This window comes from Tyto alba, unplaced genomic scaffold (genome assembly GCF_018691265.1).
Source record: "Tyto alba isolate M040663 unplaced genomic scaffold, T.alba_DEE_v4.0 Super-Scaffold_39, whole genome shotgun sequence".
Classification (NCBI taxonomy): Eukaryota; Metazoa; Chordata; class Aves; order Strigiformes; family Tytonidae; genus Tyto; species Tyto alba.
In genome coordinates, this window is record NW_024881314.1 from 9046253 (window position 1) to 9190431 (window position 144179).

Sequence of the window (144179 nt, forward strand, 5' to 3'; positions counted from 1 at the left end):
TTCTGTAGGACTCAGCTGTGAGTGTCCCCATCTCCAAGTGCCCATAAAGGTCCCGTGACTCTTTCCCTGGGGGAAACACAGGCTGAAATAATTATTATTTCTTTTTATAATACCTGATCCAAGCTGGCTGGCCAAGCCCTCCTTGAAAAATACAGTTTTTAGGTATATCATTCTGGGAACAAAAGGCTGCAGTGGAAAACAAGTCACTGCATTCATTCTTCTCTGTTTTCTTCCCTTCCTTGCACGCAGTCCCCCCGCGCTTTGCTTTCCCTGCTGTCAGTGGACATAAGCTAATATGGAACGAGATATTCATGCAAAAGGCCTTTGGAAATATTCATTGCTCATCTCTTAACAAGATTACCCCTGAAATCCTCCATTGCTCTGAGGGAGATTTAAAACCTTTCAGGCTCTCGGTAACCATAGCAGCACAGATGTGAAAACTAAGGGGAGACAACTGATGTGAAAAATCATTGGGGATGTACAGACAGGCTGTGTGCAACTGCAGTGCCAAGGCAGGGGAGTTTCTTATCTGCAACGCATTTCTTTGTCTAACACAGCCCGGGCTGGCTCTTCGTCCTGGCCAGACCACACAGGACACATCTACTCTTTGCAGAAATGACTCAAACTGCAGACAGTGGTAGCGATGCGACACGGTGCTGGCTCCCACGGCACCAGGGTCACCTTCCCAGCCACAATTTGGGAAACCCTCCACGGCTGGCGTTGCTGCTCGGCATTTCCCACCACATCCATCAGCTCACGGGTCCTTCCCTGCAGGGTGCTGGCAAGAGCTGGGGGGGTTAGAGCCAGGATGGGGGCTTGGAGCCCAGGGTCCCCATTCCCTCCTGCCATGGGTTCCTCCTTCACCTTAGGCACCATTTCTGCACCTGTAAGAAAGGTACTGTGTGTTGTGAGGTTGAACAGATCCATGTTTTGAGGCCATTTGGATGAAATAAATACTGGGAAAGCGAGCACCTCTCAAGAGCTGGCTGAGCCCTGCAGAGCTTCACCACAGCCGGCTGGGAGGAATTACAGAAAACCCTTTTCATGTTCTCTCCTGAAATCCTGTCACTGTGTCTATCTAAGCACAAAGAAGCATTAACAAAATTCTTTTATAATACAAAAAAAAAAAAAAAAAAAAAAAAGGTTTTGGGCTTTAAACAGCTTCCAAAACTGGGGTGAAATTACTCGTCACACCCTGCTTCTTCCTCACCACCTTTGGTTCTTCACTCCCACTGATCTCGACAGCACACCAGGCACCAAATGGCAATCGCTGCTCCATTCACGTGCCTACACCCGGCAACCTCTGCTCATCTACCCCTTCTCCTGGTTTTTGGCCTGCTGAAGTCCCGTGGCCATGCCATCACATCTTCTGCGTTCTCAGCTCCTTCTAACTCCTGCGGCTGAGTCCTTGGCACGGCCTTTGGGCTCTCCTCATCGCACAGCCTGTCTCTCCAGAACGAGCTTCACGTCTGCGAGTGAAGGTGCATCACTGGATGGTGCCAAACCCCACAGGGTGCCATGAGGTACTGGGTAGTTTTAGACACCAGTCCCGTTGCCAGTCCTGTTAGGAACCCAACCTTCCCCTCCTCCCAGGGCAGGCTGAGCTGAGGACAGGGATCCGTTCACCCCGATGCAATCGCTTGGCTCTCCTGATAATAAGATCAGAAAGGGAAAGCTCTTAACGTGGCTAAAATGTAATGGTAATCGGGGAATTAAGAGGCAGCAACAATTCTTGTGAAAAGGGCTTCTAAAATCCACAGAATAAATTCAGCAAAAACTAAACACCAAAAGTGGTACTTTGCTATGGAAAGAAAGCCAACCACATTAAAATTGCAAAAACTAGTCCAAAGCTAGAAAAAAAACCACAAGCACAAATTTAGGATAAGAACTTATTTTAACTTTTGAGCAAGTTCCCTTTGTATTTGCACTTTTCATAAATCAGCTTCTGAAACAACTCTGGCATGAAATAGGGAAGGTGAGGGAGCGCACCCAGACAGGGCAACCTGCCCCTCTGCGAGCAAACCCGCTTCCAGAGGGGATGCCCATCCATGCAGAGACCGGCACCGCCACACACGCCTCTTCGCCGCCCGGTAAATCACCCAACCAGGTCACAGCCAGCGTTCCTCCCCACAGCTGCCCAGCATCTACTCCTGGAGATCGTGCTGCATCATTTTCAGGGAGATTTTATTTTCCCCTCAGGTTAAATATTTCATAAAATCACAGAATAACTGACAGCTGAATGTGGAGGTGATGACGCACGAGTTTCAGGGAGAACTTATTTTTCCCCTCAGGTCAAATATTTCATAGGCTCACGGAAGAGTTGGGCACGTTTGCATCAACCCCATCTGCAAACAACTCCCCGGCCCCCGATTAGCACAAGCAATGCTGCGGACGACAGCGGCCGGCCCCTGCCATGTCCGGCCATGAGCCACCCCATGGGTGGGGGACCCCCACCGGCCTCCCCCGCCGCCAGCACGCCCGCGCCCAGAAGCACACATTAACCTCCGGGGAGGACAAAAGGGCAGGACGGCTCTCGCAGCGTGCCGGCGGCGATGCTGCCGGCTCCCCGGTGCTACCGGCAGCGGCGGGCGATGCAACTGCAATGTGCAACGTAGCGTGCTGCTCTCCAGGGCTGGAGTGGCTTTCCAGGACTGAGCTCCGCGGATTGGCCCGGAGCACCCCGCTCTCCTCCCTCCCTGCCCTCCCTCCTTCAGCACCCTCAACCCACGGAGATTGGACAGCCTGGTGCCACATGGCAGAGAGCAACCGGGATAAAAGATGAGCTGGACTGGGGGACTGTAGCATCTGCAGCAAAACAGTGGGGAGAAGTTTGCAGGGAGGTGGCACCAAGCTTCCCCGGCTGCACCGAGCCACTGCAGGGGAGGGCAGACAGACGGACGGGCGCCGGGGCTGTGGCCACTCAGGGACACCCGTGGGGTGAGCGGCAGCTGCAGAGCATCCCGTCCCCTCTGCGCCCAGCCATGTCCCTGGTGGTGAAGGAAAAGAACCACGTGCGGTTGGTCTTCTTGGGTGCTGCTGGCGTGGGCAAGACAGCCCTCATCCGCCGCTTCCTGATGGACACCTTTGAGCCCAAGCACCGGCGCACGGTGGAGGAGCTGCACAGCAAGGAGTACGAGGTGAGCGGGGCCACGGTCAAGGTGGAAATCCTGGACACCAGTGGCAGTTACTCCTTCCCGGCCATGAGGAAACTCTCGATCCAGAACAGCGACGCCTTCGCCCTGGTCTACGCCGTAGATGACGCCGAATCCTTTGAGAGCATCAAGAGCTTGCGGGAGGAGATCCTGGAGGTGAAGGAAGACAAGTTCCCTCCCATCGTGGTGGTGGGCAACAAGGCGGAGAACGGCGGCGGGCGGCAGGTGCCGGCGGAGGATGCTCTGTCACTGGTGGAGCTGGACTGGAACAGCCGCTTCGTGGAGACGTCGGCCAAGGACAACGAGAATGTCCTGGAGGTCTTCAGGGAGCTGCTGCAGCAAGCCAACCTGCCCAGCCGGCTCAGCCCGGCGCTCTGCAAGAGGAGGGAGACGTTGCCCAAGGAGCAGGCGCTGAGGCCTCCCATGAACAAGACCAACAGCTGCTCGGTGTGCTGAGCCGGCCCCCGGGGCCGGGGGAAGGCGCCGGCGGCAGCGGCACCGGCTGGAAACCCAGGTGGGGAGAGGCATCGCCTCGGCCAAAACCAACCCCCCTGCCTCCCACCCCTTTCCCTCCTCTTCCCCACCCAGCCCGCCGGGGCCGGTGAGGGTTGGCGATGACAGGGAGGAGGGACTTGGAAGGGATGCTGGCTGCTGGAAGGGCGCGGGGAAGAGGGCGAGTTCCCAAAAAGGCGGGGGGAGGAGGGCCAGGGAAACCGCCGTCCGGCACCGGCACGTCGCATCCGCGGGCGGGCAGCTCCTCGCGTGCCGGGAGAGGAGGACAAGGGACGGGCCTTCGGCTGCGCTCCCCCGGCTCGCGTTCGGGGCCTGTGTCACCTCGCCCCCAGCACTTGCACGTACAACCTCCTGGCACAGCTACGGTCACGACGGCAGATCCAGTGTCCAAAGTAGTTCTGATTTTGTACCCTGCCGTAGAGCATGAGATAGGGCAGTCGATGCATCTCTTTGGTTATCTCTTTTCTCTTTTTGTTTTGTTTTGGTTTTTGTTTTTTTTTTTTTCTAAAGCACACTCAATAAACATATTATTGCAAAACAGAGCTGGAAAACACCTGAGTTTCTTTCTCCTGTACTTCAAATGCTTCAGTGCCTGATATCAGTGCCTGGACCCCTTATCACTGCGTTTGCTTTCCCTCCTCCTTGCTGCAACCTTATCTGAAGCACCCTGGCACTGGAGGAGCCTCCCCAGCCTCCCCTGGCAGTGTCAGGACATTGGGTGTTATGATCTTCCTGACAATTTAACCACTAAAGTTTTTAGCAAGCATGAGTAACAAAAAATAAAACAGCTCTTCTCACATCCAAGTACCAAAAAGAACAACAGCATTTAAAAGAGAGCTGATCCACTGAAATAAAAGCTGTAAGCACATTAAAAGGAGGTAATAAAAGGAGCGAGAGAAGAGCACAGAAGGGCAGTATTTACTGTGCTTTAGCATGCACTGCACTGATTTACTCTCACCTTACACACCCCATCCTTGCTGTAACAAGCATTTAACCTGCTCAGCAGCCGCACAAACACAATAAATAAAGATATTAAAGCTTGGTGGGTTAAAGAGCCATTCACCCTGGTCCAGACCCAAGGGAGCCGGGCAGTTTGGGGTCTCCAGCTTTCAGAAGCCCAGCCCTACAGCACGGTGTGCCCCTGCCCGGCCCAGGCGGATGCAGGATCGCACCCGGTGGTCCCAGACCTGCCCGAGGTGGGCAGAGGAGGAGGAGAAGGTGTGGGCAGGGAGAGCCCAGCCTCCCTGTGAGCATCCCTGGCTGGGTCACCCTGCTGCCACATCCCCCGTGGGCACCCAGCACAAGGACAGCAGCCTCCGGGCAGGCAAAGCGTCCTCCTGGAGCCCGGAGGGGGGAAGCAGTTGGGGGGGGGGGGCGGGGGGCATTGGGGAGGGGGCTGGCAGGCTCTGCAGGACCCGCTGCTGGCAGGCTGGGTGGGTCGGGATGCCCACACCGCTCTCCGGCTCACAGCCACGTCCCGCGTGGAGCAGCAGAGCCCTTTCCTGAGGAAGATGGGGCTCCTGCCTGGAGGGAACATGACACGGAGGAAGGTCACTCTCGGCAGCTGACCCAAGGCAGCGGGGGGGGGGGCACGGTGGATGCAGCCACGGGTGATGCTGAACCTTGGCCCTACCCATCACCCGGGTCACCCGCCGTGGCCCGAGGGGGACGGGGCTGTCCCGGGCAGCGCTGCCCACACTCAGCCCCTCACTGGGGTGTCGGGCCGTGGTGAGGCACCTCGGCTGGGGCGGAGGGTCCTGCCTTGATGAGCCGACCTTGCGCTAATTAACCAGCCCTGCAGGAATTTCATAACTTGCAGAGAGGGGTTTTTAAAATGTTGTTTTAGAGCAGCAGAACCAGGCTTTTTGGTTTACAGCGTTACAGTGTTATGCTAAAAGCAGAAGAAGACCTCTTTGCAGGGTAAAATTAGGAAGCTGGGACAAGCAAGGCTGCCTGCCAGCCCCCTCCTGTGCAGCCTGCCCTGAGTGTTTCGATGCATGATATGGACTGGAAACAGCTTCTTATGTCTGGGGTGGCCCAGTGGCTTCCCCAGGCTCAGGCTGGCAGAGCCCCCCAAGCCACCGTGGGGAGAGGCTCCCCCCCACCCCACGGCTGGCCTCCCCGGGCAGAGCAATAACCCCCGGGTGCTTCAGGACCCCCACTCCCAGCCAGCCCCGGCCCAAGACCCGCAGGGTACAGCAGCCGCTGGTGCAGAGATGCTGAGGAAGATGCTGGAGCTGCAGAAGATGCAGAAACTGAGACGCTGGAGCTGCAGGGACCCTCTAGACGGGCCCATCTCCCAGTGCCCCTGCAGAACTGGGCTCCAGCAATGAGTGGAGCCACTGGAGGAGCTCACCCAGCACTCTTCAGCCCTTCTGCCTCTCACTTGCAAAATCCCTCTCTGGGGCATTGTGGGTTTAGGTTGGTTTTTTTTTTTTTTGCAACATTTCCATTAAATGCTGTTGCATGGGCCTGCTGAGCCAGGGTTACAAACAGCTGCCTCGCTTGGATGTTGGAGTTAGCAAGCTTTGGCCATGCAGGGATGTGGTGTAGAACCTGGGGTTAGCAAGCATTTGCCATGCAGAGACTCTGGCAGGACAGAAGCCTTTTAGATGTGTTCTCCCCATGGCTCTGTGCAGGATGCAGGGCAAGGGAGAGCAGCCCAGAGCCTCAGCCCCTGCCAACCTGCAAGGCCCCTTTCGCTGCGGTAAGGTTGTAGAATAGCTGTAATAACAAAATGCAAATAAAGGAGTGTGGCAAGAGCCCCCGGTGCCTGTCCTGGAGGAGAGATCTGTGCCAGACACTGAGTTGTCCTGCGAACTGGTGTGAGCCCTGCCCCGGCTCCCGCCTGTGCTGGGCAGAGCAGGGCAAGATGTGAGGTTAAAAATAGGCAGCTCCTATGTCTCATGGCCTGAGATGTGTGTGTGCAGCCTGTGTTCAGCCTCTGTTTATCAGAAAAAAAGCAGCTAAGGGCGCTCCCTGGGATCTGGGTCACACAGGGGTTGTAAAGCCCTACTGTGGGCGAGAGCTGGCTCGGTGCCTACGTGTGTCTCGGTACAATGGGCTGTGGTGAAGAACTAAACACCTGCAGCTCATTTTCTTTCAACAAGTGGCAACAGGTGAAATGGCTTTTCTTTCCCAGAGGGCAGTCACAGCCACCGAACACCGCAGAGCTGCAGCACGGGAAGATGGGTCGGGAGGGTGGCAGGGGAGTGGGTGATAAATGAAGCTGTGCACACAGAGGTTGGCTAGAGCTGTCCCTGCAAACATCCCACAGGCACATGCCTAATGAGAGGAGCAAAATTTACCCTTCCTTCTGCTTCCCCTCCCAGGACGAGAGGGCAGCTGGGGCAGATACTTCATGCCAGGGCTTCAGGGGAAAACCTGGGGAGAGCAGGGTCCACCCAAACATCCACCCGGGTCTCCCCCAGCTCAGCTCTGCCCTGAAGCGCTTGGTTGTCCCCAGCAGAGCTGTGGGGACAGAGGAGTGAGCTGTAACCCCGGGCACTTGCAGCCTGGGCACTCCTCGGGGGGTCAGGGGAACAGCAGCTGAAGGGGGTCTCACCTCCGGAGCACGAAGCCGTCCAGCGTGCAGGAGATCCAGCATGCAGAGGGGAGGGTGCCTGTGACGGCGGCCCGGGGGCAACCAGGGCCTGCCGGGGGCTGAAGGGCTGTCGTCTCTGTCAGATGTGTGTTGGAGGCTGCTGCAACACCTCCGGGCGCAGGATCCGGGGAAAAGCCTCTGTCCCCAGTGGGCCACGCACAGGCAGGACAGCACGACACCGCTGTCCCCGGGATGGCACCCCAGGCAGCAGTGCCCGCTCGCCCGGTCCCGTCGCTGGCACTGGAGAGGTCTCATTGCATTGGTCCTCTCAGTCCATTAGCTGTGGTTTAAGTGTGAGTTGGTTTTTCATAGGTGGGCTGTTATGTTCATGTGCAGAGGGGCCCTGGCACTGGGGAAGGGAGATGTTCTGCTGGGCATGGCAGTGGGAGCAGGACATAGGGGTGACCGTGGGCGAGCCAGTCTCCCTTCCCAGGGCTGCTCTGTAAATCACAACCCTTCAGAAGCAGTGAGCGCTGTGCCAGGACACACACCGCTTCTCAGTGCTGCCCTGGCTGGTGCTGAGATCTCTGGTGATGCTTTTCTACAGAAAATATTGCAGTGAACTTGACATATCCACGTGCAAAACCCGTGGCTGCTCTTTCCATCCCCAAAACACCAGAAAGATCCTGAATGTCTTTCTATCACAACTCCTTTCTTCCCCTTCCCTCTACCTCCTTCCTTCTCCCAGTTGCACCATTTTACTCCAGACTTGCCTCCAGAGCAGATGCCAGCCCTGTCCCCACGCTCGCCCCCGTCACTCCCCAGAGAAGAGCTCCCTGTGATCCCTCCTGTTCTGTTCCACATCATGTAGCACATCCCATCAAACCGCGGCGAGATGCTCCCGCTTAATTTGTGTACACAAACAATCAGGGAGAATGAAGACGCTGCCTGCGAGAGCTGCCCACCAGTGACAGCCGCGCGGGCCCGCGGGGGGGGCTCAGCTGCGAGCCCGCCGTGTGCCTAATTGGTGCTGGCTGCTGCAGTTTGCTCAGGTCTTGATTGATGTAAAGCTGTGGCACAAACACTTAAACCAAGGACACCGAACAAGAAAGCAAAACATTTTAAAATGAAAAGCGGCACTTACTCGTTGAGGATATAATTAGCCGTATTTGTCTTTAGGGCCTTTTGCTAAGCGAGGCTCAGCACCGGGGAAAACAAGCTGATGGGCTAAGTGCTCTGGAAAGAGCAAACCTGCTGCCCTCACATCACATGAGTCCCATTAGGGCTCTCCCAGCCCGTCCTGGCAGTGTCCCTGGGATTCAGCGGGTCCTGGCAGCCTGGCTGGGTTCAGCTGGCCCCGCGCTGGCCACCAGCTGCGAAGGGCTGCGGGAACGTCCGCAGCGTGGCTCTCTGTAAGGGCAGCACCCTCCCGTGGTTTTCAGCCTAATAAATGTATACCCAGGACGTGGGGGGCTGCTTTCCTCCCTCACAACTTGCTCTGTGCACGCGATGAAGCCAGTTCCACGCAGCGCAGACCCTGGCAAACACTCCTTGCTCCATCGCCTTGTGCTCTCCATGTTGTAACAGCCTGCCAGCAACGCTGAAAGCCTCTTTCACCAGCATGTAACGCAAACTTAATCTGAAAAGTTTACTGATCTGCAGTGCTGGGGCCAGCTCAGGGGCCCCCAACAGCAGAAGGACCCGGAGCTGCTCGAGCGGGGCCAGAGGAGGCCACGGAGATGCTGGGGGGGCTGGAGCAGCTCCCCTGGGGGGCCGGGCTGAGAGAGTTGGGGGGTTCAGCCTGGAGAAGAGAAGGCTCCGGGGGGACCTTCGAGCGGCCTCCCAGGGCTTAAAGGGGGGACAGGAGAGGTGGGGAGGGACTCTGGATCAGGGGGTGGGGGGATAGGATGAGGGGTGATGGTTTTGAACTGAAAGAGGGGAGATTTAGATTAGACATAAGGCAGAAATCCTTCCCTGTGTGGGGGGTGAGGTGCTGGCCCAGGGCGCCCAGAGCAGCTGTGGCTGCCCCCTCCCTGGAAGGGTTCCAGGCCAGGTTGGACGGGGCTGGGAGCCCCCTGGGCTGGGGGGAGGGGGCCCTGCCTGGGGCAGGGGGGGGCACTGGGGGGGCTTTAATGCCCCTTCCAACCCAAACCATCCTGTGATTCTATGATTGTGTGAAATCGCTTCCAAGCAAGGAACGTTTTAAACTATACGACTCGGGAGAGCCTCCCCTCCCACGCGAGTGTGACCCACGGCGCGGTGCCCGGGGCACACAGCGAGCTCCTGCTGCAAAGCAGGAGCGTGTCAAAGCCCGGGGGGGCACAGCGGGACCCGGGGGGCACAGCGGGACCCGGGGGGCACAGCGGGACCCGGGGGGCACTGGCTGCTCCCCCGCGGTGCCCGCTCAGAGCAATTCCCTGCCACCATCTCGTGGGCAAAACTGGGAATTACAGCCGAGGACATTTTGTAAAAGGGAAGGGCTTTCTCCCATTTCCTACCGCAGGGAAAGCTGCAACGTTTGATGAGCGATTTATAGGCAGCCCCCCCGCAGTTTTGCCGAGCAAGGGAGGGGGGAAGCAGACAGGACGAGCGTTGTCTCTGACCTCCGGGCTGCCCAAGTAATAAACTTTATTTTGACCTAATGCACAACAAAGGCACAGGAATATGGGCAAGACCAGCTAATAGTTGCTTTGATTGCTACCAAGTGACTGGGAATTGCTCATACAAATGGTTCGGATAAGAGGATGGGCCTGGGTTTTAGGCAGTGTCCAGCTTTTTCTGAGAAGAAATTTCAGTATATGCAACTGTGTATATGACAGAAAAACGTTAGCCTGCAACACTTGGAAAGCACACAGCTGTCAGCATTGGTTTTACTCTGCCTATGAACTCTTTGGGGTGCCTGGTGCTCACCTGCACCCCGATATCTGCCAAGCCACCCTGCAGGACGTGCAGCTCTGATGCAGATTTCTGTCCTGGATAGAACAGATTGCAAGAGCTCAGGGATCTGCCCACTCCAGGGCTTGAAGCATTTGCAAAGAGGATTTACAGTACTTTGTCTTTAATTGACAGCTCAACTGATGGCACAAGCATGTGGAACTTTGCATGATATAAAGGCTTTTCAAAATCAAAAGTCTCCTTTTGGGAGCCTAAAGCAGTCTGTAAAGATCTGAGTTTGTGCCCTGCGTCTTGCCAGTGCTGAGTAATCCAGGCAGCCTTCAGGAAAAACAACATAAGCTCCTGAACGCTCATACCTTAATAAAACGGGGCTGCTTGTCCAAACAGACAAAGGGAGGAAACGTGGGGTTTGTTCTCCTGTCACGGAGTGGAGCCAGGAGCAGGGGAAGGGCAGCTCCTCTGGCGGGCTGGCTCCTGGCGCCGGAGGAGCCGGGCAGAGGCTGCCGGCTCGGGCTGAGGGAGGGCCAGCAGCCTCGCCAAAATAGCGGGGATCTCCACTCTACACAGTGTCTTCCCAGCTTTTCATTACAGCTCTGCTCATCCCCGTTAAGGCTCTGGCCCTTAATCACAGGGCAGCAAAATTCCGTGTTGCCTGTGCTGCTAGAAGTCCCGATGTCCCTTGTGTTACGACCTTGTAACCGGTGGGCAGAAGCTGAGATGCTGGTAAGTGATTTCCTTGTTTTGCAGACCATGGACTGCTGGCCTCTGCCGTGATCCACAGTAAAAGACGATAAATCCTCTAACTTTGTATTTCCTCTCTCAGGTGCCGTACAGGACAGAAGTCGGACACACAACTGATGCCTCTCTGGTCCTACCACTGACTATGAAAACAGCAAAGCGTTTTTACAAACACACCAATCACTTGCTATGCCAGGTGGAACGCTGCAATTTAAATGCCCTGTATTGACAAGAACACTAAGAATAACCCCTTTGGAAAATGTGATATTTGGCCTCCTAGCCTTGTGGAAGGTTCAAGCAGAAAAGGAGACTTCTTCAACCATTTCCCTCTAGGCTCACTTCAGAAAAGTTTCCCTTTCTTCTCTGCTAGAGATGGTGCCCATAGTGGTAGGTCTCCAGCGTTAGAATACCTGGATTCTATAAAACAGATAAAATCAGTGTTTAAACTATAAGGCAATAAAGATCACTATCTTACTTTGAGGTGTCTGTACTAGAAGAAGCCACAACCTCCCACCTACATACCGGATCCCATTATTTTTGGATACTTCCCTTCGCTCTTCCTCCTGCCCCCCATCTAAGGGGAAAAGCAAAACTTATTTACTTACACTGTATCTTAAATTTTGTATTATGAGGGTTTAGGGCTTCGTGCTTAATCGCCACTAAATGATGAACAAATCTTGGTTTGCTGCAGACAAATTATTAAGCTTTATGGTGCATCAATCCCAGTTTTAGTCCCTAATGGTCTGTGCTTGAAGGCAACACCAAGGGGTGTCCGAGGCCCCGTGCTGGGCTGGAGTCACTGGTTTGGTTGGTTTGTCCCGAGTGCTCAACTTCCCGTCTTGCAGCTGTGTTTCAGAAAAGCTCTGGGAAAAGGTACCTTCTGAAGATGCTGAAGCACCCTGGGGAAATGATTTTGAAACTGCTTCCAACTACAGTCCCATCCAAGTTAACGTGTGACCCATAGTTCACAAACTAACAGGCAGCAAAATCTTAAAAAGCAGTTCAGGGAAACAGCACCAAAACATGTAGTAACCATGCTGACGAGCAAGAAATAAAGGATATGAGACTAATAGAGTAAGTTGGACGTAGCTTTAGAACCACCTTACTACATGTTTACATATTGATGCTATAAAGGAAACAATCACTGAGCCAGAGCTATCAGGGAAAACCTATTTGTTGGGGTTTTTATTGTTTGTTTTAGTTTTGGTTTAATTTGAGGAATTTCTAGCTATTTCAGAAACGAAACTCACCTACAAAGCAACTAGACCCTTGTACCTCCCTTCCAGCCCTGCCCCTGGGCGCTCTGCCCTCGCCAGCTTGCCTTTTCACCAGCTCCATCCTACCTTTGATGCTGCCCACTTTGACCTGTTGGGAAAGTGCAACTCTCCCCCTCCTGGTAGGTTTTTGGAAATTATTCAGCAATAAAAGCATCGCAAGGTAATCTGAGCTATTTGCCAGTTATCACTCTCTCCCTACAAGCTGTTCCTTCCGAATGCACGATCATCCCAGGAAAGAGAAGTGAGGGCTGCTTAGCCAGGGGGACTAAAGTCTGTCCTCTCTGATGTATTTCAGATATTTTATGCTTGTTCTGAATCTCCCACTGAGCACGGGGATTATATTTCTAGGTAGGCAATTTATCTACTTCACACTGGTAGAAGTTGCAATTTTTTACCTGCAGAACAATCATCTCCTCTGCCTTTATCAAGTATTCTGCCATCTGTAGGGAGAGAAGAGAGGGGAAGGAGACAGACAAGTGCCAAAGAAAAGGCAAAAAAAGTGGGTCCCACTTGAAATCAGATAAAATAATGAAAAATCTGTTTTTTTTTTTTTCCTTGCTTCTGTAGGGTACAGACAGTAAAACATAATTGTAAACTGTGAATACTGTAGCAGAAACAAGGAGACCTACTGCTAAAATGGAAAGAGGATCTGCTCCTTTCCAATACCATCAGTATCACAGGTCTTTAGTCTGCTTGAATACATTTTTAAGTATAAATTAAGAGTAAATTAAGATAAATTAAGAAGTGGGCAAAGGATCCAGGAGATAAAACTACAGAGAAATGATAGAGGAATCTGCCACAGTTCTGAATATTATCAAGTCTACTCCTCTGAACAAACATTTAAAACAATAAATTGTTTCATTGACTCGGGACAGATATAAGCAGCTAGCAGATGGGGGGGGAATTTCTCATCAAGAGCCAGCAGCCTCACAACTAGCTCAAGGCAAGCCACCTTTACTACTAATAGTATTTATTGAAAGCAAAGCAGTCTTCCAGCTTATTGTGTTTTATAACATTTTAATAACCCTGAAATCATGACTGCACTGGGACCACGTTTTCATCAGAGAAAATTTACAAGCAACTCGTTTCCAATGCATCTGACAGTAAAAAACAAACACCGGGGGCACACACAGGACAAAGTGTCATATTCATTTCTAATGAAACATTTTCATTAGAGAGAAGAAAACGGTGGGAGCGCGAGGGATTTAAAATGGTCAACTTGACTGTCTTTGCACAGGCTGGATTGGCCGTTAGAGGATGGAGTCTGGCAACTTGCAGCAAGCAATAGTTAACCTGAGAGATTGGGTGTATCCGCTGGAGGAAGACACCTAGACCCCACTAGAACATGGGCACGTTAGTAGTCCGTCCTCCCTCAGGAAAGCTACAATGTGGATGGGTGTTGGAGGTGTCTCTCCCAAATTCCAAGAGCACACGTGTATTACTGGAAGAGACCCCTTGGGGACGAGGGGGAATGTGAGAGGACAGAAGTTGGGCTGCTCCCATAGACGTTAAGGTTTCACGGGTACGTTACCGCCTTCGAAGCAACGCAAGGACCTGGGTGAAACAGTCCAAGAGACCTGCAGGGAGCTAAAATCGTCCTGTGCGGTCCGTGGACGGGCCCATGGTCTCCTTCGAATTCCCGCTAAAGATAACATCGCGAATCACAGACATTTCCAGACATTTACGGAGCTGTCGATTACCTTGGGGGTTTCGCGGGGAACGCCAGGCATCCGTAGTTTACATACAGAGTTCGTTTGAGCTCAATAATCCGCTTTTTCAGAACTCCCCTTCCCTGAAACTGGCTGTGCAGGACTTGAGCAGAGATTGTACATTCAGCATCAATACAGTGTCATTTGTACAATGCGTGAACTCGAACAGACATTAGCAGCAGTTCATATACAACGTTAGGAGATGATCCTACAGGTCACCATGGCAATCTTTGATCTGGTATCACAGGTTGCTCCACACTATAGCTGCCCATAACCCGAATCCTAAAGGGTTTTCCATTCCATTTCCAGACTCTTCCAACTCCAATAACTCTTAACATATACAGATATCCATATACATTTTTTAATTAAAATGCTCCTTCACATACACAATCATATATTGAATTATCAAGAACAATAATATATTTCTGGAGCAGAATAGCAAAACGATCTGCTCTGCCAGTGCCACCCACAAACTAGACAAGTAACTAAGAAGAAGTTTGACAGTTTCAGACCACTTAGGAAAGAGAAATTCTCTTGGCCTAAAGACAGGGGAGCCATGCAGTGAAAGTGCTATGGAGGATACAGTAAATGCAATATACAGAAAAACACAAATTGTTAAAAATGTTTTCTTGTAAAGATTCTGGAGCCATAAGGAAAATCCTTATCATCAGGAGCTGTCTTTACAATTTTAGAAATATTGGATAGCATTAAAGCAGAAGAGTATGACACTGAAAATAAAAAGAGCTATGCAAACACTAAAATATTGATATTGGCCAAAAGCTGCATTTCCTTTAATGTACCAGGGTGGATACTAAATTTTAAGAGTGCATCCGATTTACAAAAAGCCATCTCTGCCAACGTTATGGAAGACAAAAGCTCTTGTAAGCTAAGACATCTGACTCCATAATGGACTTTGATGTCTAGGCAAACAAAACCCAGGGACACTGAAATGGAAAGCCCTCTTTGCTAAGGAAAAAGCCCAAATAAAATACAACCCCCTCAAAAAAACAAGGAAGGAAAAGAAAGGAGAAGGCAACTCTCTTCTAAGAGTTTCATTACAAACATATGGGAGAGGAGAAGAAAAAAAAAAAAAAAAAAAAGAGATGGGAGGGGAAGCAGTTCACAGTAAAAAAACAGCTGTGGCAACAGCTGGGCAACTCTGGGGCAGGATCAGTAAAAAAAGTCAGCAGAACAGGCCTCAGACTGGATATTTTAGCTATTTAAATAACAGAAGTTATCCTCAAATCTGGCTTTGCAATTTTAACTCTACTGCAAACTCTCAAGAGATGTTTGGGTCCCGTCCCCCCCCCCGCCCCATGGGTCTTTCTTATTAAAACACAGACTTGATGGCAGAGTAGCCGATAATCCGAGGGACAGCAAAGCGCTACACGTGCAGCGCAGCTGGAGACGGTCAGGGCTGTGAACTGCTTTCTTACGAATCCAGTTCTTCACGTTAAGTTTTAGTCCTTCTCAAAACGAATTAGTGGAACGAGTTCTGCTGCACAAACTCGTAAGCACTGGAGAGCTGGGGCCAGACCTGCTGTGAATCTTGCTCTGGGCACGGGGCCCCCCGGGCCACCGAGAGGTGAAGCCCTGGCTCGGCGGAGCCGGGGGGGAGCGGCAGCTTTGGACAAGGGAGATGGAGCAAGGTTGGGTCCCTCCATGAACCTTCTGTGATTCGCCTCCTCTGCCTAATGTTAGCCACTGGAAACACCTTCCTTCATTTCAAAACCTGAAAGGCCAAACATGAAAATACTTCGGTGTTTCTACCCCTATTTTATTTACAGGCTGTTTGCCCATCTCATAAAATTTAGTGGAACTGGCAATTTCGAGCTAGAGCCATCCAGGTCCAGAAAATGGGATGCCAGAGAGAAGCCTTCAGCCTCGCGCTATTCCAAGTGTTAACAATTCATCTACTGTATTGCTAAAGGCATGAATAAATGAGAAAAACAGAATTCTAACAAAAAATGATTACTGCTTTTTATGCATCACTCTCTTGGATGCAGTATGCAAAGCGTTCATGGTACAAGCTCATGAGAATGCCAGCGCCAACAAGCACAGTAAAGGGTGTGACTACACCTACAGGAGCGATTTGCCTGGCTGTACACTTAATTCTCATTAATATTGAAAGAGTTAAACTTCTTCCATGAAATACCTTAACAGATTTAACAATATATATATATATATTTTTTTTTAGTATCCCCTGCATAAAAGAAAAATACACATTATTTGAACAGCCAAGAAAAAACTGCAATTTATTAAGTTTCAAAGAATCTTCGTACTCTTGAAAGCAACTTTCGGTGCATGTTCTTTAACAATCACATTCTATGAGGAGAATAAACATTAAAAGCCACAATTGTTTGTTTGTTTGTTTTTTGTTGTTTTTTTTTTTTTTTTAATCTCAGAGTTACAGACATCTTTAATCCAAAAGGAAAGGCCAAAAAAAAAAAAAAAAAACAAAAAACCCCCAAAACAAAAACCCACCCATCCCAACCCCTAAACAGAAATTTTCATTCCCAATTTTAAAATACCAGTTTTTCTACAACTCAATGCTAAACTTCAGCATGGAAAATTGTATGTAAACACGCACATACACACATACATATTTTATATAAGTGTCTGTGTGTATATATATATAAAATATATATGTAGGAGGCGTGTAATGGCAATGAGATGCAATTACTCTGAGGAAAGGTTATTCAGCTAAATACACTACTAAAACTTGAGAAAAAAAAAAAACAAGTCTTGAACCCAGTTTGTGCATAGTTCATGATCCGCTATAAAACCAGCTTTTGTTAATTTGCAATCTTGCAGGACCCTTTAAATCTGATAAAACCATTAAAAAGCTAATCTTCAAAAAAAAAAAAAAAGTAATGCACAAGTTTCCTGATCCAAGCAGGCAGGGAGCACAATGTTCATATAATTTTTAAAACATACTTGAAGTGTATGTTATTCCATTGTCTTTCTTCCTTTCAAAACAATCAAAAACATTGATCTTTTTTTAAACATAAAGCGATTTTTTAATATATAAAGCACTCTTCAAACATCTATTTCTTTTGAGTCCATTATTTGGTAAATATGTAACTGCTACACATTAGATTAGGTATTTTCTTCTTTCTTACTGTCTTTTTTTTATTTTATTTTGTTTTTTAATAATATCTTCAGTGCTAGGAGTTGGGTTTTAAAAATACATGAAATGGTGTGGAGTTGCTCCTCGGGAAACCCGGCTTTCCTGAGACATCTTCCACCATGTGCAAGATAGTGATCACAAAGTTTTCGCCACTTTGACGAAGAGGAGGAAAACAACAACAAAAATAGTACACAGCAATGGCCAAAGAAAAGAATAATACAACACTGTTCAATCCCAGAGCTCTGAAGTAGCATATCTTCATTCTGAAAATAGTTTTCTTTATGATGGAAGTCTTTTTTTTTTTCTTTTTTTTTTTTTTTTTAATTCCTTTTTTATTTTAAAGTCTGAATGAGAAAAAAAGGTCTGTAAACAGGTGGGAGCCAAAACTCCTGGCTCCTCCAAAAGCAGTCAAAACCTATGTCCAAGTGCTTGTTTCTGTTCCTGCTTGCAAGGGAACTATCAACTCTTTACAATTATCTATGGCCACAGTTCAACAAGAGTATTTTTTTTAAACTTTATATTCCGAATGGAAAAATGGTGCAATACTCCGGTAATAATTTTCTTGCATTAGTCCACAATAAAAAGCTGCTAAAGGTAGATATACATATTATTCTCCAGAGATACACACTGTAATTTTTAAAATGCGATAAGAGTCCTTGAGTAAACATTTACACGTGAATTGTCGCCGGCCCCTTCTATCAGTTTCTTTTTTTTTTTTTTTCTTTTTTTTTTTTTCTTTTTTTTGTCTTTTTACCATTATAGGATTAGCTACAAGAAGGGCTGCGGACACTCAGTGCAAAGTTAGAAGCTAATAACAATTAAACATTTGACCAATGAGCAAATAAAAAGCATATACTGAATAAAAGGAAAAAATTCACACTTCTAGTTAAACCACATGTGGGCGCGCACACATACACACACACACACACACACAAGCACACTCACATACATACATCTGTTCCAACAAAAACATATAGTCTGAACTTTAAAAAAAAATTCTTAGAGCCTGTTTTTTGTGTACGGATGCTGACCTGGAAGTGTAATAATTAGACTTAGAAAGTGTTCACATTTTGTTATTGGCCTGCTGGATTCAAGTATTTGCATGTTGATATGTTTTTTTTTTTTGTTGTGGTTTTTTTTTTGTGTGTTTTTTTTTTTGTGTTTTTTTTTTGTTTACTTTTTATATTTTTGGGATTAAAAAAATGACATGAAAAAGTAATGAAACAAGGGTAATGTGCATAGGCAGATCCATGGGAGTAGTGGACACAGAGATACCCCAACCCTGCCCTCCCTCCCCCCCGCTCAACCTGTACAGTCAATAGTTACCATTCAGATTCATTACTTTTCTGTACCAATGGTAAATATCACACTTCACCCTTTCTGATTATTGGGTCCGCCTCTGGTAATGTGCATAATAGTCACAGGCTCATTTTAAATAGGCTTTCATTTCCCCTTCCCCCCCCAGTTGATAAAATAACCCTTTCCAGCCCAAATTCTGAAAAGTGCCCTTCATGATAGACCTATTCTAAGCAGCTTTTATACTTTGTTTTGAAAATCACCATACAAACATAAAAAGACAACATAAAACAAAAAGCCGTGAAAAAAATAAAACCTGTCATTAGCATGTGACACTGACCAAAAGTAGCCCATACTGTTTCATGAACAGTTCACAAGGACTTCTGCAGTTTCATATTCGATATTGGACAGAGGTACTAAAAAGGGCTGCCAGTCTGATCTGTTAAAGCTGGATTCTTCATCAAGCCCGGGACTGGAAAGGGTTACAATTTTTATTTTTCCTTTAGTGCTGATGATTGTTATTTCCATTTTGTTTCTCTTGTTTCCTAGATGGACTCCCCACTGAGAAGATCACCCGGAAGAAGAGTATTCAAAGGTGTCGGGCTTCCGATAACTCTGCCGTCGTCGGTGCTCGGGGGTCCCCAAAGGCTGCTGGAGTACTGCGGCACCCCCCCCCACAGCAGGTCGCTGCTCCCCTTGCCCCCCAGGCAGGGAGTGTTCCAGTGCCCGGCGTCGCTGCGCACCAAGCCGTGAGAGCTGCTCGAGGAGCCCAGGCGGGTCTGGTTGGTTCCAGTGTTGGACTGCCAGCTGGAGGTGGGCGGCAGGGGCTGGCCTTGTGCTAAGAAACGGTTGACTTCTTCTTCACCAGCAAACTCGGCCAGGATGGTAGTGTTTCCGAGGACACACCTGAGGGCAGAAACAAAAGGTGCAGCGACATGAAACAAGGGGTGTGAAGAGCACGTTTGGAAATATCCCAGGTGGATATAAATCCACGTTCCCCCAAGCTGAATTTGAGGTGAAGAGTTATGCCGCATCTGCTCATCCTTAGCAATCCCAGTCTCTTAAGCAAAGACTTCACATGAAGTTCAACAAGGCCAAGGGCAAGGTCCTGCCCGTGGGTCGGGGAAATCCCCAGCACAAATCCAGGCTGGGCCCTCGAGGAGTGGCTGGAGAGCAGCCCCGAGGAGAGGGCCTGGGGGGTATTAAGGGATGGAAAACTGCCCGTGAGGCAGCCCCGTGCGCTCGCAGCCCAGAACCCCCCCGTGCCCTGGGCTGCAGCCAGAGCAGGGGGGGCAGCAGGGCCAGGGAGGGGATTCTCCCCCTCTGCTCCGCTCTGGGGAGACCCCCCTGCAGTGCTGGGGCCAGCTCGGGGGCCCCCAACAGCAGAAGGACCCGGAGCTGCTCGAGCGGGGCCAGAGGAGGCCACGAAGATGCTGGGGGGGCTGGAGCAGCTCCCCTGGGGGGCTGGGCTGAGAGAGTTGGGGGGGTTCAGCCTGGAGAAGAGAAGGCTCCGGGGAGCCCTTCGAGCGGCCTCCCAGGGCTTAAAGGGGGGACAGGAAAGGTGGGGAGGGACTCTGGGTCAGGGGGTGTGGGGGTAGGACGAGGGGGAACGGTTTTAAACTGCCAGAGGGTCAGTTTAGATGAGATCTAAGGAAGAAATTTATGGTGTGGGGGGCGAGGCGCTGGCCCAGGGTGCCCAGAGCAGCTGTGGCTGCCCCCTCCCTGGAAGGGTTCAAGGCCAGGTTGGACGGGACTGGGAGCACCCTGGGCTGGGGGGAGGGGGCCCTGCCCGGGGCAGGGGGGGGCACTGGGGGGGCTTTAAGGTCCCTTCCAACCCGAACCATCCTGAGAGTCTGTGATTCTCTGTCCTATTTTCTATCTTCCTTTCTACATCCGTAAGTAAACCCACAAAGCCGTATGTGTGGAGACCACCTCATTTAACTAACATGCATCATGGGAGGCTGTACTCTATTCAGGCATAAAGACAGAAGCATACCAGCATTATCAATAACAAATAACATTAATGACAAATTTATTATAATGCATTTTCAGAAACTAATGTCTTCACATTAATTTTTCATCAACGATTATATTCTAGTATTTAAATCCTGCAACAGATTCAATCATTCACTGTGTATTTTAAACTTAATTAACCAGGAAAAGAAGTCTCTCTGGGTTGGTTGTTTCGTTTTGTTTTTGTCTTTTGTTTGTTTTGGTTTGGTTGGGGTTTTTTGTTGTTGTTTTTGTATATCTTCTAAATATATGAACAGAATAAAATTCAGACACCTTGCACCTCAGGATGTCTACAGCCATTACACTCAATGGTAGCATTTAGTTGCAGCAAAGGCTGAAATGCTGTTTCTAAGTCTGTGCTCAAGCACCTGATAACACTGCCTCCTTTCACCACTTTTGTATAAATACTGTCTCTCTTACTATTTCTGAGCACTGGGCAGTGGCACCTGTAGTAATTACGACACTTTGCTTTACTAAAAAAGTAAGATACAAAATATAGATTCAACAATGCATCATATAATGTAGCAAAGCAAGCTCTGGACCATGAGGTGTGTAATTCCTCTTCCTTTTTAAAATATTCTCAGAAGACTTAGGAGACTCAGAAAGATTAGAGAATCCTTTTTTTCTCATGTAACTAATAAGTATGCTTTCATACCTTTTAAAGGTCTTATCCCATCACAATGTTTAACATTAACCCTTCAATGTACAGTTCAACTCTTTTGTGTCTAATGCTTATTCCTGCTTTTATTTAAAAATACACTTGAAATCCACTGGCTGTGTTGGGAACACATTTCCAACATCTGTACTGTGAAAATTGATTTGTACTTCAATGCAATTCAGCACTCATCCTGCAAAGTTGAAGGTTTTGTCTTTCTTCCTCCCCCACCCTGTTTCCTGAAACCTCACTTTTTAAATAGTATGTTTAAAGTTAACTTCCTTCATATGTGTTTGACAAGAATAACTCCATGACTAATGCAATGGATGCAGACTTCTTCCATGAACCTAGCTTTTTTTTTTTTTCTTCTAGAATTTATTTTGCAACCTAAGATCTTCTAAAGAAGAATGGAAGATAAATCTACCTGGCACTGTGTGCCTAAACCTCCAGGTTCTCTGCACTAGTTCAGTCTCACCACTGCAGGGCACGTAACTCTGAACATCCACATTAACAACTACGCTTTCGTTGGAGCACAGACGTGTTTGTAATGGCGATGCCCCCTCGCCTGACCGCAGCCTCTGGTTTGGAAGCCATCAATCAACAAGCTGGGTTTGTGAAATGCTCCTTGCTGAAAAGCACAACTTAAGAATTTCTACCATTACTAAATATTTAAGTGGAGAGATCCAAACGCAGTCTTTGAAAACTATGCATTCTCCATAAAATTTTTAATTAATTTTCAAAAAGTATTAATCATTGCTGCTCCTGATTTATGTATCAAAAAACCCACACACAACCAGAGATGGACACTGTGTGCAAGCCCTTCTCCTATCACATCAGATGGGATCTGAGACTGTTGGCTCTGCCATGTATTTTGCAGCGATCAACTCCATGTAAACATTTATCTGTGAAACAGATAGCGGCTGTCTCTTGGAACTCTAACACTGTCCTGTTGGCTTCCACAAATCCCATTGTGTTTTACCACTGTCACCCTGCCAGCAAACCAAACACATATATAGCTCAACCCTTTTCATTCAGAAAGGTCTGTCCTGTCCTTGCCAGCAGCTTAACTATAGTTATGCCACAACCTATTAAAAAACAATTTAAACAGAGGCCTTTAAGATCACTGATAATGTAAAGATATTGCCATGTATGTATTTAAAATAAGCACTTATCTTTAAACTCACATATTAATTATGCCTTTGGCATTATTTCTTTTACCCGATGCCCACACCTAAACTGATGTAACTAAGGTAGGTCAATTTTTCATCTCCAATTGTTCTGAATGCTGCTTCAGAATATTTAATTAAGGAATGGTCAACAGTTAAAAAAGCAACATGGTCATTAATATAATTATTATTACTACACTTTCTGTTAATCAGGTTCATAATGGGAAAGTAGTTGCAACTTTACATACAGAGTAACCACTGCTCCTAAATTTCTAACTGTAGGGAGGGTAATCAGGCCAGTAGTACAGCTAGTTCCAAACACTGTTTCTGCTGTGATCAGTATTTTTCATTATACTCATGCTATAACCTGTTGATAAAGAAAATTGGTTTCCAGCTCTAAGCACCTGAGTATTCTTTTGGAACATCGGTCTCTATATTCTTAATTCTCCCTGTTGTCACTCATTTTATCACTCAAATTCTCCAGCTCTTGCATAGTACGTCATTAGTCCCATGGATTTTAAGACAACTAATAAGCACATTTTGTTGTTATACATTTCTTCAATTTCTTTCATAACTCCTTTAAAAAAGGTGACCACCACAAACATGGTAATTATTCATCATCGGTTTGTCCTTTCTGTTGCTCTCTAAAGCTAAAACCTTGTCTCATGCTCTGAGTTTCCTTTGGCATTCTCATCACATCTCAAATTCCTCACAGACTCAGAGGTGACAAATCCTTTCTGAGCACATTGGCAATGGCGAATATTTATTATCAAGTTTTGTAATGACCCCTTACACAGTAATATATGAGTACCTAGCCTGCAATTATATTTTCTCTCTCATTAGGTAATTTCAAAAATCAGATTAAACCAACTAGTGATCAGTTCCGAGTCCTAGCAAATAAATGCCTAAGAAAATAGCTTCTGAGATAAAACTGGCTTCATAATAAAGGAAAGAGACAGAAGACACGTACATATGCAGAGATTTTTGGGCCTTGGCTGCTTCTTCCTTTGAACTGTATCGGACCACAGCATTCCCTTGTGTCAGGTTCAAGTGGAATGTTATTAGAGGGCCGTGTTGCAAACACAGTGTCCGCAGTGTGGAACCATCGATCTGGTAAGAGGGAAGGCGGGGAAAAGGTTATTTTTGTGATTTTATTTTAAACATTTGTTAACTAAACAAGTTTTAAAAGCTAAAGAATAAGTACAGGTGAAAGAAAAAAAAAGTTTTTCTTCCATAAGAAGAATTTTATTACAAACTTATCCCTGTGTTCATTGAGTGAGACATCCTGTCTTTTTAAGACTTCCCCTACAGTCCAGTGCACAAAATTTTGCAATTTAGGTGATAGAAATTATGTTCATCATTAGTCCACAGAAGTCTGAAAGTCAAAGGAAAAATACATTGTTCATAAATATAACTAAATTTTCCCCAAGATTAATTTGGATGTCTACATTCAAGGCTTTGTGGCTTATGTTCTTCCTTGTGAATGACACTAGTGGAGGACTAGAGGATTTGACAGACTTAGAAGAACAACAACAAAAAAAAAACAACATAGGAAAAGCAGATTTTACATCTCTGTATCTGCTTTAAATCATCATTCACCTCCATACTTACACAAACATAAATGGTGCACACTGAATGACTCATTACAGTCTTAAAAGTTCATACTTGATTTGACAGCACTTTGAAAACTTAAAAAATGCCCTGTAGAAGACAGACACTTGTAATAAATGCAGAATAATTATTCTCCCTTCAAACGAACCAATTGACCAAGGCTGATAAATGTTCTTATCTCTTAAATGTGACGTCTCTTTTCATAACTAGTTATGTACAATTCTATTTACCTGGGGTGTGAGGTTTCGAAGAACCAGCCAGCTGCTTGTTCTCCCTGAGCTGTCAGTACTCCATGCAGAACCTACAATACAAATTCCACAACAAAATATTTTATCGTGGTGTGGAGAGCATATTACAAGAAGAAAACTTATCTGGATTCACAATATACTAGCAAGCATTACTGCTACTGAAAACAAATCCTACAGCAGTTTCTTCACATCTTGATTTATTGTCTTCTTTGGAATGAAAGGCTGCTGAATGAAAACCTGCTTTTGTTACATTTAAAAGATCTGTGGCATTTTTCACGTTCCCACAATAACCATTAGAAAACTAGCGGATGCAGGTATGACACTGCAACAAACTGTATCTTCAGGTTACATTAGAATTAATCTAGAAGACACATTTTAAAAGCAATTCAGATGTCCAAGCTCAGATTGCTGCTTGCTATTAAAGATTTTTATAGCACTGCAGCATTCTGCTATCTTGCCAATGATAGATTAATGTATATGACTTATTCAAAACATATTTCTGCACTGACAATGTTCTGATTAAAGATACAAGGACATAACCAACAAAACCTGCTTTTCCAACTTCAGCTTGGTGTTTTACAATGAGAAACTGCACGGGCTTGGTATTTATGAGTGGCATTTGAGAAACCGCAGTACTTCTGTAGTCACATGCATGACCACACTCAGGCTCCAGAGGGAATCCTGGCATCAGCATTATCTGCCCACCAGGTGGGGTTTTGGTGAAGAAAACAGATACAAAATAAATGCCAAGATGAGGAAAAAACACTTAAATCACTTCATTACCAACTCAGTGGAAGAAGATTAATAAAATAGTCAGCTTTATAAAATAGGTGTAATACTTTTGCAGCTGACAGTACCTCACAAACAAACATGATGTATACATTTATATAGCCAGATCCATGGTTTCTCATATTTGTATTTAAGCAAAACAACGACACTTCAAAAAAGAGCCTGCATGAAAAAACTGAAGACATTCCTAGAGGGCCCTGCAATGCCATCAGGTCCTAAATGCTTCATATCCATGCTGCAAAAATGTGTTCCATATTAAATTCAATGGGCTGATTCACTTACATTGAAGCCTTGTAGGCAGTCATAGATCATACCACAAAACAAGAAACATGTTTAAAATATATTTTTAGAAATTAAGGAAATAGAAAAAAAAAATCCAACTTGAAGTTAAATAACTTGGCAATTCCTATGTAAAATTACTAATATGACCATCTGAAAGATGAAAGCTTCATTTACAGATTATCCTAACTAAAATGAACAGACACACTCTACTTGTATTAAACCTCAAGTTTCTGGAGCCTAATGCACAGGTATGGGGTGCCTCGCTACTGGAACACAGAATAAAAGCAAACAATTATAAAAAGGCGGCACTGTGGTGTTGGAGGAGACAGAAGTCAAGAGTACCAGAGGAGTAAGAGCTGGTCCAACCCAGGGGACTGGCACCCCATGTAGACGATGGCTTGGTGTTTGTTAAGCCTGGAGGTGGTCTCGTAGGAGCAGTAGTGTTTCTGGGTACCTTCCATAGTTCATGGGATAGAGAGGCTTGTGTGTGAGAGATTGGGCCAGAGGACCACGTAGACTTGATGTCTGACAGTTTACCTGCAATAGAAAAAAAATACATTTGTGTATTTTTAATTAGCAACAACTGTTAAACCAAATAGGAAGGGTAATCATCAAGCTTCTGCATTGACTATACTCTTCCAACTTTTCAGGAGAGAAAAGAGGAACATTCTGTACCATCCAGTGATATAAATCCTATATCCTTTGTACCTACTTACCCTAGTATTTACATTTTCAAAGAATTTAGTATTTAATGAATCTCACAACACCTGCTACATATACAGCTCCTTCTCAAAAATCTCCTACTATTTCACTTCCTTGCAAAAGACCAGAAAACTGACTTAAGTATTTGAAATCGAATTTCCTCAAAATTATAATGAAGCACTTCAAGATTGTCTCTCTCAAAGGTTTAATAGAACTTCATCACTTTTTCTCACACAACTCATTTTATCTAATATAAAGTAACTAGTATATCAATAATCAATATGCTCTGATATATTATTAAAACTCCAAAGATAAAAGACCAACAAAAAATGTATTTCTGAACATTCAAAGTAACAGACATTCTTTCTTCCAAGTGTCTTTGAGAAAAATAAAGTCTTCAGAAGATTAGACCATACCACAGCCTGTCACTCTTCATAACCTTTTACTGTTCAGTTTGTTATTTCCCTAATCAGTTTTTAAACTATCTTACTACAGTTGCTGCCAAAACAGTTTTATAAAATAATATAAAACCTAAAAATAACAGTTTAGCATACAGAGTGGCAGACAAAATTGATTCAAATTACAGATACCATAACAAAATCCTTTATTCACCTTTAGACTTACACATGCCTGCCTTTCTTCCTTGTACCAACGTATGTGGTGAAGTTAAGAGTCCAGTTTCCTTGTCACAGCACAGTTCCACTGTTACTAACATTAGCAGTGTCCGACTGGAATGGACTGAAATGGTCAGATCACTGCATCTTCTGCCAGAGCAAATGATACTGTGATTATGCTGCCTTAATGCTTTAATGTTAATTGCAGACAGCAAGAAAATACTTGGTCTGACGAAGTCCAAGATGCAAAAATCTTGTGAATCTTTTTAATACCATATTTAAACTGGCAGAGTAATCTTATACTACCTCTATTTATCTGTATCATTTAACTCAATTATTTTATACTGAATCATAACAGTTTAAGTGAAAGGGCAACCACTCTCCCCTCTTCTTGCAAATTGTAGCAACAAAAATAATTTGACAGTGATGATGAAAACATTAACAAGGGTAAAATGGTGGGGAGGAAAGAGAGAAAGTCTGAGTTTTAGAACTCAGAGCAGCTCAGCCTGCGATGTAGCACATGATACGTGCACATTACCCCAGATTAGATGTTGCTATGTCACTACTTCTCATGGGGTTAACACAAAGATTAGATGACACTGCAAAAAAATAAAAAGCAAATAAAGCAGAAATGCGTGACAGATAAAAGAAAAGCAAGCCATTTCTTTCCTTTCCTTTCACTAGAGTAAAACATTTCAAACCAACCCTTTTTGTTTTGCATTCTGCAGTATGACCTGGAGGTTGCAGCTTCATTTATTCAAAGAGGTGGAGGGTTTTCATTGATTAGATATGCAAATGCTAATACGATCCATACAACAGCCCCAACACACTTTTATAATGGGACAAACTGGATACTTAGGCAGCCAGTTTGCAAGCAAAATTTCCATGATTTATAGAGAGAGGTGCCACAGAATTTATAGCTCATTAAAAAGAATGGGGTTATTATTTAGACCATCTACAAGCTCAGCCATATAGGGGAGCGTCAGGCTTTAGATTGACTATTAAAAGACATTTAAGAGCCCCAAACCCGACCCCTCCACAGGCATGCAGAGTACCTCCTTGAGGTACTACTATTCTTTTTCCTAGGTGGAAGATGGTTCACTTTTAACAGTGAGTTTATTAACAAAAATGTTGCATCAGCTCTTACTGGAAGGGTCCAGTAGGGGTGTTTCTACTGACATCCCAGACAACAGAATATTCCTCCTCAAAGTGGCAATGGAAATAGTCGTTAAGAGATCTCGATGCCAATACAGGGTGGCAGCACGTGGCACCATGTGGAATAGAAACATTTTTCCTTAGCACAATTCCAGGCATACCGTTCAACGCTCACCACTGAAGAGCTGCCTTCCTAACACAGGACTGAAATATATGCTTCTGTCTATAGTGGCACTACTGTAATAACTGGGAAAGCACTTTCTAGGGCCTTTTCTCAGAATGCAGAAGGATGTGAAAGTAGAAAGGCCATTTTTCGTACCTGCAGTGCTAGGTGCGGATGCAATGCTGCTGAAAGAGCTACTGTAGCCGGAGGCACTAAGCGGCCAGGCACTCGATGAAGGCAGCGTGGCATTCTGAGATGATGTTGGGGATGACCCTGCAGAACCAGCAGAGAAGCAACTAAGAAAGATGGGCATAATGATGTCTGGTGTGACATAAGCAAATCTATTATGTGCAAATACAAACCATGCAAGGCATTTTCCTTAATCAGCCTGGTCTCTGAAGTCTAGGAATGAAATGTTATAGAAAGCATGATAAAGTGAAGCAGAAGTCTTTAGTAGAAAAGAAAAGAAAGCTGGCACAGTAGTAAATGTACTAGCACCTGTGCAGAAGATAAATTCTGCATTTCCTCTATGATACACGACTCAAAAAATCAGTGTTAAACTTTTTAGTCTCAAGGAACAGGCTTCATTTATAAAGGTGCTTTGCAGGCTGACTTAAGCAATGGCAACTGTAGATGAGCATAGATGCATATGATAAACTAACCTCTTACCATGGGTGATTTGTCCTAAACTACTTGAGCTAAGTGCTACTCCTACAACCTAATGCCCACAAACATCTTTAGAATTTTGCAGACTTTCAGTAAAGCAAGGATGTATTTTAGCAATCTTCTCAAACTGATAACATTAAATGAAATAGCCTGAAACCATCTTGGTAAATCATTTACAATCCGAGGAGCTATCTAAGCATATGTACAATTTCCTTACTGGCAGCAAATAAAAGAAACTGAACATAAAATAAAGTATCTTCATTATAAAGACCAGAAGAGCTGGAAGTATTCGCTCCAGATACCAACAAAATTAAGTGTGTACCCTAGGTGACTTATCATTCCTGACATACAGAGATGGACTGTGATACTGAAACATCTTTAACTGACTAATAAAAATAGGCGAGTTCTCTGGAAAAGAGCACTGTACTGAGGTAGAAGGGAGGAATTAAAAGGACAATCTCATTCCTCACAGCTCAATATAAAACACAGGCTGTATTTTCAACTGGAACAGCAACCAACCAAAGTTTACCTTATCCAGACTCACTGTGCTCCAAAGGACACCAATATAGACATCAGTATCAAGCAAATTAACTCTGTATCAAGGCCTTCTCTGAAAATAATCTATTCCCCAGGCAGGAGTGAGGGAATTCTATCAGATTCAAAGGCCTGTATGTCCACAGAGCTGAAACAGTTCCTGGTTCCACGTGGCTAAGACTTACAGCTCATAGAAGCTGACCCTGCAGAACTTCATTAGCAAACAGGGCAAAACAGAAGCCAACCCAGAAGCTTAGGTTTTGTCTAAGTGTGCAGTGCAAGGCGGTATACACCACAGTCTAGCCCTCTAAATGGAGATCAGCTCTGTTAATACAACCTGTGTACTTCAAGCTCTAGTATCCAAAGACAGCCTCTTCCTGGGAGTGGGTCATGAAAGCCCCACTCTCATACGGAGCGGTACTGACAATAACAGATAATTTTACCTAGAAGCAAACTCCTAGGTTATATGAGCATAAAGAAACAGGTTCAAGCAACTACATTTTTTATTAAAATTATATGATCAACAAGCTAAAAAGCTAAGGAGGAAAGGAAGCATATATGGACCCCAACAGACACTACTTTTCAGAAGTTTCTGGTTCTTCAGGGCCTATTTACTTCTGCAAAGATCATCTACACTGACTCTCTCTAAGTAGCATAATTCTTTCTTCAGTCCACAGAGAGGATTATACATCAACAGAGCTCATGTATGCTTTCTTTCTATAAAGAAGACCTGTGTAGGTATCATCTAATTTACAGGTATAGCTCTGCAAGGCTAGGCTTTTGGCCTAAAGGGAGTATTTCTTGGATGCACCATACCTGAACTGTGACTGAATTATGTCTTTATACCTTTTTTTTTTTTTTTTTAAAAAATAACTTCATCCAGGTTGCCTGCCCCTTGAAGTACATTTGGGTCATTAAAAGTTAATTCAGCATTACTCATGCACACAAACACTTCATGTTTCAGCTTAAATAAAGATTGCTTTCTGGTAAGAGACAACTAAAATCATTCAAGGCAATGAAAACCCCTGCTTCCTTTCCCTCACGTTTCATATCCCTTCGCCTGAGTTAACAAGCCCAGAAGTGGAAACAATTTATATTTACAATCTACACAGATATCACAGATGTAATTACCAGAACAAAATCCATATTTTTAATCCTGACAAGTCCTTCTTGACAACCCGATTATACTATCCCTGTGCATATCCGAGAGCTCTAATACAGTGCAGATAATTTGCCTATTTTGACATGCTGACCACAATTAAAGCAAGCGACCTTTTCCTTGGTCCACTTTCAGTACATCTAGTTAGCAAGTAGTATAGTCCCAGTGGTTTATTGTTTTAGAGAATAGCTTTCTAGTTCTGGAGTAAGCACTGCCAAGACAAAAGGCATGGAAATGGCACTGGGAAATACTAGTTTACTAGTCAAGTCCCTATTTTTTCTTTTCTTTGATGGATTTGAGGATAAAAAAGGTCTGATGCATTTTCCTGGTGGATCTTCTAACAGAGCTAGAATTAATTAGTGTGACAGAAGCCTGCTGCCTCAGCAACAACTGCGGAACTTTTGTATCGTGTCTTCTGAGTATTTCACAAAGTGTACATAAGAGGTTAGGCAGTATGGAGAGTGAAATCTTGTTCAAAACAAAGTGCTACAGGTTACAAAAACTTCCAGTGACCACAGAAGTTTATATTACATCTCACAGCCTTTCCCATGGAAAACCAGAAACTTCTTAGTCCCATATTTAAATCAAGTATTTCTGGATTTTCAGTGAAAGTTCAGAGCAGAAGCATTATTACATTGGGATTACATGCAAAAATATACTATATCTATAATACATGAAGTGAACTTTTTTTGAAAGAAAAAGAAAGTATACACAGATGTGGAAGTCATTTGTGTGTTTACCTCCACTCTTGAGAAGATAGCGATTAACATCCTGTATCGTGGTGTTTATGGTAGGCCCAGTTGGAACACTTCCAGGAGTAACATCAGGGTCATTTTCAGGATCAATATTCTGCAGTCCTTTCCATGGCACGCCTGGATGAAACTCTGTTTCAAATATAAGAAAAAGAAGAGTATATAAAGTCAGAATCCTCCAAAGTTCCTGTGTATCAGAAGGCATGAGGGTTCAATAAATAAAACCAACAATACATTTTAAGGACATCAGTAAAACGAATGCTTTGTATTTTGTTACCTGGTGGCCAGTTTATGCTGGAGCCATTGGAAATTTTATCACTATCGGTTTTGGCACGTGACCAGCTGTGAGGAACAGCTACGGGTGGACTGGCGGGCGATTCACTGTTTTGAATCAGATCATACCGGCCATAAGAATCATCAATGGAGGACTTTCCCGGAGGACCAATACTTAAACCTCCAGGTATAGCACCTGTAATGAATGAAATGGAAAGGCTTTGTTTAGGAGCGGGACTAATTTGGGGTGTGGAATTTCATCAGTCCCTGTTTTGTTGTTATTTTCTTTTTTTTTTTTTTTTCTCCTGTGTTACTAAGATAAAAAAGAAAACTAAAATATAAACACAGTAAACAAGGCTTAACAGCCGCTGGAGCCTGACTAGAAATGACAGCTGTGAGATACACTGCTGGTACAATCTAGACACTCAAGTTCAAGAAATCCACATTACATTACTGCTAAAAAGAGACTAAGAAATTCAAATCATTACACTGATGGTAAACAGGAATTTGCTGAGACAGCATACTAAGGCATATCACCGTGGGCAAGCCCTCTTCTCACCCTTCTCTAGGTATTCATTGCTGACGAGATGGATGATTTGAAATGGCCATTCTTCTGTTCCTACAAATTATCAAACAACACTCTGGCATAAGCGGTACAGCTCCTTGCAGAATAAAAATCTATGGTAAAAGAAGTAATTCATGCTGCTCATAATAAAATCCAAGATACAATAAAGTTAACAGAGCACCATATTATAACAGAATAAACTTGGTACAGGAAATACGGGAATAAACGACTCAGGATTCTGGAGGTGTTAGGGATAAAGGTGTTCAAACAGATTAGCAATCACTTCTGGAAAAATACTATGTCTGTGCTTCTAACTCCCAGGGTGGGTAATTATGAAAGGTTGGTGATATTGGAAAAACTGTGGGAGAAAGCCAATGTCAAGTTTTTTTGGATTAAAGGTATGCAGATCTGGAGTAAGGGAAAGCCTGTAAGACTTGTTTTGCCAACACTAATGGCTTGTTTTACTTGAACGTCATGTTCTGAGCAACAAAACCCAGCAAATGAAAAAACACATGCCTACATTGCATGTAGGAAGTGATAGCTGCAAGAACTTCAGTGCATTGCTGAATGTGACTGCTGCAGAAATCACCTTAAAAATATCACAGTCTCAAAGGACGCTCTGTACCAAACATTTATGAGCACTTACTGAAAATAGTAACACGAGGCAAAAAATCACAATTGCAATATGACTCAAGTCAGATTGCAAAAAAAAAAGCCAGACTGACACAGAGATTAAACGCGACGTACCGTGCTTGCTGGAGTTCTGGTCAAGCGAAGAAGCAGCACTAGACAGATTATCCATTGAGTTGGGGTGTGTCCACTGAGGAAGGCGAGACTGGGACTGAGAAGTATCCTTCACTGACAAACCACCAGTAATGTCCATGTTATTTACATTCATGTTCGGGTTCAGTCCAGCTAAAGGGAAATAGGTGATTAGATATCCATCGTATACTGGAGGATTAAAAGATATATTTAAAAATCCAGCTAAAGAAATTATTAGACATCGATTTTCAGACATCTGAATGCATGTGTTAATTTACCATGCATGTTTTCAACCTGCTATCAAGAACTTTTGCCTTTATGGGAACACCAATATAACTCCCATGAATTCAGAAAATGTTAAAATTGTGCTAAAAGGAAAAAAGATGTAGGGATAGTATTTCAGTGCTGTCAGTACTTTTACTTGCAGTCTCCTCACTTGTTGCAGAAAAGGCATTGGAATGCTACGTTAGAACCAGTGAAGAACTTGTAGCATTCCATTGCTAAGCCAAAATATTCCTAATGTCTCACCAGCACCCCCCCATGATGTCTGCCATTTTATTTTGCTAACAACATTTTAAAAATCCCAAACAAAGCAACTGATTAAAAGGTCATACAAACAGCTGCTATTCATCAGAGCTGGTATTGTACTATTTGGGCATATATTTTTGTACACAGAACAAAATCACTCAGGCTGTATTTAAGCAATAATTTTTATATGCTTCTGTGACACAAATCTGAGTCCTTTTCGATATATAAACCTGAATGTTAGCAGATCACAGGAAGCTGAGTTATGATAAGAACCTCTCAGACTTAGGCCTTTAATTCATAAATTCTTTTGCCTTCTGATGCTCCCTGCTATAAAAGCTCACCATAGCAGTCAAAATCACCTTCCTAACTGCTGCATGGTAGATAAAGCTTGGCAATTCTATTGTACACAGCACAGAGTCACAAAGAGATTAAATTAATTCTTTTATGTCATAAACGAAGTCGGTAGCATACATCAAACAATCACAGAAAACAGGTCTGAAAGATTGTTCTGTTCACCCTGTCTTAAAGCCGAATAAATTATATTGATATCAGTCATATATGACAGGTCTATGTCTAACCTACCACAAAATGACTGGTGAAGATTTCAGAAACTTCCCATATAATTTATTCCAGTACTCTGCTTTGCTTAAAGCAAATAAGCGATCCTTATCTCCTTTTATGCAAGAAAACTTATTATCTCTTGTATTAGCCACATGCAAGAAAACTTCTCCACAGCTGCCTTTTACATTTTTGAAGATTCCTGCATGTTTAAAGTCTTCTCTTTAAAGTGAGCAGAGGATTTCTTTTGTCCTTAGCAGCCATGTTTCTGAAACATCTAACCATCTGCACAACACTCTTTCTGCATCCCTTAAACTGGTCCATATCTTTCTTGAAATAGATTGACCAAAATTGATGCCTTACCAGTGCTGATTAGAGCGGAAAGATGACTTTGCATGACTTCCAGACGATATGCCTATTTATCAGTATGACATTTGTGTATTTTACAACATGATGCTATTCATTTATATTTAGTTCATAAATAGCACCATACATAGATAGTTAATTAAGCAAATCTTCTTTTCTGATATTTGTAGGCAGAGCACAGGCGAGCAAATACAGCCCACTTGAACCACACAGGCACGTAGTACCATGATTTTGTTTTGGCATTGCAGCATTTTTTAATAAACTTATCTTATGTATTTCTGTATTTGTTATACTGTGGAGTAAAATATTTACATGCTGAACTAACATAATACACCCCCTCTGTCTTTTTCATAGGGAACTGCTTTAAGGAAGGACACTTACCAAGAGGGTAAGGAGCAAAGGTGTTCGGTGAAGACTGTTGCTCTTTGGTCTGCAGGTCAGGTAGGCCGGAAGCCTGGGGATGGGGTGAAAAGCTATCCATGGCTGATTTGCCTGCAGAGGGGTGCAAAGATAGATGTGGAGGGGGAGGCTGCTGCTTCATAAGCAGGGCCTGGGCCAGCTGGCGCTGGTGCTGCTGGATCTGCTGCTGCATGTTATTGATTGTACGTGCAACCTGGCAAGAAAAAGAATCAATAAATGCTCAATTGAACAAAAAGACACTAGATTTCTTCTGCTTTTCTCTACACTGAAATAACACAATAGATTTCTTTACAAATAAAAATTGACTGTATTAAGGGTTGAAGAGCTTTCCTCCAATAACTGAATGCTGTGAAACAGCTTTATTACTCTAGCACTCTTTCCTTTTCAATACTCAAGCCATGCACTATATTATTGTTTCCAAGAGTGCTTTAGCTGCTTTGGTATAATGTAGTACAATCTCTTTAAGCTATTGAAACCAAACTCTAATGGGGAGATTGAACTGGCAGGCAAACCTACTTGCTGCTCCTGTTGTCTCATGGGTCCGGAAACGTTACGCTGAGCCTGTAACATCTGCTGCTGGATTTGTAAACGTTGGTACGCCTACAAGATAGAAATGAGAGGTCAGAGGTCCAAACATACACAATAAGCTGAACAAGCTTGCCTGAACTGCTCTGGTACATTATAAAACAGGAAAGGGAGAAACATTGGAGTTTTCTGAAAACAATCAATGAAGCAAAAGTAACAATCTTAAACAAATATACTATAAAATACATTTGTAACAAGTCCAGTGTTCATTTGGTTTTGTTTTTTTTTTTTTTTTTTTAAACCAAACACACCAATAAAAAACTGCTGAGTAAGTTTGTGAGCAATAAGTGGTCATCAGACAGGAACCTATTTTTTTTCTGAAAAAAAATGTAATGCAAAGCAAAAATTAAAATCTAAAAGTTTATAATATTATACAAATAGGAGAAATACTAATATTTACTTCTGTTTTGGCCATTTTGAGTTCTGTCAACACTTTGTATTTAATCAGTTGTGCTGCTTTATTCTGGAAGAATTCCACAATTTTAATGTGCTTAACTAGGCAGAATTTTTTCTTTCAAGGTGTTTCTCTGAAACATGTGAACGTAAAATCCAAAAGGAGTCCTGTACAGGTATTTTTCAAGTAGCTGGGTACTGTTCAGTTATTACCATGGCATGAGATCAATGCTGAACTCCTCAAAAGTAGGAAACATAACCAGAAATGAATAATAGTATCAAACACTTACTAATAAGACTTTGAGTAGCACATTGAGATCAGCAACTAAGATAGTTTGCCAGACTCAATTTTATGTCTAACCCTAGCAAATACTGACTTACTGTTAGCAGTATCTCTTTTAAAATTATTCTTAAAATCCATTAAATATTTTCATACTTACACACATATATGTAAAATTTGCAAATATAGCAAAAGTGCACAACTTTTCAAGAACAAGTAGGTCTTATCACATGATGTGTTTAACATACGTTCCATTTATTAGGGGAATTTTACCCTAGACTTTATTATTTAGTGAGGCAACTGAAGGAAGTTCTCCCAGTAACTCAGGTGACCAGCACTGCCAAGATTTCTCCCATTCTGTTGTGACAAAGGTCTTCCAGCTGGTCAATCAGTTGCATATGTTGGCAGGTAATACACAATTAGTGCTGTTTGAGAATACACTTCGTTACTCATACCAGAACAAAGACAACTGACTTTCTAGTTTCACTGATCAGCTGTAAAGGCTAATTATTCCTCAAATGACTATTTATAAAGCTTGAGGCAAAAGCCATTATTTTGTTTCTTTTAAAAGAAACTCTACCAAAGAAATCAGCATTGGATTGTTCTAAAGATCTGTCATGTCTACTTAAAATTTTAGCTAGCCACTCTCTTATTTTATCTTCAAGCCTTCAATTCTGATTTAGAGCTTATTTGCCATGTCTTTTAACTTACCAGCTGCAGCTGATAGAGCTGGTTCAACATCGTCATATGCTGAGGATTATTAATTGGCGAGGTTAACTGTGCAGGGCTGAGACCAATGTTTTTTGCTGCAAACTGCAAAAGCTGTGCTTGAACCTAAGAAAAAGTAGTATATTAAACATTGTACATTCACGTTTAACACTGGCAACCGTGTAAGCCATTAATAAGAGTCACAAGACATCAGCTGGAAATATTACTATTAGTAGAAGTAGTACCATGAACTATCCAAAAATTAACAAGAGGTTGTAATACAAATCTTAATAGCCATACTAAAAATGTCCACTTATAGAAAAAGAGCTGAGAGCAAACTTCTCAGCTCTCTACAAACACTACTTTTTGCAAAAAGGAACACAACAATGTGCCCACATAGATAACGTACAGAATATACACACAAGAACATCTTACCCGTGTAACATGCTTACTGGCTAGTAAATAAATCAACACAGACACAGCCAGGCAACAGTAGCTGCAAAGCCTCAGAAGCATGACAGAATGCATATGGAGAGGAGAGGGCGGATGGAAGAGTTCCAGGGAAAGGGAAGACTCAGGAGTGGAAGTGTCATCTAACCTGAGGGGATAGAAACTGAGGCACTTGAGCACGAAGACTAGGCTGGGATGAATTAAGAGGTTGCACTGGCGGTTGCTGCGGCTGTTGCATGGTCCTGGCTTGTGCTGCTCCGCTATTGCCAAACATACCCAGATTGCCACTCGGTATCTACCGCGGGACAAGAAAGACATTGGCATTTAAAGACATCGCTCAACATACAGCCTGCAAGTTACTGTGCAGTCTTTATCTTCAGTGATTATGACAGACACAGATGAAGAAACCAGTACATACCGACTGTATCGTCAATCAGGTTTAGAATCAGGCATGGCAAAGATCACCATGTACCCAACATCCCAAACCTCCAAAACTTGTACAGGTGCCTGAACAAAGGGTAGCTGAAGTTAAAGACTGCTTTTATAAGGATGCATAACCCTAGAGGGTCACAAGATGAGCAACGAAAAGTACTCGCCAAAATGTTTGTATTTGTGTAGCAAGGGACAAGAGAATGGCGTCATTAAACTCACAGCATCCCAATCCTTAAATTAGCTAGGCAGTTTTATATACTTAGTCATTTTACAAAGCTACTGATAATGGACATGCTATACGGGCAGTCTCCGCTTCTGAAAGATGTGCTTAATGGGCTGTAAGTGATGGACAACTATTGCCTTTAGAAAACTAACTTTAGAAGAATATACTTCATAAAAGCCACCATAGAATGATACGAAGAGTTTTTTCTGTGTTGTTATTTCTTATCTTTGCTGGAACTTCAATTTATATGGCAAAAATAACCTTTTCATAATCAACAGTAGTTTATGGCCTCTTAGTCTCGTGGTGCTTATCAATCTTCCCCTCCATCTCCTTTCCTTTTCTTTCCCTTTTAGCATGCCCTACCCAAGGGCCTAAACATCCCTCTTGCCGCAATGCTCTCTTTAACCAGAGGTGCTAGAAGCACCTCTTTCTTACCACCTGTCAAAGCCATGAGTTGTCTTGACACTTACAGCACGAATAAAAAAGTCCACATCACTTCTCACCCATCTCATCACTGAATAATTATGCCAGCCAGGAAAGACGAATTAGAGCAATGTCTCTGCCTTAGAGTCTGTGACAATTAGCAATGCCTCAAAAAAAGAAACCTCACATCAATCAAGGCAGAGCTATACCAGGGTTCAGTGGTATAAATCCGTAACAGTACAGTCTTCTCTCAATGGATGCCTGTAATTAACAGGCTAATTACAACTAAGCAGTTGTTTTATGTCTTATAATGTGAAACGTTTACGCAGCAGGTAGTTTCCCCACTGATACTCATGTGAACAAAGATGTTGCACTGTCCTGGGTTGAGTGAATGGTGGAGTTTTTTGGTGGCAGGGGAGGGGGCTATCGGGGAGGCCCCCTGTGAGAAGCTTCTCGAAGCTCCCCCAGCTCCAAGTCAGCTCCACTTCTGTTTGGGAAATTGAGCCTCTGCGATAACGTATTTAAGAAGGGACGTGGTGACGGGCAGTGGGACTTGTGAGGAGGAGTTGCTGCAGCTGCATGAACACCAAGGTCAGTGGAGGAACGGAGGAAGAAAGGAGGGGGGGATGTGTGCCAGAGCAGAGACCCCCCTGTATCCTGTGGTGAGACGGCAGGGAGGCCCCCCCCGCCACCCATGAAGATCTACGGTGGAGCAGACATTGATTTATGGCCTGTGGCTCCTGCTCAGATGATCAAGGTTCTGTGCCCGAAGAAGGCCGGGGTCTCATGGGAAAAGGCAGCCCCGCTGCTGTAATTCAGTGCTGGGAGGATTGCAGCATGCGGGGGAGTCCCACGCCGGAGCAGCTCGGGAAGGGCTGCAGCCGTGGGAGGGAATCCAGTCGGAGGAAGTTAGTGACCCATGATGGAGCAGCGTGGGGAACGCTGCGGCCCATGGGAGGAATTCATGTCGGAGAAAGTTTGTGGAGGACTGTCTCCTGTGAGAGGGGGACTACGATGGAGCAGGAGGAACAAGTTCCAGACACTCCCCTCACCGAAGATAAGGCAAGTGGCAGCGCTGACTGCACCCCCCATTCCCTGCCCCTGCGCCCCTGGGGGAGGAGGTAGAGATATCGGGAGCAGAGCTGAGCCTGGGATGAAGGAAGGGGTGGGGGGAAGGTGTTCTCAAGATGTGGCAATGCTTCTCACTGTCCTACTCTGTTATGTGTTGTTAGTGTCTGTAATAAATGTATGTTCTTTTTTCCTTCCCCTAACGAGTCTGCCTTTTGCTCGTGACAATAAAGGGGAATTTTCTCCCCATCCCAGTCCTATCTTGGACCCCAAGCCTGGCTCTCTGTCCCTTCTCATTGCCAGAGGGGAAGGGAGAGAGAGCTGCTGCATTGTGGTTGGCTGCCAACCAGACCCAAACCACGACATGCACGCACTTGCAGTTTAAACCACTGTTTTCCCCAAGGGAGTGACGGGCACTAGCAGCAGTCCAAGAGTGCTGAAATTCAACTTGGGATCTTCTCCAGTGGCCTTACCTGTCTAGAAGAATTCAAGTTTTGCATGCCCAGCCCTGAGGCAATCCCGCCCAGGGTCTGATTAGGGAGTGCACTGTTTGAAAGGGGGAGCTTCAGGCTTGGTGAAGGCAAAAATGGTGAAGTAGTGGGCTCTTCCACTAGGCCGCCATCCTGATTGGAGAAAGAAAGGGTGAGCTGTGTGCGGTGCCCAGGAGCAGACAGCACACAAAACAGTGTCCCATGGAAATATAAAAGGGCATGGATGAATAAAAATATTTTAAAAAATAAATAATAATAAAAAAAAAAGGTATGAAAAATATGGAGTGAAGGGAGAAGAAAGAGAGAAATAGGATTAAGGTACTGTTTTTCTTCACTTTGTTACACTTAATCCGCAAACGCACAACCACCCTCACCCACCTCTCCAGAAGGAAAGGAGGGATTCTGGCAACCCATCGCAGAGCTATCATGTGGCCATCACCTCTTCCCCCCTTATATTTTCTCCTCTTTCTCCACTACATTGGAAGGTGGAAAGGGAAGAGACCCAGCTTGTTTCAGGAAAACCTTCTGTTAGCTTGCTGAACTCTCAGCAGCAGAGCACCGACACACGACATACCGCCTCGCCTTTGCTAACCCAGAACTTGGGAGGGCCAGATCAGCTTATTTGACACCAGTCTGTATTTGGTTCCACATCATAGCTCTGCTCTTAAAAAAGCTTTTTTGCATTAATCCCCTTTCCTAACTGAGACACATGAGCCTCTTTTAATATTCACATAGCACTGAGTTATTATTATCCACTATGAAACATTACACTCAATAAACAACCCATTCAATGAACACAAAAATACTTAAAACCATTAATGATAATGTCTGTGTAGCCTCTTCCTAGGAAAGCAATTAAGACACTGCCTGAACGTCCCCTGGGAGGAGGCAGATTTTAGGAAGACATAAGGAGCCCTCTCTCATAACTGGGTGTAAGGAATCATGGTCAAACCTGGATACAATGCACAGAAGGCAGCACCCATAGGGGGCAAACAGCAAGTCAGAAAATGAAACTAATCATATAATCCACAATTGAGCAGGTAGATATTTAGCTAGTATTACAGTGGGGTACCAAGTTCTATCTCAAACTGTGCTTTCATGTCTGGGAAGCCTTCGGCAAGTGTGATCAAATAATACTGTGTACACAGTAGAGCTCCAAAAACAGGCAGAGTGAAAAATCTCTAATTTATAATGTGCTGGACTGGTGTTTTTCAGGAAATATATTCATTGCAAAGAAAGGCTTTTAAATAGGTGAGGAGCTAGGTTATTTCAACCGATAAATTCAATGCCCTAGGAGATTGTGAGATACTGATAAACCTTCTTTGTTAAAAAAGCAGCCCAGTCTACCAACCAGATACCCAAACGAATAACGTAATGCAGCAAGCACACTCTGTAAATTTTATGTTCTAAGTTAATCCTGAAAAATGCATTTTCAACAGCTCTCCTTTGATGCAAAGAAAAAGTTTCTTTACTATCAGGCAGAGTGACACTTGACATGCTATCTGACTATCCTGAGGGGGACACTGACATTTTCTAATGATATCCCCAAGGCCTTTCAGCTCAAGATATTTTACATTCTACTGGACATCAGTCACACTCCACAAACAACTGCAGCTTGCATGACAGTAACAGGTTCAAGGATTTCTCCTTAGATCACAGACATATGTTTACAGTTCTACCCTTCTCCCTTTAAAGTGAAAATAATTTCAAGCTTCGTGCGTGCTCTCTCCTTCAGATGCCATTGTTTCCTATGTGAACAGACCTATTGACCACAAAAGACCAATGTAATTCCTCCCTGCCCCCAAAATTTATTCAAGTCTTGTCTCATTGACATTGTCTTTTCTCATCTTTGAAATAGGCAGTGCCAGGGACATTGGAGGACAAGCCACACTGGAGACTCAGACATGTGATTTCCAGAACAGGCGGACTCTTGCTGCAAGGCCACCTTCACAAATGTGTTCCTTGGCTGAACTGCAGCAAATGCCCTTTGTAGCAAGTTTATACACACTGTTCACATTCACTTTGTTCTTTTTTGTTTTGTTGGTTTTTTCTGTTTTGTTTTGTTTTGTTTTTATTTAATTTGAACTTGTCGTAAGGTGCCAACTGTGCTGCACAGATCTCTGCTCTAAGTAGAACTGAAACCAATTCATTTAACAAAGTATTTGATTTGGTCAACATAAAGTACTCATCAGTCATTCTCAACCCAGACTAGGTGATACCTTTACTGCTGACAATGGTTTGTGACCCATTATTTTTCAGGCTCCTTTATGTAATAATTGTTTCCTGAAGAGTAATCTTTTCTAGCTAACCTTTTCCCTTCAGTAACTTCCTTACAAATTTATGTTACATTTCTCCCTCAGGCTAATCAATTAGACAAATCCCCTACATCTAAATTGTCAAAATCATGCTCAATCACAACTGCTTTTAACTTTCTGAAGGGACTCGACAACTGAGAAATCCTACCGGTAGCAGTATTCCCTCCTACAGTTATCCAACACAAAGCACCACACTGGTGCTCAACAATACATTACTTTCAGGACTTCAGAAAGTCTCTCACAATAGTCTCACGTACCAAATATGAATGAGAATGCAAGTGGCATTACTCAAAGATTTTTTAGGCCTGTAAGATATGGACAATTTAGCAGAGGATTCCTGTACACTCTGGCAGTCACCTGCCAACAACTGCCACTTCGTGAATCAAAATGTCCCAAGAGACAGATGGGAGACTGATGAATTTGGCAGAGGTCTTTGTATAAAGTCAGTTACAGAAGTATTAGAAAATACACATTAGTAACCTCTTAAAACAGGAAGAAAAAAAAAAAAAAAAACAAAACCCCAAAAAACCACCATCAACTTTTCCAAAAAAACAAGTAATAAAATCTCCACCTCAAGATAAATTCTCTTCAAACCTGAAAGGAATTACATTTAGGCAAAATACACTTGCAGGAAATGCAATACTCAAATAAGTACTCATCATTGGTATTTTTACTTTTGAAAATACGGGAATATGAAAGAGGCTTCAAGATTCAGAAGTTCAAAAAAAAAAAGAAACAATCACTGGATCATGGGAAAGAGAGAGGGAGGAAAGAAGAAGAATTTCAAAGTCGACCTTAAAATTCTAGTGATCCTCATAATCCAATTGCAAGGCCTACAGAAGTATTTCTGCCTAATGATAAAATATCCCATTTGTTATCCCAAAGGCAAAAACCAACCACACTCACCAGAGACAAATGGGATCAGAATGTCAAGGGCGAGGTTGAAAAAACCCCAACAAATACTATGTTCGAATTATAAACAAAGAAAAAGTCTAGTCAGAATATTTTTGGAAGAACATGACTGCAGCCAACAAACAGGCATCAAGGCTTGTAGACCTGGATTTCTCAACAGCAGAGAGGAAGAGCTGATCAGTGAATAAGACAGTAGTGAAAATGAGACTCATTTGTAAGGTGAGAATTCCAGTCTCCTATATGCTCAAGAATTTAGGAGAAAGTTTGGAAGCCGCATCAGGGCAAAGGAAGACAAAACTCTCTGCTGGCAGTATGGGAGAAAGCATAAAAAACCCAAAGACAGAGGAGAGCAGGAGGGAAAATGAATCTGCCATAGAACTAACAGAAGCCTCACAGAAGGCAAGCTTGAGCTAATGCCAAATCAAGCTGATGTCACTTCTTTTCAGAGAGCTGACCTGACTTTTGATCACATACATCTAATACAATGGTCCAGAGTTCAACACCTGCATCTAATTATGCTAAAAAATGAAGTTATATCTCTGTATGGTTCAAGATTTTCAATTATGGGATGGTCAGTGCATGTCAGCAAACCACCAGATTTTTCTTCTGAGTTTAGAACACTCGATAGGTGCAGTGAGAATACACACTAAACTTGAGTCCCAGTACTTCGGAGTGGTACCCAAGCCAAATCCCCACACTTTAAGGAAGGAGTCTTTGAAGTCCCTCAGGCTTACTTCTGATATTTTTAAGGATGATTCCAGGAAAATCTTAGATGCTTTTCTTACAAATTTGATGGCTCCAGAAGACATCAGGCAACATCTTCAAGCCAACCTGATACCTAAGTACAGTGTGCTCACCACCAAGTATAAGATAACGTGGTTGAGATCACGTATCAGGGTACTGATAGGCTAGATCTTTATTTCCTCGAAGCCACTGGATTTTCTCCCTTGTCCTTTTATGGTGCTACAGGGTAAGATTAACATCCTGAAAAATAATACAATCAGCAAAGCACTGAGTGCCAAAGATTGACTCAGTGTGACACAGAGTAAAGAGTATCTGCAGCAAGCATGGAGGAACAAGTGAAAGCAAACATTCAAAGGTGATATTTAGCTGCACAGACCACTACTAATCCAGAGAACACAGGGAGTTCAATGGATCCAGAAGCAAATGTCAGGGCTGGATACTCTCTCCTGAAATGCCTAAGGTTAAAGAAATAAAGTAGGTGCTGGCTTTACTTGTCAGAGAAAATGCAAGAGAAAAATCACGGAGTCTCAACTCAGGTGAGCAGAGAGAATCAGCTGAGAAAGAGTGGTAGCAGTGAGCACACTAACCCAACTTACAACTTGCTGGACACTCAGCAAAGCCAATCATAAAGGATAATGGCTCAATAAGACATTAAGTAAAATGCAGAACACTGGCTGGAGTGCTTTGTGCAGCTGTGCAGACAGTCTGTTCACTGACCAAGGATAACCTGAGCAGGAAGCAAGACAGCTCCAGGCTCATGCTCTGAAATAGTACCTCAAAGGGCACAAAGGTTTTGGAGGAGTTACTCCAGCAGCATGAGCTGTAAATCTGGAAAGCATTTATTTGGAAAAAATATCTATTCTTAGAGTAGGAACTACATTTTTTTCATTCACTTAGCAAGTTGCTCAACACCGCTGGCTAACAAATATAGTTTGGGATTACTTCCTTTGTTATAGTAAAGTCACTGCGACAGGTTATGCCAAGACTGACAGATTTTACTTGCTGTATGAATATTAATGATTTTAGTACTCCCTTTGCAATAGTTGTGTTTAACGTATGTTTCTATAATTATGCATCATGCTGCACATAATGCATCTCCCTCTCTGGTAATAATTTTACCACTCAAGATATTGTCACTCTGGGAAAGAAAAGGTTAACTGGCATGCATGTATGAATTTTGTGACCTTTGTCAGGAGAGAGATCTTTCCATTAACATATTCAATAAAGTTTGCCATAGTTAAGAGTGAACCTAATGCAGCAGGAAGAGAAAAAGAAGGAAGAGCATCCAGGTTGAGCCTTACATTGTAGGAAATACACAATTAGTTTAGTCTGGCTTAGGGAACAACAACATAACGGACACCACCTCATTCTGATGTAAGTAGGGAGCCCAGAAAGAACAAATATTATTATTCCCCAAAAGCATAAAAGCAGTTTTCTAATATATAATGTTTGCGGGAAACTGCCATGACACTAGACTGTGCAGCACTATGGCAGTATTTGAACTATCACAAAAACTTTTGATATGTAAGGACCTGCTAAAGCAAATTTTATAGAGATGCTAATTTTTCCTTATTAATACAAATAACACATAATTATGTAAGACACATTTATGTTTAATCAAATTAACTTGTTTACAGTTTGCATCGTACCAGCACTAAAACTGAGCAAACTGTTTAGACTGTGATGACAGCAGAAATAGTAATAGTTGTCATTATAAGGTCAGTATTTATCAGATGTCCTAGCATAGCACCACGCTAATTTTCTTAGCGCAACACCTGGGAACCTGTCACAACACATACCATAACTTTAAGGATAACACTATAGTTAAGACTGTTAAGGAAACACAGGGTGGAGGACTGGAAAGATAACCGTTATTCAGGGTCAGTAAAATTTTTAATACAGTCTGTGTTAACAAGACTAGATATCATTACTGTCTCACATCCTGTAAACAGCTTATGTAAAATGAATTGGTTTCAGCAGTTTGCGAGAAGCACTGATTTCTGCATTCAGAAACCAGCACCCTTCATCTTTATGAACGTTTCAAATAACCTGTGAAATAAAGAATGGCACCAGAGATTGTTCTTTCCTTATTCGTATTTTTTCAGGGGAATTCTGAGGTGATTTGGTGGGTCTCCTTGTAGGACTTTCTGTCAGGTTGTAAAACTCATTTCCTACTGAAGATCTGGCTGCACTTTTCTCTACATCCTTTTCTTTAGTCACTTGGATTTTGGGATCCCACAAACTTCTGAGGCCTTCTCCTCAGTCATCCAGTGGTGCTGGAAAATTTGTCATACATGATCACAGAAAAGGAAGCTCATCAGAGATGCTATTTATGACTGTGCGTGTCTGCTCTTCGACTTAACAAAAGTACCTCAACTCCTCATTTAAGTACTGAACTTTCACTGAAATCTATAAGGAGCTCTAACCTACAACAGGAATTAGGAGCCTAATTCTTGAAGCTTTTGGCCTTGGTCCTCCCTGATCATTAGTTTGGGCAGAGGTCACGGACTCTCTGGACTCTCGCAGAGTGAAAGGCTTTCTGTATTCCATTTCTTTTTTATCTTGTTTCTAGTTCCACTGATTTACTGACTCCTTAATAAGTTTTAAGTGTAACACTGGGGCTGACCATTGTTTATTTCTATGTTGGAATCAAATCACTCGTCCTTTCCACAAGGACTAAATTCCCCAGAAGATTAAAAAAGGAGAGGAAAAAGAACAAAGCAATATGTAATTATCTATCGCATTTCTCTCTCCAGCTTTCTAAACAGACAGTGGAAATTATCAATATTCCTACACCATGTACACTTTTGACTTGTGTATCACATTCATGTTTCTGAACTTACCTTGTCAAGGAAGGTGGGGCGGTCCATGGAAGACTCTTTGGAGATTGGTGGTGGGCGGCAGCCAAGGGGTTTGGTGACCATTCCATTATAGTCGGTCACTCCCATTCCACGCTTGTCCATTTCCACCTTCTTTTCCAGCAGAGCACCTTCACAGAAAGGTGAAATATATTGAAAAAGGTGATGCAAAGACAGTGAATATGCCAACAGTAGTTCAGAGAAGTAGGTCTTGTTTACAAAAGCAACAGTGAGAAAATAAATATTATCCAATTGATCTGGGTAAGATCAAACTCTCAGAATCGTGAATGGTTCCTGTGTTGCTTTAAAGAAAAAAAAAAATACATCTAGTTACACACATACTTACTCATGGCCTGATCGAGATTCATATTGTTGCTCTTCAAGGCCTCTTCCGCTGGCTCTCTCTGTCAAAAATATTGATTATATTAAGAGAAAATGTAATCATGCTTACATGATTTCAAAGAAAACCAAGAAAACAGATATGTCTCTTAAATTCTGGATTTAATATTTATTTATCAACACAAATAATGTCTGTGCACACTTTTTTCTGCTTTTGGCAATTCCTGCAACAATTCAGGTTCGGTTTGTTAAGGAAGTACCAGTTCTACAAGGTCAAATCATACTGTTCTGTTTAAATTTCTTCTTGTTTTCTATGGACAACTTAACACTATGATATGGCTTCCTCTTTAAAAAAAAAAAAAAAGTAAAAAAACCCCATCGAACCCTCAAAAATGGCTATGCTCTAATTTCACCTGTTCAATAAGAAAAGGGAAGAGGAGTGGAATTATTACTGAAGTTCAAACACCTGTTGTTATAAAACTCTGAATTTCAAAATATCTATAAACATCATTACACAAAATATATCACCAAGTAATCTCAGAAAACACTTTACTAGCTTATGATAGATTTCTGAAATTAGAGTAAATGTCTAAATGAAGGTAACAGAACTACCTCCCGGTCTGAAGAAGAGACTGAAGATCTTTTTGTAGCTACAGTCTGAAACATCGGAAGTCAGAACCACAAGCTACAAAAGCTAAGCCCCAGGTGTGCTAGCTACAAGCACTACTCACAGGGAAGCCCATGTCTGTGAGCTGTTTTATCAGACGGTTCATGATCCAGGCCTCATCCTGCTTGCTAGATGTCTTCATGCCCTTAGTAAATAAATGGGAGATTCCATTAATGGTCTGGTTCCCATAGTCATACTAGTGAGATGCACATAAAATACATGGTAAGTTTTTTGTATTAATAATACATGCTACTGAAAGATGTATTAGTACATTAATTTAGAAAGTATTGAAGAACCCTCTGAACAATGTAACTACGATTCTCTTCCCCCACAAAGTGTACAAATTTTATCTCAGCTGAATAGGTGTTCAGTGTACTATTTAGTATTTGATTTGATGAATTAAAGCCACCTTTGAATTTACATATTTCATTTTAATCCTTGGCAGAAAAACATAATGAAATAAAAGTTTCTGAAATAGTACAACACTTCCTGAAAAACATTCCCAAAAACAAGTTTGCAACCTTGAAGTTAAGAATGTTACTCAGTGTATTTTCTTAAAAACAAACAAGAGCGTCTAGATAAACACCTTTAAAAGATCTCTGTGCAGCTTTTCTATCACAAAATCCTTAAGAAGTCTCTTCCTTTCAGTTCTCCAGAAAGTACCAAGGGACAAGCGTGGATTTGTTTTGGGCTGCGGACAGTACAAGAAACAACCATACTTGATCAAATCACTGGCCTAACTGTTGGCTAATGGAATAACAAACAAACTGGCTAAATGCATTCCCAATTCCTTTAAGTTACAGCCTGGCCTTGTCCTGAAATAAAGGCTGTGCAATGGAAAACTTAACATAATTGTCTATGTTTTAGATTGAGTGCGGCATTAACGCAAGTTTGCTTTGTTCTCATACCAATACACACCTTATAATTATCTGGTTTTTCTCACAAACATGAAATAGTTATTTTCTGTTGAACCACTTCAACGCAAACTATTGTTTGATTTTCCACCACCATGGAAAGTCTTGGAAAGCCCCCTTAACATCTTTTCTTTTTCTGTTAATACATTATCATTTCTTTAGAATACATGGAAGCTTATAAAACTTAGCAAAAACAAAAGCAACAACAACAAAAACACTCCCAAAGCATCTGACACGCTTAAAGTCAAAGATCTCCCATTTTCCCCTGGAAACAAGGTAGGCTGTACTTGAACCACTGTAGTGGCAAGCTGTGTTTGTGTTCACATGTCAGAGGTCTAATTTAAGAGTTCAGGTGTAATGCAACAGAAAATTTGTGACAACTTATTCTATAAATGTTATACTAATTCCACTCTTTTCTAGAGAGTATCTTTATTTTTGTCTTACCTTTTGAAGTCCTTTCTTCGGGGCGTTCCCCCAGGAATTACAGGAGGAGCTGCTCTCTTGTGAAGCAGTATTATTCCACATATCTCCTTCCTCATCTTCCCACTGACTAGTACTGAGATTCACTTCATCCCCACCACTGCCCCAGCCTTCTTGCATAGATTTTGAAGCTGTAAGGGAAGGCAAGAAGGAGCAGAAAAAATCTTGTTCAATTTCCTGCAAATTTTACACAAGTATCTTTTCATGCCATAGCCAGTATGCTAACATTTGAGTATTTTCCAGAGACACAGAGGTTCATCAGGTAGCTTAATTGCCATTAAATGTTAAGTTCACCGTCTTTGCAGCTAGCAAAAAAGAAAAGTTCTCTAAATACTTTACAGATGAAAGTCCAGAATCAGCAAGTTTTGCTTTCTCCTGAACAAGTAAGATCTGTGGTCACAGTCATTCAAATCTCCTAGGAACAAGGAACCAAAAGTATGACCACACACTTGTTAGAGTGCTATTTTACTTTCAATGAATCTCACCATTTTACCGGCCACATTCTTCTGATGAACAAAACCAAATTTTAAGGTCATTAACAGTCAGAAACTCATTCCCATCTCAGACAAACAGAATGTGAAAGGATCATGTGGGCTGCAGGGAACACTTTACATTCAGTGACAAGATTGTGTCACCTTATTCCGCTTTATTCTGTTTACTCTGTTAAAGCTGGGATTACTCATCTTCAGACCTCTCACTCCTCTTTTTAGATTTTCTGGGCCTTCTAAACATCTGTCAGTGTTGTATTTTGCAAGAGTGAAATTTAAAAATTTCCACAGCCAAAACAGAAGTCTAAAACAAGCACTACAGCCTTCAAGGCATTTAGAGATGGAGGATTTGTATCAAGTAACATTGGTTAGGAATTGTTAAGCAGCAAGAAGTTCAGGATGTTCCTGAACCTGTGAACAGGTTTAGCAGCTGATGAAGATATCCACTCCCTCAGTTTAACCGAGCAGTGAGGTTATGACTTTATGATTAGTTGTTCTCGCGTGTCGCTTTTCCAACCAGAATCAATCCGGTCTTGACTGAGATCAGTTGCTTTTCATCCCAACACAGGTTTCTTTTAGGCACCCAGGGATAAGTACTATTCACATTCTTCCACAGTTTCCGTTTCCTGCATCTCTACTATACTGCTTTCAAAGTACACAAAAACACTCCAAGGAATACCTTTCAATTTACTGGATCGATGCACTATATGCACATTTTTATATGAATTTGGTATCTGGAATATCAACATTTTGGGAGAGCTAATGTAGTTTTGAGAATTAAATTATTAAGACAGTCTCTGATTTGAAAGCACAGAAACCCACAAGTGCTGTTTGAAAACGCTGGCAGAAGCAAACACACTTTGCTCTTTCCCCCAACCTCTCAGGTCAGTCCACACGTCCACACACATACCTGGTTTGCACAGTGCTGGGGCAGCAGCTGGAGCATTTGTTCTTCCGTATGTCCCTGCCGATTCGGCAGGATTATCTCCCCACCCTGTACCACTGCTGGGGGGTTTCCCCCATGCTGAAGTGCCATTATCAACTGCAGCAGAAGGGGATGACGGCTCTCCCCAAGAAGCTTCGGTCTTTGTGTGGACAGTAGGCATTTCTCCCCAGCCTGCTGAAGCAAGGAGAAGGAGAGAAGAACAGTGACAAGAGGAGAGGGGTTTTTTGTCAGTAATTTTACAGATGAACATTTTATGAAAGCGTTTGTCTGGAAAAATTATGAACCAGCAAGTAGACACATTGATTCTAAGTAAGGATATTAAAAAAAAAAAAAAAAAAAAAATCCCCTTGATTTGGCCTTGAAAGTCTTTTTCTTAACTGAATACTAATGCTAAGTCATCAAGGGAGAAAGAGTATTTTTAACATAGCCAGGAGCAGTCAGGCTGCCACATGAGCACCAGACCTGGTCCCACGGGATCAGTTGCTTACACGGTGACTTCTCCGAGCAGCCCAAACAGGGCGCGGGGAGCGCACACAGCAGTGCCAGCGCTCAGGAGACAGGACCCCAACCTGCGCTGGGCCTCGCTCCACGGAAAGATTTAAAGCTGTTTGAATTCATTTTAACTACTTGCAAACTATCAAGTCTCTTTTCTCATGCCCTACGAGTAAGATATTTGTTTGTTACCATTTTCAATGTAGATTATATATGTTGTATGCATTTCTTAAAGCTTTTATTACAGCTCGTGGTTGACTGTGTTCCCTATGTTCCCCTTCATCACTGAGCCTCTACATTATAATAAATAAGATTTTTTAAGGAGAACTAGACAAGCCTGCAATTAGAATCTATAGTCAGATCGTGAGGAACAGCAGGTAGAAATCATTGTTTTCCTACAGAATATTATTTTGACTTATTGAAAGACATAAGCTACTGTAAAGAAACGGTCTTAGTCTGGCTTGGCTTGAATATAAGGCGCTTAAGTCCATATGACACCGATTTTAGCACTAAGTTGAATGTGCCAGGAACAGCCATATACCTTCTGTGTCCTAAAGAGCAACACTGACCAACACAGCAGAATTGTAAATTGAATTTAAAATTACCATTACCTCTTAAAAGAAGTCTTTTCTGAAGAGACAAATTTGGATCATAGATTGAGTTCAAGGTACTTTTTAAAAATATACAAGAGACACAGATACATACCAGGCAAGAAAACAAAGTTTTTACATACACCTGATATTAACCTATTTTCCTACAACTATCACAAAAAGCATTCCATTACACGACAACCGAGATCTCAGCAAGTATTGCAGAATTCAGTCTGCTTAAAACTTTTACTGCTAATTAGGCTGCTAATTCAGGAACGTGTTCGCTTTTAACTGGAGATGAAAATTATTAAATCCGGGTATTTTATTTCCATCAACTATTGTTCTGACAAATCTGTAACTTCTGGCAGCTCACAACATGGAACCAGACCTTGTAAGAAAGAAACCTGTTTTTTCTACTACCCAAGAAAAGAGTGTAATTTCTGGTTTCAGCCAATTTTTATCATTTCAGTACTAGATGCCTACTTTGCTGCAGCACCGTTCCTATTTTGCTCCCCAATGGTATCTGTAGAAATACTCAGGAAAGGTTTCAAAAAGCAGAAACATAACATTTTCTACACAAACTGACACCTAAAGTAGGTAGACAATGGTAATGCAGTTGCCACAAAAGAACTTTATTTACAAGTACCTGGAAATACATTAAGCTAACTAAGCAGTACTAAGTGTTTCACTGAGCAACAAGTCTTTGCAGAACTTTGTGTTTTCAACAGAATTTCTGTTACTAGAACCTGCAGGAAAGGTACATCACCAATAATAACTCAAACACTTGCTAGCAGAGGAAAAAAAATCCTTTCAAATAGATGCACTCATACCTGTTCACCATCCAGAGTTACCGTATTAGATATTTATTTTAGGCTCTATTTCTTAAAGCAACTGCAGTTCTCTCAGATACTGATAAAAGTACATATGACACAAAACATATCCAAACTAAGCTTACATGTTCAGGAACATGTAGCTTAATAAAGGTCCTTCACTATCTGCAAGATTCACTGTGTTTTAAAATATTCTCTTGAAACAACCCAACATTTCACTGTTTCATTAAATTTATTTCCATTTGAAATAAAAATACTGTGTTCTAAACTCTATCAACATATCTTAAATTTCTGGTCATTTTAAAATGTGTACAGAAGACAAACCTGCAGACACACACTTGTATGTATATAAGGGAACTTCTTAACATGACAACTTCCATGGTGTTGCATCTAAAATCAAGCTTTCTGCTTATATCTTTAAGCCAACTTTATTTAAGGAACTCTTCATTTGAATTTTTGCCTCACTACTCAGCAGGCAAACTTGTCAGACAACTATGTGTATTTAATCATACTGGCATCTGAAAAAGATTAACTGCAGGCAAATGAAACAGAAAACAAAACATCTCTAAAGCTCCAACTAGAATACAAATACAAACAGAGAGAGTGTAGAATACTAATATTTCCCTGAGTTCACACAACCTATACTGGAAACTTTAAGTAATTCAATTTATGAAATCAACCTTAAAGCACAATTCATATATTGAAAAGGTAAAGTGTGCTAAGCTGTAGAATAAAAACTCAAAAGAACTGGTTCTTCTGTTGTTCTTTACTATAAATTCAACAACATTGATTAAAGACCACAGATGTGTAATGTCAAAGTTATTTTGAGTTAAGTGCTTTAAATGCGCTGAGCAGTAAATAATACGGGATTACAAATAATGAGGGAGCCAGACTTTACTAAAAGAGAATGTTTGGCAAGTACGTAAAAGCAAACAAAATGCATCCACTAAAAGTTTTCAAAACTATCTTAAGAGGCCAAATTAAGTGCAGGAAATTAGTAAATCAAACCTGAAGGCTGTTGGAGAAATAACTTGTGCACTGCAAAAATTAACCGGTATGTAAATTCCAGGGTACTTCTCAATTACAAACCTGTTTTCCTCTCTGTGTTGAGTACCTGCTGTCCTAACGTTACTATCTGTGCTACCTTTTTATGACTCCACAGAATTCTGCCTTAGAAATGTAAAAAGGTGAATAAAGTTACATTTTCGAATGAATGATGCAAAATTCTACAGGTGAAAGAAGAAATTTACTTTGTATTCTCCAAAGGACTCTCTTTTTAAAACAAGGTTTTTTCTCAATTTTTAAAATAACCCAGTATGCTGGTGGACAGAGGTGGAATATTAGTTCAAAGAGTCTGTAGTCCCAATCGCTTGCTTCTGTCAGCGTGATGCTTTCCAGTACTATCATGTACCTCGTAATAAAGGCAGCTCACAAACGGCGTTACAGTGGGCTCAAGGAATGCAGAAGCTACTTTTAAGTTTCTTTACACAGCTGTTTGGGGGAAAAACACCTTCACGGTGGTCTCAAAATCTGACTCTCCCTAACATTTTCAAAAATTCTGCTCCGAGAGAACTTACTATTTTCTTTATGAAAATAATATACATTTATGTTTTCCTGAGAAAAAGCTCCATGACTTAAAAAACACCCAGATTCGCATGAATGTTGTTTTGCAACAGAATGAGCTCCATTAAAGGGTTCTTTGGCAAGAAAGTAAGGTTTTAATAGTGAAGTTTTTAAACACTGTTAGAATTGCAAGAAACAAAAAGATCATAGCGAGTAATAAACATGGACACATTGGCAGAGCTTTGTTTTATAGAAATAAAAACATAATTAACATTGGGCCACAGCCAACAGGAAATCCTCAAGGGAAAGTGAAATGTTAACTAAGCTGTGGCAGGATGCAGTTGTTTTCCCTCAAAATAACCCTATAGCCATTTGGATGGCAGAAACTGTTTTCCTTGAAGTTGTTTGGTCCATGATAAACAGCAGAGCATATGACTACAATGCAGGCAAATGAAAATATTAGAACCTTATGTAGATGAAAAGGGAAGAAATTAGGTAGAAAATATATTGTTTACTAAAATAGTCACTAGTTAGTCTGCTAATAATAGAAAATAAATAAGCTATAGGGTGTGTGTGTGTGTGAGGGTTATTTTAAGAGTCACCTGGAACCCTTAACCTTTCAAAACTTCATTTTCTGAGAGGTATTCCAGTTCATGCAGTGGAGCTCCATGCCTTCTTATTTCGCTCAGCATTAGGGAATCTCTTAGTTGGCTTTCAGCAATGAGATCAACCTTGTGTGAAAATAGAGGACAGGTTTCTCCGTATCACCTGGCTGTCCCCCAGAACTTTGTTGTTAGAAGGCTGACCATCCACAACAGGATTTTAAGTTTTCAGATGAGCAACCTAAGGGAGCTCAAAGCTGATCTGGCTTCAAATCCATTCTGATGGGAGTCCAAAGTAAGGAAAACGCATCACTTGCATTCTCTGTTTCACATAAATTACGCACTATGAATGACACAGAAGCTGCCACCGAGACAATGACACAGGATTATAAAAGGAACAGAGAGATGTTCAGAGCTTTCAGAACACAGACCTGGTTCAGCTTTTAAAACTTTAGCCCCTTGCTCATTAGGAACCAAAAAGACCTTAATTTTTGACCTAAAATCTCCAGAGGGAAGCCTACATTATCTGTTGTTGCTTCTTTTCTCAGCGGGAAGATGGGCAGTTGGAACCCTGCCAGGGTCTGCCTACCTAATGCGAACAGGACAGCATCAAGCCCACTCCACATTTGGAAGAAGGATCTGGTGCCTTTTGGGATCCAAATATTTCTCTTTTAATCATCCCTGTTTTGCAAAACATTTTCCCACTTCTTAATCCCCTTGCATCGAAGTTGCAGGAGTTAAAAGTACTGGTAAGAATTAGGCACAAGTAATTTTAATAAAAATTGAATCTAAAGCAAAACCACAAGCGTTCTGCTCATCTTTCTAAATAACTCACCCGTGGTTTGTGAGCAAGCTTCTATAATCAGAAAGGACTATGTTTATCACATTATCTATCCTCTCCTTTTTTCCAGTAGAAAAAAAAAAACTCCTTAGAACATTATGCATTTTCATCAAACGTGTACCAGTATCTGCTTCCCATCAACAGTTTTTAAGTTCTGTATTCAAAGAATTTTGAGAACTTCTGGGGGATGAGTGACAACTTGAATAACAAACCTGTAGCTTGGCCTGCATTTATAAACTAACATAGTATAAACTTAAAACCCCAAAGGGACTGCTGCTCCTTTGGGAACAGCCAACTAGTGTTGTACAGCAAAATTAAAATCCTCTTTGCTTTCAGGAAGCGCGACTGTGTCATCTTATAGGTAAACTACACTTCCCTACTTATACAGGAACAGAAACCATGATTCCTTATTTGTGATATTCTCTGAATTACTGGGAATCATAAAAATGATTGGCAAAGCACACCATGACCCATGCGGAAGACAAAATGCCAGTGATAACTACTTGGTTCAAGTGTAATATTGTAGATGAGCACTTAACCTGTGCCCTATGGCACAGCCTTTAATTACACAACCACGTTTTGCATGGAAATACTGCACATGGAAAAGAACTGCTGTTGGATGAAATTTGGTTGTGGATCACAGAGGTCTCCTGGCTACAGGATTCTGATCTCCCTTACTGTAGAGGTTGGAAATGCATAGCCAACAGCACAGGGAATCGGAGTAAGAAAAAATAAGGTTAAACAGCATGACAACAAACTGCAAGCCAATGTCTGTGTCATAGGAAAGCCGCTCATTACTTGCTTCTCATCCTTTAGCTGTCCCAGACGGGACATGATTTGTAGATGTTTCAAGTCTGTGTAAATTTCCACAAAGACCAACAGGATATCGCTCGGCAGCTGCTACGTACTATATGCAGTGTTAAAAATAGGTCTCTTGCACTTTGAATGGGGATGCTAATACATGTCATTTTAAATTACATTTTCTGTTCTTTCTGTGTAAGATAAGCACAAGACTATCCCCTCTTGGGCACAGTCAAAAGTAAAGATGGGCATAACACATAAAGGCACAGGGGACTGTTCCTAGCTTCCATTTGTAGATTAGACAATAATCTTTCAAAGTATTTCCATGTATTGCCTTTATATTTGTACCTATGTACACAACTCTAAGCGTATGCAAGCAAAAATACACAACAGAAGGCCTACATTATGCCCTCTATAACTTGATCTACATTTTAACATCAGAACTGTATTTTAAATTGTCTTCACTGTTACTCAGTTTATCCTCTTTCTTGAACGCTGTCTTAAGTATATTCTGAGAGCTGTTTTTGCTTTAGTATCTTAGAATCTTTCTCATTAACATTTTTGCAAGATGCACAATACTGTCATTTTAACCTAGTCATGTGGTAGCTTGAGTGGTTACAGATTAATAAGCAGTTCTCTGACTGCATAAACATGTTACTTCAAAGAAACCCTTTCCTTGCTACCATCTATTCTCCAGAGGAATCACTGTAGATTAACACCAGTTTTAAAATGCCATTTTCAAAATCTGAGGGACTCAAAACAGTAAGTTTTCCTCTGCTAGGTGTTAGATAATCTGAACAGCATTAGCAATACACTGCTGTAGATAAACAGTTTTACAAGCACCAATGTAACCATCCAAAAATCAGCCTAATGAAAAAAGAAAACACCCAAAACCCCAACCAAAAACCAACCAAAACACCACTTTCATGATATCTCCACTACAACTCCGGAATTTGAATTTTCAGTTTCACAAGTAAAGTTTTAAATATGGATGAAATACATTTAAAGTAAACGAATTATAGATCATGTATGTTGGATTGACCAAGTACAAACCTATTTAAAGACTTCTCCTTCTGGAGCACATGTTATTTTATTAAAATAAGATACTGTCAACTGTTAAAATATTTGACCAGAGTAGGGAACATGAGACTATTTATACACAGACATTACAGTAAGTTTGAATTATTTCAAAACATCAAAGAGAAAAATGATGGAAATACGAGAAGTAGAACAAATCCCACTTGGAGAAAAACATGGTTAAAAAGTCAATATTTAGCCATGACCAAGACGAAACAAAAACTTGGAGACAAAAATCAGATGAAGAATTTCAAAGAGCACTGCAAGATTAGATTTATTTTGAGACGTCTGTGGTCATGATACAGAGCAGGGCTGCTAGTGACTTTTATTTAAATACCTCCCTCCTAAGCGTTTTTCTAATTTTTTTCCCCATTTTTATTCCTTACTGCTTTCCTACAACAGTACCTTGTCTTTGATTAGAAAAATTCCTAGATGCCTAAAAACTTGTCTTTGGAATGCAGCTGAAGTTAGAATAACTTTTCCCAGCCACCCTAAATATTAACATCTTTAATCAATCCAGCTTTATGAGAATCACATAAAAGTCCAGGATACTACCAGTGCTTGAGACCTGAAGTATGGAAAAGAGCCTTTTCTTCATAAAAGACAACAAACAGAAGACAGAGAAACAGCAACAGCCTAGATTCATGCAACCGTTAAAAAACATGTTGCCAAGAGATAGGGTTGCAGAAAAGAAACAGATGCGTGCTGTCTAAACAAGAACAAAGACTGAGGAATGGTAACAGAAGACAAATAAGAGAAAAAAGGTTAGCAAAAAGACCCCAAACTCTCAAATGCCTGAATTAAAAGAAGGTGCTAAGTAACTGTGGAGGAGCTGACAAAATAAATAGGGATCAAAAATCTAAGGACTTAGCACATTATTGGCCAGATACTGTTTCAAGCCTTTCCTACATTCACTTGAACTATGGAAGCTTGTGTGCCAGGTTCCCCAGGTTCTGCTCTCAAGACAAGACGTTAACACTGCTTCAGAGTAAATGAATAAACTTATTCTGTGGCATAAATACCTGTTTTCTATCTTTAACGTGTAACTACACACTGATCAGGCCAGACAGCATTCAGTAATAGGTACTGGTATAAAGTATCTTATAAAACTATTTTCATACCTGGACCAAGCAGCGGGGACCGGTTCGGCTGGGCACTTGACTGGTGCGATGGCTGAGGTTCAACCATATTTGTGTTGATAATGGTGCTAGTGGTGGTGGTATTGGTTGTGGTACTGCTCTGAATTATAGGATTATTTCTATCCCACATGTTTACAGTCTTGTTGTTGTTGTAATTTGGGTCGCCCCAAGCTGAGGTACCATCATCGATTTCCATCTTGCGGCGAATGGACGGTGGAGATGGCTCTTCCCAGCCAGTTGCCTCACAGTTCTCTTTTTGTTTGGCTGGCACTGGCCCACCAACCCACCCTGACCCCGTCTGTTTTACAGAAGCAGCTCCTCCCCAGTTACTCACATTGTTGTCCTGGGGTTTATTAGCCCAATTTTGCTGGGGGCCCGGCTTTAAAGATTCCCCCCAACTTGTACCTGTATTAGCCTTGCTGTTTGTGCCATTTCCCCACCCACTGGTCCCAGACCTTGTGGAATCATTCCAACCAGACCCTGATCTATTGTCAGAATCCCATCCAGATCCATTCTTCTTCCCATCACCCAAGTGTCCAGCAACAGATGATGAATCTGTCCAATCTCCACCTCCTGAAGTCCAGCTTGGATTTGATTTCTGTCCATCTCCCCAGTTTTGAGATTTGGGTTTCTGAGGCTCACCCCAGGTAGGTGATTTGTCCTCCTGATTTGCGGTCCCACTCCAAGCGTGGCCGCTTTTGGCAGCAGCAGCATTATTAACAGTAGTAGAGCTTGCTGACTCTCCCCATCCCCCTGGGCCATTTGGTGCTTTGTTGTTATTGTCTCCCCAACCTGTATTTGTTGGAACAGCTGCCGGTGGAGAGTTGACCCACCCAGATACTGAAGAGGTATTTGTACTGTTCATGATGGACCCATCGTTCTTCCCCCCTGAGTTTGAAGATTGAGTAGCTGCACAACCCCAGGCCTCTGTTCCATTGTCATTCTTTCGTTCAGACCTTGGGGACTCTTCAAATTCCCAGGCAGTGTTTTGCTTTACAGGGGTCTGTCCCCACCCCGTATTGGACAGGACCCTGGGGTCAAGGTCATTTCTTGGCAACTGAACTTGCCCTTGGTCTATCATCCCTTTGTCTCTCCTCCTGCCCTCTCCAGCCCCCTCCCTCCCAGTACTGCCTTCATTTTGACTCCCACCACTGTCATTACTTCCTTCACTAGCTGTGGTGCCAGATGCTGCAGCTTTGGCCCAAGAGTTTATTTGTTCATTGCCCTGCTGCATGGCAGGATTCGGACTGGTAACACTAGAGCTATCCCACCCTGTTGATCCTTTCCCATTGATGTCGCTATTGGAATGCTGGTTTGGGGGTTTGCCCCATTCGCCATTCACACCGTTACTGGTGTTGCGGTTGGGGTGGCCCCAAGCTCCAGAATGCATACTACCAACACCGCTGTTGCCACCACCCCTGCCCCACGCTAGTACCCCAGGACCAGAGGGAGGCCCCGAATCCCACGCGCTCGTTCCGTTTCCTTCCTTTTGCACAGCACTGCTGGATCCATTTTGTTTAGCACTTAATGCTGAGTTCACAGTGTCTCCATTCCCCTGACTGAACCCAGAATTGCTGTTTCCTGTGGCAGGATTACCTGGGGACATCCCCCACACTGAACTGCCCATTCCTTCACCACTGCCCCCGCTGACTTGAGAAACTGATGTTCCGTTAGCACCAGGAAGGCCTTGCAGGTGGGGCGGGATGATGGCCCCCATACCAACAGCCATCCCCCAGTTCGGCAGTCCATTTGTCTGCATTGCATTGATAGGGTTTGGTGAAGAGTTCATGGGGTTAGTGTTATTTGGTCCATCAGTGTTAAGGTTCTGAGGTTGTACGCTGAAAGACACATTCTGAGAAGTGGACGTTTGTGGTTCTGTGCTCTCTTGCGGCAGCAAGTTTCCCCAAGCACCTAAGGTGCCTGTTGGGTTCCCGTTCTGGTTGCCCATGTTCTGACCTATGGCACTGACTGGACTGCAAATACTGGAAGGGTTGCCTGCTCCCACAGTTCCTTCATGTCCAAGTACAGGCCAGGCAGCTGGATTGGCATTAGGGTTAAGGTTAAGATTAATGCCAGCATTCGAGTTGGAAGCACCCCAGCAGTTCTGACTTCTACCATCTCCCATCATGTTGTCCATCTTTCCATCCCCACCACTGGCAGAGCAGTGAGCTAGGCCAGAGCTGGAGCCCGCAGCCACACCCCACACTCTGGCCGAGTTGCCGTTACCGTTTGCTCCACCAGCTCCAAGGGCACTCTGGTTAGAAGTGCTTTGGACGAGTGCTCCATTGGCGCCATTATTGCCATTAGTTTTCTTTGTATGTCCAGTGAAGTTGCCTTGGGCACTCCCTGTAGCCATGCTACTGTTCTCTGAGCCACAGTTGGAGGCAGAGTCAGTGTCTGTAGTACATTCTGAGGCAGACTCAGTCTCAGCTCCGGTAATGGAAGGCCACGCTTCCTTGTCAGTCCTGTCTATTATCACTTTATCCCAGCTGCAGTTGCCTTCACTCCTGAAAGCGGGCTGCTGTCCCCAGTGGGAATTCTCATAATGGTCTCCCAATCCACTGTGGCTGAGATCTGAAAGGATCCAACAAGGTTAAAAATGAGTCCACTGCTCAAGCACTGCAAAAGCCCTCTATTAAGCACTATTTTACATTGCTAGTTACAACACTGCATTCTGCTAAAATTTACAGTACATTCTCTAACATAATACAGCAATTTTCCTCACTACGATAAAGCATGATGCTCATATTTAGTTTTTTTTTTAATCTGGCAAAACTCTCAATTAAAATAATGGAACAATTCACTTTTAGAACAGAGCAACAAAGATGTTTTGTATCCCTTAGTATACTAGTAAAAATAATAAGCAGGCAATAAATAAGGATAGCAAATACAATAATCTATGTGAAAAACCTAAAAGGCCAATACAGAAAAAATGCAGAAGGTATGCAGCAGACTCTTACCATTTATTTTGACTCAATTCTCATTCTTCAGAGGAACATAAAGCAAGAGCATCCCACAAAAAATGTAAAATGTCTGCCTGCCATTACATATTACATACACACTCACATCACGCTCAACACACTAAATTCATAGTGCATTTAGGTTTTCAACCCTTTCTGTAAATAAAGGACAAATACGGACAGCCACCCTTACTGTTTGGTGTCAGTTATAGATTTAAACACCACTACTGTAACTTACATTTTAGCAGAGAACTTAGGCATTGCTAAATAACAGTTTTGTCAAGATACTTATCTCTATAAGGACTTCACCGTGTAAACATTCTTTTGCACTTGCACATACAGTTCAAATTCCCCCCCAATCCAATGAAAATCAATGTGATGTTGTACAGATACTCAGAAGACAGTCAATTCAGAGCACCGGCCACATCCTCAAATGTAGACACTAATCCAAAAAATTAAACAAAAGCTCTAGAGCATCTAATTGCTTGCTAGGATAAAAAGTTAAACTGCAAGACACACTCCTCATGCTAAGAACTCAAGCTTAGTTCAAGTTTTAGCATTTACTTTACATCCTGATTGCTCTCTGCAAGATTTCTAGTACAGATTGCTCCTTTTAGTTTCTTCTGATGGGAATTTTATGGCAAATAATTCAGTCTGATCCTAGGGATACATACTGAAGATGATCTGCAGAACAGCTCCTCTTAACTGGTTGTCAAAGGAGAAAACTGCATATGCCTAGGTTACAAATTTTGGATATCAATTCGTTTTATTTGCTGTAAATCTGCAGAATTAGGACTTTTATTTTTTATGATTTGAATATTTTGTGGGGAAGATGGACGCAACAAATCTCCCAAGTAAGCTGTTAACAGTGGATGCTTAATATGCATTAATTTAAATCACAAATATTTTGGTGTGATTAGCTCCTCTAACTACTGCCAATTAGAGGTCTTCTAATACTGCAAAAACATTGTTCCAAGAATAAAAAAAACTCACTCTGTCAAAGTAGCCTTATTCACACATTCCACCTGTAGTTTTTCAAGAAAGGGGGATGATTATTGGTTACCTCATGAAGATTTATCAAGATGAAGAAAGAACACCCTAAACCAGGACAGATTGCATCTTGTTGGTTGTTTTTTTTTTTTGTTTGTTTGTTTTGTTTTGTTTGGTTTTTTATCTTAAATTAATTGAAGCAGAAGTATGGATGTTAGAGAAAAGAAGGGAAAACAGTCTTAGTTCATCACCTATCTTCTCATGATGCCAGGAAAAGCCTGGAATTTCACAGAAGCAGCTAAGTTATTGATGTGTGTATGACAAATACAAAAGAGAATGTGGAAGGAGCCACTTGGATTTACCTGGATTGTCTCCCCTACATGCAATGGTTAGAAAGGAAGAAAGCATTATGTTATTCCTAGATAAAGGCAACTGGTTACATTACAGAGCTATGGAAGAAGGTTGAAAATTTATCTGATAATCTAGGTTTGCCACACAGGTGTTAAATAGAGACCAGGATCCCAGATAAGGCATTGAAGGGAAAGGAAATGAGTGAAGTGACTTAAAAAGGGTCAACAGGGTCAGAAAAATGAGCCAAGCAGCTTTCTTAGCAGAGCAGCAATGAACAAAGAAAAAAGGCAGCGGCAGTCCAAACTAGAAGATAAGAAGTTGAGGCAAGCAAGGAATCCGATGACAGATTTTTTTCAACACTGTGGGTGGTGAGATTCGGCACTGCATTTCAGACATGACAAAAAGATTTAAGAGTGGCTTGAAATACGGTGTTCCAATAAAAAGGTCTTGTCAAAGCCAAAACCTAAGCTACACGTGCAAGTGCCTGGCAGAATGACGGCGCTGCCCAAGGCAAGTGAGAGTCTCTGTGCGGGGCAGGTTTGTGAAGAAGGACCAAGAGCACAGGTCAAGACATCTCAATATTCACAAAAATGGCATCAAGGCTGATGAGATGAAAGGGAGACGCTTGTTTAATCATTTCTTTTCCTTTCTCCTCTCCCCCAAAGATGGTGGCTAAAGTAATGCTCAAGTTTGAGAGCACTCAGAAGACAAAGTAAAGGGAAGGGGTGGGAATGGTGGAGGAAGATGACAAAACAGCTTAGAAAGATTCCTCAGAGTAGGGAGCAAAATGGTTCATTAAATACGATACCAGGATTTTGAAGAGCAGTCAGAAAAAAATAATTATGAGGGGGAAGTACTATAAAAATCAAAAGATGTCCACATTAAAAGTAGAAAATGGCCAAGTGCCTCAGCTTGGATAAGCATATCTACTCCAGGCAGTATCAGACCAAGTATGTTTGGCCTGGAAGCAGCACACAAGCAGCTCAAACCCCCTTGTCTTTCAAGGGTTTGCAGCTCCATAGCTATTCCCTTTCATGTACCATCAGCACAGTTCCTCTTACTGAGGTTCAGATTATGCCCTCAGCAATAACCACTGACTAATCTGAAAGTGGTTACTTCGATAGGGATTAGAATAATTCCATGTAGGTGACATAAAATAAGTAAGTCCTCTCTTGAGCAGCAGGACCACGCTGGTACCTTTCACAAGTCATAGATTCAAAAAAAAAAAAAAAAAAAAGAGCAGAACCAGACACTCAACAACTTCATGGTGTCCAAATATTTACTGGAAGAATTGGTTCTAACAGTAAAGGCTGATGCTATAAAGGTTGTAAGAAACAGGACAGATAAAATAAAAGAGAATGAAGAAAAAAAATAAATCACAAACTAAACAGAAAGCTGCAAAAACTGTGACTTCGCTGCTTGACAAACATAACAGTTTGAATACAGAACTGATCCTGAAAAGAGAAATTTTAATATTCTTGTCTCTACAAGCAAATAACCAAAAGACATTTTTCCATTTTCTCTATAGTAATAGGAGTTAATGCCTATAAATTAAATGACCAGTAGCACACTCCTACTTAATCCATAAGGACTTTAAACATTTAGGAAAAATAATGAAATGCATAGTATTTTATATGATTAAATCTAGAGAATTTTTTGCTTGCTTGGGATTTTTTTTTGAACACATTGATTTCCTCCAACTTTCTAGGAAACCAACTCTTCATAGAAATTGCAAATATTTTCTTTTCTTTTCAAAGCTGCTAAGACTGAAATGGGAAACCTATTTAAAAAATTCTTAAGAATCAGTTCCTCTTTATTTATGCAAAGATCAGAAAGAAAAGCACTGCAGTCCACCAGAAGTATTTCTCTCTTTCCTCTGTGAACTGAGCAAAGATTTTAAACAAAGCATCAGGAACAGAAACCACAGGTATTTTATGTTAGCAAATCCTAGTACTGGTACAATGCAAAGTGAAATTATTTTTAAATTAATACTTAGTGTTTGAAAAGCTTAATTATGCATCTTTTATAAAGTATGATTTTCCTGATTAAAAACATTTCTTCAGCAATCAGGAAGGAAAATTAATCAAATACCAAGAACAACAGCTCAAATTTGTTTTAGTCAAACATAACTTCTGTGAAATTGCAATCATACATGCTACCTGAAAAATGCACAGCTTAGATCAGTGTTACCAATAATCACGAGGGTTTTGTTTTGTTTATAAATGTTATCTTTAATGGGATAGGAGGAGGTTGTTGGTGTTATTACATACTGTAACCAACATACTTTACCAACTTCAATTTAGTACTTATTAAAAATAGAAAACTTTTGCTGTGTTTGATAATGAAAATGCATAATTAGTTGCAAAATCAGTTTAATGTTTACATACATTACAAATTTAAAGTATGAGTGAAATGGGAGAAGCTGTTGCATGCATTTCTTACAAAAGCAAAATACTTTGCCTGCACAAGCAGTTTGCCCCAAACTTCAATTCTCCTCTTAAAATGTAATTTACAATAATATTTATTTTTATTTAGCCAAGTTAAAAGTAACTGTATCTTCACAATTTCCATTGCAGTAATTAATTCAAATGCTGCACAGTAAAATTATGCATCCTGAACTATAATAAAACATTTAGCTGGTTTAGGAACTGAAGTATGGAGAAGGTATGAAAAGGCAAAGCCTGGGATAAACTTTTAATGAAAATCAAATTATTAAGTTTTGCTCAGCCAATTTTAAATCAGATCTAATAGTGACTCCCTCTCTTATTACTAGTTTTATTTTTCAATTCATGTTAGTCAGCATAACAACAACCAGATTCATTGGCTCTTCCTGTCCTGCCCAAAGGACCGATTACAGACGACGACGTTGTTCTTTGCTTTGACATGCAGAAGAGAGAAAAATCCCAAAGGCCAGTGACAGTCCTACTGGGGATTGTACTTGTCACACAAAGGTTAGTGATTCTGAGTAAAAAGTTGAGAAAAAGGGCAAATTATTTTCTCTGCTCCAAAACAAATAGTTTCCAATTCGACATGAGCAGATCTCTAAAAGACTATACACATTTTTTTCTAAATATAAATTAAATAGGAATTGCCAGATATATTTTAAGTGCTAGATCAAATGTAGCCTAATTTCACAAAAGAAAAAGAAAAGATGACATAAGCATCTATTCTGAAGAATGAAATATAATGAAGTAGAAAATCTGGGAATTGTAGTGCTAATATTTCTGGTTACCGGCTACGTCTAGCTTTATGCATAGGCTGAGACAGAGGACAAATTTGAAAACTGTCATCTATTTGAAGCCACTTACAAAGCTAACTTACAAGTCTCATAGATGTGAGGAAGCTGCAATCTTGAACAGCATACATAACATGGAAATGCAGACAAGAGATGGAAGCATTGAAAAAAGCAGCTTTATTTATTTTAAAACTCAACCATAGTTAAGCACGCAAGTGGGAAAGCCTGTTATCCCATTTTAATTTTCTTCACTACGACATTAAAATGTAGTTCCTTTCCTCTGATGCTGAAAGCTTTTAAATGCATTAAGAAAACAAGCAAAAATAAACAACATTTTTCATTATTAGTAGAGATTTCACTAAATGCTACCTCTCCAAAACAAAAGCAGTACTAGAAAACACCAAATAATTGCATTTTGCTGCTCAGTGCAACATATCTTTAGCAAGCAGCTCACTGCGAAGACGCCATTTTATCAAACCTGAAATGCAGCCAAAAGCTTAGGACGCTGTGCTGCTGCTCTCTCTCTGAAATGTTATGTAATAAATTGATTTAACAGAAGCAGATGCTATTTTCTCAGGGTTAGGGTTACTTTCTCTTTTTTTTGGCTCTAAAAAGGGCTGATGGGTAATAAAATACCTGAAGAAAGGAGCCGCCCAACCATCCTAGGAGACGCTACATTGTGTGCAGAGCTGTTTCTACTCCTGCATCTACGTTCTCCAGGGCTCTCGGCTTCAATATGTCGGCTGTGTACAGTGTGAGCCTCATCCTGTAGAGCTGCCAAGAAAATCTCTCTGTGCAAGCGTGCGCCCAGACAACCTGCAAGCTCGGTCGGGCCTCGGTTGCACTGGCTATGGAAATGCCCTTTCCACGCACAGCCCTCCTCCCCCTTCCCCTCGCTCCGCTCCTTAACTCTAGGTGAAGGTATCAACAGAGTAGGATTTTTAAGCTTTGATTATCTAATTGCAGCTGACACTAAACCGATCTTCCTTCCTCTTTAAATTCTTTCAACTGTCACAAAACATTTTCACTTCAGGACCCAGCTACAATTAGCACCCTAGCTGCTTTTCTCCTGCTTTTGAAAGTCAGCCAAGAGAAGATGCGGGCGCTGCTGACTGCTTGCACGGGCAGCAGCTCCTGCTCCTGCTCCTGCCCAGCGTCCTCCCTCCTGCCCCACCGCCAGCTCCAGCTCCTGACTGGTGTCCTCCCTCCTGCCCCACCACCATCTCCAGCTCCTGCCCCACCTCCAGCTCCTGACTGGTGTCCTCCCTCCTGCCCCACCACCAGCTCCAGCTCCTGCCCCACCACCAGCTCCAGCTCCTGCCCCACCACCAGTTCCAGCTCCTGACTGGTATCCTCCCTCCTGCCCCACCACCAGCTCCAGTTCCTGGCCCAGCACCAGTTCCAGCTCCTGCCCCACCACCAGCTCCAGTTCCTGCCCCACCACCAGCTCCAGCTCCTGCCCCACCACCAGCTCCAGCTCCTGCCCCACCACCAGCTCCAGCTCCTGACTGGTGTCCTCCCCTCCTGCCCCACCGCCAGCTCCCACCACTCGCAGGGGAGAGTCAGACCAAGTCCCACATGTATACTGGCGCGCTGCCAAGCCCTTAATGACTTCCCTGCTTCTATCTAAAAAAGATCTAAGTGGCAAACATGAGAGCGTATTAATCAAAGGCGCTGCTGTTTATAAACGCAGGGAACAACTGCCCCAGACAATGCAGCGCGGATCGGGGCGCGTTCTGCCCCCAGCAGAAGGGGGGAGCCACCTTCTTTTATCAACCACCGGCTGGAGAGAACTGGTTCTCTTTAAGACATGAACACACCGAGTGTGAACAGAAGGGGGGGGCGCAGCTTAACATTTTCAGAATCTAAATATCATCACAAATTCTGAGAACACACCTAGAGAACTTCTGTCAGTGCGTATATACGAATCTCAAAGGATAATTTACACATAAACTTCCAGTATGTCTAATACGCTCCTCTACAATTATTTCCCCTTCTCACTTCTTTGCTCTTCCTCCTCCTCCTATCTGCCCCAAATACATATTTAATCGTGCAGTAAATGGAGCACGTTTTAAATTTGCCGTTTCAATTCTTGTCAGGTGTTCATCTGAGCAGTTTCACCCTTCTACACTGGATCGCACACAACTGATGTCTCTTTAAAGGTTTAGCTGCATTCTCAGAATTGCTGCCACTTCACTACCAAAGCACAATCGCTGCTGCTATTCTTGGCTCAAGAACTGTTCCACTAAAGTACTCCTGAAAATAGTTGGCTTCCTTCTGAAGGCATTTATTCTCTGTTTCTTTGCAATAGTCTCTGAATACTGGATGGGTTTAACCTCATTTTAAAAACAACAGATGAATGAAAATCAAATCTGCTTGGTTTTGTTTCCATTCAGGAAACTATTTCAAATGCAATTAGAAACTACTACAATAACTTTAAAGTCAAAATATTGTTGTGCATTATTATATTCCTTTAATATCATCTACACGACTGAAATTTAGATTATTTTAAATGATACCTCAGAATTGTTAGAGAGCATAAAATATATTCCTCTGTTCCTTGTATTCTTCTTGCTAATAACATAAGCTTCCCGTAATCAACTTCAGCTACAGGAGGCAGGTGCTTATAAAGGGCATTGAATCAAGAGGACTGTGTTTACTGGACAGGGGTACATTGGAAGGCAATGCAGAACCCCACGGAAAAGTCTGACTCCACACCAAAGTCTGAGGGAAAATAAAGCATAGCTTCCACTCCACCCCGTGCTGAAAGAGAGCGTTTGTTCCCTTCCATGTGCCCCATCTTGTAGCAACCTTGCCGGGGGTGTGTCTGATAAATTGATAAATTTGAAATCCTTATAGATATCTGAAGACTAAAAAAGGGTATATGAGACATTATGCAGACCACTCACCTGATCTAAGCAACTATTCTTGATACACACAAAGTGACATTTGCCCAACCCACCAAGGAAGCCCCTCAGCAACAGAGACTGCACATTTCCAAGTGCTCTCTCACTTCTTAAAACAGCTTTCATACTGATACGTTTTTCCTAATGTCTAACCTTAATCTTCCAGATTGAAATTTAAGACCATTATTTCTTATCTGATCCATCACAGGCATATAGAACATCATTTTCTTCCTTGCAGCAGTCATTTAGGTATTTCTGCATTTCTAATTCCATCCTTCCTTCAACTCAGCAGCTCCAATTCCTTCGCTCTTTGCAAGGTTTGTTTTCAAGATCTCTACTCATTCCTGCTGCATTCCTTTGTGCTTCTTCCAGTGGGCTCACTTCCCTCTGAAGGCACAGTACTCCAAACTGGACTCAATATTCAGAGGCCTTATCAGAAGTCTCTCATGGGAAGCAATACTGTTTATATCCCTCAGAACGTCTGTTGTCTTTTCAACAGTGTGACACCATTAATCTGGTCTATCCTGTGACCAGCTCCACGTCCATTTTTGCAGCGTGATACTCGTATAACCAGATTTGTGTACAGAGCTGTTCTAGCCAAAAGAAGGAACCTGTACCTTTTGTTTATTTCCTATTCAATTAAGCTATTTTGTCACCACTATTCCATATTGTGATTTTGTCTTCCAGTTGACTTGCACTTTTCTGCAGATTGGTATCATTCAAAAATTTAATGAAGGCTGTTGTTCATAGGTGAAAGACTGATGCAAATATCAAAGAGCACAAATTTGCACTCTCACTCAGAATTTTCTCATTTTGCCAGTAAGGACTGATCGCTACTCTGTCTACAGCTTCCTGAGCTGCTATGACACTTCTTACCATAGTTTCATCTCATACTTCCCACTTACACCACCACAAGTCCACCATGAGAAAGTCTTCTGGGGCACTGTCAAAGGCTGTACAAAGTTGACTACTAGGACATGATTTTCCCTCCCGTTTTGCAGAGTCTGTTGCGCTGCTGACAGGGAACTGCTCTCCTTCAGCACAACCTGCTCTCCACAAACTCATGCTGGCTCTCCACCTCTCTCTCTTGCAAAGTTCTAAATGCAGACATAGCTGTTTTGGTTATTTTTTCTAGTATCATTCTAGCAGACTACTCTGACTGATCTGCAATCCCTGTTTCTCCTTTCTTACCTTTTAACATTGGTTGTTTAATTTTCTGTTTTCTAGTTCTCACACACTGAAAGAATGCTGAACGCTGGCAGGCCAGGTTGCTCCAACCCATCCTCCATTAAGTCTACTACAAATTTCATCACTTCCTGACAACTGGAAATGTTTTATTTCCTTAACTACTCTTACTCACTGTAGCCTTAGTTTTAAGTCAATCATTAGCTTATACATGAAGGGAAAAGGCATTTAAAGTATTGCTGTTGCCATCTCTCAATGGTCCTCCCAGTTGAGTATCAGACCAGTTCCATTGGCCTTCTTTTTACTGCTAATGGACTTATGAAAGCGTTATCTTTTTGTTATTTGTGTTTTTTTTTTTTCGTAACAGATTCAAACTTACTCATTTTTTTATTTGTTTCTTGTAGTATCATACCTGTTTCCTGAGCTATACAAATTCAGCTTTCCGATAATTTTCACATGATGTTACCCCCTTTCTGCTCTTCCCAAGGACCAAACTCTTATTTCTTGGTCACTTTGACCTTAGTTACATTCTACCTTTGACTTCTCCACCATCAGAGACAGGTCTTGTCACTTGATCTCTTCACATGCTTCGTCTCAGAACTGCCATCTGCACGTTTTAACAATTTGCCAGCGTCTTTGTCTCCTGACCTGTTTTCCCCACAGACACCTGGGCAGTTCATGTATCTGGCTATCACTAGAGAAGAGCTTTCTACAGCGAAGCTGAGGTAGGATGCAGGTCTACTGATGCTAAAGCAAAAACACTGGCCTTTGAGTCATCATGCTTTTGCACAGACCCACTCTTTGAAAGTGAGGACAGCAAAACTATAAAGGCGCCTCAGTTATTTAACCTTCTAGGTTTCTTTTTCCTTCTCCCAGTGAAAAATTCTAATCACTGTCCAATAGATTGGAAGCAGCAGATTTATTTTTCACACTCTGCTGCCTGATGTCAGACAACATACACAATACAGAAAAACTCATTCCAAAGATTAGTTTACTGATGAGTTCTTACCATCATTTTTCATTTATAATGCCCGCATTTGTGATACACAGCAGTTGCTACTTCTCCATCTATATTCAAAGCATTATATAGAATTTTTTAAAATCTACACTGGAGACAAAACCCTTTACTAGCTGAGACTCGCTTCTCACAAACTTTCCCATTACCGAATTTCAGAAAGCGTTCATCACTCAGAAGTACATCCAGACAGTAACTACGGGGCCAGATACCATCTCCATGTTAACTGCTGTATTTTCGTCCTTGTACAATTATTTTTTTTAAGTTCCTTTTGTCTAAACGTATACCTGTCACTAGTGACCTTTGGTAATACTGCTTGATTTCCAGGGACACGTACCAGACAACAAGCACTACCAAATGCTAAACTAAGCCCTGAGGAAAAAAACAAACCAAACCAAAACCAAGAAAGAAACATAATCACCACTCATGCAACCTCTGGTGGTACCTGAACATCCCTTTACAACACTAGATAAGACTACTGGCAAAGTATTTGATCAAAACTAAGTACTGATAATTTCCGTTTTTTTAAAAAAACAAATGACATAACATCACATTTGATCCCACTAGCAGGAAAACTTTTATACAGCCACATTGCAGAAACCTTGTATATAGTGACAGGCTGTACCATGAACTACCCTGCAAGTTATGACCAAGTGGTGTAAAAATTTAAAACTGTTAGGAGTTTTGTGGCAGATAAGCATCATGTATTTGCTATATACAGTTATCTTCTACAGAAGTAGTAGAAATAGCTAATTCTTGCATTTACAAAGAAACATCACCATGCTAGTTCCTTCATTCAAGATCAACAGCCAACCTGATGCCAGTGCCAGCAAGAGATGCCCAGAGCCTGGAGAGGGGTCACAGGGCAACAGGAGCGCAGCTGAAGAACAGCACCAAGGATTCCAGCCAGAGTCAGCTTCACCCGGGCCAAACTTAAACACCTCTATGCAAACACACCTCGCACTGGGAATAAACAAGAGGAGCTGAAGATGTGCACATGCCTGCAGGGCTATGATCTCACTGGCAACATGGAGAGGTGGTGGGATGGCTCCTGTAACTGGAGTGCTGGAAGAGAAGGGGACAGGCTCTTTAGGAAGGGCAGGCAGGGGAGATGGGGAGGGGGGTCACCCGCTACCAGTGACCAGCTGGAGTGCCTGGAGCTCTGCCTGGGGATGGGTGAGGAGCCCACTGAGAGCTTGTGGGTCAGGATTAAAGGGAAGGCAGGGACAGGTGACATTATGGTGGGGGTCTGCTGCAGGCCACCAGACCAGGAAGACCGAGCCGTTGAGGCCCTCTATAGAGAGGAGCAGCCTCACATTCACAAGCCCTGGCCTTAGAGGGGACTCCAACCACCCTGATATCTGTGGACAACACTGCAGCACATAAGCAATCCAGGAGGTTCCTGGAATCCACTGAGAATAACTTCCTTCTCCAAGTGACAGAGGAGCCAACAATGAGAGATGCTATGCTGGACCTTGTTCTCACCAACACGGAGAGGCTGGTGGGGAGTGGGAAACTCAAGGGCAGCTTTGGCTGCAGCGACCATGAACTGGTAGAGTTCAAGATCCTCAGGGCAACGAGGAGGGCACACAGAAAGTCGCTACCCTGGACTTCAGAAGAATAAACACTGGCCTCTTCAGGGATCTGCTTGGCAGGGTAACATGGGATAAAGCCCTAGAGAGAAGAAGGACCCAAAAAAGCTGGTTAATATTCAAGACTTAGCTCCTCCAAGCTCAGGAGCAATGCATCCCGACAAAAAAGTTGGGTAAGAACACCAGGAGGCTGCGTAGAAGAACAAGGAGCTCCTGGACAAGCTCAAACACAAAAAGGAAGCCTACAGAGGGTAGAAACAAGGACAGGTAGCCTAGGAAGAGTACAGAGTAACTGTCTGGGTAACCCGGGATCAGATTAAGAAGGCCAAAGTGCTGATACAATTATATCTGGCCAGGGATGTGAAGGGCAACAAAAAAAGCATTTACAGATACATTGGTGATAAAAGGAAGACTAGGGAAAATGTGGGCCTTCTCCCGAAGGAAACGGGAGACTTGGTCACACAGGATATGGAGAAGGTGGGGGTACTCAATGACTTTTTCGCCTCAGTCTTCATTGGCAAGGGCTCCAACCACACCATCCAAGACAGAAGGTAATGGTTGGGACTGGGAGAAGGAAGAACCACCCGCTGTAGGAGCAGATAAGGTTCAAGACCACCTAAGGGGCATGAAGGTGCACAAATCCATTGAATCTGATGAGATACATCTGTGGGTCTTGAGGGAAGTGCCAGATTAAGTGACTAAGCCACTATCCATAACATTTAAGAAGTCATGGCAGCCTGGTAAAGTTCTTGCTGACTGGAGAAGAGGAAACATAAACCCCATTTTTCAAAAAAGAAATAATGATGACCCGGGGAACTACAGGCCAGTCAGTCTCACCTCTTTTTCTAGCAAGATCATGGAGCGGATCCTCCTGGAAACTCTGGTAGGGCACATGGCAAATAAGGAGGTGACTGGTGACAGCCAACATGGCTTCATTAAGGGCAAATCATGCCTGACCAATTTGGTGGCCTTCTATGATGGGTTTACAGCATTGATGAATAAGGGAAGAGTAATCTAGATGGACTTGTGCGAAGCTTCTGTCACTGTTCCGCATGACATTCTTGTCTCTGAGTTGAAGAGACAGATTTGATGGATGGATCACTCAGGGGATAGGGAATTAGCTGGATGGTCACACTCAAAGAGTTGCGGTCAACAGCTCCATGTCCAAGTCGAGAACAGTGACAAGTGGCATGCCTCAGCAGTCAGTTTTGGGACCGGTGCTGTTCAACATCTTTGCTGGTGACATGGACAGTGGGATCAAGTGCACCCTCAACATAATCACTGATGACACTGAGCTGTGTGGTGACACACTAGAGGGAAGGGATGCTGTCCTGAGGGACCTGGACAGGCTTGAGCCTGTGCAAACCTCATGAAGTTCAACAAGGCCAAGTGCAAGCTCCTGCCCATGGGTCAGGGCAGTCCCCAGCACAAATCCAGGCTGGGCCCTCGAGGAGTGGCTGGAGAGCAGCCCCGAGGAGAGGGACTGGGGGATATTAAGGGATGGAAAACTGCCCGTGAGGCAGCCCCGTGCGGTCGCAGCCCAGAACCCACCCGTGCCCTGGGCTGCAGCCAGAGCAGGGGGGGCAGCAGGGCCAGGGAGGGGATTCTCCCCCTCTGCTCCGCTCTGGGGAGACCCCCCTGCAGTGCTGGGGCCAGCTCGGGGGCCCCCAACAGCAGAAGGACCCGGAGCTGCTCGAGCGGGGCCAGAGGAGGCCACGGAGATGCTGGGGGGGCTGGAGCAGCTCCCCTGGGAGGCCGGGCTGAGAGAGTTGGGGGGGTTCAGCCTGGAGAAGAGAAGGCTCCGGGGGGACCCTGAGAGCGGCCTCCCAGGGCTTAAAGGGGGGGCAGGAGAGGTGGGGAGGGACTCTGGATCAGGGGGTGGGGGTAGGATGAGCGGTGATGGTTTTGAACTGAAAGAGGGGAGATTTAGATTAGACATAAGGAAGAAATTCTCCCCTGTTTGGGGGGTGAGGCACTGGCCCAGGGTGCCCAGAGCAGCTGTGGCTGCCCCCTCCCTGGAAGGGTTCAGGGCCAGGTTGGACGGGGCTGGGAGCCCCCTGGGCTGGGGGAAGGGGGCCCTGCCCGGGGCAGATCTTTAATGACAGATGATCTTTAATGCCCCTTTCAACCCAAACCATTCTGTGATTCTATGATACAACAATGAACATCTTTCAGGTACTATGTAGTATATTTTTTTGAAAGTGTATTTGCTATAGAAAGTGTGAAATTATATACATAGAAAGCATGCCAAAAAGGCGAATAAATACACTACCTAATCCTTGATTTCTACTTTATAGAATTTAGTGTGTTAATTATTACATACAAAAAACACTTTTTACAGAAGATCCAGAATAAATCAATTTCTAAAGTTTTTGGTTTTAACTCTGTAACTTTCCAACTAAAAGCAAAAACACAGTATTTTTTTGCCAGCAAAGATATTCTGCTAGTGGAATTATAGAGTAAGGGCCCAAAGAGATAAAAGTTCAGCAAATCACTTCCATAAAGGCAGTTTTCACATGTGCTTTATTCATTAAAAATCAGCCTGTTTGCCATGCCTCCCGGAAATCAAGCTAAACCTTATTTCAAACTTTTGACATGAGACTTTATTCATATGCTACAGAACTACTTTTGCACGTACATGCCTTACTACAGTCATCACAAAGTACAATAAGCTAAACTGGGCAATTGTTCAAACATGTGTTTAGCTTGAAGGTCACTACTACTTGGCTAGATCTGATGAAACAACTGTATGTCAAAGCTTATCTGTGTTTTCCAACTATATTGACTTGTTTTAGAAGAGGTATTATCTCTCCCTAAAACTTTTCTCCAAATTTGACTTTACAACTGTGTAAAATTGTTCTATTAGAAGGAACTCTAAACTAACCCACAGTTAATGGACTGGATGTTTGAAAGAATTATTGTCAGATGTGATTTTTGCAGTAAGGTGTTCTTTCCTTTTATCTTGCTTCCTAAAAAAAAAATTATCAAAACCAAAGTTAATAAAAATTTAGAAGAGTTTACCTGCCACACAATGGCATTCAACAACTTCCAACTGCCCACAACACTTTAACATGCACATACCCTGCCACAAGCACGAATATGCAAACTGCAACTAAAGAAACGTGAAATAAAACTTTCAGCTTCATAGAGAAGAAGAAAGTTCAACACAGAATCTGGCATCAGCCCACAGTATGAAAATAAATCTCTAACTGCTGTCAAATTCTCTCTTCCCAGAAAACAACAGAACAAATTAAAAGCGTAACTCTTCAGTCTCCACAATGCTTGTACGTTCTCTCATTTCAACTACTGCATGAATTAATTGCTTTCATTTCTTTTTAGACTTTGGAAACATGTGTTACAGATCCGTTCCACAAAATACTTCACTTGACAATACAAAAGAATTGCAAAAGTTTCATCATGACTCCTGCAATACATGGTACATTTTGAGTTGATGGATGTTAGTTTTACATTGCTGAATTGCAGAAAAGTGAGAGGCATCTTCACTGATTACTTCTTTTGATCTTTGTTCTTTATAATCATCAAACACACAGTGGCTGCCTGGAGACACCTGTACAAACTTTGTAATTTGTAAAGAAACAAAGAAGGATATATTACTTGTTATTTTTAAACTCCCATGGTACTTTCCAGAAATTACCTCTGTCCTTCAGATCACATGGCAAAAGGGCCATTCCATTAATGCCTCACACCTTAATGAGAGAAGTTAACTATTCACCGCATTTATCGGAGTCAGTTGACAAAGTAGGGAGGGAAGAGATAAAAAGCTGCATCTTTAAGTAAATAGTTTCATAATAGTTAACAATGAATGAAAGACTGCTTTCAAGTGATAAGATCTTTAAAATGTTTTATGCAATTTGAAATGTTTTCATTTCTTCCCTTAACAGTTTGTCTAGATAAGATTTTATAGATTACTATAAAAGAGAAACAGAAAGTCACTCTCATTCACTTTACTGGTGTTTCCAAATGATACACCTGAAAAAGAATATATTAGTGGTCACTAATTCCCACTTGCCTTACATTGGCAGAAGACACTTTTTAATTCAGGACACTGCAGCTAGAGTTCTGATAAGTGTTTTGGATAGGCCAAGGCAGTAGATAAGAGAGACTGCTGATAAGAGAATAGCGAGATAAAATAGTGTGATTTTTACAGTGAAGAGCCCAGCAATGCCTCTCCAACAGCCTTCCTTGTATCTAGGTAGTTATAAATAGGGTCTGGAAGGAAAGTTGTTGCATAATTTCAAGTTAACTATGGAGGAATATGATCCTATAAAAAGAAAAGCTATAGACATGAATTTACATTAAACATCTTCTGGATACAAGATGCTAGCCTACGATGATTCTGTCTCTAATTAATATCAGGTCATCCATAAAAGGAAAGTTACTGTTGTTCATCATGAGTATAAAGAAGCCACATGTGAAGACTTGCTTGGGCAGAATCCAGCACAGGTCTAACGAGCTCTGGCTAGGCAATCAGGTTACCCCAGAGGGAGGCAGCCCTAAGCGCTGGTCTATTATTGACTGCCTTTAGACTTTAAACATGTCTAATAATGTTCATGAAGTTACCATTCTTCTACAACACAGGCGCTGTTTAGATAGACAAAATTCCTGTTTATATGTGGATCAGGTGGTACCTACACTGATTCTTCTGGACAACTTCCATTTTTTTTTGTTCCTTCACTTCTCTTACTTGTGAAGACTCTTTAGTAAATGAAATACCCAGGGAACCAGAGACAAACATTTAAAGGAATACAGTTCCTACCGATAAGAGGGGGAAGGCAAAAAGTTTCCTTCTGACAAAATATTACCCAGCAAGAATCATCATGGTTTTAAATTCTTTATTTTCATATTCACAAAAATATGACCAGGTTTGAATTCAATTTCATGGGAAATTTATAACTTAAGTGCTGGAGGTTTTCAGGATATAGAATCACTGTATTTTTTCCAAGGCTAATAGTTACTCAAATCCTAACAGCTGAGATGAAAAGGTTTTGGCACTCCCTGGATACTCTTCTTACTACTTTGGTCTTTATGCTTGTCAAGGTGAAGACAAAGCCACTATAAGAGACTGAGTAAGACTGTCAATATACGTACTTCATGGCTACAAAGGTCTCTCAGGAGTGAGATATGCTACATTCCTCTCTCGGCCTCACAAAGCAGCCAGGGACAAACTGAGCTAGGTAAGATTTATTTTTTCTCTCCTGTTTGTAGTTAGTAAATGAACTGATGCTCCACCTGCTGGAAAGAGATCTAAATGAGCTCTAGTATTCAGCAAGTTCTTTCTATTAGGAAAATGAAACCACAAAACACAACCTCTTGCTATCAGAAGACAAAAAAGTACCCAAGGGTTTAGCTTATCTAAGACTATCTTCCCTGCTCCAAGAACTGTGCAGAGATTTTGCTGGTGCCTTTGAAAGCTTTTGTTTTGACTTTACATACTAACCAACCCACCTGACAATTTTGACACTATGCACCAACTGCTTTCAGGTGATACTTCTGCTAACATTTTGATACAGGTTAACTTGTTTTGTGCAATAAGGAATATAATATGAAGCTGAAAAGCTGCTGCACTCCTTTTCTTCTCAGTTGTACTAACTTTTAATGTATTCTGAATTTTTCCAACAGTAACAGAAAAGTAGCAAAGCAATAAAAAAGCAAACTAATTCAACAGTGTAGAACATCTGCTGATAGTTGCCAGGCTGACAAACTACAGGAATAAGTGCTTATTTTATACAGCAAGTTAAAATAGGAATCAGGAAAATATGTCTAAAAACCTCAAGGTACAAATGCATCTGGCAAGATCAAAGTCAGACAGGTAGTACTATACTCTTACAAGCTAGGTACTTTTATGGATTATGTTATGATTTACGATGGACTTTGTTTCATGATTTACAGTATGTTTTTTAAACATCAAAGATATTTCAGATACACCATAAAGATGCTTAGAACAAGTCCAATACTGACCTCCAGACAGCCTGAGCCACTTGAGTTGGTCAATCTGTTTCTACCGTATAAATAATTACTAGATTTCTGAAAATAAAATAACAAACATACATCTATCTATCTAACACAGAGCATTAGTCTGATAGGTTAACAAACATCTCCAAATCAAAAAGAAGCTGTGTCATTCACCATCCCTGCTCAACTGTGATTTGCAAAGATAAGAACGCTGCTTTCACTGGTGAGAACTGATTATTGTCCATCTCACTAAAGCCAAATACTCAAGAACACAGAAGCAGAATATCTTTCCTCCCTAAAAAAATCCAACATTTTAAGTAAACAAAAAATTGCTTTGACTTTTCAGATTTGTGTTTCTGGGGAGTAGCTAAATAATATTTTCAAATGCATCTTCATAACTACAAAAGCTATAATTTCTGAAAGAGATGATTTTCTTATCTAACTAAAACTTCTAAGGACAACACCAAATAATCTTCTCTGCTGGAGTCCAGTCCAGCAGCAAGTTCAGCAAAAATAGCGAAAGATTCACTAATGTCCAAAGGGAAAAACTGCAGACAGCTCAGATCCACATTTTGTGATGTTTGACAGCGTTAATGAGTGATAATGAGCAACACTTGAGATCATACAGAAATTACTAATATTCAAGATACCAGAAAGCCCCCTTGTGACTTAGTCCAGATAACTTTTTCTAAGCCACAGATAACTATATCTTAGAACACTGCCTGCTTTGCCTAACATGACACAGATATACAGTGGTAATGAAAAAGGTGATATATACCAATTACTGACTAAGCTCATCTCCAGTGTAAAAGTTATACAATCTCAAGCACAGAAGAGCAAACAGGAAGGGAGCCGCTTCGTATTTTCTCATTAGCAGCTTCAGGAAAAAAAAGGTAGCTAAGAGACTTACTCCTCAGTATGCTATTTCCAGTGGTCAAAGGAAGGTCAGTGTGTCTATCTGCAAAGGACGGACTGAAGCGGTAGGAAGGCCTAAGATACTCAACTACTTTTCCCAAAGCATTATTTTCCTAATGTGAAAATAACAATTGAGAGCACAAGCAAGTAAAGGCACAAAAGTGTCACAACACAACATAAACAAACTTCCTATTTTTTTTATTTACATATAATTATATGCAAAACTCTCTTTAAAGAACATTAAAATTGCCAAAATGATAGTCAAAACCTTGGAAATACCCAAATTAACAAAGCTTCTGCAAGAATGACCACTAAAAAAATATTTACATTTCCTGAGGATCATTTGCATTGTAACTATCAAAGAAACAGAAAAAAACCTGGGAAAAGACCCATAGATGTGAGCATCTAAAATAAATAAGAAAACCTTTTAGAACTGGGTCCTAGAAATGACAAAATATATTCTGTAAGAAACAAAAAGAGCAACAGCACACACTTTGCTTTAAATCCTGTTATTTTAAGACAATCCTTAACATTCCTTAAGTTTTTGCAACACCCGTGCTAACGGCGCAGAGCAGAACTACATAAAGAACGAGTTGATACCCCACTGGGTTTCGATTCTTACCTGTTTGGGTCTTACTGGGGTGATGCTGTCCACCTGCTCCTTGCTGCGGAGGAGGACTCGCCCCTGCTTGCCCAGTACCTTGAGCTGGGCTGGTGCCGGTCAGAGTCCCAGCAGGCAGTGGCTGACCCCGCTTTAGGAGCTGCTTCTGTTCTTGCTGGCGGAAGCGGGGAGGCACCTCTCGAGGCAGGTAACGGGACGCAGCTGGCTGCTGCCCATTAGCAGACGCACGCTTGCCATTGCTGCTGTTGGTAATAGTGCTGGTGGAAGTACTGGTACCAGTACCGGCAGGTTGGGGCTGGCTTAAACTGGTCTTAATAGGTTCTGGCACTACATTAAAAAACAAAACAAAAACAAAAACAAAAGCAAAAATTGTTTTTTACGGCAGAAAAGTTGTGGGGGTTTTCTTCTGTAACTGAGCAAAGGGATAATGTTTCTCAGTCTCACAAACAACAGCAGGCAAAACACGGACAATAAAACTCATGAAATATATTCTAAATAAAAAAGTGTTACGACCAGAACTCAGCACTAGTTTACTATGTATCTAGCTGCCTAAATTGTTACATAACAATTCTGAAATCTACGTCTAAAAAACCTGATTTTATATGGCTCTAAAATTTATGTACCAGAATACATCTGATAAAGGCTTCACACCCAACCCTGCGAGAGCCTACACGTCTGGTTTTAACTGTACAACCCCAAAGCCTTATCTCACACACTTCCCGCTTCCCCGGCTGCATCAGAAGCCAGCAGCACAACGGGGAAGTTGGTTACTAAAAATACCTGGTACCCACCGCACCAGGAGAGAGCATACAGGCTGAAGACTGAACAATTCCTATACACAGAACAGAGTTCACATCAATGCACAAATGGCTCCCACATACACAAATGCGTATGTCTGCGTGTGTGTCTGGGTGTTTATACTAAATATGATTTGGGAAAGTAAAACACTTAACAAGAAAACACCAATTTCCTATTGACTCTACAACCGAGCAAGTGAAAAACACTTCTTAGATGTTTTCACTTGCAGCATTTCCAAGACATCTTGGATTGTTGTCAAAACAAGATGTCTACAAGCACTTACTCTGAAACAGTAAATAAAAGCCCAATAAATAAAAAGATAGCTAGAAATAATTGTTGCTATGCTCCAATAATGTGCAGGAAAAAAAATAATTAAATAAGACAGTGGCACAAAGTAACTTCTTTGTCTTAAACTGCAAGAGTTATGAGAACACAGAAAGCAGCATGCTGTGAAATTTCAATTTCAGAAAACTAATTCAATTGAAAATGAGTGTATATTGGGGGGAAGAGGGGTGTCCAGATAATCAAAAGCTGTAAGAAAAGTTTTCAAGTAAAGATTAATATATATGCTACTCCTGCTACACCTGTAGACACACGTGCAAACACTTTGTACCTACAATGATGCACAAATATGTTCTGTGTATTGGGATTTTTAAAAAAATTATGCTCACAGGCAATTTATACAATAAATAATTTTTAAGGAAATATGGGGCTTATGTTTTCAAAATTATGATTAAAACTCTGATCATAATTAGTTCCTTTCATTGTAAAGAGTGGATGACTTGCACAACTCTTGCCATAACAAGTCTATTTTGGGGGGATATTTTTTTAATCCAGTGTTTTGCAAAAACACCAAGTTTCCGTATCCCATTGAAGAGCAGAGGAACCACTGCTGTACTCTGGAGTTACACAACAATGTTTCTCTTCAGAGCACTTCTCATTTCTAAACAAACACTGAAATGTAGTAACTGAAAGAAGTAAACCGCATCTCAGTTTCATACTAAGCTACACATTTGCAAGGACACAAGTGAATGTGCATGAGGACAAACTACCATTCTTTTTCCACATATCATAAGTGACTACAGGAAAACTTTCTCTCATCTGTAGTAAGCAGCACTCAACTTCAGCTGCAAAATGGACTGCAACATGTAAAGCATGAACATTATTTTATTCAATGTTAGTGCCACTTTTAATGATAAAAAAGGTTTTGTCCTTCACAGGAGACCATAACCGCTACAGGTGCCAAACCAGCCAACCAGTTCACACCAGACAAAAAGAACCCCTCAACATAACTTATCTTCTCTCTGATTTAATAAACGTATTGACCAGTCTGTAGGATAGGCTGAAGACATAAATTTGTGACTAAAGTTTACACTGCAGAGAAGTAAATTTTTACAGTTATTTGTACATTAGTATTTCCACGTAAGAGTAACACAAGCTCTTCTTGAATCTTTCACGCCTAAAACCTTTAAACATATTAAACAGTGTCTCAACTATTCCTTTTCCGTAGTTTTAGCCTCTTCTTTACTACCAGGACAACATACAATGTCCTACAAACACTACTGGAATTAAAACAGCATTAAGTTTTAAAAATACAGATACATTCTGATTATTCACTGTTTAAGCGAAACGCATTTGCTGTTACAGTATTTGTACCTTTTCTTCCTTACTATAACAAATCTTTTGTATGGTTTCAAACAGAAGGGAGAAGAAGAGAGAGGAGATGTGAAAAATTAGTATTGAACAGAACGCTCATTTGAACTGCACAGTAAGATACTGCGCCCATCTAGAGCACCCACTGCCTTTTACATTTAGCAGGTTTTCAGTTTTGGGTATGAGATTGCCAATATCAACATCAAATCACACTGCCTATAGCCACAAAAGCATGAATTTTCATGCTTCTAAAGATCTTCCAAAAAAAACCAAGTTAAAAGACCCGATCCACCAGCTTGCTCAGTACTCACACAAAGCTTTTGTTTTCTCATGGCCTTTACCAAAACCTTTGCATCCGGCACTTCAGGACACCCCAGTCTTCTGCATTTGATACGCCCCACAGTAGCCTTGCCTGAAATAAGCCGGCCAGCCCAGCCGGCCTGCAGCCCGGCGGGAGCGCTGCGCAGGGCGCCTGGCGGGAGCCGCACCGGGGCCTTCCGCTCGCTCCGCAGCCTCTGCCCGAGCTGCTCAGCCGCCCCGAAACGAGCCCTCCGGGCTTCCGTGCCGCGCACAACTGAGCATTCCTCCAGCTCATCGCAAGCATGTCCAACGACTGCAAAATTGCACCTCATCTCATTACAACTATGCTATAAAACCAGTACTCCGCCTCTCTCCAGGCTCTGACACACCTGAAAAACTGATCTACTTCCCCAGCAGCAGCAGTGGACAGGCATGAAGGTGGTGTCAAGGGTGGTTTCAAAGCAAAGAGGGACTTGGACAAGCAAAAATATGCCAAGTTTGACAGCAATCATCAGCACTTTACTTAGCCAAGACTTCTATTTTGGAAGCCGAAGCAATTTCACCTATGCTTATTTCTGTAACAAAAAAGGAACTCTGAATATAAAAAAAATGTTGAAGCACCAGTAACATCTGAGGAACAGAGAGTAAAACCTTTGCCTTTTCAAAATATACCATCAGCTTTGGAAATAAAGTTTGTTCTAACACTTACAATGAAAAAAGTAGGTGAAAAATGTCACAAAACAGAACAATGAATTTCAAATATAAAATTTGCATCTTCAACATCTATGTGAAAACTATTTTGTATCCACAGTATAAATAAATGCTACCTGCATGATACAAAATATCTTTTTTTTTTTTGTAAGTTCTGTTGACTTTACCATTCCACCCATCCTTTAAAAAAACTGTCGTATAACCTATGAATTAAGCTGATCATCTCACTGAGACAGCCTCACCTCGGGTCAGCCTGCCAGGGCCGCGGGTCCCCGCCTCCGCCCAGCCCGCGGGTACCGACCTCCCTGCCGAGCACGCGGGCCTCACGCTCCTGTACCCGCCTGTTTAAGTGCCTGTTGTCCGAACTTGAAATTGTAGCAAAAGCCAACTCCTGCTTAATTTTGCTTGCTTTGACAAATCGAAAGGATAATTAAAATAGTACCAAGTTTTTATGGTTTTGAGCAAAGTGCATATTTTCATTTCATTCGGGAGATTGAGAGCAGAAATGAGAAAATTAAGAGATCTGGGTGCATTATTATTACTACTACTACTACTATTATTACAGACATGTAAGCCTTTACTTACTGCTATTATTACAAAGATGTAAGCATTTATGAACAGTGAAATTTGCAGTATTCAGTACTTCTGCCAAAGATGAAGCTGTATGTGACTTGCCCATGGCCACAACATTCAGAAAGAGCACTCCAGACATGGTTCGATCCACCAAAAACAATAAACCCATTTTAACCAGGAAGTTTCTCCAACTCGGCTAACAGATAGCTACAGAAACCCTTGTGCCAGGGATCAGAGGGAACACCGGGGAGGAGGAGTTGGGGATGAGGACGGCTCCCCCCCGCTGCCACCGGGTGCAGCTCTGGCCACAAACACTGCGGTGCGCCGAGGTCCTGGTGCTCAGCCGGGAGAAGAGGTTGGAAGGAACAACCACATGGCAAAGTGAGAAACCAGAGCCTTCTTCGATTTGCCTTTTTTTTTTTTTAATGAAGAAATTATTTTTCCATGGAATTGAATATGTATACAAGAAAAATTAAAACCATTAACTGGCATAGTGCCAATAGAGTTGATATTTGTCTGGCCTTGAGATTTTGCTAAGGAATACTAATTCACTGGAAACATATCACACAGAGAACAAGGCAGGCTGCTTTTTAAAAAGCATTATATTCTTAGTACTTTATATAAATATAAATCACATCTGATGCTTCCAAACAGGCACACGCATGCATATCTATCTATCTATCTATCTATCTATCACTAACCTAAGCACACAATTTTTGCTTTAAATTAACAAAGCAGCTTCATCACAAAGGTGTGGCCAGAGAAACCCTATTTCAGTGTTAGAAACGTTTCCCTCTAAATATCTGAATCGCAGATGAGAAAAAAAGAACAAAGAAAATCAAAATATCAAACACATTGTGCTTTAGAATAAAAGTATTTCTGCATATTAATAATACTGTTTTTTCTCTAATCAACATAGCAACGTGGAGGTGTTTTGTATATGAAAATCTCTCTAAGATGTGTTAAATGGAATCTCTTGCAAGAATACTGTGTATACAATCATGGTAACTGGAAAAATAACCATTTAATTACACCGTTGACAGGAAATAAAGCAAGAAGTGAACAACATGGTAAGAATGGGCTTGATTCCCAAATTCCAGATTCTTATCATGCTAGAATGTAGCCTTTAAATTTAGACTTCAAATACAGCAATAATATTTGGAGAATATATCTTACAAAGACAATACGACTGTATTCTTTGAAAAAATTCAACACCTATTTATTAAAGTCATCTTCAGCAATGTTTAAGCAGCAATTTTCATCTGATATGCACTGTGAGAAACACCTACCGTTCAAAGTGTCTACGTGAGATTTCCTAATTATTAATTGTCATACGATACTCGCTCTGAGAGTGTCTTTATAAACCATTTAGACATTCTCCTTCCTACAACAGACATATTTTGAGATGATGGCTATCCCTTGCACAACATACAACGCACAAAGACGTAATATTTTAGCAAACTGCAGCCTAAAAGCAAACCAGACAGCAACCTTTTGCACACAGCCTGTGGTCAGCAGGGGCTGCCTACAACACTGGTGCTCTGTGCGCTATACATTTAATCAGCCCCAAGGGCCAACCTGCCAATCTATAGAGAGACCCTGCCAGTCCCTGAAGGAGCAGCCTGTCTACCCTTTCACCTGAAAGTAATACACTGTCACAGCTAATGTTATGTGGGCAGCTGTTTGAAATCCAGGAATTAAAATGTAGCCCTCATGGCTAAATTTGCTTTAATACTAAAAATGTTATTTAAAGTGTATGGGGGAAAGGATTTAATACAAAGTGATTTTCATAACCAGTACATGATTAAAGAGCTAAAGCAAAAAAACATTTAAGTAGAAAGCCTCTTGCAAAAATACAATTAAAGGCATGAAATAAAAGCCTTGAGATTGCTTGCTCTTAAGATGTTTGTGATGGGTATCTGCTTATTCTACATTCTAAGAGCTGTACATATACTAAACAATGAGCTTGCTTGTAATAATTATCAGTACTTAATGGTATCTAAACTTCTTAATCCAATTTCACCCAAACAAATCCAATAATTACCCCATATGCTTTTTGATGATTACAATCTCGGGAATCCCAACTGCATAAAAAAGTGTTACGAGCAATTGTAGGTGGATTTTATTAATATAATGAATAGGATCAGTCTAACAGATTTCAATTACAACAATAGCTTTTAAGTACATTTCTATGACATAAGGAAAGAACATGCATAAATGAAAGAAACTGGTTAAGCCACATAATACTGATTTATGGCAGCTTTTTCCTTTCATTCACCTCATTAACATTTCTCTATATTTCAGCATCCCCCACTCCAGCTGTATAAAACTTGCATTTCTAAAGCCTTCAAGGACCAGACATTCCAGAAGAGAAACAGTTAAACCCAGAAATGCATTCTTGGCTGCTACTGTGACAGGATTTATTTACAGCTTCTATTAAACACAGCAGCTCCATTACAAAGTGCTGGATGTGAGAAGAATTTTTGATTATACAATGCCAATGCCTCACTGCGTTAAACATATCATGCCAGTGTATTATTTTTTTCCTTCAGCAATTCGTTCAGGTCATTGTTTGATGGGTTTATGAATTCATTACAGGAAACAGATGGATCCCATAATTCAGAGCTATTCTCCCAGCCAATCATATGGGCAATTTTTTTTCTCATCTTGCTCCCCCCCCCACCAAATCAACCTTAATGAAGCCACTTCCTCCATGTCCAATTCCCCGCACATACACACTGTAGCAACAACTGGTGCGTATTAAAGCAGCCTCCAAACACTAAATGCTTTCAAAATAAAGCCGAAAAGGAGCATGCTCATACACAGACACCCCTATGAAGTCAGACAGAAATCAATGAACTTACCCAAGTCGGGTGAAGATAACCAAATATACAGGAATGTAGTGGGCAAAAATAGACGTCCTGATTAGTAAGAAATCCATTTCTATATCTTGAAAAAAGTCTTTCTTTCGGAAAAAATTATTCCCCCCCCAATCTACTTTCAAAGGATGAATTTTCATTTAGCAAATTACCTCCTTTGTCTACTAAGCACTGGAGTTTTTTATCCACAGTGACATCTACTGGCAAAAGTAAAGGTATTTCAGTAAACTATTGCATAAAAACCTACTTCCTAATGTTTCTATACAGAAGTGGCTGATTTTCTATCTGGATCTTCCCTTCCTCCAAGCACACAAACTTCTCCTGAAAAAGAAAATGCTGAAGAGTTACAGTCTAAAGCCAAGAGAATCCCAAAATTAGTTTTCAATAGTACTTATAATGGCTTTTAAAAAACACGTACCCAGAAGCTGCAGTTTGACCTCAGAGCCCACATGCACGGTTAAAAGTAAAAACATATGCATTATTATGGCATTAGAACTTTAACACCATTTATTTAAAGAAATGCTTCCATTTTGTACAAGTTCCTGAACATATCATTTATCGAACACTCAGAACAAATCCAGTCTTTTCCTGGTTTAACTACTTCCCCCCTTCGTTTGACCTCCTAACTGACCATAGTGCATCTTCTCCTGCTTCCTCTTCCACACATTTCCTCTCCACTTCCTTTTCTTCACATTTGCAACCTTTCCTGCCTGCTTCCTCAGTCTTTCAACACCCCACTTCTAAAGCCTCTCACCATAACCTACCTTTCCCGACAGTCTCTACAGACTTCTCTCATTTCTACCAATTTAGACCTTCTATACAGAATTTGATTCTTTTGCCAGGAAATTTGAAGTCGGGCTAGGAATTAACAGGAAGCTGCAGAGTTTCATGGAAAACCTCTAAATCAATTGTTAGGATTTCTCAGCCATCTTCAACAGCTCCATTTTGTGTGATTTACTGGTAGGAGATAACCAAGGAAGTTCCTTGAAAAGACATACTACCTAATCCCCCATCCTTGCTCCAGTCTCCTCCTGCTTTAGGAGGAGTGACGGTATATGGTGTGGTCAAACAGCCAGTCTCAGCTTCTCATCACCAGAAACCAGCTTCAGTTCTTAATAATTGCTATTGTTTATATATTACCTAAACTGCAACTGATTAAAACTATTTTAATGCATTGTTATACACTGCATGATTAATTAGAACAGTCAGAGCTCACCACTCCGGAAAAGAAAAAGAAAGCAAAGCTCTGAATACACACCCAGCCATCAGGAACTGCACCAGCTTATATCCAAACCACATTTTTAAAGTCTTTTTACATTAACAGGAGAAAGAACAGTTTTTTAAAATTGAATCTGCAGAAGACAGACATTATAGTCAGGTAATACCTACAGGTGAGGGCTTTCCTGCTTGTTCTGGAGTAGTTTTAAAGTCATATTTACCAATATGATCATTGGCTGATGGAGCTCTCCAACCATAAATAAATGGTTTTGGTTTCGCATGAGAAGGTATCTATGCTAGGATTAATTCAAACCCCACTCTGCAGCTCCCAGTCTGATCTGCTCACCTGAACATGTTTCACAGGCTTCATCAAAATATGGCCTTACTCTAAATCTATATTCAGGCATATGATCATTGCATGAAATCAGCAGATAACTACCTACCATAAATTAATAAATCTTAAACCCTGAAATTTATTTGTTATCTATTCAGTAGATTAGAGTTCAGTCAAAAATTAATTCTTAATTTTGATGATGGGAAACCTCCTTTGAAAAGATGTCATCCAGAAAGAATTTGCAACCATCTGTGGGAAACCAATATTTTATGAGGAAATCATAGCATCTTATAGGGCCCACAGTGACAAGCCAGTTGCTAATTATCTTCCCAAGAGTGCGACTTCCATGTTACCTCTTAGAAATTGAAAATTGAAGGTTTTATTTTAATCTTCGTTCCTGGTTCTGCTAGAACCATATAAATATTGAAGTAAGCTGGAAAGCGTATTCCATTCGGCTGCATTTCACAATTTTTGAAGTACTAAATGTTCTTTTCTTACACAGACATTGGTGTTAACAGTACCATGGCTTGTTCAAAGCTCCTCGCTGGTTGACTGGCCAGATGGCAGACTAACCAGAACAGATAACCATTAAATTCACATTAAAGACTTTCCTTAAGACCTCAGCAGATAGGTGGGAAAGGGAAGTAATGAATGGCACTAACGAAGGCGTTGCTCTGCGCCCAGCTGCACGTCTCAAGGATCCTCTGTGGACTTCCCACCGAATTTGGTCAGGATCAGTCAGGAGTTTTTAAAGCTAAATGAGGAGAGAGAGACAAGAGTACAACCCAATTTCACAAGCCTCATTTCCTTAGGAAACTAGGCCAAACACATACACAGAAAATGTACTTACTAGAGCATTTTTACATCGTTTTATATCTTGTCTCTAAAACTAAGAGTGTGCGCTCTTTTTGTAGAAGTTAATATTGATAAATTCTATATCGATGAAAAAAAGAACAGAAATCTTCTGGGGAAAATTAACAGGAATTAACAGGAAAAGTTAAGCAAACTATAGCTTCATAAATCATGGAATAATGGAGAAATTTAAATATCTGAATTAATAAATATTAATTAGATACTGCCTCAGTTACTGATGAAATAACTTATAAATTCCCTACAATGTCGGGGCCCCATATTTTTCTGCATGCATTAAGAGACCATGAAAACAAGACCTCTCAGAATCACTAGCACAGAAGTTTGTGACCTGCTTTCTATTAGTCCTTGGGCCTTTCAAGGTAATTCCAAATTCTTTCCACATACTACCCTACACTCACACTGTTTACTCTTATCCTTCTTTCTCTTTCCATTCTGCATCCTAGGGTCTTCTTGACAGCATACGCAGGTTTCAAGCTTGTCTTAAAAAACCCACCATTGTCCCCCCTTATCTTCCTAACTCTGCCCCTCTCCACAGCACCTCTCAGCCAAAGTTCTGTCTCTAAACTGAGCTGTAAGAGCTTCTGAGGTTTCTAATGGTATTTCCTTGGCTAGAACTTGGTGTCTTAATACATCTGCTTTACCAGAAATGTTTGAGATAGCCATGCCTTCCTTGAATCTGCCCCTTGTTAGGTCTTATAATCTTTTTCTCATATTATTCTGATTTTCTTCCTAATTCATTTGATTACAGGTGTTTCCTTCTTAACTGCTGGCTTCATGCAAAGGTCTGAAATAGAGAAACATTCAGGACTTCATCCACCACTTACCTCTCTTTATTTTGACTCAGTATTTACAGCAGTACATCCACAAATCCAGCTGACCCCTAACTCCTACCCTGATACTCATTTGTTCCTCCCTCCACTCAGACCCAGTCATCTGCTTCAGTTCAAACAAATTCTACCCGTTTTCTCACATTTTCCATCCATGTACCACCATCCAAAGCTCTCTCTATAGGTCTTATAATGGTTTCTGACATGAAAATCTTACTTGATACTGTCATAAGCAAATTGGAGAAATGCGAGCTAAATGTAAAATTGGTTGAAACATTCTCTGCGAGAATCAATGGTTTGCTGTCAAAACAAAAGTGTATTTCAGAATAGATTCCACGGGGACTTGATCTGAGCCCATGCTGCTCAATATTTTTGTTAACAACTGGATGATGGACTAGAGAATACCCTTATTAAATCTGCAAATGACACCAAGCTACAGAGAAAAAAGATGGGGGTGATCAGATTGCTGCGTGATAGGATCAGAACTCAGCGATGATAAACTGAAGAAGTGGCTTGAATAAAGTGACTGCAATTCAATACGGAAAGTCATGTTATTAGGCAAAAAAAACTGAATGCAGAACAGCCATCAACTCACCCCACAGCAGTTCTGCAGAAAAAGATGCAGTTTTAGCAGACCACAAACCAAACAGAAGTAAAAAGATCAGGCTATTATAAGATGACACGTGTTGTAATGGAATAACCAGCTATGAGGCTCAAAGTAACCTTTCTACTTTAATCTGGTGTCTTAAAGCTTCCACTGAAGCACTGCCTCTACCCACAGTTGACCATCTCTCCTCAAGGAAGAGCTGAACCACCTGGAAAAAGTACAAAGAAGATGGGAATCTGGAAACATGAACTGCCGCAGCAGGCAGAAGGCAAAGTACTAATTTGGTCTAGAAGACATCAGGAACACAAAGCAAAGCAAAACAAAAACAACAGCAACAAGAAAACCACACACACAAAAAAATACAAAGGAAGAGGAGGAAATAATTTGCTCCATCCCACAGTGAGTAAGACAAGGCTTGCTGAGTTTAAATAGCAGCCAGGGAGATAAAGACGTACATTTCTAACAATAAGGATGATTAAGTATTATCTGCAGACATGATACAAGTTTGGTGATTTTGTCTCAGAGCAAGAGGATGGAATAGATAACCTCTCAAGAACATTTCCAACATTACTTTCTACACTCCTTCATGTAAAATGGAGCTCCAAGTCCATATTATTCAGTTTTCCCACTTCCCTCAGCCATGACAAATAATTTTTCTCTCAGGTTGACAGTCACAGCAGTCTCTGCAGCTTCTGCTGTTTTTTAAATAAGCTTAAGATGTGGTCTTTCTTCATCAGCCCCACTTGTCCAGACCCTCTCCGCTTTGTTCTTGATTAATGTTAACTGGAAATTGTATCAATATCGAATGACATTTTATCCCTCCTCCACAAAGGGGTTTGGATTCTCTCTGTAAGCCCATCACAGCCCACCCCGCTGCAGAACTCCTGTGCAGCAAACAGGCCTAGCCCAACTCTACTGATAAAACCCTGTATTCACAAATGTAACGTTTCTCTTAAGAACTAGAGAAGCTCCTATAAAAACACAGATCCTTGCATACTTCAGAGCTCAGCTACAAGATTTTGTTTCCCCCTTCTGAACAGCATCTACATTTTTTTCTTTCAGATCTGTCAGCAGAGAAGGTGCCAAATACTTCTTTTGAGAGAAAGATACAAAACCTGTTTTGTGTGATTCAACATGTATTTTTAACAGTTTTCTTCAATCCCATTCTACATTATTCAGGTTGGTTTCACGTGCATCAATCTTGTGAAGAATACTTATACTTTCAACAGCTTTAAAACTGCTTTCCTCCATGTTAGCATTGATTATAATTTTAATTTTAAATTCACAATTAATTAGCTGTGCCATTAAAAATAGTACAGCTAATTAGGTTGATAGGTTGTCATCAACAATAGAGTGATAATTCAAAGCAAATATGATATTCTTTCACTGAAAGGCAAACTCATGTTTATTGAAGGCTCTGAGTGTACACACATGGGTTTACTATTGCCTAATTGGTGAATAGAAATTGGACTATGTACATCAGGTCTCAAACTTAGAAGTCCAAGCTATGAAACAAGATTCTGGGTAATGGAACAGTTAAATTATCAAAGCTACATTCCTTCAGGATGTGAACTGATAACAGATGGTAACTTTCAAGACTTAACAATTCATCTGTTTTCTTTCAAGCAATAGTTCTCCAATTTACAGGCGATGTGAAGCCGCATTTTTGAATACATGTAACTCAAATACCAGTATTAATCACACACATCTCTCTACGCACCCATTGTAAAGCAATGGCAAATAAATAAATAAATAAATACATCTTGTTAGATGCTGGTCTCTAGATTACATTTGTCCTGAAGCCTCCAACATTTCAGCACAGGCATATTTCATTTAACATGTCATCAAACATTTAACTTTGAATTCAGCCTCCTTCAAACTCAATTCCCACCTCCAGAGCAGGACAATACACTGACATTAGAAAGCCAACTTGATTACTAAAAAAAGGAAAATAATGAAGCTATTAGAAGTTTTTAATCACTCGTGTTAATAACATTAAGAAACAACAGCATTAAGAACTATCTGAAAAGGACAGAAGGGAGGTGTCATTGTTGAGATGAATTAGCTTGTGCAAGAAACTACTACTCTGCCATAAAGTGAGAAGGCAGCTCTGGATGAAGAGAGGGATTGCCCAGATAGCCTGTAGAAACACTTGCTGAGTTTTTTCAGGTTTCCGATGTAAGACTTTCTTATAAAACAAGCCTGACCCTCTTCACAGAGAATTCACACCTTGTATCCCTTCCCAGAGCACTTAGAAACATCTAAACTCCACCAAATAATTTTAAAAAGACCCACTAGGCAAGCACACATTACGTATCAGGAATGAGGGGCATGACTACTTCTAAGGCTCCCTCCTTTACCTCTGCCCTCACCCTCCAAACTTTTCCTAAATGTTGCTCCAGGAAATGCAGCCCCATCAGTAACTAGACAATAAAAGACAGAGAAGACAGGAAACAGCTTAGAGTTAAATTAAACAATGCTAACACTATCATTACTGCAAGTACTAGTGAGAAAATCCAAGCATTTAACAACAGATTAAATAACTTCCATACAGAGTCACATAAGAAGTCTGGGCAGAACCAGGAATTGAACCCTTTAATTTTAAACTGACTGTGTGCCTTTAATCTCATTAAACAATCTTTTACACACAATTTTCATATTTAAAGGATTTTTTTTTAAAACAAATTTAGAAATGGTGCTAGATGAGCACACTGGCGACATTCTTTTTTGTTAATTCAACAGGCCACTTCCAGGAGCAGACTGAACAGTAAATATTCTTTACTTTAGAAATCTACTCATTGTTAAACCATTCACACAAACAGATAAATATGAAAATTCACAGTAATTGGTATGTTTGTAAGAAATCAACAATTAGGATAATCTCAGTGTCCATCGGTTTACTGTATACAGGATCCCAAAATTTCATTCACACCTTGAACAGTGATGCATCTACAGGTTACAGTTCACATGAACAAGCCTTGAGACATGTTTAGAACAATACAGAATAAAGCAGGGCAATCTGGTAATCTTAAATACAAAAATCACACATTAATCTGTAAGTAAGAAGAGGCAAAAATCCTGTTATAAATAAACCTGTACCTTCTGAAGTGATTAATGCCTATATTGTGTCAAACAACTGCTGTTAGAATCAGTCCCTTTATAGCAAAAACCTCCCCAAGTCCAGCAGACCCAGCTCACCACATATGGCTGCTGAGGTTCGAAGAAATGCTGAAAGTATCTTAGTTGGGGCTTGAATAGAAGAATGAATCGAAGCATAAATGCATCCAGTTTCAAATACCTTAAGTGGCTGAGTACTGTAAAGAGATACCTCAAATATCCATCATTTATATCTTGGATTGCTTCTACAGAAATCTGTTCAGCTGCGGAACATAGCACACAGTTTGTATCACACCTAGAATGTATGTGCTCCAGCCATGGTCTGTGCATGCAAGATTCCTGGAGTTTCAGGACATCCCAGAGTACAGTCAATGCCAGTATCCCACCCAGGCCAAGTGGAAATACTAAGCATTCATGCTATGTCAAGTACAACTTCTTCATCCACTTTGAAATCTGAGCTAGAAAGAAGGTATGGACGCTGGCTATTTTTCTGGAATGTCTGGAAATAGCCAGTGTGTGTTTACCCATCAAATTCTTAACATGTGGATAGTGAGATCAATGTGTCCAGGACACATCAGATCTACTGGGTGTGCAGGCAGCCTGCGCGTGTGCCCAAGGCCCGTACCCTAGGGATGCCTATAAAGCATGCACACATCATGCACGACCCGTACCAAATCCACACTGGGCCTAACATAGCCTGGACACATCAGATTCACTATACATGCGCACACATTTTTAATCTGGAAACCAGAAATTCAGCTTCCCCGATTATTTCATTTATGTTTTGAGAGGTGACTGCAAGGGGAGGAGGTCGCATTGTTATTTAACTCCTTTTAGACATTTCTATGAAAGCATGGTGTCATCTGCTTGCAGGTTACATGCCTGCTGGTGAGATCTGAAGTATAATTTTTACTGACACTGGCTGTGCTGCTGAAATCATGGCACTACGCACACATGTCAAATTGACTAGAGCCCCGCATAAACACAAAGCCTTGGCTCTACTGTCATGTACATTTATGGTACCAAGTGAATATTTTATGTGCAATACTAAAATAGTAACAATTTTGTAGGCAACTAGTAAAAGGCCTCTAATTTTGGCACAACCCTTCCAGTTCACACTCTATCTCAAAAGAAGGTTTAAGAGTATGTTTATACCACAGTCCTAAAGATAGCGTAGCGATATCTGAGCTATCATTTTAAATCAGTCAGCGTGAATAACTGAAGCAGTGCCAACACAGAGTTCAGCATGGACCAGCTTCCCCTCCTCCCCACCAAAGTGGATGTATTCCAAGTCTCAGGTAGCATCACCCAGAAAAACTGTCTATGTAGCTAACTCAGTGAAAGATAAACCTGAAATATTTTGGTCTTGGATTTCAAAGTCTTAATGCTTAGTAAGCTAACTGAAGATGTGTTCATTTATATTTAACAAAATTATTTTGAGAATCAATGCTTTGAGCAAGTAAGTTCTTAAAAACATACAAAAAACACAGGGACATCATTACCACTTTAGGAGACTGTACCTACAAAATTTCACAGATTTTATATCTAGAAAAATGTTTGGGGTTCTACATCCTATTTTAGATGCAGTTCCTAGCATTGGAAAGGCAAACAGTCCTATGGAAATGTCACTCTCTTGCCTTCAGAAATGAGCAGCTGAGAAAAATTTTGAGCCCAGAAATAAGAATGATCCCTTACTCAGATAAACCCAATTAAAGTCAAGTCATGTTCTAGGGAAAAAACAAACTACTATTAAAGTCTGCATACTGAGCTAGAAGGAGAAAAAAAGAAAATATACTGAACTTGAAATTTCTATTTCATTCTTTTGATACTTCCTCTTAAATCTAAGCATCACGTTTAATATGCAGGTAGTGCTTTTCTGAATGAGTTTCCCAAAGACAGCCTCTTCACTGGAAGTTTTTTGTTCTGAACTAACAGTTCATCTACCTCATAGTAAAGCTTGAAGAATCTGAAGCAAACTCTTAATTTCAGATTCAACACAGAATCTGAAGCAAACTCTTCATTAATTCAGTTTAAGCTGAACAGATTTTTTTATGTCTCCAGTGCCATCACACATTAATATCATATATGAAAAACAGCATTTAAATTATTCAGAAACATGAAGAAAGCCGTTCCAGCAGTTTTCAGACCTCCTCCTTTTCATATTCTTCAGGAAAATTTCTTAAATACAACAAAGTAAAATCTGACTGGGATTCTGCAGTCATTTCACTGCAGTGAAGAAGAAAAAAACAAAAAAAACCCCAGCTCCATTCAATTTGCTGAACACAGTCTGACAGAAAACCCCCTTTGTGAGAAGGGTAGAGCCGCAGCAGGTCTATTAATGACCGAGCATTCCTTAGGAAGCTTTTCACTACTGCTTGCAAAGCAACCTTGGCATCGCTGAAGATTTAAGGAACCAAGTTCACTAAAAAGACCAGGACCAGAAAAAAGCACAGAGCAGAGAGGATCCATCTGTCAGTGTTTATAGCCCAGCAGCAGTGGTGTCACCGTGCAAAGCGGGGCTGGTGTATTTGTTGTTTTAGATGACAGCCCTGGTTGATCAGGCTGTCACCATAGCAACTTTCACTAAGAACTCACAATGCACCCAAACGAACTCTGAGCTAAATTAACTTATTGCATGTCACCAGTGAGAAATGACTGTTCAGAGGTAATTTTCTGTACTAATATGTAATAGAGTTAACTCTCTAAATTGAATTAAATTAATTAAATGCCACTCCCAGTAAATCAGATTCTATTACATGAATGTTAAAAGAAATTAAAGATGTTTTAATAAAGATTACTAATAATAACTTAATATTATTACTTCATTTTAATTCAAAAATTCTCCTCAGTTTATTTTAGACACATGTCTTCCCCTTGCTAGGAAGGAATACCTAATTACTCCACATACATTTCACACATTTATGTCACATAAATGTGTTTAGACTCATGCAAAATAAGTAACACCAACATTTTAAGGACTGTTCACCTGGGAAATACAGCTTGGTTTAACACGTGACACTCTAAGACTTTTCTTCCACACACACACTTAAGCTTTTGGTAAATTCCCACACCTTCAATGATTGTGTTTAGTTTCCAAAGTGTTTTATATCTGCTTTTTTCCAGGGAAAAAAAAGAAAATCAAAATCTTTTTGCAATAAATCCAAAAGCAAAGAAAGAGGAAAATACTGTGCCTGTCTAGGCAGGCCACAAAAATAACGGCTCTTTACTGGCTTTACAGATCTACCTAACAATATATTAACAACTTCTGTTTTTAAAGTAGTTTCTTGCACATTAGAGTAGGATAGTCAGCTGGGAGGCAAGTCTGAGATGCTCCAAGTTCCCAGTGTAAATAAAGGGCAAGTTATAATTGCCAACTGATGGCATTAATGATGTCCCAATGACCCTGACTTTATCTTTAACTCATATTAAAGGCTCACCAAAATACATCAGGCAAAATATGGGCCCTGTCTAACATTAATCATCTTTCAGAACTACAAACCATGTGATTCCTTTACTTTTCAGAAAGACACCCTGTGTATACATGAGAAGGCAGCTATTAACAGCAGGGGGAGCACATGGAATTTCATATCTGCCACTGGCCTCTCTGATAACAATGACATCAGCCCAAGCACAAGGTTCAGTTCAAGTTCTGTTAAAACACCCGTAGGAAAGTTAGCACTGCCATTAAAAGAGTAAGGTAAGTAAGTATTTTTAAAAGTTTTCTCAGTATCAGTTAGGAGGCATAAAAGCAACTGTGAAAAGCAAGGGTGCACTAAAGCAGCAACAGTCCAATGGAGCAGAACAAGGGAAGCTTTACAACATCCAGCCTACATTCCAGGCATCAATAAAACATGATTATGGATTTAAGTCTTTATTGTTGCTATATAAGTTATTGTCCAGAAATTTTAAGTTAGAATTAGATTTTTAAATGTCTTAGTAACTATAATAAGGCACCAAATCACAAAGTCTTCGTATTCAAAAATGTATTTAGTATTCAAGGACTAAGATGGACAAATACTGTGCATGCTCATGGAACTGACTTAAGTTATCCTAACAATGCACAAAAATGTAGCTGAACAGACAGGATGCTAAAAACCATCAAGAGAATATGAGAATACCTTACCTAATATACAAGAGAAAAATTTATTATTTTGGAATTTTTAAAACATTTTCAAATACCTTCAAAACTCTCAAGAGTTTTAGTTCTGCGTCAATAAACAAAACCATCTCTAATCTCTATTCACCTTCTTGTTACTGATTTTTTTTTTTTTTTTAGAATAATATAAGCAAATGATATCTACAGGTGAAATTCTGACATGATTTCACTTTTTTGTTTGATGCTCATGCCCTCACCATAGCCAACCATGACAGATGTTCCTCTTCAAGGTAGAGTGACTTCCATGGCAGAAGTCCCTCTCGAAGCAGGAATGATTTACAGAGCTTCCCAGTAAGATCTAAGGATCAACACAGTCCTTGAAACTACTCAAAACAGAAAAAAGGTAATGGTCACAAACTCCGCAATGGAGTTTAGGAAGAATCTTTTCCGAGATGTCAAGAAAAGGCACCCAAAGTTGTGCTGTTAGACGCCAGAAAGCAAGCTTTTTGAAAAATCTATTCTGAGCAAGCCAGGAAGCAATCCCAAATGACCACAGTGAGAAACGATGTTTTCCAACGCAAGCCTCATTCACTTACAGTAAAAGAACAGAAACCTGACCTGGCTGAAAGATCAGCTGTCTTTTGTACTGGAAAACTGGAGGCTACAGCAGCAAGCAGTGAGCGGTCAGGCACTAAATGGTCACCTTAGCAAATTTAGTAGGGTCTGTATCCTTATCATGCAATATAGGGGAAATTTCACAAAGGGAAGTATTGGACAGAGCTACGGACAGGCTCTGTACACTACACAGTACATCACAGTAACAAAACAGAACAGATTTCTGAGAAGTACCACAAAGGAAAAGTGAGGCAGAGACGTGTTCTGGAGTTTGCTAGTCGGCACAGGACAAAAAAGGTGAAGAACACAGGCCCACAGTTTAACTAATCCTTTCTGGGAAGGAAGAGGTAAACAACTGGGTTGGCTGAAGAAGACCTCACATTTGATTTCCCATGGTGACTGTTGGACAAGATTAGAAACAGCTATATGACAAAGAAAAAAAAAAAAAAAAAACCCACAACCTAAATCATTACTCTTGGAAGATGGCAGATAGAAAGATATGAATGATGATAGCAACTATGTCAGAAACACTGCATTGAATACATTATCATCTCTTATTTCACTCTGAAGACTTTCCCTTGTCGAGGACAGAGTCACTACTCAGACGTCAGAGCAAACAGAAAGGAAGGGGCTCCCTTGTATTCTATCAGAAAATAATTGAAAATGCAGCAGGACACCCTACCACCTCCAGCACAGTCAGGAAGTTTTCTTATTTGTCAATCAGGCCTAAACAACTGCAGTAGAAACTGTTGGAAAATTAAAGCAAATAATATATTTAAATGTATATTACAGAGGACTACTTGCGGAGAAGAAATGGTTAGCAATCATAAAGGAGAAAGGGGGAGAGTTGGAAGACGTAACTCCACATTATCAATTCAAGATCCTTACAGAATTAGAGAAGAGGGTATCTGAAATCTAGGAGCTTCTTAAAGCAAGCTGAGTTCAGAGACAGATAACTGAACAAGAAGAATCAGCAGCAGCACTGCTATGAAAAGGCTTGGATTAAAGAGCTCTACGATGGAGTGAGCCTGAAAAGCATAAAAAATAAGCCTTAGATTTTACTTGTATACAGCAGTAGTAAGGTTATAGTTACACAGGTTAACTCAAAGGTTACTTAATAATCCTCCAATTACAGATATTGCATTTAAAAAATAATTCTGGACTAACTGGGAAGACTTCCAAAGAAGAGAAACATAAATTATTATGGTTTGAAAAACAGCTTGAAAACACTAGCATGAAGAAAAACTGAATAGGCTGTTAAGTAAAAAAGAAGATATACAACAAGGCCCCTGCAGAGGAGGGGAAAGATCTGCTCTCCACATACTGGGCAAATCAGCCAAGAAAGAATGGACTTAAATTACAGGAAAGACTGTTCAGGCTGGGTACAAAGACAACTTTCCAAAAATAATCAAAAGGTCTTTCAAGAACATCTGTTGGGCCTGTCTGACAGTGGAGAGATGGATAAGACAATCCCTTCTTGCTCATCTAAAGGGACACATCTAGTTCTATGATTCTAAGACTTCAGTGTGGCACCTGAACTTTTAATGGAGTTGAGGACTCGTCAGTTCTGGAGTGTAGTAACTCGTATGCTTCAAAAGAAAAGTTCATGGGAGCCTGCCTGGCCTTGGAACAGTGAAAGATCTGGCTCCATAAAGACTGCTGAAGAAAGAGACAGCAGAAGCACTCAAATCAGAAATTATGTCAGAAACATTAAGAGCATCCTGAAAACAGGACAGATCTTCGGGAAACTCTACGATAAGATAGAGAAGAGCTACTGCTGTTAACATGGAAAGAAGCAGTCAAGAGCTTGTATCATGCCTCATGTTCAGCTGTTCCCCTGGGGCAAATAGTAATAATAGTTGCTGACATGCTCAGGGCAGCTAAGGAGTGTCCAAAGCATTCAGTGGTGCTATTAAACGCGGGTCCCACAAGACTGCTTAGTATGGGCCACCGCTGCCATGCCACAAAGCTAGGGCAGGATGCTTCAAAAGAAAATCACCTCCTCTCATGGTGATCTTGAGCCTACAATCAACCTCATGAGTAACCAGCTTCTTAAGATGCTAATGCACACTACACTGCCTAAACCAGTTCAGGAATAACCTGAATGATCAGATGCACGATGCAAACGCGACCAGAATGCTTCAGAGCATTTACCAGAGCGTGAGCTGGTTAAACAGATATTTTAAGTAGTCCTGTAGGATTTGTAAAGTATGGGCTACCACCACCTTTAACGACCCAAAAAAGCATTAAAATAATCTAGCAAAACACAGGGAAGTCAAGAAGCAGCCTAGGTTCTCAGAGTACAGGAATGTCAACACCAGATAGTCAACAGAAGAACACAAGTTCCCTCAGGCCAAAGTCTTCACAGACAGTGTAAAAGAATCAAAGCACATTCATCTCCTTTATTTTCCCAAGATAACCCTCTTCAGCATTTGTAGGGTAACTACCCCAAGAGCATGTACTAGTGTTACAGCTCAAAGCTGGTTTCATCCTTCCCAAGGAAGGAATCAAGGAACATTAGAAAACAGGCATATATCTCAAAACAATCAGTACCAAACTGAGCCAATACACTTCCTGATGAACGTCTCTTCAAGCTTACAGTTTGCAGATCTTACAGATATTATATTCATTTGTGATATAAGCCTCCTCCAGAGGTAGAAAGATGAACATTTCATAATGGAAAGTGGTCAGCACACTGCAGGTAAATCAAAGCTGATAGGTTTTCATGGAGAAGGCATCACAGCAAACAACAGTTTCCCATGAAGAATGACCTAAGTGAAACAGTCCTAAAGACAGACAAAAAACTGTCTTTGTGCACATGTTTCTTTAAAAGAAGGGTAAAAGCAAAAGACAGGCTTCAGTTCAGAAACTAAAGGAGGACTATACTGACCAAATAGGTGAACTATGCTCTAAAGCCACTTCCAAGAAAACAAATCCCAGACTCTGCTGGGTGGTAAGAAAGACAAGAGATGCAGGGTGGGTGTTCCCCGTCTGTTATTACCAGTAGATACAGAACATAGTGATGACATGTTAAAAATGGGAAAAGGCCCAACAATTCTGTATAATTGGAACACAGTTATTTGATAAGCAGACCAACAGAAAAACAGAATATACACTATTGTCTGAACTGTTGTGATGCCAGAAAGTGTAGCAGTTTGACCGTTTCACAGTCTGTGTGCTTAAATATACTGCATTAGGCAATGCCCATTACTGAAAAAGCAGCCTATTGCTGAGTATGAAAGCACACACTGTGGGCAGATAAATAACCATAAAACAGCATGCAGTTTGATCATAACTACCACTATTATCATTGTGTAGCTGTGTTAAAATTTATATTCTAGACTATACAGCTGTCAACAACTGTACAGGCAGTTGTTTTGTTTTTCAGAACGCAAACCAGGGATTTATCTGAGAGACATTACCACCAAGGGGCATCCTGACAATTAAGTTCTCTAGATGAGAAAAGCCAAACTGGTTTTATCTAATTTGTTCTTATTCTCTCTTCACAGAGTACTCTTGTAAATACCATGTCCCAGGCTTGAAATTCATTCCACAATGGACAATGTAAAGAGAAGTCTGATGAAAGCATGTAATCTTGCTGCCTTCAAGCAGGATATCAACCCTTACAACATTTAGAGCACTTGAAAAATACTTTCAATCAACTGTATCTAGTGTTTGAAAGCTCCCATTCTCAGCCAGTTTTGAAACTAAATAAAGGTCAGGCTCTTACCATCCTCAATCTGATAAACTCAGCTCCTTTCCTAATGGAGGAAACTGAGGAAAGGCAAACAACATGGAAGACTAGAACAATATTCTGTCTGTATTTATATTATAAGCACATGCCTAAATTTGTAAAATGACAAACTACAACAGACTAGGGAGATTAAAAACTATCTCTAAGGACTACTGAGAATATCAAAGATCTCTGGCTTGAGCTCTTACCTACTTTTCTATTCCCAGCCAGGGAATCTGCAAAGCTTACAAGGCAGCCACTGAATGGGATTGGAGGTGCTTACTTAAGCAGTAAGAAACAGCAGCAACTCCAGGCAAAGACATCGAAGCACTCTGCATCTCTTCAGGAGGCAGCTGTTCTGCAAATCCAGCTCAGGACAGAAGCACGTTAGAAAGAACATATCTCATGGTTTCTGTTTTATTTTCAAATAACCCTGGAGCTTTGTGTTAAGTTTGTTTTTCTGTAAGAGATACATGGTTTTGCCAAAAACCTGTACTAATTGCTTTGGTGCCTCATTGTCTGAAAAGAATGTTTATTTGAAAGCTAAAAAGTCTGCAGCTTCCCAAGAGCTACAGAAGACTTAAACCTTCAGAACTGTCAATCCTCAGCTGCAGGGCTCAGGGTGCCCAGCCTTGACAAACCCTCTCTCCTGCAAAAAGACACCAATTCTCAATGCCAAGGCTAAACGCTAGCTGGACACCTTGGGCCAGCAAACCAGCAAGATCAACACAGAAAGTGCTCACAAAGCAAATAAAGCTTGTAGTTTAGTAAATATTATCCATACAGTTACTTGTTACCTTAGATTTTTTCTCCTTCTCTTCATAATGGCAATATTGATTTGAAGCAAGATACTCATAATGTTGCTTACACTTGTGAGAGCAAAAACATACTTTTGTTGCTTACACTTGTGAGAGCAAATAGCACCCAACTACTGCCACCAGAAACTCAAGTCAGCTTGTCACAGCCACCCCACCTGAAACAATAAGCAGGAAACCAAAGTTTTTTTTCTGTACTAGTTAACTCCAAGCCTCCCAGCTCATTTTTCTTGCTTTGTCTCCTTGAATATGTAAATTTTTCCTCCCTTCTGCTCTAATCTTTTTGTATTTTCTACTCCTTTTCACCCAGTAATATTGCAGGAACTCTACTAATTACCTTCATACTCTATTCTTTGCAGATGGTAAAATTGTAATTACTTCTCTATCAGAGAAGTGATATCTCAGTCAGTTACAAGAACAAATTCATGTTTGTTTAAAGATACTTATAATAGCAAAGCAACACCATGATAACGTTTATCAAAAAGAAAACATTTTTGTGTTATAAAGCCTTAATGTATGGCAACAGGTTATCATTAGGTTATCAAATGACTGCATATGAAGACCTAATTGAAGAATTTATTACAGTGCTCCCCCTCCTTCTGCAATGATGATTTATGGCACATTTTGTCACTACAATGTTCAACAGTTCAGTACAAACACAGCATTTAACTAACAAGATGGCAGAGGCAGATATTCAAGCATAAGCTATAAATACTCAGATGAGTCAGAGGTGGTAAGTCTGTTGTAAATCATACCTGATTTGTAGGCTGAAACACATTTCCTAATCTTATGTAAAAACCTCTGTTGGTTCCTACACTAATATGACAAAGTTTTGAGTTCTTCTAGTGTTTTTTTTGAAGACTGCGTTACACACTGTTATAATTCTACTTAAAATACTGATGAGATTCTCTAAAAAGTTTATTTTCCTTATTTCCTATGGAACTACCATTAAACCTTAGTAACATCTACCACAGCCAGAACAAGCACATTATCAGCGTACATAAAACTGCACTTCTGTATGAACAGAATTGAGTGTAGGTTACGGGAAAGTAATTCACATCCAAATGAGTACAGGCAGAGAACATTATAACAGCCCATTTGGGCACAGTAAGTAAAGAATCAATTTAAAACTATGTAACCATCTACATGGCTGCTTTGGAAATGAAAATACCTGGCTTTGAGGAAAGGTATGCCACTAATTCTGTCATCCAAATGGAAATGCCAGAGTAGAGGATAGGATCTCAGATCTTCTCCTCTACTCTTTTTTCCTTTTAACTCCTGTTTTTAACACAGTTGAAGATGTTCCTCCAGATAAAATATACAGTATTGCTTGTAGTATAAAAAAATGCTATGCAAATTTTAAAAGTAATCTGAAGAAAGTATGCCAACATTTGTGACACGACAAATGATTTATCAAGCAACTACACACTATTAAATGCTTTCTGTTCTTTTAAATCCCCCGAAACAAAATGTAATAAAGCGTCTACCTTGGTAGCAAGTCTGCAGACAACCATCCCGACTCTGCAAATTGCAGATTAAAATCATCATACAGTGAAGAGTCCCAAGACACACAGTAGAACCTGGGGGAGGGGAAAGCTCCAGAAGCGGACCACAAGGGGAAGAGAATGATCCTCAGCTCAGGATCCATCGTACCAAATTAACAGAGGATGAGCAGTGCTGGATGGGCCGCTGCATCCTGAGATTATTGCAGCGATTCCAGTTCCTGCAGTCCTGCTTCACCCCATAAGCAGTGAACTGAAGTTCCCATTTTGCCCCTTCAAAGATGCCGTGAAGATGTTAAAGACAGACCTACAAGGATCATGAAGTTCAAAGAGACACAGACTGGCCATCTCTGCTTTAGAATCACAGGATGGTTTGGGTTGGAAGGGACCTTAAAGACCATCCAGTGCCACCCCCCTGCCCCGGGCAGGGCCCCTTCCCCCAGCCCAGGGGGCTCCCAGCCCCGTCCAACCTGGCCTGGAACCCTTCCAGGGAGGGGGCACCCACAGCTGCTCTGGGCACCCTGGGCCAGCGCCTCACCCCCCGCACAGGGGAGAATTTCTGCCTTAGATCTCATCTAAATCTGCCCTTTAAGTACTGGAAGGCCACTAGAAGGTCTCTCTGGAGTCTTTTCTTCTCCAGGCTGAACAACTCTCACAGCCTGTCCTCATAAGGGAGGATTTTCTTCCATTTAATTGGAAAAACTATTTTCTAAACAGCATCTCTAATCAAATATTTACCAGAATATTTTCTATGCTAGAATAGAAATGGTATATACTTAACACTTTTTATTTCTGTGTTTGTAGACTTAACACTTACCTTCACTGTAGATAATGCTGGAGAATTGGACAGATACTTTGCCTTTCAAACTACCATGACAGATGTTTGAGTAACAAACCACTTAATTTACTTTATACCAGCACTTCAACTTCGTTTTAGATGAAGTGCATAGAATTCAGCTGGGATAGGAGTAAAGTAGTCAAGGAATTGATCACCTGTGCTAACTAAGCCTGCAGCAAGATGGCTAGAAGAGAAGTAGGCAGCAAAATGCGTTGACTTCACAGTATTTATCACAAGCATAGCTCTCTTTAAAGTCCCCTGTAGTTATTAAGTAACAGCCATTTACCATACTAGTGACTATTTACCATACAGTACAAAACTCCTACTGGTAGTTACAGCTGAATGTTTTCATTACAAAAGCCTTAATACACAAAGTTTCTTTATCAAGTGCATGTAAACTGGCAAGACTTCACACATTTAAAATAAACACTAATAGGCTGTGCTCAATAGTCCTGTTCTCAAAAAAATTACCATAAAAGAACAGTAACATGGAAGTACAACGCATAGCACGCTATAGAAACATGTTCATTTCCCACCTCATCTAATTCTGCAGTGCTCCTCTCCAGCTGAACAGGAAGACTACTTTCATTTGTTTTCAAGTAATTGTGAAACATTTCAGCTACTTATCAGCTCTTCAATCCTTGTTCCTTTCTCACATTCCTTAGAATTGTTGCCAACAGGGTATTTATAAAAGATTCAGCCTAACAAAAATACTCTGGCAAACAATGTTGCAGAAAAAAATTAGAAACTGAAGAAACTGTTATGTAGAGAAGACTTCAAGAGCTGGATCCTTGTTTAAACAGAAAAAAATAATTTAAGTTGTTTAAATACACACAAGAGCTGTGTAGGGGAGCACTTCCTATCCCTGGACCAGCAACTCCAGAAGCAGCCACATACCTTTCCTCTCTTGGTGGAAATGTGTGTTTATTTTGGAAAGGTTTTGTGCTCCACATCACAAATGGAAACATTCAGCTCTGTCTGAGGCCTCAGAGCAATATTTAACTGACAACACGCCATACACACACACCCACAGGAAACCTCTTTCCTCCTTACCAGTTTCTCTTTCCTGAGGCCTCACCAGCGACTGAACATGCAAGAGCCAGTATCATCTTACAGCGAATTAGAACTACATATATAAAGCATATGAGTTAATTATTAGATAGGACAGTATCTCCACATTTTCCATTGTGCTAGAGAAATAAACGAAAATCTTAATATTAATTGAAAAAATTCCAAAGCACCTTGGTCACAGCATAGGTTTCTAGTACAGAATAAGCCAACTGATAAGGGCTACCCTTTCCTACTGCTTATCAAGTGCCACTGCTTGTCCCATCCTAGTTACTTCAAGGAAGTGCCTTCTCCTTCAAAAATACAGCTGAGAGCAAATAACAATATAAATATATTGCCTCTAATCAGCTAAAAAAACAGAAACTAAAAAAATCCTTCCATAGCCCATCTCAAGTTGTACAATTTATTTTTCTCCAATATGACCCAAACACTGTAAGCATCTCTCATTGCTATAGCAACTCAGTTGCAGAACTGAATGACAAATAGAAAAAAATTTCCTTCATTTTATATAAGTCACCACAAGAAACTACATTAAGTCACATTTATAAAGATATTGCCTACCAAAATCTGGATATAATAACATTCTGCAAAAGTTTCAGCTCCAACCTGGTTTTAATCTTTAATACATCCCATACATTGGCATGCAGTACCTGCTGTAGTCAATTCACCCTGCTTTACCGTGTCATCCTGTCTTTACAATGAATTGAATTGCCATGTCCCAGATATGAAAGAAATTAACTAAATTCCATGATAATCCCTGTGTTGCCTTTTAGTTCTAGTAGCATTTGTCACTCAACCTTGAAAACGTATCAGAAGAAAATACTTGGTGCAGTCTGGCATTAAAATTTAGTCAACTTTGAATATTCTATGAAAAAAAAGGTCAGCCAATTTTTCCTCCTCCTTAATTTAAATTAATATTTTCTGTATTTAAGAAATTCTTGCTACCATTAGGCTTGTATACATCTCCCCTAAAAATAAATGTAAAAGAACAGTATCATAAAGTGGAAATAAAACATTCCCACAGACCAAGCTTAAAAGCAACTAGTAGTTGCCCACCAAAAGCAATCAAAAGAAGGGCCCATCCATATGACTGTAAATAACCACTATATCCCTTGCACCGAACATGAAGAGCAGAGGTTTGGTTGGTCTAGAGGCCAGGTCAACTCTTTCTGGTAAAGGCTAACTACAAAAAGGTGCATTACTGCTTCTGATAGATGAAACAGTAAAAGCCAGAACTGCTTAATCTTTTATATAACTACCTTTATTTACTGTTGTCGTCTTCTCAGTTTATATTTTATAGCAGAAGCATGGGATGCTTAAATACAAAGATAGCGGACCAAAAAGGGAAGGAGGGGCGGGAAGGAAATCAAACAGATAGAGAAACACAGTCCCTAAATTTGAAAGAAATGAACTTACAAGCATACCTGAAAAACTGGAGTTATTATCATGCTATTTTTAAAAACTTACACATCTTAAACATGACATTTTCAAGCAATTAAAAACAAAGCTGTCACAACAAAGACAGAAATAATAATAACAACTCAGAAAGGAAAGCAGAAGGCACAGTGTTTCAATATTAACAGAAATGAAGAGCCACTGTATTAATATGTGAAAATGAACTTAGTTATTTTGACAGCAAAAACATCTGCCTTTGAATTATGACATTAAAAAGTCTTTATAATACATTATAGAACAGTGAAACTTTTCCACACAGAAACGAGCTGATACAGAGAACAAAACATGTAATATTGTGGAAACAGAAATATTCCATTTAGATAGAAATCACTCAAATATATCTTAATTCCAAATTTTTCACGTACTTAAGATTTTGAGGGGCTTAGCTACTGCTGCTACCTTCTCTTGAAAGCAAAATCCACTGTTAAAAACCACACGAGATCTTACAGGGCAGATGCAATCAAATTCAGAATAAAATTTTCTTATTTCACACTTTCTACATAACAAAAGTTCGAAAAGAAAATCACAGTTTCAATAAATTACTTGTTACAATTCCTTCATCGTGTAGACTTTATTTTTCTGAATTCAGTATTACTGAAGCAATACCTAATTTCTGCTGTATAAATACATAAAAAGCGTTTGAAACATAAGTTGTTTTGTCAACCCCATATGTTAGGCTTGGCTCTTCTCTAATTCCCAGTCTTTGGGAATCTGGGAAGCTCTACTTGCCTGTCTGTCACCTAATTACCCAGCAATAAATAACTGCATATTAACTCGTTCAGAACTGTTCCGCAGCCCCAAGTTCTGTATGGTGTCATGTAAATCAAAGGACAGACTAGATAAACTAACCGTAATCCAACAGTTGCAGAAGAGGCATTACCTCGACTCTCTTCCTCACTTTTTAAGGCCATAGCTTCATTAACATTTCTCCCAAGGCACCTAGGAGTTCACGTCCAAAAAGGAGAATGCCTTGCTTATCTCTGCTGCTTCCTGGACCATGCAGTAAACCAGTTCAATTCACTTATCAAGCAGAAAACCCGCGCAGAAAGAAAAAAAGGCGGTTGTGGGGGAAATAGCTTTCTCTTAAGCTCAATGAGTTGCGTTTGCTCACTAAATTGAGTTGAATCGTGCATGCAGGGGGAGAGATTTGCCCTTTTTGGTGGCAATTAGTTGCCTTTGAAATAGATAAATAACTACTAACAACTAAATGGAAAACTACATCTGTCTTGACATTAGACAAAAAAGATGACATATGTTGTGTTATGTTTCACAGAAATTGAATCCATATATTCTTGTCATAGAGGTGCCATACGATACCCAGCTAGATAAGCAAAGAAAAAGCTTATGCCGCAAATCCCAACATATAGTCAGCTCCTCAACAAAGCTTTATGAACTAACCTAGTAAGATATACCCTCCCCATTAAAAAGACACAAAGAATAAAAGGTACAGGCACATTTTTTTTAAACAAGCTCACAAAAATATCAAGTGGTTCACATAGAATAAACATGAATTTACCTTTGGTTTTTTGTTCAGCAGCCTGAAAGAAAAGAACAAAACAAATCAACTACTTGTCAATATGCAAAATGATATCTAATAATTATAGGGCTGCAGGCCTAACTTGTTGCAGAAACTGCTTACATAAATCAGGCATTAGTTCCTATTAAGGACTGGAGAATGTTAGTTTAAGTCCATGTATCTGGAATGTAAGAACAGCTACCCTCACCTGACTGAAGCCAAAAGCAGATGCCGAAGAGACAGTATAAAACATGGGAAGCAGAATGACAGTACCCCCATCTACCCACTCAGCCTCTGCCACTTGAGGTTCAGAGGCTTCCTGAACTAAACAGTGTGTTTATGAACTTTTTAACACACAACAGAATTAACTTCCAGTACCCCTTTGAATCCATCCATACTACTAGCTTACACAGATTAACTGCACATTTTGTGAAGATCCGTCTTTTTTCTTTTAATGTTTAGAACCTACCCACTTTTTTTATGATGCCTCAATTTACACGGGAAGAGACAGTGATCAATTCCAATCCATATCCTAAGGATCATTTAAGATTAAAACTTTGTGATCCAGAAAATGAGGCAGGAGAATGCACACCACAGGAAATGTGCAACAGCCTTGGAATCCACAGTCACTTCAGTACCAGTTGAGACTAATCCAGTGCACTTCGCATTGGACCCAACGAGGAACATTCACATGACAGCTGTGGGAGCAGTAACTTAACATCAGAGGATGGTAAGCAGCTTGGGGAGTGCTAATGAACTGCCACAACTGCTTTTGCAGAGATTTTCTGACCACAGCCTCACTCAAAAGTCGACAGAACTGCTCACTTGTGTCAGAATTACTCACAGAAGGAAAGGCTGCAGAATCAGGATCTGTACTTTACACGTAAAAGTGAATATATCATCTAAAACAGCAGCATGAACAAACCTTTTTCTGAGCACCTTCCTTCTTTTTCTTTTCTTCCTGCTTTTTCTTTTTCTTTTCTTCCATCAAATGTTCCTCTTCTTGTGTTTCTTGTTCTTTCTCCCTGAGAAGAATAAAGGTTGGGAAGAGCTTTTCCATAAAATGAAGTTTATGGAATGTAAATAAGCCACTTATATTGCTAGCTTTCTACACCTACACTAAAAAAGGCTCTTCGAATACTGTAACAAAAGTATTTTTAAAAGCTGTTCCAAAATCAAAACCAATAACAAATAAAATAGTAGATAATTAAAATTTGGAAAGAATAGATTTTATTTGGAACCTCTTTCCACAATCACTCAAAAGCACTATAATATTAGCACATTCTAGGGAAAGAAAGTTTAAAACAAACAAAAATAAGAAAACCCTGGTAATTAATATAAGTTTTGCTGGCTTTCAATAGCTATGATTCACAATATACCTTAACGATCATGAGCAAGTACGTTATTTTCCAACTGCTTTTCTTTTTTTTGATCAAACATACTGTATTAATTTCTCATATGCATCAATTTTGTTCTCAAGGAGTTGTAAACTAAGGGCCAGATGAATTCAAATAATCATATTTTGTGTTCATCCTTTAAACTCTAGTCGAAGAATTTGCATTAATACAAATCAAGACCGTTCCAGTGTCATTGTGGTTAAAATTTAACCTAAATTGTCTCAAATGAAGAAGAAAATCTATTTGAAATCTCACCATCTATGCTTTCTTTGTCCATCACTGTAATAAATGGCTATAACAATGAACCTCCCCAACATCCTTCCAAATAAATACTAATACCAATAATTCATTTACTACTCTGTAACTATTGTATCTTCCTTACAGATATTCTGAGAATACTCTGTTCCTGATGGGCTGAAACCATTGCTATTTTTATTACGAGATTTGATGTCTTCCAGTTATTCATCGAGATCACTTTCAGCCTAACTTGTTACTGTTTTACATTTAACTTGCCAAAGCCTACAGCAACCCCACCCTACCCCCTTTTTTTCTTGTTGTTAAAAAAGGTCTTTTTAATTATAATACTCTTTGCTCCATCATCACAACAGGTCTGAAGGTAGCAGGGGGAGGGACTGGACACAGACCTGATCTTTACTTAAAGGAGAAACAGATACTCTTCAGATTTTTCACATTGTTTCTTCAAACATTCCCCGTGAAACATTTTGCCTTTTAATGGTTTCTTTTATTTTCCTTTTAACAAGTTTTCACATTCCTACATAGTTTTCCCTTTTATAAAAAAAGGAATATTGTAGTCAACTGTTTGACATTTTGGTGGTCAAAGGCTGTTCTGGCTTTTGGCTCTTTCACTTTACTGAAAATACTGATTTTGGCCACTGTAGATACTTTAATGCTTACAGAGATCCTGAACACTGCTCCCGACTAAGCCAAAAGCAGTTTCCCTTTCCTTGTGTTACCCAAAACAATAAACATTAGAGTAAGCAATTCAGAGGTCTAAACATAGGTGTTAGTGCCCTTTTAGACACTTTACAGCACTGAAAGTATTTACAGAAGTGACAGATACGGCAAGATCCAGAGTCTGGAATAGCAGCTGGAGGTCAGGCACAACTGGAAGTGCTTGGTGCACAACTGGAGGTCAAGACATCTGAAGCGGCATTAGATAGCTGCATTTTAAATACTGAACCACTTTCTGGCATGACCAAAAATTCATCACCTGCATGACTGCTCAACTTTATGCCACTTTCAAAGGGCCACCTTTCATTATTTTACTGTAAATTAAGGTTTGAGAAACATTTGCTCTGAAGAGTTGCAGGTGGGTATTTACATCACATACTTAACATTGTACGTAAGAAAAGGGTACTTAAATGGATTGTTCTAGGACCTTGCAAAAAGTGATGACTTACATTACCAAAAGAAACTGGATTTAAACCAGAATAGATTTGACTTTATTCCCCCTAGCTCCAGAGAACAACAGAAGTCCCGGGGATTTCAGTAACTACAAGGTAACAACATCCAGTCCCTTAATTTTTAGTGCTCCCTACCCAAGTCACATCAGATTCTACAAAGCTCACGTCTTCAGCTGAACTCTCCCAAACCATCTGACTATTGCCAAGGGAAGTTCTGGCCTCTTTTGTTTTTTAAAGTAGGCGAATGAGACAAGTCAGTGCAAAATGAGAAGCTTTTTGGTTTCCTCTTGCTAGTACTTAAGAAAACCCATGACATTACAGCAATTCCAGAACACCACAATTACATTTAAAACCCTTCCAATAGTCAGTGCAATATTTACAAAAAAACCCAAAACAAAATAAAACAAAAAAACACAACCAAACCAAAAAAAAAAACCTCCACACCACCACTTTGCTTAAACTGCCATTTTAAGCTATGAAAGTACATGTTCCCCAACTTTCTTGTTAGGTGTTTTGGGTTTTGTTTTTTATTTTTTTCATATCAAGTTCATTTCATAGAATACCAGCTTGGAAGGGATCTCAAGGATCATCTGGTCTGACCTTTCTTGGCAAAAGCCTGGTCCAGACGAGATAGCACCCTGTTCAGCTGAACCTTAAAAGTGCCCGATGTTGGGGATCAACTTCCATAACTGCCAGTCTCGTTACTTAGACTGGATGCCACTATGAACTTCTCTATTTCTAGCCTTTCTGTCCTCTACAAGTGGTTCTCTTTTAACAATTCCCAAGCACTGTTATGTGTTATTCCCTCCATTATGTAGGGTTTTCCAAATCAAAGAGCATTTTGCTCCATTAAAAATACAGTGTATTTTATTACCATATTATCATATCGATTACAACATGAGAGGTAGAAGTGCCACTCATAGCTGAAACCTGTTTGGGTTTTTGGTTGGCTGTTTTTTTTGTTTTGTTGTGTTTGGTTTGGGGTTTTTTCATTTCTAAGATTAAATTAGCCTCAGATTAACTCAGAAAATGATACTATAATTTTTAATGGAGTTCAATTTTCAAAACTGTTTTACATAATGACACTTCTGAATACATGTGCTTTAAATATGCTTAAAATAGAAATACAGCACCAAGTGGCCTCTCAGATGGCAACTCTTGCTGTCACTTCTAGGCAGAAATTAGTCATCCAAGAGCAAAACAAAAGGAAAACAATAAAAAACATTGCTATATAAAGTTTGATTACGTTGTCAAAGGCATGTGTTGCAGTTCTACTTCCTGAGCAACAATTTAATCTTTATTACAGGAAATATGCTAAAAAATTTATGAATACAAAGCTCATATGATATAAACCAGGAGTGTCTTTGAATATACTTGCAGGAGTTTGTCTTTTTTAAAATATATATGAATCTGATGTATCAGAATCGTGGGGCATTTTTATGAGCAGAGAGCAAAGAGTTTTACTATAGCACCAAGTGTTGTTTTTACACACTGCAATTAACTTACTAAATCCAAACCTAAACCACGGCTATATTTAAAGTATACATGCTTAAGAGCTCTCTCTGAATAGGAAAGCAAGACAAAATGCAGGTCATGGTCAGAACAACTTGAGAACTATGGCTGCATTCGGTCAATGCCTGTTACAAAAAGGCTTATTAATCCCTTTTAAAAAATAAACAGATCTAGGCTGATTTTATTTTTTAACCTAAGGGAAAACTTAATTTTTCTAGTTGGTATCAGACACTGAACTGCTTTCACATCTGAAGCCACAGCAGGTTCTTTGAATTAGAGCTGATATGACATTCTAACCAGATTTTGCAATATGCCTTTGGGGCATATTGTGTTCTTAAGCAAACTTCAAGTAGAGTCTATTTGTGTTATTACATGCAAGGGTATTGCCCATACAGTGTTTTATAGTTCAGAAGTGTCGGCAGTAGCTGAGGATTAAACAGAGACCTGTCTCTCTTGTCCCTCCATGTGACACAGCTCCAAACCGAACAACCTCATGAATTTTGTTTGCATATATTTAAGATGCTGAAGGTTTATTTATTTACATAGGAAAACTGCCTGGAACACCTCTTCAGAATAGCATTCTTAATCTTGGTCTACAGATGTCTTTGCCTGTTTTAGCCCAATAAGAGAACAGCTCCCACACCTTAACTCTGGAATACATCTTGTACGTTAAATTCACATCCTACTTGATGCTGGAAAAACTTTACTTGATAGTCATGAAAGTTGCTGTTACTGACAGAAATCCTGCAAACTGCATACAACTGCTCAAGTATTATTCTGGTTTTGACTTCCCCCACCACACAAGAGGGCATCATGCCTTTCTGCACACACATTTTTCCTAACAGTGATGATGGGGAGGTGGGAGAGAATCTTTAAACTAGAATTGTAAGGAACTGACAAATAATTGCCCGAAGGCAGGCTACCAAAGCATGCCAAGCAGACTTTTTGGAAGGAACTAACAGACTATTGTATCATCACAGGGGGTAACAGAGGGCCTGGACAGCACAGACATGAAACACAAAGTAACCATCTACCAAATTCTCAAAATCTAGTATCATACATTTTCAAATAGAAGTTAAGAAAAATAATATTTAGAAAGTTCTTCAAGATCTGATTCTAAATGATAAGAAAGAAGTGGCTAAGCTCACGAAGGCAGGAAGTAGTTTGAAGGGTGGCAATGCAATGGAATGAATAGATTAACAAAAAACAGAGCAGTGAATACCGGAAAGGCAGGCTTCAAATAATTCAGGACAAATGAAAAATAATTTCACATAGGAAGAGGCAGTTGGTGGTTCTTGGAAGTCACCAAGAATTCAAACAACACTGTGGATAGCCTAATGTATAGGAGGAGCACTACATAAAGCAAGAGGTTACCATGAAAACAAGGACTGCTCATGATACGAGTACTAGAATGGATAAACTAAAATTCCACATCTTCCTATTGTTAATTTTGTTTCCTGCTTCATCTCTATCCGGTACAGCTCTCTGTGACCTTTCTAGAGTAAATGCTGGTGAAGGCAAGGAGCTGGTGTGCCTTTACAAGTGCCAGCTTTTTTGCCTTGATATCAAGGGTCAGTCATTAATAGAGAAGAGTCAAGCTAGTCCCCAATTACAAGCTCTCCAATTGCCTCAAAAAGAAAGAAGCATACAAAACTAGGTCAAATAAATAAGATGGAAAAAAACAAAACAAAACAAAACAGCCTAAACACATGGAGAAAAAAATCAGGAAGGCCAACAATATATTAGCACTGTGCATATAAAAGGTAACAATAAATGAACCTTTAAGTGCTTCATTAATAAACAAGAGGAAACATTAGTTTTGAAAGTCAGTGGGAAAGGGAGGCTACTGACACACGACCCTGTGAGGGCTACAGTGACAGTACTTCTCTTTCTGCTTTAGCCTTCACTGGAGAGATGGGCTGGGAACAGACCGACAGCCACTGCCTGAATGGGTGCCGAGCCTGCAGTGATGAGGCTTCACAGAGGGATTCCGAGGGCTCGTCCATGTGCAGGGAGGTTTTGCTCCAGGCTGGTGGCAGGACCAGCAAAGAGCCCCCAGCCAAGCTGCTCCTGCCCCAGCACCTCGGCCACCACCACCGCAATGCCTCATTCTGGCTTCCTTGCCCAAAAGGGCGAACACAAACTCCGATCAAGAATCTCAAGATGTGTTTGTTAAGTCCCTTTCCCCAAATCTGGGAAGGAGGAACGATCCAACTTCTCAGGAAAACTACCATGAACTGGCAGGGAAAAAGGAGATGGAACTAAACATTTTGCTACCAGACCAAATAGGAAATCAGGCCAGCAAAAGTAAAGAATTGCTTTAAAGTCACTAGAGAAATTGGATGTTTTTCCACTGGCTGGGCCTGATGTAATTTACCATAAGAACAACTGTGTTCAAGTCATTCCAGATTACCTTAAAGAATCAGCAGAAGATGGGTGGCACTCCAGAAGACTAGCAAATGGAAAAGACTGTGCATATAACTTAAAAGAGGAAGGGATAAAAACATCAGTAACAGCTAGAAAGAATGCTGGGGAAAAAAAGCCTGATTTCTTTTCCTACAGCACAGTTGCAGGTATTTTTGAAAAGGACGGCAAGGAGGCAACAGAAGTAATCTATTGACTGTTGAAGCAACCTGCAAAGTTTTGTTAATAAGAATATGGTTTCTTTATTATTACTTTTTTTTTTTTTCTCCTAAGAACAAGGTAGGGAACAAACTAAATGAAATTACAGTAAAATACTCATAAACAAGTAAGCTCAGCACTTCTCCTTCCAACAAGGCAGAGAACCAATGGATTTTTGTTGCAGTATGCCACATGTCCAGCAGCAAAATTTTTATTAACCACTCTGCTGCTGGAAAAACACATGTACTTACTAGTTTTCCATAATGTCAAATCATGGATGGGGCTGCAAAACAATTAAGGACAGACAGTATTCAGAACAACCTGGCAAACTCGAGATGTACAAAAAAAGTAGAGCACAATTCAGTGAGAAAAAAAGTGCAGGGTACCGTGTTTGGCAGGAATAATCATATATATATATCAATATATATCAATCCAGCACAGGGAACAACCAGCTAAACACCAGGTTTAGAGAAGTAAAAAAGCAGGTGTTATAGCCATCTCAGTGCAAAAGGCAAAGAAACAATGTCACAAATGGTCAGAAATTAATCATCTGCTGTACTATGTCCAGTTTGGGACATCATAGCATCAGAGATACAGATCAACTGAAGAGAGTCCAGAAAACAGCAACAAGAAGGATCAGAGATTGAAAAGGCATGGACTCGTGGAAAAAAACTTTAGACTTGGATTCATTTAATCTAAAGAGACAGCAACCCCTTTATTCAAATACATGTTAAAGACAGAGGTAGAGAACGGAGCAAAATCTTTCCACTTTAGCTGTAGTAAGTAGCACTGAATTTAAATTGCAACAAAGAATATTTGCATTAAACAAAGAAAAATCTTCCACAGTATAGGGTTTTAAAAAAACAAACAAACAAAAAAAAAAATCAAAAGACATACCAAATCTTTATAAATACACATTTGGGGGAGAGAAGAGTAAAAATACCTGAAAAAGGAAGACTTGTTTTTATTAAGTAATAACTGAAACAAAGCCACACTAACTCCTGGACACAAGACTGGAAACAGGGGGCCTCTACCCATTCACAGAGTAAAATCCTACAATATCCTTTCAAGGGAATTAATGGGGGAAAGGTCCTCAGCCACACCACTGCAGGCAAGATAAGTTTATGGACAAGTTACATGTATAGGTGTGATCACACAGCCTGAAACTAAAGCCTGTAATTTGAAAGTCTGGGTGCAAAATTTGTTCCTACAGGGAGTCATAAATGAAGCTTGATGTGCGGTTTTGTTTGACCTCAATTTATTAATCCCATGCTTTGGGGTTTCTCGCTGTCAAATTATGTTCCTGTCCTGCACTTGTCATTCCTTAATACAAGTTGCTTTGACAGGTGATTCCTCCCTCCCTCTGAAACATCAGAATATAATCCACTGCTGACAACTGTAGGCCTGGTACTTTGATGCTCTCAGTATCTGGTCAACTTATCTTGAAGCATGTAACGAATTGATCTAACAGAGACAGCAGTCTGATTTCTGAAGTCACTTAGAAATTCCACTGAAGTTCCTGCACAGAAACAGCGTATTAATACTGCCCTTGATGTTTCCTTTTACTGTGCAATATAGTCTTTGTGTGTTTTTATTTATTTGATTTGTTACAGAGTCCTGTTAGGTACCTTCAGGTCTGTGATACTCTGTGGACCCTTCTCCATGGCTGCCTGTAATCACGAGGGATTAGACTTGATCCCTACGTACTCCCTTCCAGGCTTTCTTTAAACCACTTAACTAAGGTGCAAAATGTGCACCGTCAACTTCATTCACAACTGAAATTCGTGCAGGAGCAGAATGTAGCTGTCATTTGAAGACACTCAAGAACATTACAGCATTAGCTGAGAATGGGGTGTGAAAAGTAAAATATTCTATTACAGTATCTTACTGAAACTACAGAGACACCTTAGGTTGTCCAGGAGACTACATTAATAATCCCGCTCTTATAAATCTGCAAAATAGAAACTCCATGATCAGATGAAAAAAGAGCACCTGTGTTACACACCTTGTCTCAAGGCTGCCTCTCCAGTACATGGTGTTAGAAACATGCTATTTTGGATTACTGATTAAAGAGCAATAAAATACTGGCAGGACCTTGCAGACAGTGTCACCTGCTACTTCCTGCAGGACCCAGGCTCTCACTGCAAGGTTCCAATTCATCCTGTGTTAGCTTATTGTGATCCTACTTTATATACAAATAAGGTAAACAATCACTGAAGTAAATTAGATCCGAAGAAAAATAAAGCAGAGTAGACAGTTACTATCATTCAATTCAAGGTATTTTTAAAAAGCACACTAATCTGGACTTTTTTTACCTTCTACTAGTTGATTACCAGTCACTAGAAGTGGGGAAAAATCTCAGAGAAGAAAAAGCCTCTATAAACTAAGGATGCAGATTAACTCTAAGTGCTAAATCAGGCATCAGAAGTTTGACAAGTCCATATTTGAGCACTGCCCAAATCCCAGTGAATGTCTGTAGGGTTTGGGGTTTTCGCTTTTCATCTACAGACATCCTTTTGTTCAGTTTCTCCTGGACCATTACCAGACAGAGACGGCATACTAATGAGAGTACTAGAGTACAAATGGGAATGTTTCAGGAGACGTATGTTACACCTTCATCACTAAGTAGTGCAGAACGACAGGAATGAATTGGCAGAGCAAAACTGTCAGCACAGAGGACTCGACAGGTACACTATCCCTGTTTCAGGTGACTTTTTCACTAGCTTCAGTCTGCTCCTATGTACCAAATGCTCACTTGGAGCAGGAAAGCATAAACTGCCCCTTGGAGCACATAATCCAGTGAAGTTTTAAATAAAAGGAATCCAATTGTTGCGCTCCCAAGACCACTCCATGATATCAAAGCACAGCAGGTGAGGGCAATTAGAAGATCTGCTTAAACATTAAATTCCCAATCCAAATTAACACACTAGCATAGCTGATCCTATCAGCTGTGAACCTGCTGTCACACAGGAACACTGCCTCTTCTGTGAAGGTGTTGCTCTCCACAGTGCAGGCCTATTAATGTATATACAAGCTCCACCCTGGGGCAACTTAAGTAGTTAGTAGTGAAACCTGGGCATGGGCTAGAATGCTGTACACAAAATGTCACTCTTGTACACATTTCAGGCATGAACCATATCAGAATTTGCTCCCTCAGTCTGCTGCCAACACCCCAACAGACCTCAAGTACCCCATCATGTGCACCACTCAGACTATGCAAGAACCATGATAAAAAAAAAAACCACACCCCAGAAAGAAGCTTGCATTACATTCACCACTCAAAGCAGGCTGCAAACTGCAAGAAACATGCTATGAACATCTCTCCTCCCCCAGCAAACGTGGACTGGCTCCTCTCTTAGAAAATTAAGCTACAGACTGTGAACAGTGCAGATAACTAGATTTACTTTCACAGCACTGCCTCCCTCCCAGGCGTGATGATATTTGGCAGCAGTTGATGTAGCATCTGGTCCAGAGCTCTTCCCCAGTCTTCCTGGGGCATAATACACAAAGGAAAACAGCTTTGGAATCCAGTAGCTCAGCAAGAGCACTGCGTGTTTGTCTCTCTCCAGATACTATGTTTGCTATTTTGGTTTCTGCAAATACTTCAGAAGAAGAGAGCCCTGTGCCAACAAGAGGCAAATGCCCACACTGACAATTTTTTCAACTAATCACCAATTAACTGACCTAGAAGCAGAAGCAACCTACGGGCAAGTTTCTAGCTCAAATTATTTAGCTGGACTTGAAGAACATGTCAGAGGAGCGCTGCTTCCTGAGGCAGCTGCGCAGGGATACTGCAAAGTAGGAGGCCAGGAAATAGGAACAGGAGCAGCAGCTCCACAGGATGTTTTGCCACACACCACAGCCCCCAGGCTGGCCGAGAGCTGAGCACTCCCGGGGACCGAGGCTGGAGCAGCCGGTCAGCACGTCACCTGCCCCACAGTAACAGGGTCAGGAGGGACAAGGTGTGCTGCAGGACAGACAGCTAGGAACATTGCCTCTGTGTAGAAACCTTCACACCCTTCAAGCAATCACAGCTAAGCCCTTATGCTTCTTTGTTAAAAAAAATGAAACGCAAGTTTGCATAACTAAAATGATGTATCATTTTGCTTGTAGGGATTTCCAATACCCCTAGTCCTCCTTTCCCCTCTCTTCCATCACAGCCACATGCCAGCAGCCTACTATTTCTGAGCCCAATCAGCAGGTAAAAGCGTACTGAACTCACTTATTGCAGGAGCTGAAGACCTGGCTGGTACTATCACACAGGTCAACCCAGACAACACAACCTACACAATCAAAAAGTAGGCAGCAGAGCTTCTGCTGAAGACAAATATGTTTATGATGCTGCTCTTGTGCTTATTCTGGAGCAAAGGTGGTACCAACACACCTCCAACAAAAGACACCCAGCTTACAGCAGCTGTAGTCACACACATCCATTGCCACATTTGTAAGTGACTCCAGTATGATTAAAAAGGCCAAGGAAGGTGAGGTCTGGAAGAAATACCTCTCCTTTAGGTAGAGTTCCTGCCACAGGCACAGCAGAAAACGCATGTGCACTTCCTTTGCTCCTACCCACAAGCAGGGAAACTGTACTAGACAAGTCTATGAATAACACCAACACATGCCAGCAACACAGTGAACAGCAGCAGAGGTGTTACCAGACATGCACGTCACTTGACTTAAAATACAGACCTGCCTATCTGAGGTGACCTCCTGAGGTCCCTTCCAGCCCCGAGTTTTCCTACGCTACTAAAACTGTTTCACAGATTTGTGGCAGAAGCCTGCAGAAACCAGCCTCTAGGAAGATGGCATCCTATACAGGGAACAGGCCTCTGCCATCTCACTACCGAGATCTCCAGGTGTCACCTCAAAAGGCACAAGCAGTGGGGAGGTGCAGGGCACTGCTGCAGCCCCGGGAGGCTCACGGAGAGAGACCTGGGTGGGGGAAATAAAAGGACAGTGGCCTCACAGGGAGGATGTGTCTCTAGATCTAGGATTAGAACAAAACCATGATGACACTATTCCTCATGCTGCAGAGCTCTGAACAGTACTCCATAGTACAAGCCCTGCCAGCACCACCAGTAACAGTAAGGGGTACACAGTAAAAGTGGGTGAATGGCATAAGGCATCTGTGAGCTGGCAGAGGCATAAAGAACAAGACAATCTCTCCACTGCACACAGGCTGCCCTGGAAAGCTGAAGTTCCACTATATGGGCGTATACCACCTTATTATACTTGCTCCCAGATACAGACATGGGTTAGGGGAATGCACAGCTCCTGGTGTAACAATGCAAGGTAAGATGTAAAAGGGAAAACAGATGTCAAGAGAACTCCTTCTTATAGAAACCAGAAGGGAAATAAATTGAAAGGGAACATGAAGATGGAGACTTGGTGTATTTGTAAAACGTTGAAGATGGAGACTTGGTGTATTTGTAAAATGTTTATTCTTTTAAAAGATTTCAGAATACACAAACCCGTGATTTCCTTCTTTTAAATTTGCTGGGTGAGCTCATTGAGCATTCAAGTTGTTGTCTTCAAGTTTTCCAAATACCATTCTATTTAAAGGCACTGTGAATAGGGAATTTAAATTATCAAATGAATGAAAGAAGAATTCTTAGCAGGAACCCTGGTGAGCTAATCAAGAGTCACAATAAAATGTCAGGGGTCCTGGAATTCTCTGCAGGAGGTTAACACCAAATTTGATCTGAGTCAAGGAAGACAAAACATACTATAGACTAATAAACTGTACTAAAGTTGTGCATTGCAAATATGTGAAAGTTTAAACACAAATTAAGAAAATCTACTGAATTGTTTTCTGCACTTTTTATACATTCTTAATTTTTAGCTATAAAAAAAACCCCAAAACACTGTCTGCCATGATCACTGCATTCAACTTGAAGATAATATACTTTGATGCAATTTAGGTTTGGAAAATTAATACAGCAGCATAACTCAGGTGAGATAAACCCTTAATGTTACTCTGTACCTATCTTTAGTCTGGCAACTGAACCCACAAAATACAGAAAAATACTTATTCTGTCATCCAAAATGAAAGAAACAGAAAGATCCAAGCTAGCACCTTTCCTTCCACAAATCTACCAAGAGTTTAAAAGATTAATTCTACACTGCTGAAAAGGTAATCCTTATTTCCATTAAGTTCATCAAGTTTCAAAGCTCTCTGTTCCTCCACTTTCCATAGTAAAAGCATCTAGACATGAATTCCTGCCAATAATAAATTAGAATATCAGAGCCACTATCAGAATGGGCCATCATCCATTTTTCAACTTAGCAAATGAATAGTTCTCCATGGGGGGGAGGAGAGACAGGGTGGGGGGAAGAGATGGAGAAAGGAAATAGCCATAACTGATCTTCCGGGACAGGAAAACCAGCTGCAGTAAATACCACTTTGGAAATCAATTTATGGTCAATTATGATCTTAGTAATAACTATTTTATGCCTTCAGTTAGTCCATGAAACACCCAGGGGAGTAAATATTCTCAGAAATATATCCAAAATGTCTCCAAGTATGTTATCTGATCAGTAGATGCAGACACAATTCCATGAAGATCAGCTCTTGCTTGTCTGGATGCTGATAGAGGGATGCTGGATGGATAGGGGAGGGGGAAACCACAATTTCGATGCAGTGGGACTATCAGAGTGTTGCAATATCAGCCTGATAAAATAGATTATATCTATCAGTCTGGGTTATTCGCTTCAAAAGGATAGGGTTTTGTTGTTACTGCGATATTTCACCTAGAAATTTGTGAAGAACATTTCATCTTCACAAATGCAAGAAAAAAATTCAAGTTGAAGGTGGTCTTCTAAGCAAATCATTATGTAGGCATTCATTCAACAACAGAACCATTGCTTTATTCAATTATTACACATAAGTGTGGTACCACAGTATAAAGACTGACATCACTAGACAACGTACTGTTGGTGCCCAACAATACTTACTTAACTTGGCTGATTCTTTTCAAAAGTGAAGGACTTCTAAGTCTGATTAGAAGAACAGAAATAGTAAAAATTATACATTCACCAAGCTCCAGTAAGTCCCATATAATAACATCTTTCACCTGAAACAGTTCTATTTATAAAGATTCTCCTCCTCAATAGTAGCAATTCTATTACTGTGACAGACCAAATTTAGTTCCACTCCTGGATCAGACAGCTATATTTTATGATGATCACACTAGAAAATATTAAATAGCATTTAGATTGATACCACCAGGCTCTTCTCATTCCTTATCAGAAAATGCTGCATTTTCCACATTCAGTTGTTTTAAAAAGGCTTAAAAAGATAAACATATACATCTCTATAGTTGCCATCAGCTAATGTTATGCAAAGAGAAACCAAATAGTTTCATAAGCAGGAAAATGAAGAGGTATGTTACAAACAGATGTGATCACTCAATGTTATGCCAATAAGTTATTTTTAACTAACAGCAATTTTTTGCAACATCACAAAACAAGAATGAGGTACAAGTACGGCGCACTTACAGCATTTCAGCCATGACACCATAAAGAGACAAGAATGGTTTGGTTTGCAGAGATGTAACAACTTCCGTTACATAGCCAGAAAATGAGAGAAACTTTCAAGTGGAATATCCATTTCAAAGCTGAAAATGTGGAAAAAATTCAGACAACACAAACATTGGAAGCAATTCTCCTAAGCCTGCAAAACTGATTAAAAACACTGAGAGAAGAGGAAAGTTGAGACCTACAGATAGAAAGAATGATGGTAGCAGAGGGATAGCAAGGAATCCTACTCCAGACTGGCTTTGGTAATACACTGTGTAAAGATTCTTACTTAATTTACACACGTGCCATTAGGTTACGCCTGCAGTGTTAGTGAAGTTCTTCACATTTCGTAGGAAATAACATCTTTGAGGCAATTATGAACGTATATTGCGTTCAAGTAAAAACATCAACAAGCAATGCCAAAAACCACCTTCTATGGTGGTCTATTAATGACCTTGTAAAATACAGTAAAAGGGTAGTCATTATACATCTGTACAGTTGATTTTACTGTTTTTTTTTTTTATTGCATTCTCACTGAACTGACTCTGTTTTTCTAGAATGGTTTGTAATAAAGCACTGGGCTGATGCTCTGTTTACCAGCAACCAGGTACTGTTTAAAAACAAACATCTCCATTGTCAGCACCAATGATGGTAGCATCAGCCATGAAAACAGTTTGGAATTCTGAAGAACTAAAAGACCCAAGAGTTGGAGACTAGAGTACGACTGAAAAGCTGACTGACACAACACAGATATCTGGCTGAGCTTAAAATAGACTTGGCCGAAGTCAGTTTGAACTAACAATCAATATGTGTGCATACTGACCACCCAGCATGGTATCCAAGACACTGTGAGTACTCGTTTCCCTCAAACAAAACAAAAAGCTCTTCTACTTCTCATTGGGAAGTCTTGCAAATACAGTACAAGAGAGAAAACTGTAAGCTTCAAGCAGACAGCATACAGACAGAACTTAGGAAGGGAAAAAAGGAATAGGAAGGAAAACAGCACATCTAAATAAAAATGGGTATGCCATTCTAGGAGACTGTTCTTGATCAAGCTCATAACAAAGGCACTATCCACTGTCCCTTCAGAAAGTCATCACAGGAAAACACGTACAGATCCCATTAACAAGAAGCTGGGGGGAGGGGGTAAATAAATAAACAAAAGAAAAAGAATGGATCTGCCTCAGGAAAACGCCCAGGGGCAGACGCTAAACACTCCACAGCCCGGGGTGGTTGTTTTCCTTGCGGTGGAAAGGGGGCGGGTGTTATCTTTTCCTAAATGAGCCTATAGCTGCTAGTTGCATGATAACTATTTTGAGACCTATAAACATATTTTTCTCTGGGGCTTAATTACCACAAAGGATGCCAATCGATTTGACAAGTCAATTTTTCTCTCAAATAAAAAAAAAATTTTAAATCTCATTCTCTAGCAATTGAGCTTACTGCTAAAAAAGCCCAAACAGCCAAGGGATAAATATTACCTATTTTTAATACAAAGCAATAAGCAATTGTTAACATTTCTCATAAGCGAGCTTCTAACACATAGAATTTCCTGATTGAAATCTAAGTAAATGTACACCTAGTTTGCGATTTTTTAAATGGATGTACATTTCAAAACACCGAAAAAGCAAGCTGCAGATAGCTGTTTATTACAAATGACTTCCACCTCCATAGCCCTCAAAGGCAAACTATAAAGCTGTGTGCAAAGCTAGACAATCTGGGCATCCAGCCATAAAACATCACTGCTGCAGCACAGATAACTGTTCTCACTCTCAAGCCATCCTTGGCTGTAAACCCACAGGGAAGAGCTCCAGAAAGCAGACCTCTCTACCATCAGAGCTTCTAATATTTTATGAGCTCGAATTACAACTACATTCAAGACCTCAACACTGAGAAATTACAGTGCTGATTCACATCCAGGGCTAAAACCAAAACTAACTCAGATTTTGAAGCTTGGTGCCATGAGACTGAAGACCAGCTAGCTATTTTTCAGATGTCTTCAGTGAAAGAAGCCTTTTTATTGGGATGAAGAGAGAGATAGTTACATTTAAAAAAAGACAAAAGAATCAGGTGTGTATTTTAAAGCACTGCTGCATTTTCTGCAAGCGATACAATCTTTGATACCATCTTAAGACTGTAATTATTCTGTGCAAGAACAGACAGTTTGTTAAATATGATCAAATTCAAACATTTTTATCTTGTGAGATGTTTTAAAACATATTAGGGACATAGTAGGAAGCTGCACAAATAAAGTTTTAGAAAACAGTTATAACTGTGTATGGGAATCCACACTGAAGTTAATCATAATTAAGCAATAGTAAAATAAGCATATCTACATTTAGTAATTAAAATGTAAAACTAAGCAGTGCTTTTGGTGGACAATTTTCATAAATAGCTCAGATTCCTAAAGGAAGATCAAATAATACTTTAATTCCTCTGCTTTCATACATTAAGAATAACCATCTTTCATTTTACCACTAGCATTTACCAGCGCAGAGACTGTGCAGAGCGCATAGATCATTTAGTAATGCAATTTGCTGTCACTTCTAGATCATCTCTCCATTCAATAAAGTATACTTCTCTTCTAAATACTATTTGCCCTGGCAGATATCTTCATAATACAGCTGAAAACCTCAAGCCATTATCACTAGAAGGCATCAGCTGATTCTAAATTGGCTAGACTGCAGCATCACAGGCATTTAAGAGGTTTCCTTATCATTCATCTTTAATACTAAGGGATCGACAGGCTCCTACCTGCAGCTTCTAGGCCAAAGGGAAACCTTCTAATGGTATTACCATTATCTTGTAATCTGAATTTTAAACAATTAAAACAATAGCACTTTTGTGTTGCACATCTCTACTGTAACCAAAGATGGTAAATTTTTCATCAGTTCTCATGTTCAAAGTCTTATATAAAGCACTGATTTTTTTAAAAAGAAGTTTTTACATTTAAGTTGGTGTACCTTCAAAGAGAAGCAGCACTGTAACAGGCACTGAGATACAAGTAATCAACAGAGGCTATTTTGTTTACATAGGAAAGGTTTAGCCGTTTTATTTTTAAATCTCCAGTTCTCCTAGTCAATACTATCTAGCAATTCTTTCCAAATGAAAGCCTCTTTTTACTAAAGCAAAGGATGGCTCCACCCCTGACCTCCTCCTTCAGCGTGTTTTGGAAAGGGGCCAGATGACAGCATTTGGAAAAGCGCATGTTTATCTCGGCAAGGCCAGCTGCTAAGTTAACATATTACCCGTTCCCACATACACCAGTCTTGGTTAAGTCTTAACAGCTAAAACTGAAAGTAAACGCTGCTGTTGGGCTTTTAATAACAAACTTAACACGAAAGAGAAAAGGTGTCTACATCACATACATTATCTGAATGGACTGTAAAAGCGTAGGTCATTTTGAGTTAACAGCAGGCAGTAAATCCCTTGCATGAATAAAACTTCCTGGCCCTTCCGAATGAATGAAAAACAGAAAAATATGAGATTTTATTTCTAGACTAATTTAAAGCAATACATCCTATAAGGTTGCCATTTAGCAACAGTTTGCTTCAAGACACAAAGAGATCATAGCCCCTGCTTGACAAAACCTTTAACTTTACCCTGTTTTATTGTTACTGCTGCTCAGCACGGTATGGAACTTGGAAGCTTTGAGAACTTCAACAAAAAAATCTTCAGGTTAAAAGTACTCTTTTGTCCAATTATGTTACTTCTCATACTAAGGAAATTTCATCCTATTATTTTTCAAGTCTTAAAAAGCTTTTTCGAACAAAAAAAAAAAAAAGGATGTAATTACCTTCCTTCCCTAAAACATAAGCAAAAGATCACAAAAGTCATCAAAAGCATCGCTTGTTATTTTAATAGGAAAGACAAAAACCCCGGGGGAAAAAAAAAAAAAAAAAAAAAAAGAAATTAAACCAGAGAAGTGGATTTTTCATTTATCCCAGCAAGCTTCAGCCGGCTTTGCAACAGCAGATGAAGTAAACCTCATCCCATTCACAGGTGATCAGAAGCAGATTTCTAAAGATGCAAAGATATCAGGTCAAGAGGGTGAACCTTTTGAGTTACCAAAAATGCTTCTTAACAATCAAGACCCAAGGGCAGCGTCTCAGAGTAAATGTCACTATGCTTTGTACTAGCACAGAAATGGCACAGACCAAGGCTCCTCACAAGTACATTCCTAGTAAGTGGGACTAACGCCCTGCATCAATGACAGCCTAATTACCAAATAATCCATGTACTGTAACAGCATACATAAACCAACCGCATATAATACACCGCCCAGTTCAAGGCAGCTTTTAGTCTGGTGCATACCGATACTTATACTTGTCAATATGAGAATCCTCACATACAGAGACCAGAAACGTTAATAAATCCTAAGTATATTTTATACTGCAATCCAGAAGAGCTCTAAACAAAAAGAGGTTATGCAGCCCTGAGTTTTTCATTACTACAAACAGAATACTTAGTCAGGAAGTACCGAATTTTGCCCCAAATACAGCCCCCGTTAAGGCGCTGCGGGGCTGTGCCCAGGCCCAGCCACTCCCGTTCCACAAGCCACGGGCCAGGCAGGTAACTTCGAGCCAGAAAAGATACGCTCTCCTTTGAAGATAAGGACAAAGCGACGCGAGGCATTATTACATTCCTGCTAGTCCCCTTAAACAGTCATGCCCACTAAAGAGAGTTCAAATTAATCTGATTTGCTCCAGCTTTCCTCCCAGACTCGGTAGTCAGATTCACAAGCAGCAAGGTTACCCAATACCCGTGCATAACGCGGCCTCTGTAATCTCCCCCCTAAAAAAGCAACATCGGACCTACAAGCGAAAGAGCAAGCCTCCCACAGGCTAAAGCAGTTTTTCGCGTTAGCTGTATACAAGAAGTCTGACATGGATGCTTTAACGTCTTGGAAATAACTCCAACAGCCGGAGCTGAAGGAACGTGCGTCCGGGGGCAGGTGCTCAGCACACCATTTTGAGTTTACAAATAACACACTGAAGTAGCCACACAGATATCCGAGGGCTTTCCGAATTTGGGGAACCGCAATTATGGAAAACTATGTGATTTGCTAAGCACAGGTTGCACCCACTGCAAGTCACCGACTACTTCCACGGAAAACATCGAGGGGAAGCAGTGAGAATCGGCGTGTCCTTCCACTACTTTCTTGATAAGAAAATTAATATCCGATAGGAAACTGCATTTTAATTCTCAGTTGTAGGTGAATCCAAAAAACCCACCCACCGTATGTAATTTGGGAAAGATTTTGAAGATATTACATTCCTCCGAAGTAATACCCAAGAGCAGTGCAGATATCCTGCTCCTCTACACTCGCATTGTCCTCAGGTCCACAGAGCACTACCGACATCCACCTGATTTAAAGCTCTGCATCATCAAGCAGCCCACTAACAACGGGATTTATTGGATTTTTAATTACCTTAACTGGCCTAATGTCCAGAGCAAATTTCAGTATATAAATTAGCGTAAATTCGTCAGATGCATACATATGCATACGAGAGAAAAAAATGCAACACATGGGTATGACGTACTAAAGATTAGTTCTAAATTTAAACTGGCTATTATATTAATTTAATAAGTATCTTCCCACAGATACACTCGAGTTGTAGCAGAAAATAAAGCAGCCACAAAGTAAGACTAGCAGTATTATATTTAATGGAAAAGGGGGGGTGGGGGGGGAACAACCGAGTTCAATAAATCCCATAATTGGACCTTCAACTAATTACATATTAAGAAGATTAACCTTTGACACAAACTTGTGATACAGAGAAGATTCAAACAATTAATAAACTTCCAGTGTTTCAAGATTTCTCAGGCTAACAACTGAACCCTCCCCATTTTCTCCCCCTTCAGCGTCGCAGTTAAAAGCATGAACTCCTTAATACTCTCCCACTGCAGGACATTTCAGGTTCAGGACAAGGTATCTCTCTGAATACTCAGGAGAAAATTACAGTTGATCCCCATAATCTCATTACGTGGGGGGAGAGAGGGGAAAAAAACCCAGATCTAGAGATCTTAGCTTTTAACAGAAAGCAGCCATGAAGGACAGAGCTGGAGCCTCATCTGCTCACTGACCAGAGCAGCGCTCCTGACCATACCTATACCACTCATTTTCCAGACTTAGGATCATTTCCAACACGCTCTGCAATAATTTTCACACGTGTTAGGTTATAAAGCATGACCGTGTAGACTTTCATGTCTGCAACAGCAGCGGTCTTAATGTTTAGAGTGGCACAGCATACTCACAAATGGCATTTCTGTTGGCTATTTTGCACATAAGAGCTATTTGAACTGGGAAAAGGTAAGTAGAAAAATACTGAATTAATTCTAGGATGTAAAAAAATATTTCTGCAAATTGTTTAAAGCAAAAAAAAAAATATACGATAAAAATAAATGGATTCTGAAATGTTTTGGGGTGTTACTTGTTTTGCTGACTGATCAACAGTAAAAAAAAAAATTCTGGTTCAGACTTCTGAGAAAAGGAGGTATGCACTGACTTGGCAGGTCTCTTCCACTGCTAACTTCTACCATGCCCAGATTAAGAAAGGCTAATACCCCTTCTTACCTTTTAGTCTTTTCTTTATGGGGCTCTTTGGCAGCTTTCGATTCAGTCTTGCTGTAAGGAAACAAGTGAGTATTTTGTCTACCGTGTAGGGGTCTTTCTGACGTGTTCCTTTCTTATTTTAATGCTTCTTTTTTTTTTTTTTTTTGTAAGTGTACCCGTAATTTCACAAATCTGAATACGAAAAAATCTCACACGGCCAAAAAAATTAAGTTTTTTTTGTTGTTGTCGTTTACCCCCCCCCAAAAAAAAAAAAAAGTCTGCCACACAGGAGAAGAAAAAAAAAAAAACAACAGATCAACAGGAAAACACTATCCAAGTAGAAAAGCAAAGAGCTTCAGTGTTATCCAGCCCAGAGGAGAAGTGCAGCAAAAGCAGGTCCAATTCCAAAACAAGCTTCTGATTTCCAGTGAAGCACAAAAAAAAAAAAAAAAAAAAGAAAAAAAAAAACAGAAAACAAAACAAAACCAAGACCAAGAAAACAAGACAAAATACACCTTATAGTCCCCAGCTAAATTTTTGCACGAGTGTGTCTTAAATACAAGTTTGTTTTTATGTGTTGCAGCAAAACCCACAAAAGCCAGGATTTGGAGTTGATCGGGATGAGTTCTCGTGTGTGTATCTTGATGGGTTCTCAGTCCACATGGAGGAGCATCTGAGGGTTTTTTTAAAAGTGCAAATTAAAGAGAGAAACTGGGACCCAGAATATAGTTTTAAGATGGATCCCCCTCTTCAAAAAAAGAAAAAAAAAAAAAAGAAACAAACAAAAAAAAAAAACACAAAAAAAAAAAAAACCAAACACACACCGCCACGGAGCCACGGGGGGATCCGGAGTCTCACATGGGGCTCCGGGCAGGAGGAGGAGGATCCCGCCGAGTCTCTCGCTCCGAGGAGATCCGAGGAGGGCGGAGGATCCGCAGCAGCCTCTCACGGGAGGAGGATCCGCGGCTCTCGCAGGGACCCAGCGGAGCGATCCCGCAGTCTCTCTCCGGCGGGAGGAGGATCCAGCAGCCTCTCTCGCAGGAAGGAGCGAGCGTGGGGAGGGGAGCCGGGTAGGAGGATCCAGCAAAGTCTTTCACAGATCGGGGGGTGGGGGGGGGGGGGGAAACAAGGGGGGGCGCGACGGGGGGAGGGGGGAAACCCAACAGTCTGTCTGCCTCGCTCGCACTGGGGATCCGGGGGCAGGAGCAGAGAGATCCCGCGGGCTCGCTCCGGTGGGATCCGGGCAGGGGCTCCGGGCGGGGGGTGGGCGGCAGGAGGCTGCGGCAGCGGAGCCCCTCGCCGGGGTAGGGGAGGGAGGGGGGGGGCAGGGACCCGGGCGCCCGAGCCCCCAGGGGGGAGGCGGGGGGAGGCCGTGGGCCGAGGCGGCAGCGTATCCCCAGGGGGCTGCAGCAGCGCCTCGGGCAGTCGGTGGGTGACGCCGGGCTCGCCGGCGGAGGCTGGATAGGGAGTTGAGGTGAGGGGCGGGGGGGGGGGGGGTTGGGGGGGCCGCAGCGCCTCTCTCCGTCTCTTCCCGCTCGCCGCTCTCGCCTCGTCCGCTCGCAGGCAGGCGGTGCCAGGCTCAGTGCTGCCGGGCCGGTCCCCCGCTCCTCCGCGCCGCCGCTGCCGCTGCCGACGCCGCCGCCGCCGCCGTCCTCGGGAGCAGAGCTGCTGCCGCCGCGGCCATTTTGTTGCTAACTGACAAGAGCCCCGCCAGGCAGCGCGAGACCGCGGGGAGGCTTCGCCGCGCGCTCCCCCCTCCCCTCCCCGCGCTGACCTCAAACAGGAAGTCTGCCCCCCCCCCCCCCCCCCCCCCCCCCCCCCGCCCGCCTCTTCCCCGCCCGGCCCGCGCGCGGCCACGTGACAGGGGAGCCCCCGCCACATGCAAATGAGCGCGGCGGCCGGAGCCAAAGAGCGGCGAGGCCGCGCGCTGCCGGCCCCGCCCCCTGCCGGCCCCGCCCCCTGCCGGCCCCGCCCCCTGCCCGCCGCTGCGCCCCGCCCCGCCCCGCGGGGAGGGGGGTGGGGAGGGAGCGCTGCCCCTGGCAGAGGGACTCCCACCCCCCCCTCCCCAAAATGGATGTCGGTGCATTCACACGCGCCCCCTCCCCGCGCTGCAGAGACCCCGGCGGGCTCAGCTGGGGCGGGCGGGCACGGGGAAGGGGCCAGCCCCGGCGGGGGGAGGGGGGGTGAAGAGGAGGTTTGGGGGGGGGGGGGGGGGGGTTAAACACGGTGCTGCTGCACCCAGGGGTGCTGCCGCCCCCCCCCCCCCTCCCCGGCGTGACGGGGTCCCTCGCCCTTGGAAAGACACCCGGGCGCTTTGTATGTGCCCGAACGCGCATAGCGACACAGCCACATCCACACATACGTGCATGTAGCCGCCCGGTTTAGGCCATAGGTGTGCCTATAGATACGGCCCAGCCCCCCTGCCAGCGCCCCGGGCCAGCCCCCCCCCCCCCCCCCCGTGCTGCCTTGGCCCCGCCGAGGGGATGCCTTTTTTTAAAACATTGCAATGTTTTAAATGAACTTGCGGCTAATCAACCCGGGGGGAACCGCTAGGAATTGCGTACCTAGGAGGGGGGAGATGGACACGCAGCATTCCAGAGGAACCGGTTTACCCCCACCACCCCCCCCCCCCCGCAATAACCACGTTAACTGGTTGCAGGTTTGAGGAGAATGTCAGGATCTATTCTCAAAAGCACCACGAGGAGAGTGGAATGCAAAATGAGTCATTTTTGCTAAAAATTGTTGTGTCTGGGTCTTTCAGCAGATCTCTCTCCTCTCCTGCTTCCTCTCCCCCTTCTGCAGTGAACATTTTGGGAACTGCAAGGAAATCTAAAGCCTGAATCTTTATTTGTGCAGGCCGTTCCACTTAAATATTAATTGAATGTGGGTTACAGAGCAGGGCGTTTACTACTGCAAGTGGGATGACACACACAGCAGGAGATGGGGGGAAAATAAGAAAAGTACAGTCCCAATATGATTTCTATTCAGATTTGTGATGCCGTGCACCAAAGCCACCCTGCCAGCTCCGGCGCCTGGGCTAGTGGCAGCAGGAGCCCAGAGTCCCTTGACCACTGGAGGGAGCCCATATTGTGCCAGAATTCAACAGAAATACTACGTGGATGACAAAAAAATAATAAAATATGAAATATCAGATCATTGTAGTCAGAACAAAGTGTCTTCTCCAGGTCAGACCGTGATCTATAGATATGTTATAAATGTTATAAAAATCAGATTTAAATGTCCCATTCTACTTCATCAGCACAAAGAAAGGAAAAAAAATTATTAAGAACAAGGCTTTTTTTTCCCACGTTTTGAATATCAGTCTGGCACCTTTCACCAGGAGTGAATTCATACACCATGATGGTGGCAGACCTGGATTGGGGTGATTGGCTTGTGCAATCCCAAGAGCAGCACCGATGCTGCTGCAGGAGAAGCCAGAGCAGCTCCCTGCTTGCTCTTGCTTAAATGTAGGTCAGCACCTATAGACTCCTTCCCACAAAGACCGCCCCAGAGCAGCAGGAGGTTGCCACACTGCTTATTTCGAAAGAGATTTTGCTCTTCTGATAAGCCGACAACCCCAGAGAAGCAGAACAGATCAAGCCATTTTCACCTGCGTATGGGACAAGTGTCCTCATACTCGTACCTACAGGAGGTTGCCCTAGACCAAAAACTCTGCTTGGAAATTGCACAGAGGAATGTTCCTGGTCAAATGTGGCCCTAAATTATGTGTTGTGAATGTGCAAATATTTGTAATTCAAAACACACTTTTAACACACAAATATTTCCAATGGCTGGCTCCACAGAGTGATGCCAAGTTGCTGGAGACCCTGAAATGTCAAAATGGAATAAAACTGAAAGTGATTTGTGTACTAATATGTTTTCTTGGCCCTGGCAAAATTACCATAAAAAGCATGATGTAACCTCAGCCACACAGACACAGAGAACCCGTTGTGTTTTGATACCCATGTTTTAAAATACTATCTGTAACGAGTAAAAATGCATTCTAGTAAACCATTCCCTTCTTGCCTGAGCTCTTTTACCATTAAATACAAGGCTTTATCTGATACAAATTTGATGGTTTTCCCCCTGCATCAGTCTCCTTCTGGGGTTTTGCCCTCCCGGCTCCCTTGGCTGTGCTCCGGGGGAGCTCGCAGAGATCCCGGCTGCATTTGCACGCCCAGTGCCGTGGGCTGAGGCTCTGCAGCGGCTGGTGCCTCCTGGCACCTCGGACTGTCCACCTGGCCCCTGAGAGCCCCCGGCCTGAGCTGAGCCACCGTCGCAGGACCCCGGCGGGGCACAGGCTTCTCCTCGAGCTTTGTTTTCCATCCAGAGCTGCTCCGGCATGGGAGCCATCGCTTCAGGCATCCACTGCTGCCTTTGAACTCTCTCCTTCCCCCCAGCGCTCAGGTAGTCTTTTTTTTTTTTGTCACACATGAGTAAGAACAGATGTGAGCTAGTGGGAAAGGAAGGAAAAGGGACATATGATGCCAGAGGTTCACTGCCCGCAGAGGAGGAGGAATTCCTGTGCTTGCACCACTGCCTTGTAAACCTCAAATTTCCCCATACGCCCATGTCTCGGGGAAAGGGCTGTGACCAAAATGTTCACAGGGGGCTGGCTGTGTTGAATGGATGGGTACAAGCACAAAGAACCAGGCGCTCACACAGATGTGGTGTTTTATTTGCTGAGACTGACAAATGCTAAGCTAAGCAGAGGATTTCACGCTTTCAAGGCTGTGTTGGAATGGCTTAACCACACCAAGGCAAGGTATTCCTCCACTGTAGACTTTCCACATCTTGCTTATTTTTCTGTGATCCAACCGAGTACAGAAGTGGGTCAAAACAGTCACCAAGCACTTCTTGCACCAAGCAATAGCAAGAACATAGAAAATTATTCTCAAAGCCCAACACCATCACTAGGCATGCTTTAATGACAAATGCAACCCTATGCCTGAAAGAGAGTCCAGTGTCTGATGCTCAACAAGATTTCCTAGAGCACACACAAGATGAAACTACACCTCCAAAGCTCTCCCTTGCCTGAAGTGATGCTCAAAGGCAGGGTTTTATATATAAAGCTTCACTGGGAGGGCAGGACCCAGGACACAACAGGCTCTTCCCCAGGTTTCCAAAGGAGTTACGGATGTGCAAGACACTCGCATCGAGTCCATTCCCTCTGAAGGATGCAAACACATCCCTCCTGGCCACCCTACCAACAAACTGCAGCTTTAGGGTGAATGTTTAAATGAACTTACAGATCCTACTTTTAATGGAAAAACACTGTAATAAGTTTCTCTCCCCAAATTTTCATGCAAAAAGAATAACATTTTTTTGCCCATGGGGTGGGACCGTGCCCTGATGTGAGACAACCAGCACCGAGGCAGCTCGAGGCAGCTATGAACTATCCTCTCCGTGGCACTGGTCCAGAGCAGAAAGGACTCCTGAAACCCTGGTACCCCGGGTTCCTCCCGATCTCTGGCACAGACACTTAACATCAGCAAACACACTGCGTTGAGCATCATCACCAGAGTCTGAAAGCCCATCTATTAACCCTGAGTTGGATGAGCTGGTTCTCCTTTTTTCTATGACCACCAAATTCTTCAAACACTTGCCCAGAAAACGTACCATCTGGATTCAATTCCCTCCCCAAACCGAGAGCCTCTAACCTGTATTACCCACGAGAGAGATGTAGCACGATGCTAAACAGCAATCTGGTAAGGGGGAAAAACAAGGTATATTTTATTCTTGCTCTCCAAGCAGAGCTATTGTATAAACAAGAACACAAGTGTCCTGAGGCCAAAAAGCAAGCAAGAAGCGCATGACTACTTGCCACAGCACAGAGCAGCTGCAATAACACATTCTTCTTATTATCAGTAGCTGTTTAACATTAAATACATAATCTGCCCTGAACAGAGGGGGCATAGTCCAGGAATTGACCCTATAGCTTACCCTATAGCTTACTTTGGGGGAGAGAAAGCAGCGTTTTAGAGGTTAACATGTGAGTGCAGCAACCCGAGTTAAGTCTATAGGCTGGAGAAATGTGCAGAGATGCAAGTTTCCCATCGTGCTTCTGAGAATAAAAGTATTTCCAATAATAAGTTTCTCTTGCTCTGGTTTTTACCTTCATGGTCATCATTTATTGGTACAAGGGGGTTTGGAACAAGCAGAGGGAAGACACTGACTGTTCTAGTGGCAAAGAGAGTGCTCATCTTCCAGGGATGGCTGCAGATGTTACAGAAAACCCACCACTGAGTGTGCAAAACCCCAGTGAAATACTGAAGGTGTTACATCTGGAACTGGCAGGCAGACGGGGAGGGGGAGTGGGGGTGGGGGGTGGGGGGGTGGGGGGCGTGGGGGGCGTGGGGAGGATGCCAAGCCAAGTGTCTGTAAAAAAAAACCCTACAGCAGAAAAAAAAAAGAAAAAACCAAAAACTATTACCCAACCTTTCAATGAACTGGGAGGAAGGTGCCAGTGCTGCTTTGCTGAAAAGGCCTTTCAGAAAATTGTTGTTCAGTCTCCTTCAGATTGTTGATTTTTGTCTTCATCCCACACACAGCCTCATGCATGTATGGAAAGCAGTGGAGCTGTTTTCCTGATGTGCTCAAAACTCAAGATGCTTTTGGTTTTCCTACCTATTTGCAAGTCTCTTATCCTGATGGAAATAAAGCAGAGTCAGAGGCAGTCCACAGAAAGGTGAATTTGCTGTATATATCAGCCTGACCTTTTTTGACATGGATAGCTCAAACAACTGCACCAGAATGAAAAAACAAAGGGACAAAAATTATTCTGAAACAAGTGGTATGGAGGAAAATATTTTCTAGCACCCCACCAGTTATCAAAACAGCAGTTAAAGAACTTGCAAATACTTAAGGAAAAAAAAAGAAACCCAAGTGTCCAGGCCAGGCACAGCTCGCATACTGCCTCCGCAATGCCAGTGGCAGCTGAACACCGTTTTCTTAGGACTAGCAATAGCCTCTGGTGGGGTTTTGCAGCAGGACTCCGATATACCTCAGATGCCAGTAACAAAACAAGCCAACACATCTGACTTCAGTCTCCTACAGTTCTGGTAGAAGACTCCTGTACCCCCCGCGCGTTCGGCAGTGCAGGCATCACCCTCGCTCTAACACCTCCTGTTCCTGGGGGCTTTTTCAGGGCAAAGGATGGCAGAATGGCAAATGCTTATGGCTGCAGCTTGCTTCCAAGCAATTGCTGGGCCGTCTACTTCAATGTCCAAGGTAAAAATTAGTTATTGTAGCCCAAGAACCTGGATGAGACAGAAATAAGATTCTTGAGCAGTTTGTGTGAGACCAGGTGATGGATCCAATGGTAAAAGTTCTTCTCAGTGTCCTGGCTAATCATCATAGGAATAATTTGACCTCCCTAAAATCTCCTCATATTTTTGGAGGGCCATAACATCCACTTCTTTTTCTTTGATTAAGCTGGGGATAGCAGCTGCTGCCTTCCATCCCGTTGGTGGCAGAGAACATTTTGAAGAGGGTTGATGCCAATATAATGTACATTTATTACCTGTCTTGGGATCTTTGGGTGAAAATTCTTTGATGTGATGACTATTATTCTGCACTGACTTACCAGGTATCAGCATGTTGGGTTGGATTGTACCTAGGGCAGCTTCTGTATTCCTGACAGAGCTGATACGATTTATCCCTGGGGTGAGGAGGTGGGAGAGAAAGAATTGCTTGTGACAGATACTAGTCATGTTGCTTAATGAAGTTTTGCAAGGTGTTCAGAGACAGCAGGATGGGGTCAAATCAGGGAAGGTCACGCTGCTGGAAGCTGCAGTCCGGAGTCAAGACCTGGCTTCTCCTCAGAGCCTGTCACTCTGCTCCCTGCCTGCCTGGCAGAGTCGCTCTGAGTGCAAAGAATTTATTGACACCCACCCACCATCCCTAAAGTTTTATGGCAATATAGATCCATTAGAAATCCATTTTACAGAGGCATTAAAATAATGAAGGTGAGAATTAAGAGAGCAGCACGCTCCTTGGAAAACCCACTGATTATAATATACTGCTTTAAAGAAAGTTATCGTGCAGTCCCCTTAAAGAAAGTTATCAATTAGTCGCTGTATCAGACATAGGAGAATTGTTCCCTGAAGAGGATTTTAGGAGGAATGCCATTGACTAAGTGATGAATTTATCACTAGGGGTTGCATGGCTCCATGGATTAAGATGACATGGCACAGAGGACTCGGAGATCAAAGTGAGGGCCTGGTGACTCCAGAGAGGTTTGGGAGGGCTCTTGGCACTGCGCAGGAGTCGGCGTGGGGTGAGATGCCCACGCTGCTCCCAGGCAGGATGATGGCATGGTCAGGGAGGAGACCTGACACCCGTGGGTGGATCAGAGCTCCCACATGTCCAGCGAGCTCGGGGCACTGGGCAGCCAGGCCCACAGCTGCCTGGACCCACCCGCAAAGAGCCGCGGTGTTGGCTTGGGAATGCTACCTCTTGCTTTCCTTCCCCCACATCTTTCCAGACCGCCGTAACATGCCGTGTAAGAGGAAAGCACTACGGATTTCCTGATAGAGATGCCCTACTGAAGTCAGAGCTGCTGTCAAACACACATCAATTGGCATGTGCATAGGGAAGATTTGTCCATCCCTGCAGCTGAGCTGCTAAACGCCCTGGGGCAAACGAGTGGACAACAAAAGCTGAAGTCAAAGTACAAGAATCTGGCATCCACTGAGGTCAACAGGAAGACTTTGAAATTATATTTTTATACACTGCAAGTGCTCTTGCTTTCTGCTCTGTTCGGTACTCCCCTGGCTCCCCGGCACACGTGGTGCACGGATTGACGTGTCGATAGACTCCCTCCATCCCATCTGAAATCCTCATTCCAAATTGACTAAAAGGATTCATTTTTTCCTGTGTGCATTTTCATCATATCTCCTGCAGGCACTGGCAGAATACAGTATTTCTCTACAGGAGGCTGCTGTGTCCATGCTGGTCCTCTCATGGTGAAGGGACCAAGTGATCTGGCCACTGGAGGATGTCCCTTTCCTCTACAGACATCCCCTCCGCAACGCCCTGGTGGATGCTCCATCCTCGAGGATGCCTGTCCTGCTTGCCTCCTGCAGCTCAGCTGTGCAGTTCAGATAACAGAACACGGGCAGAGGAAGGAGCCACTGGGCAATGGACTCTCTTGGTGGACAAGCATCACCTGGTAACATCACATCTAGACACGACGAGTACACATGAGCCCATTCCCATCCCAGCAGTCTGGGGGAGGCAGCGCATCAGAACGAGGGCTGTAGTATGAAAAGGTTGTCAGTGTTTTCTAAACTTGGGGGAAACCACAGTATTTTCGTGAAATTGGAACAAACTTGCAAAATACTTTCTCGTGATCCAAATCGACATTTCTCAATGCAAAAATGTCTTGTGAGCAAAAAGCTGCCCTCCTTTATTGCTGCGTGGCTAAAATGGCTCCTGGGGTGACCACGGACAGTCACCTGCTGCCCACACCTCGCTCGGCTCAGCTGAGAAGCTCAGTAAAGCCCTGACAAATTGCTAAGCTCTCCTGAGATAAATAATCACAAACAAAAATATTTGTGTTTACTGTGGGGATTTGTCTGTGCATAATTATGTATTAGTCATTACGAGGACTACAGGAGAGTTTTACACATGTAAATATGTTCAGTTAATTAGACAGGACTGCTTTTGGTTTGTTTCTTCTCTGCAGTCTGATCTTGAAGTCATCAAACACTCCTGAATCATGAGTTGGGTTGAACGAGAGATGTAAGGAAAAGAGTTCTCTCCTTCCTCGTAATGCAGCTCTGGTTATCAATATATATTCCTTTAAAATACTTCTTGTAACTTTTCTGTTAAAGCCTGAAGGTGCTTCACGCAGAATGCAATGCAACACAGCCTTCACACTGTTCTCTCATGTACGTGCCTTCAAGGGGAGTCAGGTATATTTCTCAGGTAATACAATATAAGACATTATTTTCTTCTGAAACATTTTTAAGTGCAGCAGCTTTTAGTAATCTTCTAGCATCTTCTCCTGTGTATGACAGAGTCTATTAATGTCATTTGCATGAGAAGTACACAATAAATGATTCATGCACAGTTTAGTACAGGTTAAGTGTAGCAGCCTAACAGTGATTTTCTATAAGAAAATCAGAGCAGCTCATCAACTGGTGTAAATCAGCATTGCTCCATCAAAGCTACTGAGTCACACAAACTAATCGCTTGGCCCAGGGGAAAGCTTTAGGCAAAAAAGCAGCAGGGGAAGAGCACTGTTCCTGCCACACTTGAAGGACTTTCTTCTGAGAGTTTCTCTCCTAAAAAACCCTCTGAAGAAAATCCACAAGCTGTGGGACCAACACAGCCCGGCTGGTCCAAGGTCACCACTGTTTCACTGGAGCCCCTTGGCTCTGCTGCAGGCAGGCTCCCGGAGGACAAGATGCGTTTTTGGGGAGCCAGCCCCGAGGCAGGGGCCAGGGAGCTCTGCAGGGAACCTTTGGCGTGCCCTGGCCGTGACAGTGGGAGAAAGATCAAATCCCCCAAGAACCTGCAGCTGCCATTTAGACAAAAGCCTTAAATAACAGCAAAACGGGATTTTAAGACAGTCCAGTGTCCAACCATTTATTTATCTCTGTTTCACAGCTTACTTAGCCTCCACGTTTGGACCACTGATCTCTCATTTGGTGATGGGAGGAGGCCGTTACCTGCCCCTGGGTCGGATCCCTCTTGCAGGAGATGCCAGGCAGGGAGAGGGGGGGCCGCTCTGCTGCACCCAGCATCCCTTATCTCTGGAAGGGAAAGGAAATTCCTTTGTGGTGATGTGGAATTTGTCACCAGCTCTGGAAAGGGGCCATGTGGGCATGAGAGAAGCGAAGGGGTCCCTGGAGGGGGGTGGGTAAGGCTTTGCACTGGAAAAAAAACCTGCGTTGTCCTTCACCAGCACTGATAACTTATTGTCTGTCTGCAGGCACAGGCACTGAGCATTTCAGCTTTGCTAAGGCAGGAGGTGATTATGAGTGCAGCTTTGCTGAAAGATGAAGATCTTTCTCCTCCCCCCCTCCTCCTTTTTATTTTTTTTTTTTTCTTTTTTTTTCAGTCTGGTTCTTGTTCTCACTGCAGCAGCATGTGGGACAGAGGCTCATTGTTCCTGCTGCTCAGGAAACACGCTGTCGGACTGATCTTATTAGAGCTCAGGCCATGCCTGGGCCAGCCGGGGAGGGGCTGCCCCGCACAGCCTCGGGGGCTCGGCGCGGGGTGCGGAGGAAAGGCACCCCCCGTTCCCCACCACCTTGGGGTCACTTCGGACACTCAGCATCACTCGCCCCGGGCCTGACTAATGGCAGCAGTTTCAGGGGTTCGTTTGTGCTCAGTGCCTTTGAATCGAGTGCCAAGTAGCTCAAGTTGAACAGCAAAAATCAGCGTGAAAATGTAGAGTGCTGTGTCCAGGACGTCTGCTTTAGGAGCAGGGACGTGCTCTACCAGGAGTGGCAATACTGCGATGGCAAGGAATAAACATAAACAACTGATTTTAATGCGATTTGCCAAAGGAATTGAGCTTGTGCAGTCACGCTGCCTGTTTCTTCCCAATGTCCCCTGCTCGTTTTGGAAAACAACATTTACTGTGCTTGACAGAGAAGCCAGGAAGGTGTTAAGATCTTACAAATACTGTGTGAAGGGCGAAAAAAGACTAGAGGAGGGTCTCCCCTGAGAGGCAGAGTGACTGGCTCCTGGTTTGGCTGACAGCTGGCCAAGCAGCACGGGGCTCTGCATGGCCCCGTCCCGGCCGTGCCGCCGCGTGCCCAGAGGATGGCAAGAGGACATGGGGATGCTGGAGCTCTTCCAGCAGGCAAGAGATAGGGGCTTATCTCAGTTGTGGAGGAAAAGCGTAAGTTGTCCTGCTGGTTCTGGAACAACTTACTCTGAAGTTACCTGAAAGCTCAGAAAAATCAATCTGATGTCACCCACGTGGATGGTGTCCACCCATTCCCCAGCAAAGACCGGCACAGGCAGCATCACCCACCCAGCCCTCCCCATCCAGCCCAGCTGTGGGTTTCAGCCCCAAACTGGAAGAGACACTTCTTGCCAGGGCACCTCCATCCCGGTGCCTGCTCACTGCTGCTTTCCAGCTCAGCTGCCTCGGTCCTGGACGGCAACAACGAGCACAGAGGTACCGAAGAGAAGGTAGCACTGCCTGGTGCTCTGCGTTTGCAGCTCAAGACATCATCAGGATTAGGAATATTTTAGTCACTCTGATTTTGCTGTTAAACCGGGCTTGCTTTCCATCAGGCGGTAAGGGCAGGCAGCACAGCGTACCCATTCTGGGGTACGTGTGGTTTTTTTTGGATGCTACATCTCCTGTCCCTCCAAAAGACCCAGCTCATCCATGGGCTGCAGAGAAGGACTATCTCTTATAAACTAACTTTTAATGTGGCAGCTGAAATCTGTATGAGTTGATCAACTCTAATCTCATCAGAGATGAATCTTCTAAATGCTCAGGTACCAGAAGGAAGTTGCACATTCCCAGGCTATTTATTTGTTACTTATAAAGAACATCATTTTGAATGCACTGGCTAAATAAGAATTAATTGTGTTAAAAATTCAGGTTAATGAATGCTGTAAGAAGTTTTCTTAAGGGAAATAAAAGGGAAAAAAATCTCGACTACTAATGATTAGAGCAAAACCCTGATGTTAGGAGGACTTTGTCTCAGTGGAAGCAAGTTACTCATCTTTTTCAGAAGATACATGCATGCATTGCAAAATGTTTATTTTGTACTCTCTGAGGTGGTTAATCTACATGCAGAGCAATGAAAAGGTGGCTTATTAGGCTAATTGCTAATAAAAAAAAAAAAAAAAGGAAAAAAACCCAGAACTACTGTGAGCAAATATTTAAAAACAGATGCAGAAAGCTGTGAAAACAAACACAATCTCATTTTGCCATCAAGTTTTCCCACCAGAAATCACAGAGTTCAAAGAGACGTCCGGTTAATACGGTACCTCCAGGCTCCCGGCGCTGGAGCTGTTCATTAGCCGCTTCGTAATTCTGTGATGCAGCTCTGGATTAATGGAAAGGTGACTGGGAAGCCACCAAGGGACCTGCTAATGATACTGCTTTGTCCTTAGAGAAGTCCTCTCTAGCCTTGCCCACGTGCAGCAAAACACACACCATCAGGATACAATGCCACATTATCACAAGAAAACACTTTTGAGAGGGGAAGAAGATGTCATCACAGAGTGGTGCTGGGAACTGGCGAAACCCAAGATGGAAAAATAATTGCATGCATGTTTTTTAATACAACAGGATTCCCCCAAGCTCATTAAAGCAGATGGAAGTTTTAAAACCTGTATTACTTTAAAAATTAATTTACAGCTGTGGGGCTTGGTGGCCCAGAGAACATTAAAATGATAAATCCGGAAAGGTGATGTGAGCAGAAAGGAGGATTACTTTGGTCACAACATGGCCTCTCAAAGCTAGGAAAGGGAGATGTTGCAGTTCTGTTGGCTGACCAATGGTTATCTCTGGTGTACCATTTCTGGGCTTAACCCAGATTTTAAAATATTGTAGCAAATTATTAAAATTTCTTCTCAAACCACGTGTGATCCAGAAACGATCTGGGTGCCTCTCTGCTTTATTGGATACTGGCTTTGGTGGTGAGATACGACCTCGCATCGGCTCGCTGGACCGCAGCGGAGCCCCCGCAGAAGCTGGACTTTGCACCGGCTCGGGGGGCTCAGCTCCACCTTCGAGGGGCTGAGCGGCTCCGCGGCCGCTGCCATGCTCCCCCGCCCCAGCACCCTGCAGCAACCCAGAGAGGCTCGGAAATGCCCTAATTTCCCCGGCTCGGTGGCAGCCTCCGGAGACAAGCCATGCCTCTCTGAAACCACAGCAGCGTGGCGGCGTGCCCAGGGGCTGCGATGGAGGGGGGGGGGCAGGCGCTTGCACGGCTCCCGGCACGCCAGGTCGGTGCCAGACAGGGAATCCTTCACCCTGCACAACCACCACCCTCGGCTGGGGCATCCCCG

General features: G+C 41.9%; 2 protein-coding genes and 1 long non-coding RNA gene across 12 annotated transcripts; 2 read left to right on the forward strand and 1 right to left on the reverse strand.

Annotated features, from left to right (window-relative positions):
* Positions 1 to 2700: 2700 nt before the first annotated feature.
* On the forward strand, positions 2701 to 4219 carry LOC116964023 (GTP-binding protein Rhes-like). The gene has a single exon (XM_033002199.2). It carries the CDS (start codon positions 2982 to 2984, stop codon positions 3606 to 3608), a length of 627 nt encoding a protein of 208 aa, XP_032858090.1. The 5' UTR covers positions 2701 to 2981; the 3' UTR covers positions 3609 to 4219.
* Positions 4220 to 17263: 13044 nt separating this feature from the next.
* Positions 17264 to 110107, reverse strand: TNRC6C (trinucleotide repeat containing adaptor 6C). 10 transcript variants are annotated; one of them, XM_033002512.2, is made up of 23 exons: positions 110084 to 110107; positions 109159 to 109180; positions 79631 to 79957; positions 57869 to 60460; positions 49916 to 50125; positions 48482 to 48648; positions 47710 to 47814; positions 47188 to 47268; positions 46464 to 46521; positions 46103 to 46248; positions 39271 to 39444; positions 36800 to 36946; positions 36205 to 36327; positions 34752 to 34835; positions 34197 to 34428; positions 32349 to 32516; positions 31041 to 31232; positions 30752 to 30895; positions 27809 to 27925; positions 25361 to 25555; positions 23930 to 24000; positions 23059 to 23198; positions 17264 to 19160 (listed from the first exon to the last, which is right to left on the reverse strand). In XM_033002512.2, exons 4-23 carry the CDS (start codon positions 60240 to 60242, stop codon positions 18800 to 18802), a joined length of 5289 nt encoding a protein of 1762 aa, XP_032858403.1. In that variant the 5' UTR covers positions 60243 to 60460; positions 79631 to 79957; positions 109159 to 109180; positions 110084 to 110107; the 3' UTR covers positions 17264 to 18799. The 10 variants fall into 10 exon arrangements, with proteins under 10 accessions (XP_032858403.1, XP_032858392.1, XP_032858393.1 ...); XM_033002501.2 differs by lacking the exons at positions 109159 to 109180; positions 110084 to 110107 and having other exon boundaries at positions 49916 to 50122; XM_033002502.2 differs by lacking the exons at positions 109159 to 109180; positions 110084 to 110107 and having other exon boundaries at positions 39271 to 39420.
* Positions 110108 to 132336: 22229 nt separating this feature from the next.
* Positions 132337 to 134201, forward strand: LOC116964074. The gene is made up of 2 exons (XR_004408529.2): positions 132337 to 133070; positions 133176 to 134201. It is a non-coding gene; the product is annotated as an uncharacterized LOC116964074 (long non-coding RNA).
* Positions 134202 to 144179: the final 9978 nt, after the last annotated feature.

Excerpts from the sequence above, each read along its gene's own strand:
- LOC116964023 (XM_033002199.2), top strand. The coding sequence starts at position 2,982 with ATGTCCCTGGTGGTGAAGGAAAAGAACCACGTGCGGTTGGTCTTCTTG.
- TNRC6C (XM_033002511.2), bottom strand. The coding sequence starts at position 66,083 with ATGGTTGGGCGGCTCCTTTCTTCAG. Across the intron at positions 39,445-46,102 it reads GCCCCACCTTCCTTGACAAG|CTCACCCTTTCTTTCTCCAA; the intron begins GTAAGTTCAGAA and ends CACCGCACACAG. Across the intron at positions 36,328-36,799 it reads CTCAGTTTCTATCCCCTCAG|GTTCAAGCACAGCTTTTGCA; the intron begins GTTAGATGACAC and ends ACTTTTTCTTAG.